This window comes from Bos indicus x Bos taurus, chromosome 7 (assembly GCF_003369695.1).
Source record: "Bos indicus x Bos taurus breed Angus x Brahman F1 hybrid chromosome 7, Bos_hybrid_MaternalHap_v2.0, whole genome shotgun sequence".
In the NCBI taxonomy this organism is placed as follows: domain Eukaryota; kingdom Metazoa; phylum Chordata; class Mammalia; order Artiodactyla; family Bovidae; genus Bos; species Bos indicus x Bos taurus.
This window is the reverse complement of record NC_040082.1, coordinates 53,315,933-53,460,111: the sequence shown is the minus strand read 5'-3', so window position 1 is coordinate 53,460,111 and position 144,179 is coordinate 53,315,933. Positions and strand designations below refer to the sequence as shown.

At 37.6% G+C, this 144,179-nt stretch overlaps 2 protein-coding genes across 3 annotated transcripts in view; one reads left to right on the top strand and one right to left on the bottom strand.

Annotated features, from left to right (window-relative positions):
• Positions 1 to 54,437, bottom strand: part of LARS (leucyl-tRNA synthetase) — a 72,713-nt gene extending 18,276 nt beyond the window's left edge. The window contains 28 exon segments of the mRNA XM_027546080.1: positions 69 to 179; positions 420 to 560; positions 1,560 to 1,700; positions 2,957 to 3,047; positions 4,756 to 4,939; positions 9,295 to 9,358; positions 11,831 to 11,888; positions 13,266 to 13,478; positions 14,382 to 14,520; positions 14,917 to 14,999; positions 15,231 to 15,268; positions 15,270 to 15,297; positions 15,391 to 15,476; positions 19,109 to 19,186; positions 22,422 to 22,562; positions 23,645 to 23,698; positions 24,922 to 24,998; positions 25,082 to 25,169; positions 28,171 to 28,396; positions 28,498 to 28,565; positions 30,159 to 30,222; positions 30,870 to 30,982; positions 31,620 to 31,781; positions 34,517 to 34,654; positions 36,904 to 36,984; positions 37,378 to 37,465; positions 39,744 to 39,862; positions 54,275 to 54,437. Coding sequence (XP_027401881.1) covers positions 69 to 179; positions 420 to 560; positions 1,560 to 1,700; positions 2,957 to 3,047; positions 4,756 to 4,939; positions 9,295 to 9,358; positions 11,831 to 11,888; positions 13,266 to 13,478; positions 14,382 to 14,520; positions 14,917 to 14,999; positions 15,231 to 15,268; positions 15,270 to 15,297; positions 15,391 to 15,476; positions 19,109 to 19,186; positions 22,422 to 22,562; positions 23,645 to 23,698; positions 24,922 to 24,998; positions 25,082 to 25,169; positions 28,171 to 28,396; positions 28,498 to 28,565; positions 30,159 to 30,222; positions 30,870 to 30,982; positions 31,620 to 31,781; positions 34,517 to 34,654; positions 36,904 to 36,984; positions 37,378 to 37,465; positions 39,744 to 39,862; positions 54,275 to 54,280 — 2,880 coding nt within the window. The 5' untranslated portion in view covers positions 54,281 to 54,437.
• A 19,459-nt stretch (positions 54,438 to 73,896) lies between these two features.
• On the top strand, positions 73,897 to 134,768 carry RBM27 (RNA binding motif protein 27). 2 transcript variants are annotated; one of them, XM_027546078.1, is made up of 21 exons: positions 73,897 to 74,157; positions 86,270 to 86,388; positions 88,571 to 88,695; positions 93,157 to 93,248; positions 93,917 to 94,110; positions 95,012 to 95,275; positions 96,744 to 97,031; positions 101,052 to 101,186; positions 108,336 to 108,500; positions 110,355 to 110,504; positions 112,514 to 112,658; positions 113,081 to 113,234; positions 115,448 to 115,744; positions 117,050 to 117,190; positions 121,603 to 121,722; positions 122,593 to 122,667; positions 122,808 to 122,972; positions 124,539 to 124,643; positions 124,756 to 124,947; positions 129,535 to 129,645; positions 131,558 to 134,768. In XM_027546078.1, exons 1-21 carry the CDS (start codon positions 74,099 to 74,101, stop codon positions 131,639 to 131,641), a joined length of 3,180 nt encoding a protein of 1,059 aa, XP_027401879.1. In that variant the 5' UTR covers positions 73,897 to 74,098; the 3' UTR covers positions 131,642 to 134,768. The 2 variants fall into 2 exon arrangements, with proteins under 2 accessions (XP_027401879.1, XP_027401880.1); XM_027546079.1 differs by having other exon boundaries at positions 73,898 to 74,157; positions 95,015 to 95,275.
• The last annotated feature ends 9,411 nt before the right edge of the window (positions 134,769 to 144,179 follow it).

Below are 144,179 nucleotides of genomic sequence, written 5' to 3'. Positions count from 1 at the left end.
CTAAAAACAAAAACAGCATAAGCAGTACACAACACTGCTCGGAGGGGAATGTCTACTGAGAGAATTACCTCAAAGTGATTACGTAGAACTGACAGGGTGATGTGTTGCCAAGACGGATAGTTCTTTGCCACATAGATGGTGCAATGTGAAGGCTTCTCAGGGGGCTGCTTGTCAGTCTTCTACAGGGCAGAAGAAAGGAAAAAAACATCTACTTATTTTTATATACACCAAAAATGAAATAAACTTCTAGTGTATACCACTACTCCCTTTAACATAAAAAAAAATCATATTATAGAACTGCATTTATAATGAAAATAGCCCTGTACATTTTAATGAAAGTTATCTTTATCTTCATCACTATTAGATGTTATTTGACCAATAACTTTTAAGTAATGACTCTTTAAAAAAAATGACTTCACCTTCCCTTTAGCAGGCATCATATAGTTCTTGAGTCGCAATCTAAGGTCATGTGCTACTTCCATGAGGTACTGTGAGGAACGTATCAAGCTTTCATCCACAGGACCTGCCAGAGGCCATGAAGCAGTCATAATTGAGTCGGGCTTGAAAAAAAAAAAAAAGGTTCACTGAGATTAGACAAAACAACTATTTTATGATTCTTGGTTAGTTTCATACCAAGGCTACCATCTGTAAATGTGTGCTCAAAGTTCAAACCTGACTACACAGAACACACTTTCAGCCCCTGATCTAATGTTCCCTAGAATTCAAGCTGTGAAGTCTGACTCTACATTCTTAATTAGCATACATTTGTAGAAGCATATTAATACCCACACACATATGCTCACTTTCAAAGAAAATTATGTAATGCTAATTTGCCTAAATTTAATCATTATTATATAAATTACACACACTCTCAGTTTTTACCCTATTAATACATCTAGTACTGAAAGTATGGCTATTTGAACACATTTTTGCATTGTTCATACACTGAAAAATACAAAAGAGCTTGGCTAATAAGGCTGGAAAGGAGTTATTAAACCAACCAATCTGTTTATCTGCAAGCCTGGGAGAAATAATTAAATTTACCTTCACAGTAAGAATGCTAATATAATATCCCTGAATATGCAGCCGTATATATGCCAGAAATTTTATATAAAACAAGAATATTTATGCAAATACACACTTCTACCTTTGTTTATAAGCAGTTCATAACAGTTATATATATCTTTCAATATTTTCACCTTTTAAAACAAACAGCTAGAAAAACAATATTAGTTATACATATATTAAAATATATATTTGAATGTATTCAAATGTATTGTAACATTTCCTAATAGGAAGGTGATAAACAACACATACAAAGTCACATGTTTTTAAAATATACGTAGTGTGTATATAAAGACTCATACATGATGTTTCTATCTAAAAAGGAGACAGCTTCAATTTAAGCTGCTGTAATAATTATGAGATGATGAACCCAACACTATATTTAACAGTACTCATTTTCAGTCTTTTTCTTGTAAGTAACATTATTACCACAACATTTATTTAATGAGACCAAAATCAAAACCACACAGAACGTCTTAAATGCATAATGCTACCTTTCCCAGGAGTGTCCAGATGTGCTCACACAAATGTGGACAGAATGGAGCCAAGAGAAGTGTCTGAACTTCAATAAACCGGAACACGAGGTCTCGGTGCATCCCTTCTATGGCCAATTCACGGTACTTATCTTTCGCGGCCTACAAAATTTGGAATTATTTATCATTTCTCTCCCCCTACTTCTTTGAAATAAAATTATAGGAAAAAAATTCAGTATCTCTATCTTAACGCATTTTTAAGTACTTAGTCTTTAAAAATTTCATAATTTCTGAAAAGGTTTTGCTTTATTTTTAAGATTCTGAAAACAAATGTGTATCAATCCTTAGGTCCATAACAATAAATTGTTTAAATTTGTACATCTTTGATGACCTTTGCTATTAACCATTTCTTTTTAAGCACTTCTTAGCCATTTAGGATTCTTTAGGGGGATTGTTTGTTCACATCCTTTGGTTATTTTTCTTTGGATACCTGTATTTTTTTTTTTTTTTTTTTTTGATGTGTCAAAAATCCTGAAATACAGACTGTAAATAATTTTCCAATTGACCGTATTTTTAAGATGATTTCAGTTGTGATTTTCTTATCTGTGTTGCCAAATTCATCAGTCTTTTTTTGATTATTCCTTTCTTTTGTTTTTATGATTAGGAAATCTTTTAATTACAAGATCAAATAAATGTTTGATTAACCCTGTTTTTCAATAAAAAAAAAAAAATTATCAATCCTAACAAAAGAATATTGCACTTTTATATTACTAATTCTCCAAAAAAAATACCTGAAAAAGACATTTTGTAATGGACATAAAAATTGAACAATTTAAACTGGGTACTAAAGGTGAATGCTCTAAGTAATATATATTAAGACTAAAAAGCCTGTAAATATGATACACTGATATGCTCAGCACTTATCCTTATTTATCCACATTTCTGAAAACCAAATTACATAAATCCCAATGTGATATTCTACAAAACTGAGAAAAGCTACGTTTTTAGTTTAAGCTCTTGGACTGTCAAACTTGAGGATATACTGACACCTTGTGGAAAAATCTCAGAAAACATTTGCTTTCAAACTAACAGCAATTAGTTTACAATTAGGCCCCTTTTTTTAAATCAATTTTAAAATGCTTTTCTGGAAAACATGACTAATTTTCAGATTTAACCTCAATTAACTCACAGCTCAACTAGAAACAGAATTATTTATATTAAGGAATTATTTATATAAAGGAACATAATAGAAAAAGTACCCAAGAAAACTACTTAAAATCATAATTTATTGAAGACTTTACAAGTTTTCACTCTCCACTTAAAAGATGAGTCATTATGCTATAGCAGGAGGAAAAAAAAAGAAATGTATAATATTCACATTGACTATTCTATAGCTATGAAAAGAATTAACAGCTTACCTGAAATTCAAAAAAACCCGTTTTCAAAGCTTCTTTAAACATCATCTTTTCATAGTTTTGATCTGTCTTTATAATTCCTGCATTCATTTCACTACGGAGTATGGAAAAAAGGTAACTGAGTTTAAAGGCAAGTATATATAGGTATAAAAAAAACTTCCACATATATTAGCAATATGTGAACCGTGAACTTCCAGATGTTCAAGCTGGTTTTAGAAAAGGCAGAGGAACCAGAGATCAAATTGCCAATATCCGCTGGATCATCGAAAAAGGAAGAGTTCCAGAAAAACATCTATTTCTGCTTTATTGACTATGCCAAAGCCTTTAACTGTGTGGATCACAATAAACTGTAGAAAATTCTGAAAGAGATGGGAATACCAGACCACCTGACCTGCCTCTTGAGAAACCTATATGCAGGTCAGGAATTAACAGTTGGAACTGGACATGGAACAACGGACTGGTTCCAAATAGGAAAAGGAGTACGTCAAGGCTGTATATTGTCACCCTGCTTATTTAACTTATGTACAGATTACATCATGAGAAACGCTGGGCTGGAAGAACCACAGGCTGGAATCAAGATTGCCGGGAGAAATATCAATCACCTCAGATATGCAGATGACACCACTCTTATGGCAGAAAGTGAAGAGGAACTAAAAAGCCTCTTGATGAAAGTGAAAGAGGAGAGTGAGAGAATTGGCTTAAAGCTCAACATTCAGAAAACGAAGATCATGGCATCTGGTCCCATCACTTCATGGGAAATAGATGGGGAAACAGTGGAAAGAGTGTCAGACTTTATTTTTTGGGGTTCCAAAATCACTGCAGATGGTGATTGCAGCCATGAAATTAAAAGATGCTTTTAGAGGCAAAGTTATGACCAACCTAGATAGCATATTAAAAAGCAGAGACATTGCTTTGCCAACAAAGGTCCATCTAGTCAAGGCTATGGTTTTTCCAGTAGTCATGTATGGATGTGAGAGTTCGACTGTGAAGAAAGCTGAGTGCTGAAGAATTGATGCTTTTGAACTGTGGTGTTGGAGAAGACTCTTGAGAGTCCCTTGGACTGCAAGGAGATCCAACCAGTGCATCCTAAAGATCAGTCCTGAGTGTTCATTGGAAGTTCTGATGTTGAAGCTGAAATTCCAGTACTTTGGTCACCTCGTGTGAAGAGTTGACTCACTGGAAAAGACCCTGATGCTGGGAGGGATCGGGGGCAGGAGGAGAAGGGGACAACAGAGGATGAAATGGTTGGACGGCATCCCCAACTCAATGGACATGAGTCTGAGGATGCTCCGGGAGTTGGTGATGGACAGTGAAGCCTGGCATGCTGCAGTCCATGGGGTTGCAAAGAGTCAGACACAACTGAGCAACTGAACTGAAGTGAGGACTTCCCTGGTGGTCTAGTGGCTAAGACTCTGCACTCCCAATGCAAGGGGCTCGGGTTCAGTCCCTAGTCAGGGAACAAGATCCCACATGCTGCAACTAAGAGTTCACATGCTGCAACTGTTAATAAGGCACCCTGCATGCTGCAATTAAAGATCCCACATGCCGCAACTAAGACCCAACACTGCCAAATAAAGAAAGAAAGAAAGCTAATAGTATTTTTATCATATAAAATTGCTATAAGGCTAAAATCAGACAATGGATCCAAAGTACTTAGCATAGTTCCCAGCACAAGTAAGTTTTCAATGAAGAGTGGCTATTATTAACATCTAAATTTAAGAGTTAAAAAAAAAAGAAAATTTAAAAATACACCAGGACTAAGCAACTCCTTAAAGTAAAAGTGGTTGGGGACTATAGATTACCTGGCAAAAACTTTATCATTGAAGGTATTGGCAGGACCACTTCTTAGGCTATCCCAGTTGGCAACCATTTCTTTCACCCATTCCACCCAGGTGTATAGGCGGAGAATACCTGCATCTGCCATGGCTTCCACAAAGTTAGCATCTTCAACAGTGTCACCAGCATCAGCTAGAGCCAAGCGCATTCCTTGAAGAAGAAGAAAAAAAATTAATCGATGATTTAAAAATGTAGTTACTGAATATGAACTATGTGTGCAGGTGGGTACACTGCCAAGCCCACGTACAAATTAAGAAACAGCAAGTGCTTTAAACCACTGCATGGATCAACAGCAAAAATAAAGATCACCAAAAGCAGAATCCATAATGATGTTGTTAAAATATTTGAATTTTCTATATTGATTTGCATACACTCAGCATCAATATCCGTTTCTTCTCAGGCATGTTGTGCTAATGAGATAAAGTGATCTTTAATGAGGCAGAGGAAAAAATGATAAACTTGGGAAAGATATCCCTATCAACATCTCAGCCTCATTTAAAGGCAGCAAAATATTACAATTATTTTAATGCATAAGAAAACAGAGTGCTACCTTTTGTGCACAAATACATATTTTCTTACTTCTAAAAGCAGATTCTTCTAGGTTTCTTACTAACAAAATACAATTTTTAAAACAAAATCTTCCATCCTAAAATATTAAAAAAAAAACAAACAACCCACCCATCTGTAAGAGTCTAATCAATTAAATTACAGGACATCCTTGCAATGGAAGACGATACTGCTATAAAAGAGTGAGGAAACTTTAATGTATCCACATGAAGTGACCTCAAATATGAACTCATAAGTGAAAAAGGCAAATTTCAGAGTAGTATGGATGATATGCTACCATCTGCACCTTAAAGAAGGAGATGAGAATATGTGATATCAAATTACGTATGCATTAAATATCCTTTATAATACCCAAGAAGCTGAACACATTTTTAACTTTTTATATTGTAATAATTTTACAATTACAGCAAGGATGCAAAAGACAAGGATAAATGTTTCACCATTTACCAGACTTTCTTAATGTTAACAACTTACATAACCACAGTTTCAAAAAAGCAGGAAGTTAACATCAGTATGACACTACTAACTGAACTACAGACTTAATTCAAAATTTCACCAGCCTTTTCTCTAATATCCTTTTTCTGTTCTAGGATTCAATCCAGAAAACCACCTTGCATTTGATTGTTTATCTCCTTAGTCTCTTCAAATCGTGACAGTTTCTCAGTCTGTCCTGGACCTTGACTACTGATGGGTAGTCAGGAATTTAACAAAATTTCTCCCAACTTGGGTTTGTCTGATGTTTTTGCATGATTAGATGGAGGTTATGAACCTCTGGCAAGAATATCACAAGAGTGATGCTGTATGTCTTCTCAGTGCATCATGATCAGGGAGGTACATGATATTAATATGACTTACTATTGCTATTGCAAACCCACCTCATGTGGTCAGGTAGTGTCTGCCAAGTCTCTCCACTGTAAAGTTACTATTTTTCCCTTTGTGATAAAGAAGTATCTTGGGATAGATACTCTGAGAATATGCAAATAACCTGTTGGTTTGTTTTTTTTTAACTTTCATCCATTGATTTTGGCAACCACTGATGGATCTTGTTGTAACCTCAGATATGCAGATGACATCACCCTTATGGCAGAAAGCGAAGAAGAACTAAAGAGCCTCTTGATGAAAGTGAAAGAGGAGAGTGAAAAAGTTGGCTTAAAACTCAACATTCAGAAAACGAAGATCATGGTCCCATCACTTCATGGCAAATAGATGGGAAAACAATGGAAACAGTGACAGACTATTTCTGTGGGCTCCAAAATCACTGCAGATGGTGACTGCAGCCATGAAATTAAAGGATGCTCCTTGGAAGAAAAGTTAGGACCAACCTAGACAGCATACTGGAGAAGGCATTGGCAACCCACTCCAGTACCCTTGCCTGGAAAATCCCACGGACGGAGGAGCCTGGTAGGCTGCAATCCATGGGGTCGTGAAGAGTTGGACACAACTGAGCAACTTCACTTTCACTTTTCATTTTCATGCATTGGAGAAGGAAATGGCAACCCACTCCAGTGTTCTTACCTGGAGAATCCCAGGGACAGAGGAGCTTGGTGGGCTCCTGTCTATGGGGTTGCAGAGTCAGACACAACTGAAGTGACTTAGCAGCAGCAGCAGCAGCAGACAGCATATTAAAAAGCAGAGACATTACTTTGCTAACAAAGGTCCGTCTAGTCAAAGCTATGGTTTTTCTAGTAGTCATGTATGGATGTGAGAGTTGGACTGTAAAGAAAGCTGAGAGCCGAAGAATTGATGCTTTTGAACTGTGGTGTTGGAGAAGACTCTTGAGAGTCCCTTGGACAGCAAGGAGATCAAACCAGTCCATCCTAAAGGAAATCAGTCCTGAATATTCACTGGAAGGACTGATGCTGAAGCTGAAACTCTTACTTTGGCCACCTGATGCGAAGAACTGACTCATTTGAAAAGACCCTGATACTGGGAAAGATTGATGACGGGAGGAGAAGGCGATGACAGGGGATGAGATGGTTGGATGGCTTCACCAACTAGATGGACATGAGTCTGAATAGGCTCCGGGAGTTGGTGATGGACAAGGAAGCCTGGCGTGCTGCAGTCCATGAGGTCGCAAAGAGTCGGACGCGACTGAACTGAACTGAACTGATGGATCTTGTCTTTGACAATATTACTATGATGTTTCTCTAATGATGATTTTATATTTCATTCAATTCTTCCACATTTATTACTTGGAATTCTTCTGAAAAGAAGAACAGTCCCCACTCCCCCACTTACTTATTCAATTATTACTATATATCCCTATGAGTTCATGAATATTTAATTTATGCAAGGAGTTATAATTCAATACTACGTTATTTACTTTATCTCTCAAAAAGTTCTTGCTCGGGCAATTGGGAGCCCCTTCAAGCTGGCTCCTGTGCCCTTTCAAATTGTCCCCATCCTTTCTGAAACATTTTCTCATTTTCTGGCATCATAAAATATTCCATGCCCATTTTGTATTTTCTCTACTCCAGACTCAAATCAATCCCTGCTCCTAGGAACCCTAGTTCCTTTTACTAGAGAATGGTATTTAGAAACCAAGATCTGAATGACAGGTGTTTCACCATTAACTAGTGTTTCAGTATCCACAGGCTCTCTCAGCAAAACTAGGAAATAAATGCATGACTAACCCACACATAAATCTATATTTATTTTTATTTATTTTTAAAATATTTATGTTATTTGGCTGCACTGGGTCTTAGTTTCAGCATGCGGGAACTTCAATTTCCACTGCAGCATGTAAGATTCAATTCCCTGACCAGAGATTGAACTGGAGTCCCCTCCATTGGGAGCAGAAAGTCTTAGCCACTGGACTACCAGGGAAGTCCCTATGTTTATTTTTATGTCTGTCTGTATAAAAAATAAAACCCATGAGTTTATGCTGATACTGCCAATTCCAATCCAACACCAGGGAGTTCATTTGAGCATTTCCTCTTAACTTATTTATAGCTTCTGATACTGAGCTCTCACCCACAATATTTGTTCAATCCCAGTAAACATATAAAAGTTTCAGAACTGCTAATATACACTTCTTTAAAAGAAAAAAAAACCTACAATATTGTGTACAGTCCTTTTCATCTTGCTATGTTGTCATAATACTGTTTTTCTAAGTAATTTAGGTTAGTTTTTCCCCATCCCTTTCAGTACAGTCTCAAACTGTGGTAGTCTTGATCAACAAAAAGAAGTGCCATGATGACCAAAGGCTAGGTTACATAAGGAAGGACTGGCTCCTTCAGCTTAGATAGTGCATTTTTTCTCTTGACAAAGTAATGATTAAATGAAATAGTAATGAAGTCAGGGGAAACATATTTTTCAAAAAAATGAAGGCTTCTAGGTTCAACTCATCTATATCAAATATGGAGGAAATACTTTGAAAAAGCTTCCTATATGCTTAACGTCTCTACAAACTAACTATTTAATTTTAGAAATAGCATGAAATAGAGTTTCCAGGTGGCACTACTGGTAAAGAGCCCACCTGCCAATGCAGGAGACATAAAAGATGTGAGCTCAATCCCTGAGTTGGGAAGATCCCCTCGAAGAGGGCATGGCAATCCACTCCAGTATTCTTGCCTAGAGAACTCCACTGACAGAGGAGCCTGGTGGTTACAATCCATCGGGTCACCAAGAGTCGGACATGACTGAAGCAACTTACCCCAGCATGAAATTAGGAACAAATCAGGTAGCACTAACAGTGAGTTTCCTTTGAAAGAAGACTCTAATAATCTTAGCTTAAATTTGTTTCTAAACAGATCATATTAACAATTCTTATATTTTAAAAATTATGTTGCTTGTACACAAAGAAAACATGAATATTTTAAAGTATTGGTAAAAGCTAAAGAGAAAAGCAATGAAACTGAAACAAGAATGCTAATTGCCTTCTGCAGTCTGAGAACTGGGGACACTAAGCAACAGCAATAAAAAAAACATATACTCACCATCAGCTGAATATTTATCAACAGCTTGGGACAAAGTGAGGAAGTTGCCTGTGGATTTTGACATCTGAAAAAGAAAGTCAATGATAAGGCTTTAGTAAGAGTACATATAAATAAAGTAAACCAGATCAGCCACATCAAATTAAATGAGCAGGCTACAACTAGATAAAGATAAAAAGGATTAGAAACATGCAAAGGAAAAGACACTTTACACTTATTTTACAGAGGAGAAAACTGAAATCCAGTCAACACAATGACTTGCCTGAGTAAGTAATCTGCTGCTGCTGCTAAGTCGCTTCAGTCGTGTCCGACTCTGTGCGACCCCATGACGGCAGCCTATCAGGCTCCCCCGTCCCTGGGATTCTCCAGGCAAGAGTACTAGAGTGGGGTGCCATTGCCTTCTCCGAGTAACTAATCTAGTCAGTGACAAAGCTAGGACAGCATCTCCTGTGTGACACTCAGTCCATGGCTCTTTGCATTAACTGATACTGTTGCTTGGGAATTGGTTTAGACGTGGAATGATTACACTATAACTATGGAACACTGCAGCTGGTTATAAGAGCTTTATAACAATTAGAGTCATTCAGAAAAGAATGGACAAGCTCATTAGGTCAAAATTAGGAAACTTTAGGAAACAAATTTAGGAAACTTCTTGTCATTAGGTCACAATAGTTGCTTACTCAAGTTGTGCTCTGCCTGAGGGCAGCACAAGTAAGTAGGCACTGTGCACAGCCCAGCAATCTTTATTGTTTAAAAAATTTCTATGCTTGGTAACTTTGCTAACACCAAAGAGAAGCGGCCATTCTATCAAGTTTCTACTACAGAGCAATAAATCTTGTAATAAAATGAGTATGAAAGTTAAGCGAAAGTGTAAGTCACTCAGTCATGTCCGACTCTTTGCAACCCCTATGGATCCTCTGTCCATGGAATTCTCCAGGCAAGAATAGTGGAGTGGGTAGCCATTCCCTTCTCCAGGAGATCTTCCTGATCCAGGGACTGAATCCAGGATGTCCTGAATTGCAAACAGATTCTTTACTGTCCGAGCCACCAGAAAGCCCTCTACCAGGGACATACAGTGTATACATAACACAACAATGTGGAGACCAAAGGAAACATCATGTTATATTAATAGCAGGATTTATACCTGTACTCTCATATACACACATGCACACACATATATATATAAATATATATATAGTTCCACCTTGACCTACGAAGAAAAAATGAGTTCAACAATCAAAAGTCCTTGCTGATTTAACAAAATCTATAAAGTAGCTATTTTTCAGCCTAATGTACAAGTTATCTTAAATGAACTTTTTTATTCCCTGTTAGGGCACTGGTTAAAAAAAAAATCTCATTTTGCAATTCATATCATCTGCTATTTGTTTAAATCTATAACTATTTTCATTATTATATAGCAATGAATATTCTTTCATCATTAATATTCCATCAGATATAGCAAGATTCAATGGTTGGAACAAGTCCAACTTGTTAGGATTGTTATTAATGAGAAATAAGTAACATTGCAATTTAATTTTTTTTTTTGTTTAGTTGAGGAAGCATGCCCCTTTCTCCGGAGAAGGCAATGGCACCCCACTCCAGTACTCTTGCCTGGAAAATCCCATGGACAGAGGAGCCTGGAGGGCTGCAGTCCATGGGGTCGCTGAGGGTCTGACACGACTGAGCGACTTCACTTTCACTTTTCACTTTCATGCATTGGAGAAGGAAATGGCAACCCACTCCAGTGTTCTTGCCTGGAGAATCCCAGGGACGGGGGAGCCTGGTGGGCTGCCGTCTATGGGGTCGCACAGAGTCGGTGTCACACGACTGAAGCGACTTAGCGGTAGCAGGACCTTTCTCATGTGCACAAAGGCATTATAGGGGCAAAAAAGCGCTTGTCAAGAGGTTGGCATAACTCCTGTTGAGGATACTGAATAATCAGATACTTATGAAGCATTAAAAAAATCATATATATTATTAATATATGTACTATGATTATACTACTGTGATACTACTAGTATAATTGTAGTATCATTAGCAGCAATAGGGGAAGTTGCAGTAGTATAGGGAGAGAGATACTTTCTAGAAAGAAGCATTAAATAACACTTAAGAATCCTACAGGCTCCAAAATTCTATTATTCTAATTTAGTGGCTAGTCACAATAAAAAGCAAAAACCACCAAATTATTTTCTCAACTTAATGAGAAAGATGCAGGGTCACAAAGCTAGAATCTTTATATTTCCTGTCCATTTCTCTGTCTCTCTTCTCTGGTAACAATTTGTCACTCTTTGCCACTCTAACTCTAAGACAATTATTATATAGGAAAGTTTTCCCCATCCCTCCTCTCAATTAATACTATCTACTCTACTCACTCAATTTTAAATATAAATCTTTAATTTACATTGGTAGTACTAAAAATTTTAAATGCAAGATTTTTAACTGTCTGATTTTCATATTCTTTATTTAAGAAAGTACAACATCCTAAATCTGAAAAACATTTCTGCAGAATTCTAACGTTTCAAGAGGTAATGAGCGTTACCTTCTCAGAGTTGAGGAGGAGATGTCCATTGGCTCTCACAGCTACAGGCCATTTATCACTTGACAGGTAAATGTGTAAAGACAGAAAATAAAATTTAAAGATTATGGTTTAGCCTTAAAAACTTGAGGTAAATGCTAAGAGTCATAATGTTTCTTAAGGCAAATGTGCAGGGATATTTATTGAGTCCTATTTATAACAGGAAACAAATGAAAACAAGTATCCATTAGTAAAAGGACTGGTTTATAAATTATGGTGCAGGCATACGATGAAATACTATGAACTATCTTAAAAATAGAGGCCAGGCTATACATATAGATATAAAAAGATCTTTGTTGTTTAGTCACTAAGCTGTGTTTGACTCTTTTGCAACCCCGTGGACTACAGCCCGTCAGGGTCCTCTGTCCATGGGATTTCCCAGGCAGGAATACTGAAGTGGGTTGCTATTTTCTTCTCCAGGGGATCTTCCCGCCCCAGGGACTGAACCCACATCTCCTGCATTGCAGGTAGATTCTTTCCCACTGTGCCACCAGGGACAGATCATCTTCCACGAAAAGTTGCAGTGAAAATTACATGAGTTACTAAAAGTGATTTTACCAGTGATAGCATAAGCACCTGAAGCTACCACTTATCTATAATTTTAACACGCTTATATATGTCCAAAACTTGATGCAATGGGATAAATATTCAACCATGTTACTAACAAGTATTTCTAAGACACCTGATTTCTCCAAAAACACATTTAAACCAATAGAGAAAACTATTTGAATGACAACAACCACATCAGATTTATTTTATTCCTCTTCTTCAAAATCTTTTATTCTTGAGAAAGAAAATGTAATCTCATTCTAAATGCAATCTCACCCTAAATACAAGAAGTTCCATGAGATTGCTTTGGTTCTGCAAAATAAAATTTGAACAGTGGGAGGGGTTTGTTTCTCCAGCTACTTGAAGACAGGAGAGAAAGACACAGGGGCATGTCTGGGTCAAAAGGGAAGATGACAGAAAGAATACTCTTGAGCACATGGTATTAAAAATGCATCTCTGATCCAGATTCTAGTCAGAACATCATGACTTAATACTGGAAACTTGGGGTTCTCAGCTCTAAAGGGATGTTTCCTTCCCATTCTAATGACCTAGGCTCTGTTTGAAATTGCCTGTTAACAAGTCAAATGAGTCATGTAATAGGTCAAGCGTATTACTGATTGACCATCAAAGTATCTGAAATGTGAAATGCTTTGGCAGCTCAAAGCAGGTATGAGAATTTCTGGATATAATAGGAGAAGGTGTGCTTTCTCCTTCAGTACATTTAATGTAAGAAAAAGAATGTATTGGCAAATCTAACCTTACCCTCTACAATAACATCAGTATATTTAAAGCCACAAGGAACCCTTGTCAATAATCAATACATGTAGTTCACAGCTTTTTTGGCACTCACCATTCTTCTGGCCACATAGCCACATGATTATAAAGGAAATATGAAAGATGATTTGGAATAAGATCCTTGCCAGAGGCTCGAAGATCCACAGGATACCAGAACTCAAATTCCTGCTTTAACTGATCTAATTTTTCCTTTGGGATCTGAGTCTTAGGAAATGGAGCTTCCTTGAAGAAAATATAATCCCAAACTTCCTTGGTCATTTGCTGTGGTCTGTATTAAAATAAAAGTAACGGATAAACAACAACAGAACATATATATATAGTTTCGTTGAAAAAAACCAGCATTCTAATCCAACCATGAAGTAGAAATCGGGTTTTTTTAAGTATTTATTCTATTTATTCATTTGTTTGGCTGTGTTGAGTCTTCGCCGTGCATAGGGGATTGTCACCGCACCACGCCAGGTCTTTCATTTCAGCACAGACTCTTCAGTTGTGGCACAGGGTCAGTAGTTGCACAACTCGGCCTTAGTTGCTCCTCAGCATGTGGCATCTTAGTTCCCCGACTAGGGATTGAACCCATACCCCGTGCATTACAAGGTGGATTCTTAACTACTGGACCACCAGTGAAGTCCCAGAAATCGCTTTCTTAATGTTTTACAGTAACAAATGAGAACAAGAGACTCCCATAAGAATAAAGAGTGAATAACAGAGGGGTTACTTATTACTTTTTCTCAATTCAAAAGCAAAACCATCATGACAAAATTCCACTAAATGAATTCTTATAAAAACGAATTATTATAAAGTATTTTCACGGACTTCTCTGGTGGTCCAGGGGTTAAGAATCTGCCTTCCAATGCAGGGGACATGGATTCAATCCCTGGTTGGGGAACTAAGATCCCACTTGTCAAGGGGCAAATAAGCCCACATTCTGCAACTATAGAACCCACGCACTCTGAAGCCTGCACACCACAATTAGAGAGAAACCTTGAGCACTGAAAAGTCCTTGCACTGCATCTAAAGATCTGGAATGCCACAACAAAGACATTGCCTCAACTAAGATCGAATGCATCCAAAAATAAATTAATTTTTAAAAAAAAAGCATTTTCAATACATAAATCAAAAGATTATATCTCACGCTAACAAATCACCTTTCTTCCCCTATCCATTTACCAACCTGATGCCCAACGGAGACTCTGCTTGTCCATGCAAGTCACCTCCCTGCAGCAGGTGTGCAACTGTGTAAAATGCCATGTAAATAGTGGAGTCAGAGAGCGATTCAATCAGCCACTGCTCATCCCATGGCAAACGAGTACCTGTAAGTAAAAGGAAGAAAATTCGTGCAAGATGAATCTAAGAGACACTTCACCCCAGAATTCACATTTTCAAAAGCAGGTCTCTAGCACTGACAAAGCTACTTTTGTAGGTTTCTAAATTTACTTGAATAATATAAACTGATAAATTTTTTTAAAAAAGGTGAAGCACTAGAAATTTTCTATTTAAAATAACTGCACCATAAAATTATATGGGTTAGATACTTCTGCCATCAGGTGAATAGGAGTGGGGACCAGACCCTAGTTTCTCTCACCCTCTAACCAAAATCCTCTCACTTCCAGCTCAGAAAAACAATGGAAGAGAAGGGAAAATGGTGAAGGGTTAACCTGCTACGTAACTGGCAAAGTCATTCACACGGAAACCTGAAGTTTGCTTACCTAAGCCATAAGTTCTCGAGCAAGCGTGCTCCTGTAGCCAATCTAAAGTTGCTTCGAAATTCCTCCTCGTCTCCTCACAGTACCTGGACAGATCAGAATATAAAGTGTCTCTCCTCTTCGGCTTCATTGTCTTCCCCGTTTCTCATCTCCTTCCCCTTCCCCTTGGAGAAGGGAATGGCAACCCACTCTAGTATTCTTGCCTGGAGAATTCCATGGATGGAGGAGCCTAGAGGGCTACAGTCCACAGACTCACAGAGCTGGACATGACTGAGCCACTAACACTTCCCCTTCCCCAGCACCTTCTCCCATCTTACGTTTCCAGGTTCTTCAAGCATTGGGATGTCTGTTTTTTTCCAGTTCTCTTCTCCATAATCCAAGTACCTGGGAGTGGACAAATTGATTAAAAAAAAAAAGTCAAGGATAAGCAAAGTGATGGGAGAAAATTTCTGCTTGCCATCTATAAAAGAAACTAACCACTGGTCACACAGGGCCACAACACATTCATCTGAAGACCTGGATATAACTTGTTTCTCTGGTTCCATGTAAATATATGCATCTCCCTAGATGAAAGTAAATAAAAATATGTCAGATACCATGGCAAAGCAATCTCTATTCCTCAAGGATAAGAAAAGAAGTAACTTAAAAAAAAAATGCTCTACCACCAATAACTAAATTGCAAGTTTTCACTATATCTTCCCTCTTCCCAGAGTAGAAGTTACTTGCCTTTCTTTCTGTATATCACTTGTTTCTGAAAAGGCCTGCATCTTTATCAATCAGGTGGATCACCTTCCCTAGGTAAAGCTTATTCCTTTGCAGAGTAAAAGATGTTTAACAGCTTCTACTGCTATGGTTTGAAGGCTATGGCAGCCTTCTATTTTTGTTATAAGAAAAACATAAAAATTGGAAACTAAATGCATGGAACAACTGCCTTTAAAAAAACACATGCATGAAAACTAGATATGGAAAATAACATTACTAAAGATTTACAGTATCGTGAAAAATTCCCACTAGAAAACTGACCATAAATTTTATTTTTTTTTAATATTAAAACAAATATCTCTTAAGGTGTTACAATCCCAAGCTTATTAGGATAATTTTTAAAAATAATTCAGCATTGTTATTCATAAAATGATTCACTGCTCTGTATACTTAACGCAAGTTCTTCATACTGAAACAGGTAGGGCTTTGGTTTAACAATGGTAAATTAAAAACAGACATGCAATTAACTCTGCTCCTTCTCAAAATTTGAACAAATGACAACAAAGAGGTTTTCTTTTTATTGGTATGAAGTTACAAAGACAAGAATGGGAGAAGAAATAACATCAAACAAATTTTGGAAACTAAAAAGCAGAATGACTGACAATTGTATTAGTGGACCAAAGGAAGCTAGCTGAATCCTAAGCCCACAGACAAGAGAGCTGAATTCTTGTAGCTCAGTTGGTAAAGAATCTGCCTACAATGCAGGAGATCTGGGTTCAATCCCTGGGTGGGGAAGAACCCCCGGAGAAGGGAAAGGCTACCCACTCCTATATTCTGGCCTGGAGAGTCCCACGGACTGTATAGTCCCTACGGTTGTAAAGAGTCGGACATGACTGAGCAACTTTCACTTCACTTCACTTGCATTACAGAACCTCCAAAAGACTCGAGATTTGTGGCACAAGACAGCTCTGGAAAAGGAGGTAACATGAGGCTGGAAAGAGGAAGACTAACTGAAGTCTTTTAAAGAAGTTAGAACCAGATACCCTAATCCCACACTATGCAGACAGGCAGCTGCCTCTCCCTGTGCCTGCAGAGCAATGAGGGTTTATACTCCAGACAGGACAACACAGAGTCTCCCAACCAGAGGACAAAGTTGAGGGAATGGGTTTCATAGTGAAAAGAGGGGGATTAAGAGAAAGTCAGCACATGGGTGCTGATACCCACTCTAGCAATCTTCCTTCATGTTAGCTCCCAGAATGCTCACTTAGCTTAGACCCTTTAAGCCAGAAACTGAAGAATCTTCTGAGGGGAATCTAACAAACCACAAAGCCCTAATTAACAACAAGGCTAATAACATCAGGGCTTCCCTCTGGCCCAAATGGAACTTCCAGATCTCTCCCAGTGACAAGTCCTACCTATATCCAAAAAGGTTCCAATCATCTTTTTGTATGCACTCTTAAATTATCAATAGTTTTCCTCAGACTAATAAGAAATTAAAATTTCATATTCATGAAATAAGAATTGCAGCATCCTATCACAAAAGATCAGATAACAAGAATAAGTTCTTAAACTGGCTATGAGTTGGTAAATGCTTAAGCTGAGTAAGAGGTATACAGGAATTCATTACACTACTCCATTTTTTTATGTTTGAAATTTTCTACACAAAGAAAAAAATTTAGTGATTTTTTAGGAATATTTATATACACATGCACAAGCACACGTAGAGCTGATATAAAGAACACACAGTAAACAAACGCACAAAAACTCATAGCAAGAAAAAGTTGAGGGACTCCCCCAGAGAGAAAAGCAAAAGAACTTCCAGAGTCTAATAGAGCCAATATCTGAATAGTAAGAATTCCGAAAACAAAAATAAAGAATAAGAAGGGATAAAACAATTAAACAAAAAGTAAATCTTCCCAGAATTGAAGAACGTAAGTTTCCAGACTGAAGGAGCCGATCCTACACCCAGAAGAATGAATGAAAACTAATCTACATCAAATAAATCATCATGAAATTTCAAAAGAGAGGATTCTATAAGCTTGGGTGGGGAGGGGAGACATAGATCACGCCATACCAGAACGGTTTTGGACTTCTTAACAGCATCACTGAACCAGAACACTATGGGTAATGGCCTTCAAATTTTTAAGGGAAAATTATTTCTAACCCAGAATCCTACATCTAAGCATTCAAGTATGAGGACAGAATAAAGATATTTCAGATATAAAAGGTCACAAAATTTACCTTCCAGGTACCCTTTTCCAGGAACATTTCTAGACGCAGAGCTTCAACAAAACAAGAAAGTAAATAAGAAAGAAGCAGCCATGGGATCAAGGAGATCCAACTCAAGAAAAACTAAGGAAATCCTAAGTAACAGTGGAGGAACATCCCAGATGACATTCGTGCATGCCTACAGTAAGCAACCAGTCTGGATGACTGCAACAGGCTGGAAGGCTCTGGGAGAACTTTCTCTAAGATGTAAACAATAGCACACTGATGTGTTTCAAAGTATAGAAAAGAAAAATAAACAGTTGGACAGAGTTTGGGGATGAAGTGTCTATAATTATATTTAGAAGTAAAAAAAGTAGAGAAAGAAAAAAAAGACAGTTATTAACTCCAAGGAAAACCAAAAGCTAAGGAAGAGAAGTTCTCACTGTATACTATTTATGGATCAGCCATGTCTCAACACACTGACTACCTCTCTAACCTAAGTTATAATATACCTATACTAGGAAGATGTGGGGTGAAGAAGTATATACAAATGTGAGGTTAGAGGGGAAGACACAGGTTGGAGAAGAGTTAAATCTTGATCTTTCATAGCAGGAAATCAATGGCTAATGCCTAAAACTGAAATTTAAAATTTTAAAAATTTAAAAAAATTTTAAATTACACTATAAGAGTTTAGATTAGAGATCTGTAAGCGAGGTGGAGATACTAAAATAAGTAACAAAACAGATGAAAGTAAGCCTGTCCAAGGAAGAGAAATTTAAGAGAATGTGGATGAATGGAGAGGAAACTGCTGCCTTTTTTTAACAAGTCTTACAGACCACAGTCTCTCTGTATTACAGGTATACGTAACTATCAAAAACAAAAATTCAGTTTCAAAAGTTCAGCAGCTAAGTAACTCAACAACAACAAAAAATTACAACAAAAATGAAGAGGGGGGAAAAGGATGAAAGCAAAAAGTAAAGCACTACAGAAAGAACTGTTAACTACCTCTACTGCAAACGGTCTCTGCCAGAAAGCATCATTAAAGTTCACTGTATGTAATCTACACATGCCAACTTTAGAACATTACCTTCATCAACATTACAGGTGGGATGTTCAGGTTAAATGAATTGCTATTATTAAACAGGTCTTCAATTTTATATGTAAATAAAATTATATCTTTAATACAGCTCCAGGTTCTACTACAGAAAATTGCTAATTAACATTGTAAAGTCTATGAACCAAAAGCACTTCTAAAACAGCCTTCAGGGGATAGTCTATTACATACAGTATCAATCATCTTGTTTCTAATAGTCTTCTTTACGTCTTGGACCTTCTGTCCTTTAAATCCATCCACCAACATTACCTTAAAGGATAAGAAGTGTAAAAACACATACAATTAAAATTTGCTTTGGGTCCCCCCTTAAACTTTCTCCTACCTAAATTTACCTCCACAAACAACCAGGATATTTTTAGTGTGAAATTTATCACATTTATAACCATACATCTTTATTTTGGCACAGCTTGGACAACTAATAGTTATAACACACTTGTTTTTCTTTTAGTGTAACTAGAATATGTATTATGAACATGATTACAAAGAAAAGTTCACTTCCTTCCCACTTCTTAGGTTTCCATGTGGAGAGAATTCCTTTGCCCTAATTCCCATCATTCCTAAAGGCTTTGGGGGAAGGAACTGAGCCAATGCAGCTCAGCCCCAGTTAGGCTTCTCTTTTCAACTCCATCTGTTGCCAGCAAGCATTCTCCTTTGCCTGGCCATGTGATAAACTTGGCTCTGAGAGGAAGGCCTATGGTTTCTCAACTCTGCCTTTTATGTAATGGGGAGATTTAATTCTTGGGCAAAGTATTGCCTTGCCCATTGCTGTCACAGAGCTAAGATACCATCCCCTTCTGGCTGATACTGACCTCTATCTATCTAATTCCTGTTGACTCTTTCAACAGGAATTTATAAGGTTTTATCCTTTTGAGGTTTTGGGTTTTTTATTTTTGGCCATACCTCACAGCTTATAGGATTTTAGTTCCCAATCCAGGGATCAAACTTGGGCCTTCAGCAATGAGAAGGCAGAGTACTAAACACAGGATCACCAGGGAATTCCCAATACTTTCTACCTTAAGTGGAAAGACATGTTTTCTATTTTCACCTTCAATCCTCTAACATGCCAAAATGCTCCGCATCTATTTAATTCATCATTATGAAATTATAGATTATTGATCATCATGGCACAGGGGTTAACAGCACAAATCTTAGAGCCAAGTTGCCTAGTTTGAGTTCCAGCTCTGCTTTGACCTAGCTATCTGGCTGATACAGGGTAAATTACTTAGTGTCTTAGTACCTTAATTTCCTTATCTGTTAAATGGGAATAAGTGCCTACTTTGCAAGGTCATTTTGAGATGTAAGTAAGTGAATATGTGAGTGCTATATTAGTGTTGGCTCTTAGTGTCATCCAAAACATGGATGAGTTGAGTTTTAAAGAAGACATATAAACAATATTTGGTCATACAGAGAAATAGAAAGCAAAAGTAAAAAACATTCTCATTTACAGCCTTCAAAATCTTCATTTCAACCTCAAGTCACTAACAACTTGACTGGGTTTTTACTTTCACTAGCTTCACCTTCTTTCCATGGAAATGTAAGCCACATTAACATATGTACAATTAAGAAGAAAAGAGAGGTTCAAAAATTGTGCTAAGATGGCATGTAGTAGTTGTATTAACAAGTAAATTAATGAACTGAATGAAACTGCTTATTTAAAATTTCATCTCAATAAGAGAGCAAAGGGATCGGGTATTGTCCATGCAATAAACCTTTGGCGTGTATTGCACAGTACAACGAACTAACCTTAAACATCTTCTTGAGAAATTCACTCAGAGATTAGGGGCACAAAAATGGAACTTCTGTAATACTACTGGACAAAAACAGATTAAAAAAAAAGAAATTTGGAAAGAGAAGAACATAATCTTATAACCTTCAGTTCAGTTCAGTTGCTCAGCCATGTCTGACTCTTTGAGACCCCATGGACTGCAGCACGCCAGGCTTTCCTGTCCATCACCAACTCCCAGAGTTTACTCAAACTCACGTCCATCAAGTCGGTGATGCCATCAAACCATCTCATCCTCTGTCATCCCCTTCTCCTCCTGCCTTCAATCTTTCCCAGCATCAGGGTCTTTTCACATGAGTCAGTTCTTTGCATCAGGTGGCCAAAGTACTGGAGTTCACCTTCAGCATCAGTTCTTCCAATGAATATTCAGGACTGATTTCCTTTAGGATGGACTGGTTGGATCTCCTTGCAGTCCAAGGGACTCTCAAGATATTCTCCAACACCACACTTTAAAAGCATCAATTCTTTGGCACTCAGCTTTCTTTATGGTCCAACTCTCACACCCATACGTGACTACCGGAAAAACAATAGCTTTGACTAGATGGACATTTGTTGGCAAAGTAATGTCTCTGCTGTTTAATATGCTATCTAGGTCGGTCATAACTTTTCTTCCAAGGAGCAAGCGTCTTTTAATTTCATGGCTGCAATCACTATCTGCAGTGATTTTGGAGCCCAAGAAAATAAAGTCTGTCACTGTTTCCATTGTTTCCCCATCTATTTGCCATGAAATGATGGGATCTGATGCCATGATCTCAGTTTTCTGAATGCTGAGTTTTCAGCCAACTTTTTCACTCTCCTCTTTGACTTTCATCAAGAGGCTCTTTAGTGCCTCTTCACTTTTTGCCATAAGAGTGGTGTCATATTCATATCTGAAGTTATTGATATTTCTCCGGACAATCTTGATTCTACCTTGTGTTCCATCCAGCCCAGCATTTTACATGATGTTCTCTGCATATAAGTTAAATAAGCAGGGTGACAGTATGCCACCTTGACGTATTCCTTTCCCAATCTGGAACCAGTCCATTGTTCCATGTCTAGTTCTAACTGTTGCTTTTTGACCTGCATACAGATTCCTCAAGAGGCAGGTCAGGTGGTCTGGTATTCCCATCTCTTTCAGAATTTTCCACAGTTTGTGGTGATCCACAGTCAAAGGCTTTGGCATAGTCAATAAAGCAGAAATAGATGTCTTTCTGGAACTTTCTTGCTTTTTCAATGATCCAACGAATGTTGGCAATTTGATCTCTGGTTCCTCTGCCTTTTCTAAATCCAGCTTGAACGTGTGGAAATTCTCAGTTCACACACTGTTGAAGCCTCGCTTGGAGAATTTTGAGCATTACTTTGCTAGCGTGTGAGATGAATACAATTGTGCGGTAGTCTGAACATTCTTTGACACTGCCTTTCTTTGGGACTGGAATGAAAACTGACCTTTTCCAATCCTGTGGCCACTGCTAAGTTTTCCAAATTTGCTGGCATATTGAGTGCAGCACTTTCACAGGATCATCTTTTAGGTTTTGAAATAGCTCAACTGGAATGCCATCACCTCCATTAGTTTTGTTCATATCTTATAGTAATCCCTCTCAAATCAGGACACAGCTGAAATTGTATTAAATTTTTCTATATTTTTTCTAAATCAGTAAGAAGAAAACCAAAGATCATGGAGTACGTAAATCAAACAAAAATGATAACAAAAATATTACTTACACCATCATAAAAACCTCTTAGGTACAATTTCTCCTTTGCTTCTGCAAGTTTTTCTCGGTCATTCTGGCTCTGAATTTTCAACTCATCACATATAGTTACAGCAGAAAGCTTTCCAAAATCTGGGATTTCAATGACTGGCACCTGCAAAAAAGAGAAATGTAAAACTATTCACACTGAATGAACATAAAAACAGCCTTATGGGCACAGTCCTTTGCCTCCACTGTCCAATGAAGTCATATGAGATTTTATATATCATTAGGTCAGCTCCACACATTAGGGAAAACATCCAGATGTGAATCTATCTTCCTACTGTCCATAGGAACCAGCCAAATTTTCTGCACCAACCCCCACACTCTCCTTTCCTCACTACACATATAGCTTCCACAGCTCTCAAGCCCTCACTGGCATATAATTTACTGAATAATGTTCAAAACTGGCAAAATGATGCATGCATGTGTGCTAAATCATTTTAGTCATGTCCAACTCTCTGCAACCCTACAGACTGTAGCCTGCCAGGCTGCTCTCTCCACGGGATTCTCCAGGCAAGAATACTGGAGTGGATTGCCATTTCCTACTCCAGGGGATCTTCCAGACCCAAGGATTGAACCCTAGTCTCTTATGTATCCTGCATTGGCAGGCAGATTCTTTACCACTAGCGCCACCTGGGAAGCCAGCGAAATGATGTAAACAACTGAATTTATGGACGGTCTTATTTCTGATTTATATTAAGTCTTCTGGAGTCTCCATGAAAATTGTTCACTAGTAATTTACATTTCTAAAGACACTAACATGAAAGCATAAACTTTCAAGAGTAACGTGGCAAAATTTTATCTTTAGAAGCCTGGAAATCTGCCACACTAGAAAATAAGTTACTACAGAATTGGTGATACTAAAAGGCAAACTATTTGTTTCTTCTCGAACTGCAGGTGCCAGGTGCTAAGAAAATGCCTACTGTTAAAGTCTTTTGTTTGCTCTTATCCATCCCAGCAGATATCAAATTAAAGCAAATAAACTCTTAAACTCTCTCTTATTTTCATTCTCTATGAGTTGGGGATGGACAGGGAGGCCTGGCGTGCTGCTGTCCATGGGGTCACAAATGGTCAGATACGACTAACCAACTGAACTGAACTGAACCAATTATTTAATTCTGTTACAAGTGTTAGCTCTTTTCTTCCTCTAATGAAAAGATGGACATTAATATTCTGAATCATCTATGTACTCACAGGTTCAAATGGCAAGACCATGTCATCTCTAATTCCATACTTCACTCGTAAAGCCTACAAAAACAAAAAGGAAGTTAACACTAATGATCAGTATTTTTCTGGTATTATCATTAAGAGAAATACCCTCTAAACTTTTTTTTAAGTATTTTTCTTCTTTCCATAAAGAACAATTTTTTAATTTTATAGACAAAACTCTCAAGAAGGGATGCATGACTTTTAAAAACTAAACAGTTTAAGTTAGACTGAATAGCTTAAATGTTGAAACTATACAGTCAAAAGCAAAAGTTCACACAGACACACACATATCACTTAAAATGAAGTTCACATTTCAGTTGCAATGAAAATGCAAGTATCAGAAAACTTGTTTTTACAAAACTTTCTCTCGTTAGCAACCAGGTTGCTCTTCAGCAGGTGAATAAATAAACATACATCCAGACAACAGAATATTATTCAGTGCTAAAAAGAAACAAGCTATGATGCTATGAAAAGACATGAGAAACCAAAATGCTTATTACTAACTGAAAGAAAATCTAAGAAAGCTACATACCGTATGAATCCAACTATTACATGACTTTCGGAAAAGGTAAAATTATGGTGACAATTAAAAAGATCAGTGGTTGCCAGGAGTGGGAGGGAAGACAGATGAACAAGAAGAGCACAGAGGATTTTAAAGGCAGCGAAACTATTCTGTATATCATAATGATGGATACATGTCATTAAATGTTTGCATAAACCCACAGAATGTACAATACCAAGAATGAACCCTAAGGTAAACTATGGACTCTGGGCAATTATGACGTCAATGTAGGTTCATCTTTGATAAAAACGTACCACTCCGGTGAGTGACACTAATAATGGGGGAGGCAATGCAGGTGTTGAAGAAGGGGTATTACATGGGAATCTCTGTGCCTTCCTCTCTATTTTCATTATGAACCTAAAACTGTCCTAAGAAAATAAGTCTTAAAAAAGATTCTACGGGGACTTCCCTGGCAGTCCAGTAGTTAAGACATCACGCCTCCACAGCAGAGGGCGCAGGGTCAATCCCTAGTTGGGGAACTAAGATCCCGCATGCCTCACGAGACAGCCAAAAAAAAAGGTTCTATGAAATACTATATTTAAAATTCAAATCACAGGAAAACATATAAATATCAAGAAACAGGTTAAAGATAGCATTAAAAAGATATCTGCATAGTTTTTCAGCCTAATTCAACAGTTCAGTGGTACCTAACCAATGAGATGATAAAGAGGAAATGTGAACATGAAACACAGAAACTCACTTGCTTTTTCTTCAAGTCTCTGAGGGCAGCAAAATCATCAGGAGAGTCGGAAGGAACACTTGTGACCACACCAGTGCCTTATAAAAGAAAGTGTGGAATTAACTAATAGCAACCAGAATGTGTACACCAAAGAATTTCTACAAAGAAATAAACTCTTTACCTTTATCCTCCTTGATGGTGAGCATTGGGAGAACATAGATCACCTTGTACGATGTTAAAGGTGCAGAAAGTGATGCACCAAGAATATCCTATGTAAGAAAAAGATCAGTATAAAGAGGAAGTAACCTAATCTAATCATTAAATTTTAAAACTATGTTTATATTTTAAGCCACGAGAAGCTAGTAATCAACAATACTCATTCTTTTTTACCTACAAGACTGGAAATAACTGAAAATAATTATAAAGCCCAAATCTTGTAATGTTGTGAGGAAATTAGTACACTAACATATTGCTTTTAACTTTGCACTCCTTGAGGAAAACAATATAGGAATCCACAGCAAGAGTCACAAAAATGTTCACACAGCTTGGACCCAGCAATCCAATTCTAGGAATTTACCTCAAAAGATTCTTTGAGAATCTTCCCAATGCTGTATTAACTACATTAGCAAAACATGGAAACAACTAAGACTTTAAATGATTTTTTTTTTTAAATCACTTAATAAAATATGAGACATCAACAAGATAGAATATTATATCTCTGTGTTTCTATTTTAAACAATAATTAGAAAGACAGTTAAGAAGACGTATCTAGTTTCTCTTTAAAATAAAAAAAAGAAGCCCCAACAATATAGGACCCATATTCTTATATATGAATAAGCAGCTTGCAGCTGTTTGTTTAGCTACAGAAATGCACTTTTCAATTCCATATAGTTTCCTTTACCCATATACGTAAGTTGCTTATAGAATTTGGAGCCATAATGATAAAGGCTAAATATCAATTAACAGTTTAAAGCTATTATACCACCCATTTCCCTCATACCAGAATATGCTCAAATTAACAAGGAAAGAAGTTGCATGTAAGAGCAAGAAAAAAAAAAATTGTGTCATTAATACCATTCCCCAAAACCTCTCAGACAGAACTCTAACATCAGGAACTAATGAGATGTGGCAGGACTGCTTATAACAGACGAAGCAATTCAAATATCCACTATACAGAGTCATTAAATAATTTGTGGCATAGCCAAACAATGGAATACTGTGTAACAGTAAAAAATAAGAACAAAGGGAATTCCTTGGCAGTCCTGTGGTTAGGACTCTACTTTCACTGCCAAGGGCCCAGGTTCAACCCCTGGTGAGGGAACTAAGATCCTAAAAGCCACATGGCACAGCCAAAAAAAAGAAAGAACGAGAACAAGGAGATGTTTATCTACTGACAAAATAATTACCAAGAAATAGCTAAGTAAAAAAGAAAGTAAAACACAGAACAATGTGATGAAATACACTGCCGTTTGTGTGTAAAAAAAGAGGGCTAAAGAATATATATGTATGTATTTGCTTGTATATACATGAAATACTTCTGGAAGGATTCACAAGACACTGGTTTCACTGACTGCTTATGGAAGAGACAACTGAGTGACTGGGAGTATTTTGTGTACCTTTTGTTTTTTATTTTGGCTGCACAGCCTGCAGAATCTCAGTTCCCCAACCAGGGATGGAACAGGTGCCCTTGGCAGTGAAATCAGAGTCCTAACCACTGGGCCACCAGGGAATCCCTTCTTTTTGTCTTTCAAATTTTGAGTCTTATGAATATTTAGTAATCTAGTCAAAAAATAAATTTACAAAATAAGAAATAAAAGTCCAATTCAAAAGGAGAATTGAGATGGTATTCTACTCATCTTTTTCTTTTAAAAGATTATTTATTAAGATACCAAAGATCAGCACTTAACCAAAGGGAATAAAACACGCCGGTAAATAAGTAAAAGTAAAATAAACCTAAGTAAAATAAACTCTAAGGATACTACACGTGCTCATGCACAGTCATGTCCGACTCTGTGCAACCCCACAGACTGTGGCCCACCAGGCTCCTCTGTGCATGGGATTCTCCAGCCAAGAATACTAGAGTGAGCTGCCATCTCTTCCTCCAGAGAATCTTCCCAACCCAAGGATCCAGCCCAAGTCTCCTGTCTCCTGCATTGTAGGCAGATTCTTTACCAGCTGAGCCATCGGGGATTTAGTTAAGATCAAGACTTCCTTTCCAGAAAAAAAAAAAGCAGCTGCTACTGCACACCAGGAATGCAGTTAATCCTATTTAAAAAGTAGTATCGGGACTTTCCTGGTCATCCAGTGTTAAGAATTTACCTGCCAATACAGCAGACATGGGTTCAATCCCTTATCAGGGAAGATCCCACATGCCATGGAGCAACTAAGCCCATGTGCCGCATCTACTGAAGCCCATGTGTCTAGAGCCTATGCTCTGCAACAAGAGAAGCCACCGCAGTGAGCAGTTGGAGCACCGCAACTAGAGAGCAGCCCCTGCTCACTGCAACGAGACAATGCCCACGCACAGCAAAAACGACCCATTTTTTAGAAGGAGTAATATAATGTCAACTGCAGCTATACTAAATCTCTTGAGGAGAACTGTATTTTTCAATCAGATAATTACTGAGCAGAAACGTAAGATTCAAAAATGCTATTTTAGGGAATTCTCTGATAATGCAATGGTTAGGACTCCATGCTTCCACCGCCAGGGGCCTGTGGCTTAATCGCTGGTGGGGGAACTAAGATCCCACAAGCCACACAGTATGGTCAAAAAAAATTTTTTTCTAATAAATACATAAATAAAAATGCTGTTTTACTGATATGGTCACACAATGAATATACCACAGCAATTAAAAAGCAAACAAAAAGAACAAACTACTACTACATATACAACATGGGTGAATCTCACAGGCATCACATTGAGCCAAAGAAGCTAGACATAAAAGAGTACAGACTATACAATTTCACTATGTAAAGTTCATGAAGAGTGACTCATCTTTGGTGACTTAAGTCACGGTAGTGGTTACCTCTACAGAAGAAGGGATGTGAAATGGACATGAGAGTGCCTTCTGGAGTGCTCCAACTGTACATCCCTTGATTTGAGTGATGCATAACGTTTGAAGATATACCAAAATACACACTTACGACTTACACGCTTGACTGTACGTATACCTCAACTAAAATGTTTTTTTAAACATTCTTTTCTCAAATTTCATTTCTGACATTTTCCTCTAAGTGTATGCTCTAAACTAATTCCACTACCCAACTTACCTCTCCCATTAACTCTTTAACAACAGGTACCACTCCATTGTCCTTGGTAAAGCCCTGGTATGACATATTTCTTGCAGCTCTTTGGGTGCAGATGAATATATCACCGTTCATTGTCTCAAATCCAATGTACTTCATATCGGGGCGAACCCAACAGTTTGTTTGTCCAAACATAGTCTCAGGTCTGAGAGTAGCAGCTACCAAGAAGATATTTTTCCCTTTCAAGCCACTAAGAAGAAAAAAGCACACATTTATGGAAAATGTTATGGATTTTATCACAACTATCTGATGTTTCAAAAAGATGAAGCCACAATTCTTTGACAAACCTACCTTAATTTGGATGGGTATGGCTCAAGCACTTTCAACTTGATTAAAGTATATTCCTGAGGTCCAACACCCTAAACAAAATAAAAATTTGAAAGAGAAAAGAGTTGGATTAAACCTACTAATCTATGCAAGAGATCTGATTCAAATTTCTAAGACGGGTTCTTGCATCGCTAGAATAATTCTTCCTTCCAATGAAAAGACTGTCAGTGGTGTATTGACCACATGGAAGCCTAATGTGTAAGAAATGACTTGAGAGACCACCATCCTACCCCACACTAGACAGAACTGGTCAAGGAGGTCCAGACTGAGTAAGGTTTACTAAGAGCTCTCTTGAGAGGGAAAAACAAGGGGAGAATGACTTGGATTAATCAGCCAAAACAGTGTTTGCCAAAATGGGAGTTAGAAGATAAAATCAATGTCAATCCTACAGAGTAGTCATCACAGACATATGATGGACCAGGGATCAAATGATGTGTATTCAAAACCTAGCTTCGGCCCTCACTTGTGGCTTGCCACAAGGAGTCACAATCACTCTGAACCTTCATTTCTTCATGAAAAATAAAATTAATTAATTAATTAAACATTTTAAAAATAAAAAACTGTGCTGTGCCTCACACAGGACTGTCCTGAGGAACACGTAAGATAATGACACATAATGATAATGACAAAATGCTTTGAAAAACTATGATGTACTATTGAAACTTAAGATGTTGCTATCATTGACTATATTAAAGCTTAACATAGTAAACTGGCCTTCTGAAGGCTCTCAAATCTTTCAAAATTTTGATCAACTCTCACTTCTGTCATGTAAGTTACATCATAATTGAAGGCTGATTTTGAAAGGTAGTCACTAGCCTATGAATGCGTTCAAAGGTGGTAACAGAGAATGACACACTCATAGGGACTACAAAGTTCATTGTTGTTGATTTACTGTGCCAAGGCTTTAGACGAATGATTTTCCCTTGCTTCATTCAAGTATTACAGGGAACAATGTCACTAATGTGTCCTCCAGGAATGCAGAATGAACTGATGTCATGCATGACTTGAAGTACTTTGAAAATAAGTAGGCATGTGACCAAAGCAAGTATAAATGGAATCTGTGTACATGAGTGAACCACATATCTCATTACCTTTCCTCATGGTCTCTTTTTAGAACAGTGCACTCTCCAAGTGGTGCTTCTCAAACATGAGCAGGCATATGAATCACACAGAGAACACATTAAAAGACAGATTCCTGGGCTCCACCCTCAGAGCTTCTGATTTAGCAATTTGGGGGTGAGGTTCAAGAATCTACTTCTCTAGGAATTCTCTGGCAGTGTAGTGGTTAGGACACCACATTTTCACTGCCAAGGGCCCAGGTTCAATCCCTGATCTGGGAATCCTGCAAGCCAAGCTAAGTGACAAAAAAAAAAAAAAATCCAAGAATGTGCTTTTCCAGCACAAGCTGATGCAGCTAAACCTACCAGCAAGGTTCTAGACAAGGTTCTAGAGAAGATACAGGTACCTATGATGACTACCTGCCTCCTTCTTAATAGCCACCAGAGTATCATGACTTATACCTCAATACTGGAATAAAGCTATTTTTAGGTTTCTGATTTATTTCTTAAACTCTATGACTATATTAAGAATTATGACAACAACTATTCTATGTCACAAATAATTACCTCCCCAGTTTGTCTGTCATGATCCATACAAGGCTGTCCATCTTTTGGAGAATAAATAGTATACCTGAAACAAGAAATAAATGACAAACATTACAATGTACAAGTTTTATCCTAACGGATTGGTCAGTGTTGCTCCTAACATCTCACAATATTTCTTCTAACTAAAACTTCTGAGTAAATGTCTACATCATTTTTTATGCGGAATTTTGTTGCCAACACAGTTACTCAATGAAAGCTTTTTGCCTTCATCAAAGGTAATACCACTGAAAAATATTCACTGATCTTGGCTTTGTGGTATGAAACAGAAGACTGTAGAATATAAATAAGCTTTTGAAATGCAACTACCTTTTAACGAGTCCATATGATCAAGGGAGAACTTTACAGAACAATTTATAGAGCAAAAGGATAAACTAAAACACAAATAAAATTATTTTTCTACTTGGCTAGAATACTTAAGAGAATCTTTCCTGAGACCATAAAAAGAGAATCTTTAGTGAGACCCCCTATTCTCCCTGGTTCTATTTGTCACAAACACTAAGCAGCTCAAAGAAATTAAGACACCGGCCAGACAAAAAGGAAACCAACAGAACAAAAAGAGGAATTATAAAAAGAGAAAAGATAATGGAAAAAAGTAGGCTCTGGGGCACATTGAATTACAATACAGGAATTATATGATTTTTGCTTTATTAAACTGAAGGACAATAAACTCACCGCTTCCCAAACTTAATTCTGCTTCTTTCTCTTAATGTTAGAAACTGCCACCTGACAAATGAATCATAGTAAGGATTAACATCAGTGGTGATGAAGGACCGGCGCCAATCTACCTATAGGAGGAGAAAGGAAATGGTAATTTTTTAGAAATTTATATAGTCTCTATAAATAGGAATTCCCATGAATCAATTATTTACTTGCCTACTTCTAACTTTTTAATGTAGAATTATATCAAATATCAAAAGCAAACCAAAAAACTTCAAGTTCCATCTATTAAATATATATCATAATTATCACATTAATTTATGCTTAATATGTAAGCTTTTAAACATATATATTTACATATTAAACATATAGGAATTATAATAAATTAAGAAGGAACACTTAAACAACATCTTTTTGTGTCCCTAAATATTTAAGCTTACATTGGGTTTCTTCGAAATCTCTTTTTTTTAATTTTATTGAAGTACAGTTAATTTACAATGTTGTGGGTTTCTTCACTTGAACAGTACTCCTTTTTACTAATTGCTAGTATATCTATATATATTCCAAAACAACAAACATTAAAGTACTTCATTGCTTACCTCAAGGCCCATGTGGTTCTAATCAGAAAATAACAGTACCAAGCCATTCGTGGAATACTGATGGAATATATTATTCTAAATTAAGAGGTGGACCAAATCTCGTACAGTCACACAAATATAACTAGGTTCTTCACATTGCCTTAAACTACAGAGGTAGCCAGCATACCTTCAAACCCATTCTCTTCAGATCCTGGACAGCCAGTGGTGGGAAATATTCAAGCCAATGTTCTGCTTCAGAAAATTTGACTATCTCATCATCAGAAAGGCCCAGGGATTTCATAATGTCCCACTGGTATTTAGAAGATCCAGCTTTAGCAGCAGCTTTACTCTGAAAATAACCAGCAAAACCAAACTCCATCAAAGAACAACTAACAACCAGTTAACAAACTCCAGAACCACAATAATTTTAAATGAATGATCCTATTTGGTAGTTTTTTTAAACTCTAAAACAATATTACTGACATATAGGAATACTGCTGAATCTGGAGGTACTGTTTTATGTGCCAAACCATACAGTCTGATACCTGTATTCTGACACCAAAGGTAAGTAAATGGTTGGAACCATAAAATAATTATCATCACAAAGTTCTTAGCACCAAACCTTCTCTATTTCCTTTTTTCAAATACCACATACATCTTTTTTAGTTATGAATAAACTACTAACAAGAGTTTCCTTCTTTTCCAATATTTATCAATATCAAAAAAGTAACCACATGCCAGGCACTGGAGGTGGGCCAAGGTGCTGGACCATGAAACTATAGAAAGGTAGGAGGAGGAATCTTGGGACTAAGGAAACCGATCTCTATGTACCGTGGTGGCAGAAACAAGACTCTATGCATTTGTCAAACCAAGGCAATGATATACTCCAGAGTGAATTTTACTGCATGTAAATTAAAAAAAAAAAATTGACCAGGATGTTGGAGGAACTCAAGATAGAAAGCAGACTGTGACAAAGTTATCTAACTGTATTACAAATGCATGATATAACCACACTAAAGGGGTAGGAAAGAAAGAACTTTAGAAGTAACTGGAAAATAGTGTGTTGGCTAGATTCTAAAGACAAAACGAACTATACACAACCAATGTATTTTAGTTGGTAAAACTGTTCTGTAACTACTGGTAGACAACTGAACAAATAACAGATATACTGTAAATGAGAGCTAGGTTTCCTACTGCTGGAGAAAGAAGTCACAAATAAGCAAAGAAGAATGCTAGAATGAACCCTGTGGTGCTAAAATAGAGCCAGAGGGATCAGTATGCACTCAGAAAAAATAGAGACAGAAAGAGAACGACAAATGCCATATGATATCACTTATATGTGGATAATCTAAAATACGACACAAATGAACTTATCTTTGAAACAGAAATAGACTCAGAGATATAGGGAATAGATCTGTGATTGCCAAAGACAAGGGGAGTGGGAGAGGGGTTGTTTAGGAGTTTGGGATTAGCAGATTTAAATTATTATACACAGATGGATAAACAACAAGGTCCTACTATATAGCACAAGGAACTCTATTCAATATGCTGTAAAAAAAAAAAAAAAAAACATAACGGAAAAGGAAAAAATATTTTAAATAAAGAAAAAATACAGGAATTCCCGGTCAATCCAGTAGTTAAGATTTGGCTCTTTCATTGCTGTGGGTGTGGGTTTGATCCTTGGTCAGGGAACTAAGATCCCTGGTTGGTGTGGCCAAAAATAAATAAAGTGCTTACATTAAGAAAAAAAAGAAAAAAATCTCATTTAAAAAAAATACAAAGAAGTAAATACAGACACATACATGCAAAGGGGCTAGTAGACATACACATATTTCCTTGCTCTTTCTACTGAGAAGACCTAGAAACAATGAGCATACCTAGCACTCAGAATTTAGTTTCTAAATACCATTTTTCAATAAAAGGAAAAAGGACTCCTTGGAAAAGTGGCTGACTCCAGGGCTAAAATAGGGAGAATAGAAAATGAGCTTGCAGCATCTTATGGCACATGAAAGTACAGAAGTGCTCAGAAAAAAAAAAAAGGAATAAAAGAAAAATGGGGGCATGTCAAGTGGACACAGGAGCCAACCTAAAGAGTCCCTTAATGGCCAATGCTAGAACAATCTGAGCAATAACAATAACTCAGCAGCAACAACAACAAAAACCAATAGTATTAGATTATAACTCAAAGAATAAATAAATATGCACGAATCCACACTGATACAAAAAAGAAATAAGTAAATGAAGAAGAAACAGAAGAACTCTACATGAGGGAAACAGAAAATCAACATTAGAACAAAACAGCAATAACCACTGCAGGCAAGATCCACTGAAAAATGCTAAATTAGTGAGGAAATATATATTTTTTAAAAAAACAAGATGTTATTCCCATAGTCTCAAAGTATCTCTCCCAAAACATACATGAATCACAAAGGGAAAAATGAAACCTTCACAGTAGGAAACCTGATAGATACCACCTAAACCAAATGATCAAGGTTAACATCACCAGTAATAAGACATCAATATCTTATACTCCTGGATTGGATTCACTGAAGACACATCACCTCTCAATCTACTCATGAGAAAGCATTACACAAGCCTAAAAGAAGAGATCCTTTATAAGTTATCTGACCAGTCCTTTTCAGAAGTGCTAAGATCAGGAAGACAAGACAGAAGAGACATGACAAGCAAATGCAAGATGGGATTTTGGATAGGATCTTAGAACAGACTAAGAATGTTAAGGAAAAACTGGTGAAACCAAATGAAGTTGGTAGTTTCTCAAACAGCATTGTTCAAATGTTGGTTTCTTAGATTTGAGGACTGTACTATGGTTATATAAGATGTAAAGGAACCCTATGCAATCTTGTAATTCTTCTGTAAGTCTAAAATTATTTCAAAATAAAGTAAAAAGGGGGAAAAAGGCAATCAAAAGGTGAGAAAGATATTTTTGCCTCATTACTTTTTAAACATTAATGAGTACATTTTATGTGTCAGATACTACTATATTGTTACTCTGGGAATGTACATATAAATCTGACAAATATAAATAAAACTTCAACCAAAATAAATATCATCAAGTCACCAAACCTTTTTTCCTTTAGCTTTATCCTTAATTATTATATTTTCTGTTTTATCATTGATTTCTTCCTCTTCCTCTTCCTCATCTGGAAAATCAGGGGGGCAACCATAAAGCTCTACTTCTCTTTTCAATTTATCAGCACATGCCTACAAAAAACACAACATTAGAGGCAGTAAAGTTAAAAATTCCAAGGTAGAAACACTTTGAGTTTTTTTGTTGTTTCTAAGGCCAACTAATACTGACTCTGAACTTTTTAGCAATACATCTACAGATGTGTAGATCATTACAGAAAACTCATATGATACAAATCATGTACCTAAAAATTCACTAATTTACTTCATTTACCTGGCAATGACTTATTCAATACCCAGACTACTCAATGCAGTATACTTTATGTTAGGTGTCAGAAGTACAAAGATAAAGATATAGTATTATCATATTGAAAACAACTCTAAAAACTGCATTTCTCAATTTAAAGATTACTGTCACATCATCACAAGGCTACTAGGTAGGTAGGACAAGAGATAACATGCTAGAAAACAGACACTGAAAGATGAAGTGATTTATCCAAGGTTATAAAGCTAGTGAGCTACAGAATTATAACATGAACCTACATTTTCAACTTCATCTTTTTTCAAGTGTACCCCATAATGGGTCCACTGTTACAAACAAAGATGACACCACGTATACAGTGTTAATGGAGAAGGCAATGGCACCCCACTCCAGTACTCTTGCCTGGAAAATCCCATGGACGGAGGAGCCTGGTAGGCTGCAGTCCATGGGGTCAGTAAGAGGTGGACACGACTGAGTGACTTCACTTTCACTTTTCACTTTCATGCATTGGAGAAGGAAATGGCAACCCACTCCAGTACTCTTGCCTGGAAAATCCCATGGACGGAGGAGCCTGGTAGGCTGCAGTCCATGGGGTCAATAAGAGGTGGACACGACTGAGTGACTTCACTTTCACTTTTCACTTTCATGCATTGGAGAAGGAAATGGCAACCCACTCCAGTGTTCTTGCCTGGAGAATCCCAGGGATGGGGGAGCCTGGTGGGCTGCCGTCTATGGGGTCGCACAGAGTCGGACACGACTGAGGCGACTTAGCAGCAGCAGCAGCAGCATGCAGTGTTAAAGTTTAAAAAAAATACAAATATAGAATTGTAAATTTTCAAAAAGGGAAAGGTTGCTTCTAAAAAGAAGAATTTCAGTTAATAAACAGGGAAAAAAACAAGACAACTAGAAAGTCATCATTTTACAACCACAAATTCAACTACTGAAAGACGAGGATCATGAAAGGATGCTAAAACCACTGAGTTATTGGATAACCAGATAGTCAAAGAGTCTTAATGGATCATTCCATAAATTACTTTTTAATGAGAAAAAGGAAAAGTTAACTTTAGGATGAGGAAACATGGACACTATTAATATCACTAAAATGATACAAGTTAACTTATATGGCTTTTGATGTCAGACAGTGGGAAGAATAAAAGTGGGAAGAATAAAAAGTAAAAACCTGCCAGAAAAGACATTTTGGGACAGCTAGGGAGATTTGACTATAGATTAGATAATGATAATATTACATCAATGATTAATTTCTTGGAGAGGATAATGGGATAGTGACAATGTAGAAGAATGGCTTTGTTCTCAACAGATAAAAGCTGGAGTGTTTAGGGGTGACATGCCATGATGTCTGCCAACTTACTTTCAATGAGTTCATAGACAAAGAAAGAAAAAGCGTGCATGTATTGTATGTTGAGAGACAGAACTAGAGCAACTGTGCAAATGTTAATATTTGGTAACTATAAGCGAAGGGTATCTGGCTGTTCACTGTACCATCCTTTTACCTTCCCTATAGGTAGGACATTTTTCAAAATAAAAGACTGGTGCATAAAAAGAAGTAAGTTAAATTTCCCAACTCCCAAGGATTTAGGGAATCCTTTCAAATGTAGTTTTCTTACCCATTTTATATTAAAAATTATTTTTAATATAAATTTATGACAAATTGAAGACACTTACAAAAATGGACCGAAACAGATAGAACTGTTCATTATTTTAGGCCAACAGCCTATATATGCCATGCATGCACAAAACAGTGTCCACTGTACTTGTTAGTAGTCATTATCTAATTCTAAACAGAAATGTGAATATATAAGGTAACCAAAAGATATCAAAATTAGTTAGAAATCACTTGGACCTTAATGTTTGCCCTTTAAGCATTTCTTCAAATGTTTTCTAAAAATTAACTTTTACTATAATAAATTCAACTCATTTCAAAAAAATACTTTAACATAGTACCGAAGTATGTATTTGAAAACCCTATTTCAAATTCTTGAATTGGATATTACTATTAGCTCTAAGCTAAAATGAGTACAAAACAATCCCCAAGCAATCTTACCTTAATGGGCATTCCAGTACAGTGTAAACCAAAAGGAAACAGACAAGTCTTCCCTTTCAGTCTCTGGTACCCTACTGCAAACTACAGAGAGAAAATTAATTTTAAACTACAAATTTAAATGCTAGATGAATACAAAATTCTGACTTTTCACAATTAGTTTTGTTTTCCTCTTCCCATCTTCCTTTAGAGCACCAGTTAGATGTTATAGTCATTCAAGAGTTATACGTTTTTCTATGTCTTCACCAACCTAAGAATTACTTTTGAACATATACACATACCTAGAACCCTGTGCACACACACATACAGCATGTGAAAACAGAAAACTTAAATTATTTAAAAATAAAAACCATGCTTAAAATTAAGGAACTCTAAGTTCCCTTAACAGGAAATAAATTCTATAGATGTCATTTTCTTCAAAATAGTATTCATTAAAGACCCTCCATTCCATTATATTAAACAAAAAGGAAGCTTTACCTCACATTTAGATAAAGAAAACGTGTGTCCCAAGTGAAGGCGCCCATTCATATATGGATATGGGAAGGTTACAAAGTACTTGTCCTTGCTGCAAAAGAATCATGTAAGAAAGAAAGTACAAAAAAAAAAATGTTAAATTCCTTTAACAATTAAGGGTGGGGCCAAGGGAACACTTTACTGTAAGTAACTTGCTTAAATTTTAGTTATTTAAAATATACCGAAAATTAAATTTATAAATCCAGAAATTAAAAGGTCTCTAAAATTGAAACATATTTTTGATTTAGGAAAAAATAAGATATTTATAGGTGGCTATTAAAGAAATAAATATCCTTGTAGCAAATAGGATTTAACAGGGTTTAACTTAAGCTAAAACACTGAGTAAAAAAGATATACAAAAAAAAATAATAGAAAACCTTAATGTTTTACTGATTAAATGAGATATGCTTTCACTAAATATACATAAAGCAATTTGAAGTCCCTCAAGTAAAACAAAACATCCTCAAAATGCATATGTGGCAAATTCACTTAAAAAAGCACCTGTTAAAAGCTGCTTAATTATGTTTTATTCTTTTTTTTAATGAATCAAGTATATCAAACAGACATATGTAAGTTATAAAACACAACGAACACCTGTAAGCACACTATCCAACTTATAAATTCACTGAAGCTACCTGTGTGCTCCTCCCCATCCTCCCACCAGAAATAACCATTATCTTGAAATTTACTTTTGACATTCCTTTGTTTTTTAATAAGTTGCACATATGTCTATGCCCTTAAACATCATTTAGTTTCACTCACTTGTGAGCTTTATTTTAAATATGGTCTACTTCACAAAGATTCCTCAATTCACTTTTTTCACTCAATGTTATATTTCTAAATTTCTTCAGTGCATTTTCTTTCACTGAGCAAAAGAGCTTTCAAATTCATGTTAGATTATTTTAAATTACTTTAGAGTTGACCAAAATTCTAGAACCAAATAGAAGCTTCAAATTCTAGTTTAAATTATAACGCCAGAGAAACTCTATGCTCCCTATGCAGAGGACCCAGGTTCCATTTCCAATCAGGGAACCAGATCCCACAAGCCGCAATTAAGAGTGCATATGCAGCAACAAAGATCGAAGATCCCAAGTGCTGCAATAAGACCCAACACAGCCAAATGAATAAATAAATTTTTTTTAATTGGAAAAAATAAAGTATAACATCAGAAACTTTGTCTTAGAGCAAATCCTCCTCTCTTAGAAAAAGAATTCCATTAGAGTACAGGTTAACAGCAAAGACAGACTTTGGAATTTGAAAGTCCTGCTAAGAAGTCCAAGCCCTGTCAATTCCTAGCTATGCAACCTTAAGCCAGTTACTTAACCTCTCTGTCTTAGTATACTCATCAATAAAACAAGAAGTAAAATATTGGTAAACTTAAAGCATTATTAAGAAGATTAAACAAGAATACACAGTTTAAAAAAAGTATATTTCCTACTGCCTTGGCATATTGAACAACAACTGTTCAATAATAACTACTATTATTTCTATTTGGAGAAGGCAATGGCATCCCACTCCAGTATTCTTGCCTGGAAAATCCCATGGACGGAGGAGCCTGGAAGGCTGCAGTCCATGGGGTCGCTAGGAGTCAGACATGACTGAGCGACTTCCCTTTCCTTTTTCACTTTCATGCATTGGAGAAGGAAATGGCAACCCACTCCAGTGTTCTTGCCTGGAGAATCCCAGGGACGGGGGAGCCTGGTGGGCTGCCGTCTATGGGGTCACACGGAGTTGGACAGGACTGAAGCGACTTAGCAGCATTATTTCTATTGTCCATGTATATCCTCAATTCTAAGAAGCACATTTTGCTACATTCCAACATATCTGAAATTGCAACTCAACTTATAATTGATGCACATATTTACCATGGTACTGTGCAGCAGCAGTTACTTTTGGTTTTTTCCTCAGTATCATTTAATTATGTTACTATCAATTCTTAACATCAAGGCAATATACATTTATAAAATAAGATTACAGAAACCCTTAAAAATTTATATTCTGTGCCTTTGGAGATAATTATCACTATAATATGAATCTCTGTAACAGAACGACATCCTTTTATCAGTCAACAAAGACAAAACTTAAAAACACTCTCCTTTGTCTAACTATGAGAAATAATAGTTTTTTTAAAAAACCTTTACATAGGAAAAAATCCTTTAAGAATTCCACAGGAAAGAGGATGCTAATTTGAAATAGAGAAAATGGAAGTCACCTCCTTCAGCCTATTTCAGACATTATAAATACAATCTGCTTTATTCCTGCCACACAGCCTTTTCTGAGCCAATGGTTATGGAAGTATGACATGGAGAACCTCACAAATGATTGCTCACCTGGTCTGTTTCTCTAAATTACATGCATTGACCTCAAACACCTTCTTGGCATCCCATTTTTGTTGGACTTCTTTCTCAATCTTCTTCAAAAAGTCTACTTTGGCTGTTCCTTTTCTTTCCTGTTAGACACAACAGATACAGAATAATCCACTCTATATTTCAGTAGACTTGTTTAAAAAAAAGCTAAAAAAGATCTGGGTTCACACAGAAGTGAGCCATTTACTGATAATCTTTCCATGGTTATCTTGAAATTTAAATGAGTTAAGATTAAAAATTAGGGTTATCATGACCTGATAGGGTTATCCACTTCAAATTCAAAGGGATGATTAAAGACTTACTTAAATACATTAAAAAGCTTTGAAGTTCTTTTTAATTAGATACTACAATAAATAAAACACTGATTTCAAATATTCCTATTTAGTTAAAATAGGTGAATACTTAAAAAAAGCATAGGATAGAACAGTGCCTGCTTGCTCAGCTACAATTACTGCCACCAAAGGAGGACGGTGAGGCCCAGTGGATACAGGCTGCAGGAGGATTAGTCATCTACATGTTTTGTTTTGTTTTTTCCAAGAAAGTTGATGAAGAACTTCTCCCCAAAATGGTGAGCAGGCTATTAATAAGAAATTTAAATGAAACAAAAATTATACAACAATATTATTAATTAAAAGAATATATGCTAGGCAAGTACTAACTAAAAACTGGTTAATTAATTAATACTAATTAACTGAATGAGAAACACTGGGCTGGAAGAAGCACAAGCTGGAATCAAGATTGCTGGGAGAAATATCAATAACCTCAGATATGCAGATGACACCACCCTTATGGCAGAAGTGAAGAGGAACTAAAAAGCCTCTTGATGAAAGTGAAAGTGGAGAGTGAAAAAGTTGGCTTAAAGCTCAACATTCAGAAAACGAAGATCATGGTATCTGGTCCCATCACTTCATGGGAAATAGATGGGGAAACAGTGGAAACAGTGTCAGACTTTATTTTGGGGGGCTCCAAAATCACTGCAGATGGTGACTGCAGCCATGAAATTAAAAGATGCTTACTCCTTGGAAGGAAAGTTATGACCAACCTAGATAGCATATTCAAAAGCAGAGACATTACTTTGCCAACAAAGGTTCGTCTAGTCAAGGCTATGGTTTTTCCAGTAGTCATGTATGGATGTGACAGCTGGACTGTGAAGAAGGCTGAGCGTCAAAGAATTGATGCTTTTGAACTGTGGTGTTGGAGAAGACTCTTGAGAGTCCCTTGGACTGCAAGGAGATCCAACCAGTCCATTCTAAAGGAGATCAGCCCTGGGATTTCTTTGGAAGGAATGATGCTAAAGCTGAAACTCCAGTACTTTGGCCACCTCATGAGAAGAGCTGACTCACTGGAAAAGACTCTAATGCTGGGAGGAATTGGGGGCAGGAGGAGAAGGGGACGACAGAGGATGAGATGGCTGGATGGCATCACTGACTAGATGATCTTGAGTCTGAGTGAACTCTGGGAGTTGGTAATGGACAGGGAGGCCTGACGTGCTGCGATTCACGGGGTCACAAAGAGTCAGACATGACTGAGCAACTGAACTGAACTGAATTAACTGAAAGCTGATATAACTATATTGATTAGGAAATATAGCCTTTAAACCAAAAATGATTACTAGACAGAGGATAAAAAGTGTGGCATATTAAGAAATACATTTGGTCTTTGTCCTGTGTTCCTGGCCAGAGCTCCTAAACCCTCGGAATTTCCTGAGTGATGGGCGTATCTTTCGCTATTCCTAACGAGCCGCTTTTGATCAACCTGAGTTTGTGCTAATGGGGTGACTGAGACCCTAAGATAGCCTTAGGATGGGGCTGATTATCAAAAAGATCAAGTAGTTAGAGGGTTAGAAATTCAGGCTACTGATCTTTAAGAAGGGGAAGCGGAAGAGGGTGCTGAAGATCAAGATCTATAAAAACTCTTCAATGGGGAGACTCATCTCCCTGGATGGTGAACGTGTCGAGGTATTGGGAGAGTGGCCGCCTGAAGAGGACATGGAAGCTCTTTGAATTCTCTGTCCCCACCCACACCTTGCCCTCCAACTCTCTTCCATTTGGTTGTTTCTGAGTCATATCCGTTATAATAAATCAGTAAATATTAAAAAAAAAAAAAAAAAGAAACAAAATGGCAAGCATGCCTTCAGCATATTGGATCTTACCTGGCAACATTCCCATCACTCCTTATGCCACCCTTGGATGAAAATAAACAGGAAAAATACACATGATCACTCCAACTCTGAAAAGCAAGGGCTATCACTTCCCTCTCAGTTTGTGACTCTGTGAAAAAGAATTAGCTGCTAAAAGCAGGTGTGCTGAAGAACACAGCACTCATGCAACTGCCAAGTGTGAAAGCTGGATACCATACTCTTCGTTTTGAAAACAACATTAGTGTCTAGAATTTTATTTTCTTATACAAAATTATCTGAACCAAAATTAGATTTTCATCCCCTTCTTATATGCTAATGTTTCCAGATTCTGCATCATTTTTAAATGGGAAAATACCTGGGCTCTACTACTAGGCAGGTAACCTTGCCAAGTCATGTCACGTCTCCCTCTGTACTTCCACCCAACAACTCAAAACATGCTTTCTACTCGAATCACAGATATGCTGCTATTTTTAGACAGCTATTTTTTAAAATGGTTACATAAATTTGAAGTAATGATGCAAACAGTACTTCTGTGCAATTAAAAAAAAGTATTACTATTTCTTCAATAACTATCTTAAATATACCTTCTGTATTGTATGATAAAAATAAAAGTATTAAAATTAGGTAAGATTCAGTATAAATCTACCATAAATTTGTCAACTCTGTTTTACTATTTTCAACTTTATATATATATTTTTTTCTTTTTTTTCATTTGGCTGCGCTTGACTGCCTATAGGATCTCAGTTCCCTGACCAGGGATGAAACCCCAGCCCTCGGAACTGAAAGCACAGAGTCCTAACCACTGGACCACCAGGGAATTTCCTCAGTTTTCTATATTTTAAATCAAAGGATGGTTTATTATTCCTTTTTATTTTTTAAGTAAGTTTAAGACAGGAGAGGACAAGCAACAGAAAAGATGAAACGTCAAATTACTAGGAGGAGGTACAGTGATGGATTAAAAGGACCTTGCCACAAAGGCAAAAAGGAAGTAAGAAACAATTCCACACTTGAAACATCATGGACATAAGTTTCTCTAATAACCAAAGGAAAATAAAAATAAGTAAATTTTTTATTTCTATAAATCCTGACCAGATCATAACTGCCATGCGTGGAAATTATATCAAAATACAAATATGATCAATGCAATTCCTTTTCAGAGGTTCTCTACTGCTCTCTGGACAAAGTCCACACTCTTAACCCTGGCACTTAAGGCCCTTCTTATCTCATCCTTGCCAGGCCCCTTCTTCTTCCCTCTCATCATCACTCCAGGCCTATCAAGCCACCTGCACTTTTCCAAATGTGTCACGCTTCCTCCGTCCCTGCTGGGCCTTTGTTCAAGCTATTCTCTCCACCCTCATATCCCACCAATCTTTTTTGCCTAGCTAGCTCATCCTTCAGTTCTCAGCTAATCACCTACTTTGATTCCCCAAGAGTGGATCAAGTACTATTCTTAATATGTCCCTACCTATCAGTATTACCTCTATGATAGCATTCATCACACAGTATCAGTATCTATCATCCACAGGACTATAAGTTTATTCACAGTGGGGACTGTGTCTCATTTCTCATTATATCCTCAACATCTAAGCTTATATTTTGTTTGTTCAATCACCCATCGGGTCTGACTCTTTACAACCCCATGGACTACAGCACACCAGGTCTCCCTGTCCCTTACCATCTCCCGAAGTTTGCCCAAGTTCATGCCCATCCAGCCATCTCATCCTCTGATGCCCTCTTCTTCTGCCCTCAATCTTTCACAGCATCAGGGACTTTTCCAATGAGTCATTGTTTGTATCAGATGACCAAAATACTGGAGTTTCAGCTTCAGCATCAGTGCTTCCAATAAATATTCAGGACTGATATCCTTTAGGATTGACTGGTTTGATCTCCCTGCTGTCCAAGGGGCTCTCAGGAGTCTTCTCCAGCACCATGGATCGAAGGCATCAATTCTTTGGTGTTCCACCTTCTTCACAGTCCAGCTCTCACAACTGTGGGGGTTCCCATGTGGCTCAGATGGTAAAGAATCTGCCTGTAGTGCAGGACTCCAGGGTTCAATCCCTGGGTTGGAAAGATCCCTTGGAGAAGGGAATGGAATCCACTCCAGTATTTTTGCCTGGAAAATTCCATGGACAGAAGAGTCTGGTGGGCTACAGTCCATGGGGTTGCAAAGAGTCGGACACGACTGAGTGACTAACACTTCACTTCACTTCTACAACTGTACATGACCACTGGGAAAACAACAGCCTTGACTGTACGGACCTTTGTCAGCAGAGTATGTCCCTGCTTTTCAACACACAGTCTAGGTATGAAGAAGGCAATGGCACCCACTCCAGTACTCTTGCCTGGACAACCCCATGGACGGAGGAGCCTGGTAGGCTGCAGTCCATGGGGTCACTGAGGGCCGGACTGAGTGACTTCACTTTCACTTTTCACTTTCATGCATTGGAGAAGGAAATGGCAACCCACTCCAGTGTTCTTGCCTGGAGAATCCCAGGGACGGGGGAGCCTGGTGGGCTGCCGTCTATGGGTCGCACAGAGTTGGACACTACTGAAGCAACTTAGCAGCAGGTTTGTTACAGCTTTCCTGCCAAGAAGCAAACGTCTTCTGATTTCATAGCTACAGTCACCATCCACAGTGACTTTAGAGCCCAAGAAGAGGAAATCTGTCACTACTTCCACCTTTTCTCCCTCTATTTGCCATGAAGTAATGAGCTTATAGCAGGCTCGCAAGTATCCGTCAAAAATTTAAAGATTTAAAAAGAGAAGTGAGGAAAAAAAGAGAGAGAGAGAAGTGAAGAACTTCTCTGGTGGCCCAGTGGTTAAGATGCTGCACTCCCGATGCAGGTGGCGAGTGCTCCATCCCTCGTCAGGGAACTAGACCCACATGCCAAAACAAAGATCCAGAACAACCAAATAAATAAAATACAATAAAACAAAAGGAGAAGTGAGCAACACACTGCCACCTTTTGCATATTGTGGCCATAGAAAATAACAGAGACCTGGGTTGCATATTTGAAGCAAGATGCTAAACAATCTGAACTCTTTCCTAAGAATTTCCATAAAATTAAGTGTGCATGTATAACACAGTTGGAAATTTCCTTTTCCAAGAAAGAATAAGGGTCTCCATGGATTCACTGTTTTCTGAAGGACTTCTAAAAGACTTCATCTAGACCTCAGCTCCTTTGCCTGTCTTACTGCAAAATCCTCTTTTTAACAAGTAACCTATAAGTCTCTATTCCTATACATGCTGACCAATTTTCAATTCTAACATACAAGGACTATCATTTGAAAAAAAGCTATGGCAGAGATGGCAGTTTGCCTATGCGATATCCATTCCTTCCCATTCTTCTTCAGCAACAGAAGCCTAGTCTTATTTAGGGTAGTGCATCAGAGGCTTTCCTAGTGGCTCAGATGGTAAAGAATCTGCCTGCAATGCAGGAGACCCAGGTTCAATCCCTGGGTCGGGATGATTCCCTGGAGAAGGAAATGGCAACCCACTCCAGTATTCTTGCCTGGAGAATCCCATGGACAGGGGAGCCTGGTGGGCTACAGTCCCATGGACAAAGGAGTCTGGTGGGCTACCATCTGTGGGATCACAAAGAGTCGGACATGACTGAGTGACTAACATCAGAGGCAGTTAAGCATATGGTTCCAGGAGAATTCAGATAGGAACAATGCTTCTGGGTTCTGCCAAAGCTGTTTTGAGCAAAAGAAAGTAAAGCACTTCCGCCCAGCCCTTAAAACAGCCTGTATAACTCCTAATAGCCACTTAACCTACAGATGGAACAGGCACACTGCTTAGGGCCCATAATGCTTCTAGGGGCATATCAAAACATTTTAGTATTTTTTAAAATCAGGAGAAAAAACAAATTTTTGGATAGAAGAAAACTCTTTAATATGTAATATTCATATGTGTCTTCATACCAAAACAACTGTCAAATATAACTTCTAATTTTTTTTTTCTTTTTACAAAAGATCAGATCAGATCAGTCGCTCAGTCGTGTCCGACCCTTTGCGACCCCATGAATCGCAGCATGCCAGGCCTCCCTGTCCATCACCAACTCCCAGAGTTCACTCAGACTCACGTCCATCGAGTCAGTGATGCCATCCAGCCATCTCATCCTCTGTCATCCCCTTCTCCTCCTGCCCCCAATCCCTCCCAGCATCAGAGTCTTTTCCAATGAGTCAACTCTTCACATGAGGTGGCCAAAGTACTGGAGTTTCAGCTTTAGCATCATTCCTTCCCAAGAAATCCCAGGGCTGATCTCCTTCAGAATGGACTGGTTGGATCTCCTTGCAGTCCAAGGGACTCTCAAGAGTCTTCTCCAACACCACAGTTCAAAAGCATCAATTCTTTGGCGCTCAGCCTTCTTCACAGTCCAACTCTCACATCCATACATGACCACAGGAAAAACCATAGCTTGACTAGACGAATCTTTGTTGGCAAAGTAATGTCTCTGCTTTTGAATATGCTCTCTAGGTTGGTCATAACTTTCCTTCCAAGGAGTAAGCGTCTTTTAATTTCATGGCTGCAGTCACCATCTGCAGTGATTTTGGAGCCCCCAAAAATAAAGTCTGACACTGTTTCCACTGTTTCCCCATCTATTTCCCATGAAGTGATGGGACCGGAAGCCATGATCTTCGTTTTCTGAATGTTGAGCTTTAAGCCAACTTTTTCACTCTCCACTTTCACCTTCATCAAGAGGCTTTTTAGTTCCTCTTCACTTTCTGCCATAAGGGTGGTGTCATCTGCATATTTGAGGTTATCGATATTTCTCCCGGCAATCTTGATTCCAGCTTGTGTTTCTTCCAGTCCAGCGTTTCTCCTGATGTACTTACTCTGCATATAAGTTAAATAAACAGGGTGACAATATACAGCTTTGACGTATTCCTTTTCCTATTTGGAACCAGTTTGTTGTTCCATGTCCAGTTCTAACTGTGGCTTCCTGACCTGCATACAAATTTCTCAAGAGGCAGGTCAGGTGGTCTGGTATTCCCATCTCTTTCAGAATTTTCCACAGTTTATTGTGATCCACACAGTCAAAAGCTTTGGCATAGTCAATAAAGCAGAAATAGATGTTTTTCTGGAACTCTCTTGCTTTTTCCATGATCCAGTGGATGTTGGCAATTTGATCTCTGGTTCCTCTGCCTTTTCTAAAACGAGCTTGAACATCAGGAAGTTCATGGTTCATGTATTGCTGAGGCCTGGCTTGGAGAATTTTGAGCATTACTTTACCAGCGTGTGAGATGAGTGCAATTGTGCGGTAGTTTGAGCATTCTTTGGCATTGCCTTTCTTTGGGATTGGAATGAAAACTGACCTTTTCCAGTCCTGTGGCCACTGCTGAGTTTTCCAAATTTGCTGGCATATTGAGTGCAGCACTTTCACAGCATCATCTTTCAGGATTTGAAATAGCTCAACTGGAATTCCATCACCTCCACTAGCTTTGTTCGTAGTGATGCTTTCTAAGGCCCACTTGACTTCACATTCCAGGATGTCTGTCTCTAGATGAGTGATCACACCATCGTGATTATCTGGGTCGTGAAGATCTTTTTTGTACAGTTCTTCTGTGTATTCTTGCCATCTCTTCTCAATATCTTCTGCTTCTGTCAGGTGCATACCATTTCTGTCCTTTATCTAGCCCATCTTTGCATGAAATTTTCCTTTGGTATCTCTGATTTTCTTGAAGAGATCTCTAGTCTTTCCCATTCTGTTGTTTTCCTCTATTTCTTTGCATTGATCGCTGAAGAAGGCTTTCTTATCTCTTCCTGCTATTCTTTGGAACTCTGCATTCAGATGTTTATATCTTTCCTTTTCTCCTTTGCTTTTCGCTTCTCTTCTTTTCACAGCTATTTGTAAGGCCTCCCCAGACAGCCATTTTGCTTTTTTGCATTTCTTTTCCATGAAGCGGTTCACAAAGGAAAAGTATCTAAGACCCCATGAAGCCTAGTTGTACTTTCTATGCTAGGGTTATGGGTCATATGAAATCCCAGTATATCATTACTAAATTCCTCTCTCCTTAAATCAACTTGAGTTGGCTTCCACTGCATGCAACCGAATAATTCCTGACATTTACCCAACTGGGTTGTGAACTTCTGGCAGACAGCGTCTTATAGAACTTTTATGCTCAGCTCAGCACCACATACAATGCTAACAGACACCGAAGTCACATGACAAATATTTTTTGCCTAAAAATGACCATGTCACCCACTTTAAAGAAGGACATGAAAGCAATAGTCTTCACAAATTGCTTAGTACTGTTTCTTTTCACTGTACTGAGGATGCTGAATGCAGGAAAGCTCTTCTTTGAGGTCTCTGCTTTTCAGAAAACCTTGTTTCTCAAAACCTCCAAGGTCAATTGTAATGAAATCTGATATCGGCCCCATCACCAACTTGCTGTATTACCTTGAGCAAGTCACTTGATCAAGCTGAGTCTGTTTCTTCATTGGTTACTCAACTAAACAACCAGGGGTTTTTTGGTTTTGTTTGGGGTTTTTTTGGCCATGCTGCGCAGCCTGTGGGATTTTAGTTCCCTAACCAGGGATCGAACTCTTGTCCCCTGCACTGAAAGCACAGAGTCCTAACCATTGGACCATCAGGGAATTTCCAACAATTGGCTATTTAATGAGAGCAAAGTTCCTAAACTTCAGCTCTATTGACATTTGGGGCCAAATAATTCTGTTTTCAGGGACTGGCATGTGCACTACCAGATATTTAGGAACACCCCTAGCTTCTACCCACTAGCTGCCAGTAGCATACCTCCAACTGTCCTGTTCTAGAGTCTCCAGACCAACTGTTCTCTGTGGGACAAAGTCACCCCCAGTAAAGAACCACTGAACTAGATAATAAACTTTGTCATATATGTATGCTGCTAAGTCGCTTCAGTCGTGTCCGACTCTGTGCGACCCCATAGACGGCAGCTCACCAGGCTCCCCTGTCCCTGGGATTCTCCAGGCAAGAACACTGGAGTGGGTTGCCATTTCCTTCTCCAATGCATGAAAGTGAAAAGTGAAAGTGAAGTCGCTCAGTAGTGTCCTATTCTTCGCGACCCCATGGACTGCAGCCTACCAGGCTCCTCCACCCATGGGATTTTCCAGGCAAGAGTACTGGAGTGGGGTGCCATTGCCTTCTCCAGTCATATATGTATAGCACTGTACAGTTATTAAAACATTTATGCACATTGGAAGGTCTGATGCTGAAGCTGAAACTCCAATACTTTGGCCACCTCATGCAAAGAGTTTACTCATTGGAAAAGACGCTGATGCTGGGAGGGATTGGGGGCAGGAGGAGAAGGGGACGACAGAGCATGAAATTGCTGGATGGCACCATGGACTCTATGGACATGAGTTTGGGTAAACTCCGGGAGTTGGCGAGGGACAGGGAGGCCTAGTGTGCTGAGATTCATGGGGTCACAAAGAGTCAGACACGACTGAGCGACTGAACTGACCTGACCTGACCTGAACCCTAACTTCTTTGATTTTAACCACAACCCTAAGAGATGGGCAACAATCACCCTAAGGAGAAGGAAATGGCAACCCACTCCAGTGTTCTTGCTTGGAGAATCCCAGGGATGGGGGAGCCTGGTGGGCTACCGTCTATGGGGTCGCACAGAGTCGGACACGACTGAAGCGACTTAGCAGCAGCAGTGACTATATAACATCCAGCTGAAGACTAGCAGGGGGGTACTCTTTCTGCTCCCTTCTGATGCCTATGTCAGAAGCTTTCTCTGTCTCCTTTATACTTTAATAAAACTTTATTACACACACACACAAAAAAAAACAATCACCCTAAGAAATGGGCAGACCAGGTATTACTATTTCAACGATGACGAATCTGAAGCTCAGAGATCATTATGCCAGCAAATGGTCAGACTGGACAAAAACTCTCATCTTCTCACTTATATTTCCACTTTCTCTTAGTACTCTGGCCATATCCTAGCGCCACTGGTTATAGAACCTAAACAAGATCCTTAACCTCTTTAAGCCTCCATTTGTCTATCTATAAAATGAGATTAATAAGTAATAATTATATCTACCTTCTACTATTACTATGAGGATTAAAAGATATAATACACATGAAGGACTTAGTATAGCACCAGTGCGCGTGCACACTAAGTAGCTTCAGTGTGTCAGACTCTGTGTGACCCTATGGACTCTACAGCCTGCCAGGCTCCTCTGTCTATGGGATTATTCTGGCAAGAATACTGGAATGGGTTTCCATGCCCTCCTCCAGAGGATCTTTGGAACCCAGGGATCGAAGCCACGTCTCTCTACATCTACCTGCATTGGCAGATGGGTTCTTCACCACTAGTGCGAATTAGGAAGCCCAGCATAGTACCAGAGTGGAGAGTGAATTCATTCAGTCACGTCCAACTATTTGCAACCCCGTGGACTGTAGCGTACCATGCTCCTCCATCCGTGGGAGCCTCCAGGCAAGAGTACTGGAGTGGGTTGCCATTGCCTTCTCCAGAGGATCTTCCTGACCCAGGAATCGAACCTGGGTCTCCCACTTTGTAGGCAGACGCTTTACCGTCTGAGCCACTAGGGAAGTCCTGGCATAGTACCAGACCTATGGTAAATGCCCAATAATGCTAACCATTATCACAGAGAGACAACTGGACATCATATACTTCTTGTTGCGTGTCAAAATGGCATTGTGGTTATCTCTTAAGAGAATTTTTCATTATATTTTTAAAAACTTACTAAAATATGTATGGATGAAATCATACAGTGCCTTAAATTTGCTTAAAATGAATCTTAAGACGGGGAAGTGGACGTTCTGGGGAAGATAAAACAGAAACAAGACTGGCCCTAAACTGTCAATTACTAAAGTTGGGTGATGGGTACATGGAAATACATAATACTATTATTATCTCTACTTTGTTCACTATTTAAATTTTCCAAATGAAAAGTTTAAAAATAATTTCAAAGTTGACTATTATCTTTATTACATCACATCCCCATGTAACTAAAAGGGATTAAAACTTTCAAAAGTTCTATAAAATAAATACTTCTATGATATGAAGAAAATTATATTGCTTACTCTTCACCATTCAATTATAAAGTAAAAACTAATTTTACATCCATGCTACTCCATGTTTATTATCTTATACACTCTACTATTATAAGGGTTCTATCAGAGTTAGAAAACTTTCATTATAGGAGTGAGCTTGCAAAAGATATTTCCGCATTAGTTTACAACTGTGATAGTACAATGATTAAGAGAATGAGCTCCAGAATGGAACCAAACGATTTAAAATTCTACTTCTTAGTAGATCTGATCTCACTTTCTCTATTCTATTCAGGAACATGACTTCTCTCTTCTATATCCATTTTCCCTTTCTACAGGACAATTTCCATAAGCAAACAAGCACAATATAATTTCTCCTGTCCTCAAAAAAAAGAAAATCTCTTTTAATCTTCATCTATTACCCCATTTTTTTTGGTCTCTATAAATTCTTCAGAAGAGGTCTATACTCATCATCTCCACTCCCTTTCTTTCCATTCTTTTCAAAAAAGCTTTGCATTTTTTATTGGAATACAGTCAATTAACAATGTTGTAACAGTTTCAGCTGTAGAGCAAAGGGACTCATACATATTCATCTATCTATTCATATTTCATGCAAAAATGGGCTCCATAAAGGACAGAAATGGTATGGACCTAACAGAAGCAGAAGATATTAAGAAGAGATGGCAAGAATACACAGAAGAACTGTACAAAAAAGATCTTCACGACCCAGATAATCACGATGGTGTGATCATTCATCTAGAGCCAGACATCCTGGAATGTGAAGTCAAATGGGCCTTAGAAAGCATCACTACGAACAAAGCTAGCGGAGGTGATAGAATTCCAGTTGAGCTATTTCAAATCCTGAAAGATGATGCTGTGAAAGTGCTGCACTCAATATGCCAGCAAATTTGGAAAACTCAGCAGTGGCCACAGGACTGGAAAAGGTCAGTTTTCATTCCAATCCCAAAGAAAGGCAATGCCAAAGAATGCTCAAACTACCGCACAATTGCACTCATCTCACACGCTAGTAAAGTAACGCTCAAAATTCTCCAAGCCAGGCTTCAGCAATATGTGAACTGTGAACTTCCTGATGTTCAAGCTGGTTTTAGAAAAGGAAGAGGAACCAGAGATCAAATTGCCAACATCCGCTGGATCACGGAAAAAGCAAGAGAGTTCCAGAAAAACATCTATTTCTGCTTTATTGACTATGCCAAAGCTTTTGACTGTGTGGATCACAATAAACTGTGGAAAATTCTGAAAGAGATGGGAATACCAGACCACCTGACCTGCCTCTTGAGAAATTTGTATGCAGGTCAGGAAGCAACAGTTAGAACTGGGCATGGAACAACAAACTGGTTCCAAATAGGAAAAGGAGTACGTCAAGGCTGTATATTGTCACCCTGTTTATTTAACTTATATGCAGAGTAAGTACATCAGGAGAAACGCTGAACTGGAAGAAACACAAGCTGGAATCAAGATTGCCGGGAGAAATATCGATAACCTCAAATATGCAGATGACACCACCCTTATGGCAGAAAGTGAAGAGGAACTAAAAAGCCTCTTGATGAAGGTGAAAGTGGAGAGTGAAAAAGTTGGCTTAAAGCTCAACATTCAGAAAACGAAGATCATGGCATCTGGTCCCATCACTTCATGGGAAATAGATGGGGAAACAGTGGAAACAGTGTCAGTCTTTATTTTTCTGGGCTCCAAAATCACTACAGATGGTGATTGCGGCCATGAAATTAAAAGATGCTTACTCCTTGGAAGGAAAGTTATGACCAACCTAGATAGCATATTCAAAAGCAGAGACATTACTTTGCCAACAAAGATTCGTCTAGTCAAGCTATGGTTTTTCCTGTGGTCATGTATGGATGTGAGAGTTGGACTGTGAAGAAGGCTGAGCGCCAAAGAATTGATGCTTTTGAACTGTGGTGTTGGAGAAGACTCTTGAGAGTCCCTTGGACTGCAAGGAGATCCAACCAGTCCATTCTGAAGGAGATCAGCCCTGGGATTTCTTGGGAAGGAATGATGCTAAAGCTGAAACTCCAGTACTTTGGCCACCTCATGTGAAGAGTTGACTCATTGGAAAAGACTCTGATGCTGGGAGGGATTGGGGGCAGGAGGAGAAGGGGATGACAGAGGATGAGATGGCTGGATGGCATCACTGACTCGATGGACGTGAGTCTGAGTGAACTCCAGGAGTTGGTGATGGACTGGGAGGCCTGGCGTGAGGCGATTCATGGGGTCGCAAAGTGTCGGACACGACTGAGGGACTGATCTGATCTGATCTGTATCTCCCCCAAATTCCACTCCCATCCAGGCTGCCAGGTAACACTGAGCAGAGTTGCCTATGCTGTACAGTAGGACCTTGCTCGTTATCCATTTTAAATACAGCAGTGTGAATATGGATCCCAAACTCCCTTCTGCCTGGCAACGCTAAGTTCCCATTCATTCAGTCACGACCTACAAGGCTTTACCTGAACTACATCCAATCATCGGACAACCACCACCACCACCACCACCAGCACACAAACACCATCAGCATCATCACCATCTCCCCTGGAAGACCCCACCACCACCTTTGAAACATACAGTTCTCCTTGTTTTTCACTCACACGGTTGACTCTGTTCGGAAATCTTTTCCTTCATATAACTGCATGGCTTGCTCTCCTACCTCCCTTTTGCCACATTGTCACCTTGGCAAACGGAGAAGAGGATGGCACCCCACTCCAGTACTCTTGCCTGGAAAATCCCATGGAAGCGGGAGCCTTGTGGGCTGCAGTCCATGGGCTCGCGAAGAGTTGGACACGACTGAAGCGACTTAGCAGCAGCAGCAGCAGCAGTACCTTGGCAAAGACACTCTGGATCCTCTTTGCTGATCTGTTCTTGTTTATAGCACTTACCGGCACCTGACATTTTACCGCATACTTTAAAATGTAGCGCGCGCACACGTAAACACCATGAATACAGAAACGTTTGTCTATTTTACAAAGAAGGCGCTCAACAACTTGTGTTGGAAGGAGGAATCAATGTTACATACTCTTTCTACAAATCAGCTTTTAGAAACTTTGGTAAAATAACACACGTGACATGAAGTAATCTGTAAAGTTAAAGATACCAGGGCCTGGCTCATCAGCCAGCACGAAAAGGCAAATCCTCACAACAGCCAAGCCTTAAACGTGAGAGGCAACCCGCCCCCCCCCCCGCCCCCCCACCACCCGCCTTTCTTTAGAAAATGATTTTTCCCTTCAGGACAGTGGCTACCACATGGAGCCCCAACTCTGGAGAGAGCAGACAGACGGGTTCCAAGCCCCAGCCAAGCGAACTTTCTTCCCGCCAAAACTCACCGCCATGGCGCCGCCCAGCAGACTGTGCAAATCCACGACACTGACCTCGGTGATCCCCCCAAAGGAGTGGTTACTATCTTTCCCCTCCCTCTCGGGACTGCCAGGCCTAACACGACACTAAAGCACACACTGCACGCCTGCTGAGGTAATCTCTGGCGCACTACCTCCGGGGGTATATCCTGGCCTTCGGGGAATTGTAGTTCTCAGACGCCTAAAACCTATGTCCTGCAGGCATATACTGACTACATTTCCCAGAGAACAATAGATTACCGGAAGTCTAATCGATAAGCCACTCAAAGGGGCGCCGGTAGTGACGTCATGAAAAGTTGCCCTACAAAGCCCTAACTACAAAGCCCATGATGCAGTTCAGGCCACTGATGCCGCGAGCGCGCTATGACTCACCTAGGGTTTCCGGGCCTTCAACCTTTTCAGCCTACATAGCTGGGTTGGGTGTCTTGTCAGGATGCCAGGAAGCAAAGTGTATTCGTCTTCAGTAACTGAAGTGCTAATTATGACTTGCCATTGTGCACAGATATTTATGACTGTCGGTGGTGGCATTCAAAAGTCGAGAATTTAAACATTTTAAAGGCATTTTTTAACAACCTCCAATTTATTAAAGGAGAGGCTGGAAACCTTCTCCTGGTCCCAGTGCCTGATTGAGATTGTTTCATCTGTGTCACCAACCAAGATGGAGCTGTCTAGGTACTAGACACTAGACACATATGGCCATTTAGTTCTTCAATTGCACTAGCCACTTTTCATGTGCTGAAAAGTCATGTGGCCAGTTGTTATCATATCTGGACAGTTGCAGATACAGAAAATTTCCATCATCAAAGAAAGATCTATTGAAAAAAACCGGATCCAAGGCTTTTACTTTCTGGATGTCAGATTAGTTACTCTCACATGCTTTCCTTTGTTAATTCAGTAAACAGTCATTAAGCATCTATTGTACAGAGCACTTGGGAGGGGTAGAGAGGTGTGCCCAAGCCAGAAATGTGTCTTCCTAAAGAAATCAGATTGATTATATTCTTTGCAGCCAAAGATGGAGAAGCTCTATACAGTCAGCAAAAACAAGACCAGGAGCTGACTGTGGCTCAAATCATGAACTCCTTATTACCAAATTCAGACTGAAATTGAAGAAAGTAGGGAAAACCACTAGACCATTCAGGTATGACCTAAATCAAATCCCTTATGATTATACAGTGGAAGTGAGAAATAGATTTAAGGGCCTAGATCTGATAGAGTGCCTGATGAACTATGGACTGAGGTTCGTGACATTGTACAGGAGACAGGGATCAAGACCATCCCCATGGAAAAGAAATGCAAAAAAGCAAAATGGCTGTCTGGGGAGGCCTTACAAACAGCTGTGAAGAGAAGTGAAAAGCACAGGAGAAAAGGAAAGATATAAGCATCTGAATGCAGAGTTCCAAAGAATAGCAAGAAGAGATAAGAAAGCCTTCCTCAGCGATCAGTGCAAAGAAATAGAGAAAAACAACAGAATGGGAAAGACGAGAGATCTCTTCAAGAAAATTAGAGATACCAAGGGAACATTTCATGCAAAGATGGCCTCGATAAAGGACAGAAATGGTATGGACCTAACAGAAGCAGAAGATATTAAGACGAGGTGGCAAGAATACCTGGAAGAACTGTACAAAAAAGATCTTCACCACCCAGATAATCACGATGGTGTGATCACTGACCTAGAGCCAGACATCCTGGAATGTGAAGTCAAGTGGGCCTTAGAAAGCATCACTACGAACAAAGCTAGTAGAAGCGATGGAATTCCAGTTGAGCTATTTCAAATCCTGAAAGATGATGCTGTGAAAGTGCTGCACTCAATATGCCAGCAAATTTGGAAAACTCAGCAGTGGCCACAGGACTGGAAAAGGTCAGTTTTCATTCCAATCCCAAAGAAAGGCAATGCCAAAGAATGCTCAAACTACTGCACAATTGCACTCATCTCACATGCTAGTAAAGTAATGCTCAAAATTCTCCAAGCCAGGCTTCAGCAATACGTAAACCGTGAATTTCCAGATGTTCAAGCTGGTTTTAGAAAAGGAAGAGGAACCAGAGATCAAATTGCCAACATCTGCTGGATCATGGAAAAAGCAAGAGAATTCCAGAAAAACATCTATTTCTGCTTTATTGACTATGCCAAAGCCTTTGACTGTGTGGATCACAATAAACTGTGGAAAATTCTGAAAGAGATGGGAATACCAGACCACCTGACCTGCCTCTTGAGAAATCTATATGCAGGTCAGGAAGCAACAGTTAGAACTGGACATGGAACAACAGACTGGTTCCAAATAGGAAAAGGAGTACGTCAAGGCTGTATATTGTCACCCTGCTTATTTAACTTATATGCAGAGTACATCATGAGAAACGCTGGACTGGAAGAAACACAAGCTGGAATCAAGATTGCCGGGAGAAATATCAATAACCTCAGATATGCAGATGACACCACCCTTATGGCAGAAAGTGAAGAGGAACTAAAAAGCCTCTTGATGAAAGTGAAGTGGAGAGTGAAAAAGTTGGCTTAAAGCTCAACATTCAGAAAACGAAGATCATGGCATCTGGTCCCATCACTTTATGGGAAATAGATGGGGAAACAGTGGAAACAGTGTCAGACTTTATTTTGGGGGGGCTCCAAAATCACTGCAGATGATGACTGCAGCCATGAAATTAAAAGATGCTTACTCCTTGGAAGGAAAGCTATGACCAGCCTAGATAGCATATTCAAAAGCAGAGACATTACTTTGCCAACAAAGGTCTGTCTAGTCAAGCTATGGTTTTTCCTGTGGTCATGTATGGATGTGAGAGTTGGACTGTGAAGAAGGCTGAGCGCCAAAGAATTGATGTTTTTGAACTGTGGTGTTGGAGAAGACTCTTGAGAGTCCCTTGGACTGCAAGGAGATCCAACCAGTCCATTCTGAAAGAAATCAGCCTTGGGATTTCTTTGGAGGGAATGATGCTGAAGCTGAAACTCCCGTACTTTGGCCACATCATGCAAAGAATTGACTCATTGGAAAAGACTCTGATGCTGGGAGGGATTGGGGGCAGGAGGAGAAGGGGATGACAGAGGATGAGATAGCTGGATGGCATCACTGACTCGATGGACGTGAGTCTGAGTGAACTCTGGGAGTTGGTGATGGACAGGGAGGCCTGGCATGCTGTGTCATGGGGTTGCAAAGGGTCGGACACGACTGAGCGACTGAACTGAACTGAAAAAAATAACAGGAAAGAAAATTAATAAAATTTTTAACAAAAATAAAATTTAAATTATATATGTATAATGTACATTATATTTACACTGTTCAACAACTAGTTTTGAAATATAAATTTAATGTTGGCATAACACAATGCCTGGAGCATGGTATGGGCTCAATGAAAATTCAGTGGCTGAAGAAGTTAAAGAAGGAACCTTAGGTTATAGAGAACCAAGAAATAACTTTAGGTTATAGAGAACTTACCAGTGGTTCCCTTGCTTCTGTACTCTTACACACAAAAATACTCCCCTTTATCCTCCACCTTTAGCTACTAACCATTTAGACATCACTTCCTGACAGCCCAAGTCTGGGTTAAATGTCCCTTTTTTGATGTTCCCCAAAGCAGCTCCTTCCTGCCCTCCCTTGTGAAAGTTATCTCACCAAATTTTAATAGTTTGTTGACCTCTCACTAGACATAAGCTCCATGACAGCAGAAGCTGCCTAGCATAGTGTCTGGCACATAGCAGATGTCTTACAAACATTTACTGAATGAATGAAAGACAGGATCCTCATCCTCCATAGCTCTTATAACTATGGTTAGGCTTTCCTGTTCCAATTCTGCCCTAACCAGTACTATTTGTCATCTTTGATTCATCAGCTTCCAGTCCACATTGTTCATACCACAAATATTTATTAATCATCTCCTATGAACATGACATAGAGGTAGGATATAGTAAGGAGAAAGACATGGCCCCTGCCTTCATGGAGCTTACAGTCTAAAGGGTGAGAACCATTAAAGAAGAAAATAAATAAGTAATTGTGTGATAGAAAATTATGAAAAACCTACCTCCACGCATCCAACTGCATCCTTGTTAACTTTCTTATCTAAGTGATATTTTTTCAAGAGTCATTGGTTTTCATTCATTCAACAAAAAATTAATTCACTTATAGTATAACCAATGCACTGTCCTAGATGCTGGAGATACAACACTTGAACAAGACAGGCGCTGTCACCTCTTTCTAGTGGAAGAGGCAAACACTGAAGCAATGGGAGGCCATGGAAGTAAGTGTTTTAAGTGAGGAAGGGGCATGGTCCTATTTGTGTTTCATAAAGATCTTTCTGAAGAAGGGTTGAAAGGAATAAAAAGTGGAAGCAGAAGGCTGTTGCAATTGTCCAGGTGAGAGGTGATAGTAGTTCAGACTATAGTGGTGACAATCAAGGTGAAGAAAAGTAAACAGAGTCCAGAAATATCTAGAAAATGAAAATTGCCACAACTTGATAATATGGCTTTTTGAATGGGAAGTGTTCATTCTTTGAGTTTCCCAAGTGGCACAGGGGTAAAGAATTTGCCTGCCAATGGAGGAGATGCAAGAGAAGCTAGTTCAATCCCTGGGTTGGGAAGATCCCCTGGAGAAGGAAATGACAACCCACTCCAGTATTCTTGCCTGGAAAATTCCATGGACAGAGGAACCTGGTGGGCTACAGTCCATGGGGTCACAGAGTCAGATATGACTGAGTGCGTGCGCACACACACACACACACACACCCATCCATTCTTTGTTCTGCTATGTGGAATACCCTCTCTAGATAAATGAAATTAGAAAGGTAGCAGAGTGGTTAAGAACTCAGGCTGTGAATCAAACCAAGTTCATCATTTATTAGCTGGGTGACCTCAGGCAGTTCAATTAACCAGTCTGGTTTAAAGGTAATAATAGGAAGCACCTCATAGGATTGCTATGAAGATTAAAGAAATAATATGTATATAGATATAAACCCTGTGTGTGTGTGTGTGTGTGTGTGTGTGTGTGTGTATATATATATATATATATATATACACACACATATATATATATGCCCAGCATATAGTAAACACTTTAAAATATCAGATATTTTTATTATTATTTTAGGAAAATTGGTCTATAAACACTAATCTGATTAAAATAGAAAAAGCTTGCCTGCAGTCCATGATAAATCTCTTTCCTAGCCTGACTGAGCTAGTTATCACCATATAATTGTGTGGTATACCTTCACCAACTGTCAGATCATTTGCACTCATTCTTTAAAATTCCACAACAGAGCTCATTTCATTTTGTTTTGTTTTCCAAATCCATCTCACTGGTCATTCTACTGGATTCAATTGAGTCAGCATTTCTAAATTGAGATCCATAAAACTATAATTAATTTTGGCTTGTCTCTGAGTCCCTTTATATTTGTTTTTCATGCTTATTTACCTAACTTCCCAACCTTTATATGACACGGGCCAAGGAAGGAATTGTGGGCATTTATTTTCACACTTCTGTCTCACAAATGTGGCATGCAATAAATATGGTTGTCACTTCCCTACCCTATTAGACACCTTTTTTTTTTCTTTAGGCTATTTAATGTATTTATTTATTTGGGCATTATCTGATGTCCTGTGGGATCTCAGTTCTGCCACCAGGGATCAAACCCACATCCCCTGCATTGGGAGAGCTAAGTCTTAGCCACTGGACTGTTAAGGAAGTCCCTCATCCTTTGTTTTTAAATGATTTTGTTTTCTGACATTAGTGTTCTGCTTTTACTTTTATGTTTCCTGAATGATGGACTGATTATTTTTTATAGTCTAGGTGATTAATATAAAGAGAAGGAAAGATAATCTAGGATTTATGGACTTTAGCTGATCCCGGGGTTGCACTGTGTCCAATTTCCAACAGTTAATGGGCAACAGAGAAAGTGTATGTATGTGTATGGTGCTCACAAGCTTTTGAGTAAGACGTCTAGGTCTGACTTGGAGCTTTGTCCTGTGCTAGCTCCGCTCCTTCAACCCTGGGACTCCAGGTCCTCACATGTGTGTGTGTAATGATAGAACCTACTTCCTAGGCTTGCTGTGAAACTAAAATGACTTATATCGAAGAAGGTGATTAGTGTGGTTTATGATCTAAGTGCTCAAGAAAGATTATAGAGAAAGAAAAGTGGTTGACTGGAAGCCAGTTTGATCATTGTCATGGTCTGAATGTTTGGGTCCTCACAAAATTCATATGTTGAAATCTGAATGCTCAATGTGATAGTATTAAGATTTATGAGGTGCTTAGGTTAGAAGGATGAAGCCCTTTTGAAGGGATTAATGTGCTTATATGTGATTCCCAGGTGGCACTGGTAGTAAAGAACCTGCCTGCCAATGTAGGAGACAGAAGAGACATGGGTTTGATCCCTGGAAGATTCCCCTGGAGAAGTAAATGGCAACCCACTCCAGTATTCTTGCCTGGAGAATCTCATGGACAGAGGAGCCTGAAGGGCTACAGTCCATGGCATCACAAACAACAGGACATGACTGAAGTGACTTAGCATGCACGCATGCAATGTTCTTATACAGGAGAGCCCACAAGCTCCCTACCCTCTTCCACCTTGTGATGATACAAACAGAAGTGTTCTACATGAAGAGGGCCCTCACCTGGCCATGCTGGCACCCTGCCCTCAGGCTTTCAGTCTTCAGAACCATGAGAAATTTTCTGCTGTTTATAGGCCTCCCAATCTATGGTATTTGGTTATAACAGCCCAAATGAACTAAGATAGTCATTCAGTTAAATGGAATTCTGAATCTGACTGACATGAGCTAGGAACAACTAGCCATATTAATTAAGAAGACAAATGTAACCAAATTAGAGAAGTTGCACTTCCAGGTACCAAAGTTTTGAGAAGCCCCTGTTGCCTAGATTTCTCCTAAAGCGGTGATACTTGTAATTCTTAGGACTTGGAAGTCACTCATTCATGTCATCCCACTGCAGACTCAGGATCCACATGCCTCAGCCTGTTCTTGTCAACATTCCACAGAGCATTGCCAGGGTGTCACAGGGTCATATGGGAAATGTGACACCTGAGTCATCAAAACACTGCCTGTGATTCCTAAATAACCTGCCCATCCAAACTGCTACCAACATTTCCATAACCATGGTGGAGCAGTCCAAAGGCCTCCAGAAATAGAAGGAATGGGATTTCCCAGGTGGTCCAGGGGTTAAGAATCTGCCTGGCAGCACAGGGGACACGGGTTCGATCCCTGGTCTAGGAAGATCCCACATACCTCGGGGCAACTAAGTTGGTGGGCCACAACCACTGAAGCTTGCGTGCCTAGAGTCCATGCTCCATGAGAGAAGTACCACAATGAGAAGCCTGAGCACCACAGCTGGAGAAAGCCCATGCACAGCGACAGAGACCCAGGGCAGCCACACATACATGCATACATGCAATAGAAGGAAAGAGGGAAGGATAGACAGATGGAAAAGAAGAAAGAAAGGGAGAAGGAAAAAACGAACAAGTAAAGACAGCCAATCACTTATTACACAGTTTCAAATTTCAGTGACTATATTTTTAAAATTTAGCTGGTGCATTTACTACATTTGGGATTCCTATTTTTACAGTATCAGTGAAATCAGACTGGTCTAAATATAATACTGGAGTGAGTTGCCATGTCCTTCTCCATGGAACCCAAGGATCAAACCCAGATCTCTCAAATTGCAAGCAAATTCTATATGTTTGAGCTACCTGGGAAGCCCTAAGTTCAAATATGTAAATTAGGAGCACAATCATGGTCTTACCTTTTTTCCCTAGTAATTAGCCAGGCCCCCATTTTCCATGTAGCCAGAAGTCAGTATCTTCCTCTAGATGCCATTCGAGGTAGCGTCTGAAAATGTGGGCTCTAATGCCAGGTTGCCTGACTTTGAATCAAGCACACCCCCATTCCAAATTTGCTGTATGACCTTGGGCAAATCACTTGATCTGCCTAGGCCCATAACATAGCAACAATAATAGTATTTACCTGCTGCTACTGCTGCTAAGTCGCTTCAGTCGTGTCCGACTCTGTGCGACCCCAGAGACAGCAGCACACCAGGCTGCCCAGTCCCTGGGATTCTCCAGGCAAGAACACTGGAGTGGGTAGCCATTTCCTTCTCCAATGCATGAAAGTGAAAAGTGAAAGTGAAGTCGCTCAGTCGTGTCCGACTCTTAGCGACCTCATGGCTCCTCCGTCCATGGGATTTTCCAGGCAAGAGTACTGGAGTGGGGTGCCATTGCCTTCTCCGAGTACTTACCTAGAAATATTGTTTTCATGATTATATTAGTTATTCATTAATATTTATTGCACATCTATTATATACCAGGTTTTGTTTTCAGCACTAAAGATATAATGCAAACAAGGAAGACAAAATCCTTGACCTCATGAAAATTCTAGTTAGGATGAGGTAAAGAAAATAAACTCATGAAAAAGTTTCAGACCATAAAAAATGCTATGAAAATAAAACAGGATTATGTAGCAGAGAATAACTATAACACTAATAATAATAACACTAAGAGAAATGTAGTGTTAATTTAGATGGATGGTCAGAGAAAGTCTTCCTAAGGAGGTGATATTTGAGCTGACAAGAAAAAGTCAACCATAAAAAGATGTGTGGAGGGACTTCCTTGGTGGTCCACTGGTTAAGACTCCACCTTGAATGCAGGGGACACAAGTTTGATTCCTGGTCCAGGAACTAAGATCCCAGATCCCTGGTTGGGGAACTAAGATCCCACAGGCCACAGGACAGCTAAGCACTTGTGCCACAACTACTGATCCCATGTGGCACAGCAAGAGAGTCCACGCACCTCAACAAAAATCCCTCATGTTGCAACTAAAACCTAACACAGCCAAAAAGAAAAAAGATGTGTGGAAAAGAGTTCCAGACATGGCTTCCCAGGAGGGTCAGCAGTAAAGAAACTGCCTGCCAATACAGGAGACGAAGGAGATGTGGGTTCAGTCCCTGGGTCGGGGGGATCTCCTGCAGGGGGGAAAGGCAACCCACTCCAGTATTCTTGCCTGAAAAATCCTATGGACAGAAGAGCCTGGCCTGCTACAGTCCATAGGATCACAAAGAGTCAGACACAGCTGAGCACACACACATGTCATGTCAATTATATCTCAATAAAACTGGAAAAAAAAATTTTTTTAAGTTCCAGGCAAAAGGGCCAGCAAATACAAAGGCCCTGAGGTAAGAAGGAGCTTGAAATGTTTGAGAAACCTAAGATGCTTTGTCCTCACACCTCTCTTCTCAAGCATCCAGCACCCCTTCCTCACATTCAACTGATGCTTCCTTCCTAGTTCACTGAAAACATAGAAGCAAACTGTAAAGAACTCCCATGAGTTCCTTTTACTACATCTACCATTATACCTCCGCCCCTTATCATGAGCTCTGTTTTCTACTTATCATGAATAATCAGGGCTCCTATTAAGACCTAAACTCCATTTGTACACTAAATCTCATTGTCTTTTCCTACTAAGAGATTTTATTCCCGCAGTTGCCCACTTCACCTTCCACATCATCAAATTTTCTTTCCCCACCAGATCACACCCATCTACCTTCATACATTTCTAACCTAACACAAGCAAAAGAAAAACAGAACAAAATATAAATAAATCCTCCCTATCCCATCATATCTTTTGATACCCTCATTGTTCTACTCCCCTTTACAATAAAACTCTTCAAGAGAACTGTCATACTATCTCCAATTCCTCTCTTCTCTTTCTCTCCCAAACTCTTTCCAATTGTGTGTTCACCTCCTCCATTCCATGGAATTGTTCAGATCACCAATAACCTCCTCATTCATATTGCCAAATCTGATGGTCAATTCTATGTCCTCATCCTACCTGATGGAGAAGGAAATGGCCACCCACTCCAGTATTCTTATCTGGGATATCCCATGGACAGAGGAGCCTGGTGGGCTACAGTCCATGGAATCACAAAAGAGTCAGCCTCTACTTAGCAACTAAACAACAACAACAACAACATCTTACTTGATGCAAGAACTACATGACATAGTTGAAAACTCCATCTTTCCTGAGGCACATTTCTTGTTTCTCTATTCTCCTTCATTGCTGGCCAAGTCTTCTCAATTTACTGCATATTAGTCCCTTTCCTTGTAAATAGTAGTATGCCCTAACGGCCTTTCTTTCTAGATACACTAAATTCCTAGATGATCTTTTCCAGGCCCATGATTTTCAACACACTTTACGATGTTGATGGATCCACCGTTTTAAACACCAGGCCCAACCTCTCATGAACTTCAGACTCTTAGACTCAACTGTCTACTTGGTGTTTCCACTTGGATTTTTTTCCCCACACTCTGCATCTTGTAGGATCTCAGTCCCTTAGCCAGGGACTGAACTCAGGCCATGGCAGTAAAAGCCCAGAACCTAACCACTAGGTCACCAGGGAACTCCCTCCACTTGGGTTTTTATATTATGTGTCTTGCCTAAGCTGCTGCTGCTGCTGCTAAGTCGCTTCAGTCGTGTCCAACTCTGTGCGACCCCATAGACAGCAGCCCAACAGGCTCCCCTGTCCCTGGGATTCTCCAGGCAAGAACACTGGAGTGGGTTGCCATTTCCTTCTCCAATGCATGAAAGTGAAAAGTGAAAGTGAAGTTGCTCAGTCATGTTCGACTCTTAGCGACTCCATGGACTGCAACCTACCAGGCTCCTCCATCCATGGGATTTTCCAGGCAAGAGTACTGGCGTGGGGTGCCATTGAAATTAACCCAAATTCAGGGGCTTAAAATGACTTTTTTTAACTTTTGGTCATGCTGCATGGCTTGCAGGATCTTAGTTCCCCTACCAGGGATCAAACCCATACCCTCAGCAGTGAAAGTGTAGAGTCCGAACCACTGAACTGCCAGGGAATTCCCAACAATAACCATTTATTATCACTCACAGTTTCTGTGGGTCAGAAGTTTGGAAGCAGCTTGACCAAATGGTTCTGGTTTGGGGGCTTTCATGAAAATGCAGTCACATGCTGACCAGGGCTGTGGTTGTCTGAAGGTGTGACTGGGGCTGGAAGATCTACTTCTACCATGGCTCACTCACAAGGCTAGAAAGTTAGTCCTGGCTGTTGGTAAGAAGTCTCAGTTCCTCTCAATCTGGGCCTCTCCAAAGGGTTAATTGAGTGCCTTTGGACATGTGACTGGCTTTCCCCAGAACAAGAGGTCCAAAATAGGAGCTACAATACCTCTTATCCTAGACTTAGATGGAAAGGACTGTCATTTCAATGTATTCTGTTGATCATACAGAGAAGCCCTGATCCAGTGTGGGAGCAAAGGACACATGAGCGTGATCCTTACAAGTTGAGGATAGTTGGCAGCCATCTTGGAGAATGGCCACCACCATGTCTAATGTCTAAGACAATGTCTAATTCGCGCCCCAAACTGAATTCATGATTTACCAGCCAGTCTCTAAATCTGCTCCTCCTTCATTTTCCCCACTTCAGGCCAAGCACCTTGGTTTTATCCTTGACTTCTCTTTGTGTTTCACACCAACAATTATTCTGTCAGTAAAACTCCTTGACTCTACCTTTAAGATACATCCAGAATTTAACTTCTTACTCTCTCTTTCAGTGCTAGTCTGGTCCAAACCAACATCATCTCTCACTTGGATTATTCCTTCCTAACTGGTTTCCCTTCCTTCATTTATGTCTGCTCCAGTTTGATAACCATGAGGCAGCCATAGCCATAATCATAGCTAGTGTTTAAAAATAAAACATTAAATCATATGATTTGATTCCTCTGTTTAAAACCTTCAGTGTCTTGCAGTCTCACTCAGAACAAAAATTCAAAGTTCTTACCATGACCAACAAATGATCTGGCTTCTTACTACCCCTTTAATCTCTTCAACCATTATTTTCTTCTCGGCTCATCCCATTGCTTTCCTCCTTTCCTCAAACTGTCAGACCACTGCTTTCAGATCACTGCTCAGTCCTTTTAACTGCTCCATCACTCTCTTGCCCCTAACTTTGCTTTATTTCTTTATAGAATGTATCTGGCTATATGATATAGTTGTTTACTTGCCACCATTCTCCTGATGCTAAAACAGATCTCCAGGACAATGCATATTTTCTTCACTGAACCAAGGCCTATTACAGCGCTTTGCTTACAATAGGTTGTCAATCAATATTTCTTGGAAGAAAGGCCAAATCCAGGAACCAAAAGAGGCTAATACATGCAAAGTTGGTTGGCAGAGTACCTAGCACACAAGGAGTATGAGTTATTATTACTTGCTGTGTCCAAATCCCAAAGGGCTTCTTCAACCCAAGGAAGAGAGGGCAGTTGTCTTCCAATATCAGAGAGATAACCAGAGGGAATTAGAGTCAGTCTACTGTTGCTATTTCCTGCTTGAAAAAATAAAGTCACTATTATTGCTGTAATGCTTCCCATATTTTTCCTGGATGTTTTTCTAATCTGCAAGGAAGGATGGCAGACTGAGGCCCCTGTGAAACTCTTGGAGAATAGCACATGAACTAATTCTGGTCCACACATCCAGAGATGCCACTTTCAACCTTTCCTCCCTGTTGACATGGCTCTCTCCATGTGAAGCAACTTTTTAAAAAATTGAGATAATTGTAGTATCATAAGCAGTTGTAAGAAATAATACAGAGAGAACTTTTGCACACTTGTCCTAATTGCCCTCGATGGTAACATTTGCAAAACTATGGTATATCATAATCAGAATGTTGATATTGACACATTTTATATGTAATCATTTGTGCACATCTGTGTGTGTGTGTGCGCGCAAAATTCTTTACAGCATTATCATACCTGTAGTTCCCTGTACCCATCCTGGTGGTCAAGATACAGAGCAGTTCCAGCTCCACAAGGATCCCTCACGTTGCCTTTTTAAAACCACAGTCATGGGACTCCCTTGGTGGCCCAGTGGCTAAGATGCTACACTCTCAATGCAGGGGACCTCGGTTCAATCCCTGGTTGGGGAACTAGATCCCACATGCTGCAACTAAGACCCAGCACAGCCAAATAAATAAATAAAATTAAAATTTTAAAAAAATATTAAAATCACACTCATGGGGCTAATCTGGTAGTTCAATGGTTAAGAATCTGTCTACCTATTCAGGGGACATGGGTTTGATCCCTGGTTGGGGAATTTAGATCCCATATGTCACAGGCAACTAAGCCAGTGCCCCACAACTACTGAGCGTGCACTCCCTAGAGCTCGTGTTCTGCAACAGGAGATGCCATGGCAGTGGGAAGCCCACAGACCTCAGCTAGAGAGTTGCCTCCGCTCTCGGCCGGGATGCAGCAATGACAACCCAGTGCAGCCAAAAATTAATTCATTAATCTAAAAACTCATAGCCACTTTCCCTTCACACCCCCATCTCTGTCCTCTGTTATATAAATGGAACCACACAATATGTAACCTCTGGGGATGGGTTACATATTGTATTGCATTTTTTTTCCTCATTCAGCATAATTCATCCAAATTGTTGCATATATTAACAGTTCCTTCCTTGCTGGAGGGAAGCGTGGAGTCCCATTCCATGGTATGTTATATCATAGAGTTTAACCATTCACCTGTTTAAGGTCATCTGAACTGATTCTTGTTTGGGGCTATTATAAATAAAGCTGCTCTAAACATTTGAGTACAGGTTTTTCAGCGTAAACATAAGTTTCCATTTCTCTGGGATAAATGCCCAGAAGTGTAATTGTTGGGTCATATGGCAGTTGCATGTTTAGTTTTTAGAGAAAATACCAAAGTGTTTTTCTAAGTAGCCGTACCGTTTTACATTATATCAGCAAAATATGAATGATCCGGTTTCCCTGCATCCTTATTGGCATTCAGCATTGCCAGGTTTTTCTTATATATATATATATTAGCCAATCTTACAGGTATTTAGAGAGAAGCAACTTTCTAAAAAAACAAACAAACAAACAAACAAAACCTTTTAACATAGTTCTCCTAGGAAAACAATCTACATTTCCATTACCAAGAGGCTATTCTGATTGACTGGCAGTTTGGCCGCCCACTCACCTGGACTTTGTATAAGGAAGATTCGAAAGACTTTTATTAAAGCAACTTATCTCTGAGCCAGATGGGCTGCTGCAGGGGACCTAAACTTAGGAGAGACTGACATTTTGATGGGTGTGCTGTTCAATTAGCTGATTATTTACAAATATACAGACATGACAGGGTCTGTTAGTAAGCATGAGCTTTCTAGTTTGAAATTCCACGAAAGTTTAATTTAACAGTTAGCGCATGTAAAGGAAGTCTATTATCATTGTAAATGTCACAGAGAAAATTCAAAGATGACTCTCCACTTCTCTTATTGCCATCTGGGACATTCTCATAGGTTGGAGAATAAGGACCAATCCCCCTTCCCCAGCCTTCCTGCCCCAAAGTAGGCACAACACAATCTGATTTTGCAAAGCCTGTCTACCCCTGTCAACACTTGTGCGAAATCACCCACTGACAGCTCTTCCTGGTGGAGAAAGAACACACAGTTGCCCTCAAGCCTAGGAAGAGAACTTGGTCAGAATAAGCATGTCTTTTCTTCTTGTAGTCACTCTCTCTTTTCAACGTCCCATGTTAATAATCTCTTTTTTCCTTTGATTTCTTTCTTTCTCCTCTGTGCAAATAAACTGAGAGAAAAGTCAATATTTGTTAAGTATTCATGTTAACATCCACCTTAACTAAGGAAAGAACATTTATTTGAAATCAGTTTCACTCTGTATTATCCAAGAGCAGTGCCTAAGATATGGTAATGGGTTCAATATGTATTTGCTGAATGAACCTCATATTTCAGTGTTTGCCAGTGAGGTGATTAAGTGAAGGTTACAGGTGTGGGCTTTGGAATCTAACACACATGGTCAGGGCTGGGCCTCTTCACTCCAGCTTCATGACCTTTCTGGGATGCAATTTTCTTGACTATGAATATTGTTTACTATACAGGGCTACTCTGAGCCAGATAGGCAACAATACAGTGAGATATTTAGCATGGGGCCAGCAGAGAGTAAGTATTCAACAACCTTGGGTTTGGTTATTATTTCCAATGCCTGAATATCAGACCACCAGAATCTGAGCTCCCCAAAGGCAGTGAATGGATGCTGCTGCTGCTAAGTTGCTTCAGTCCTGTCCGACTCTGTGCGACCCCATAGACAGCCCACCAGGCTCCGCCGTCCCTGGGATTCTCCAGGCAAGAACACTGGAGTGAGTTGTCATTTCCTTCTCCAATGCATGAAAGTGAAAAGTGAAAGTGAAGTTGCTCAGTCATGTCCGACTCTTCACAACCCCATGGACTGCAGCCTACCAGGCTCCTCCGTCCATGGGATTTTCCAGGCAAGAGTACTGGAGTGGCTTGCCATTGCCTTCTCCAGTGAATGGATATAACTCTTCAAACTTATGTTTCTGCCCTAGCCCAGCACACAGAATCTGGTACCTTGCACAGCGCTTAATATAGGTTATGTTGAAATAGTACGTATGTGTATGCACTGTCTTCAGGGTAGCCCAATAACTGAATGACTGAAATCAGTACCTCATTCATTCATGGACTTCAGATGAGTCAGTTCTATGCATACAACAAATAAAGTATAAGGAAAATTCTGGACCATGGCTACAGACCAAATCTGAACCAACTATCTAGGAAATGGAGTGAGCGAGGCTTGAGAGTGGGATTCATCGTATTGTATTCCACTTCTGGAAAAGCGACTCTTCCATAGATGCCACTTTCTCAAGGTATGGTTTGGAGTTTCACATCTACATTCAAATACTGAGCTTATATCTATCCAAAATGCTATCCTACTCAGTTTAGAAAAGTAATGACATCATAACTTGAAAAAATAGGGAAAAGGAAAAAACTATCCATGGTCCGCAAACCCAAATATGACTATCGTAATCATGTCTGTTTTATTCCCTGTAATAGTCTTGATTAAATGATGCCCTCAGCCACTAGAAAGCCAGTATCTTGGCACCCTCACCTCTGAAGTAAGGCTTGAAAATTTGTTCTATAAATATTACATTTGAAAAGTACTTTGAAATTCTGGCAGCAGAGTGATTTATTGTGAAAAAGGCATTTCCTATTCCATATCAATCATGCTATCAAGTTCTTGCCTAGCTGCAGGCCTAAGCAAATCACTTTTACATTTCTCTTTTTAAAATATCTATCATTTGTGGGTAATACTTCATCTCTGCAGGGGAAAGAAGTGAAGGGAAAATGAGGATAAGGATAAAGCAAGAAGAGGAGGAGAGAGAGAAGAAAAGGCAACAGCTGAATGTGTCAAAGCTCTGGGCTTGCTGTTAGAAGATCCAGATGTTACTTCGTCTCTGTGGACTTGACTCAGCTGCAGAGCTGGGGAGGAGCTGACAGTGAAGGAAGTTCACTAGGTAATTTCTAAGTGTGTTTCGCTTTTACTTTCACCTATTAGTTCGCTACGTAAGGGGTCCGGGCTTCCCAGGTGCATGTGTGTGTGCTTCACTTGTGTCTGACTGACTGCAATCCCATGGACTGTAGCCTGCCAGGGGATTTCCCAGGCAAGAATACTGACATTTTCTGTGATTGTGATTTTCATCCTGTCTGCCCTCTGACAGATAAGGATAAAAACATCTACTTCTGCTTTATTGACTACGCCAAAGCCTTTGACTGTGTGGATCACCACAAACTGGAAAATTCTTAAAGAGATGGGAATACCAGACCACCTTACCTGCCTCGTGAGAAATCTGTATGCAGGCAACAGTCAGAACATGGAACAACAGACTGGTTCCAAATTGGGAAAGGAGTACCTCAAGGCTGTATATTGTCACCCTGCTTATGTAATTTACATGCAGTGTACAACATGCGAAATGCAGGGCTGGATGAAGCACAAGCTGGAATCAAGACAGCCGGAAGAAGTATCAATAACCTCAGATATACAGATGACATCACCCTTATGGCAGAAAGCGAAGAACTAAAGAGCCTTTTGATGAAAGTCAAAGAGGAGAGTGAAAAAATTGGCTTAAAACTCAACATTCAGAAAACTAAGATCATGGCATCCGGTCCCATCACTTCATGGCAAATAGATGGGGAAACAGTGAGAGATTTTATTTTTGTGGGCTCCAAAATCACTGCAGATGGTGATTGCAGCCATGAAATTAAAAGACACTTGCACCTTGGAAAAAAAGCTGTGACCAACGTAGACAGCATATTCAAAAGCAGAGACATTACTTTGCCAACAAAGGTCTGTCTAGTCAAAGCTGTGGTTTTTCCGGTAGTCATGTATGGATGTGAGAGTTGGACTATAAGGAAACCTGAGCACCGAAGAACTGATGCTTTTGAACTGTGGTGTTGGAGAAGAGTCTTGAGAGTCCCTTGGACTGCATGGAGATCCAACCAGTCTATCCTAAAGAAAGTCAGTCCTGAATATTCACTGGAAGGACTGATGATGAAGCTGAAACTTCGTTACTTTGGCCACCTGATGTGAAGAACTGACTCACTAGAAAAGACCCTGACGCTGGGAATGATTGAACGCGAGAGAAAGGGACCATAGAGGATGAGATGGTTGGATGGTATCACCTACTAGATGGACATGAGTTTGAGTAAGCTCTGGGAGTTGGTGATGGACAGGGAAGCCTGGCGTGCTGCAGACTATGGGGTGGCAGAGTCGGACACAACTGAGCCGCTGAACTAAACTGAACTGAACTGAATACTTTAGTGGGTTGCCATTTCCTCCTCCAGGAGACCTTCCCTACCCACAGATGGAACCCAGGTTTCTTACTTCTCCTGCACTGGCAGGCAGGTTCTTTACCACTAATGCCACCTCACTTCCTAAGTGGTTCAGGGGTAAAGATTCGCCTGCCAATGAAGGGGACACAGGAGACGTGGCTTCTATCCCTGGGTCAGGAAGGTCCCCTGGAGGAGGAAATGGCAACTCACTCCAGTATTCTTGCCTGGAGAATCCCATGGAGAGAGGAGCCTGGTGGGCTAGGGTCCACAGGGTTGCAAAGAGTTGGGTGCACACACATATAGGGGGTCCACAAACTAGCCTGCAAGCCAGACCATGTTGGCACCTGTTCCTGGACACCTGTGAGGTAACAATAACTTTTACACTTTTAAATGGTTGGAGAAAAAAAATCAAGGGAATAACATGTTGTGACACATGAAAACTCTCTCACATTGAAATTTTCATACACCTTTTATTGGAACACAGTCACAGTTGATTTGTTTCCATATTACCTATGACCTATTTCATGCCAAGAGGGCATAGTTGAGTAGTTGTCAGAGACCTCATAGCCCCCAAAACCAAAAAATATTTGCTGTCTAGCCTTTTACGAAGAGTTGACTCATTGGAAAAGACTCATGCTGGGAGGGATTGAGGGCAGGAGAAGGGGACGACAGAGGATGAGTTGGCTGGATGGCATCACCAACTCGATGCACCGTGAGTTTGAGTGAACTCCGGGAGTTGGTGATGGACAGGGAGGCCTGGCGCGCTCCAATTCATGGGGTCGCAAAGAGTCGGACACAACTGAGCGACTGAACTGAACTGAACTGAGCCTTTTACAGAAAAAAATTTGCCTACACCTGCTACATATATATATATTACAGTCTGCCTGCTTATTTTGGGTTGACCCATCTCTTTTATATGAGGTGTATGCTCATCGGGTATTTTTCATAATGTTATGATTACAATGCATAATCTCATAAACTGTCCGGCTTTCTAGGAGGAAGGACTGTTTGTTTTGCTCACCACTGGAATCCCAGTGCCTTACACAGTGCTGGTGTATAGCAGGTGCTCAGTAATCGTTGTTGAAAACATTCTAACACCAGTGCCAAGCCAGTCATTTCAAAACTCCAAAAGGGAATTTTTCATCTGGTACAAACCAATTTGCCAATTTCAGTGATTTCCATTTTTTAAATATTATTTTAAAAAACTTTTTTGCTGACCAACATCTTCCCTGCACAAAATTCCCATCGAACTTTAGAGAAGCAATGAAAAGAGAATTTTTTAAAAAATGGAATCCTTTTTCTCCCTTATGGAGAATATACTAAAAATACTGATAAAATTGAAATGGCTTCTGTCTTTTGCAACCGTTGCGCCACGTTTTTAAAATGACGATTATTGGAGTCCAAGGAAGGGTTGCCATAGCATTGTGCATAATTTAAGCACAGCAGCAAAAGATACCAGCATGCGTGCCGAGCAAAAAGAGCGTGTGAGGGGAAAAAAGTAAAATTTTGCGTTCTGTGCACAGTGTCGAACGTGAACGTATTGCACGTTATGTTGCAGATTTACTACAGCTGAGTCATTTCGGGACACTAGTGTGTGTTTCCAGGAAAAAAACGGGAGGAAGGAACCAGGCTGAGGGGCTCACCGGGTTCCCCCAGGCACTCCCAGCAGCAGACACCGGTTTTCCGCGGCGGGCGGCGGCGTGGTTAAAAAAAAAAAAAAAAAAGTGTCGCGGCCCCTTTAAGAGCCACAGCACCTTCTCTAAGATACCATCTTGCACCAGGAGTTCACGTAAGCTCTCTACCTACCTTGCTAAATCCCTCCTCATTTACTGGGTACGACCGGCGGGCGGGCCGAACGAGCCTTTTCATTGGCTTTGCGCGCAGGCCCTCTCTTTCCTATTGGTTCCAGCGCTCGCCACTCGACGCTATCTCCCCCCTCTCCTGTGCCGTCGGGCTAGGTTGAGCGAGGGCTCTTGGGTTAGTTCCTGTTAGGCCCCGGCCGGGGGAGTAGATTGAAGTCCTCTAAGATGCCCGGTGGGCTGAGGCACCCGGAGCTGTGAAGAAGGCGTGAGGAGGCGGCGGGGGGCGACTCGCGGCAGGCCCGAACAAGAGCGGCGGCCGAGCCCGCCTTCCCTGCACCATGCTCATAGAGGATGTGGATGCCCTCAAGTCCTGGCTGGCCAAGTTACTGGAGCCGATGTGAGTGAGGCAGGCTGGGCCGGGGCTGGCGAACGTGGGCGTTGGGGGCCCGCGGGGGCGTGGGGGGAGGGGAAGCGGCGTGGGGGAGGGCGGAGCGGAGGGGCAGCGGTCGGGAGGTCCTGGCGACGTCTTCTCTGTAGTACTATCACCATTGTGGGGGGGTGGGGGGAGGAGAGCAAGGGACGTAGAGGCGGTGTGGCTCTGGGAACTGGGCGGGGGGGGGGGGGGGAGGCGGGGAGGACAGCGAGGGCTTTTGAAATACACATTTTGGGGTGCTCAAAAGGGTAGCGGGAAGTGAGGGAATTTAAAATACTGCTCTTTTAGAACTGAGAGAGTAATCGGGGCTCTTGAGGGATTTTAGAATATCGGGATCTTGAAGGGAGTAGCAGGATATCAAGGGTTTTACAAACAATATTATTCCGGGACTAAACGATCTAGAAGCGGAGTATTGGGGACCTTTTGGAAGCATGAAGGGAGAAAAGGAGAGTAGGGACATTAAGGGCTTTAGAGCGATTACTGATGAGTTCTAAGGGTTCAAGAATATTGAATTAAAATACGGTAGTGGATAGGGATTTGTGGACACTGAAGTGTTTTGGGAATTATTAGGAATTTGATAAGCCTATTAAGGGATGCTATTATTGAGGAGTTGATAGTGCCAAGAGAGCTGATGATTTTTAAATACCATTAGGGGTTGGGAAAAGTAAGGTTTTGTAAGTTTGACTGGGGGTTGAAAGGACTACTCGAGTATCTAATATTATTGGAGGACAGGCTGAAAGGGGTATACCGGCAGCACCAAGGGATTTTTAGATGCAGGTATTGGAATAATGAAACGGGTAGTGGAAAGAAAGAGTTTTGTAACTACTGAGGATTGCCGTGTAGGATTATTGGTGAGTGGCTTGTTTCTGATATCTGGAGTAGTATGGTGGAAATATTGTTGGGACCCTTGAAATAAAGGAATAGCGAAGATATGAACTTTCTGTTGGTTTTGTAACCGTTTTAAAGGGATGAGATGGTGAAGTGTTAATTTGGGACACTGGGGTATAGGTAGTCTCTGAAAGGTATCTCAGTGAGGGAAGAGGAAAAGCTGGAGGGAGGGTGGGAGGAGGTGATAACTAACTCTCTTGGGAAAGAAGGCATGGGAAGGGAAGGAATCATTTGCTGCCCCTTTGTCATTTCTACTTAATACTTTTCCTCCTACTGGAGGTGAGGGCTTTCTGGCTGAAAGAAAAGGAGTAGAAGAGATGAGTAGGCTTTGATTCATTAGATCAGATAATTTTAGTGGAAAAATTGAGTTTTTGCAGAGGTGGAAATAAAGGGTAATTCGGGAGGTGTGGTGAAGTTGGTTGTTAGGAGACTGCTACTTCCCTGTTTGTCTCTTTCCTTGTGCTCCTGAGAAATCCTGTTAACTAACTTTTGATGTTTTGCTATTTCTGTTTCTTGGGTTGGGATGGTAACACCTAGGAAGACTCATTTGTAGTCCAGTGTGTCAGCCTTGTGAAGATGGTAGGATGGTAAAGTGAGACAGCATTAAGGGAATTTTGATGTCTGAAGTGGTATTTGCTTTCTGAGGATATGTATATGACTAGAGCACAGGTATGAATGAATGTACACTAAGGGCTTCTGAGTTTTACATTAGTGATGGTCTAAGTAATATGCAAATGACTTCTGGGCACACTTAAAAGTTTTATTGAAGAATATGGGCCTCTTGAGTGTGCATCATACTTTTCTTACATACAGTATCAAGATTGGAGCACAAAGGTGGAAATGGATTGTGATGAAGGTGGGAAATCATGAAGTAGAGTTAGTGAAATTGACCATATATGGAAGAGGCTAAGAATAGAAAAAGGTCTATTAAAATATAGAACAGGAGAACCTTTGTGTTTTTAGTTGGATGGTAGATACTTTTGAAAGTATTAAATGTTGGTAGTACTTTTGAAAGTATTAAATGTGTATTTTATGTCTTCAGAAGAAGGTGACAAGTTTTAATATTATAGTTAATTATTTTTTTAAAGCTCCCTAAAATGTTTTGGTCTGGGTAATATTTTTTGATTTTTTTCTTATTGTCAGAATTTAGTTTGGGTGGGAACTTAAGTCTCCCTAGGGTGCTTTCACCAGTTTTTTTGGACTATTTATATTGATTTTATTCATATATATTCTGTAATTTTTATGGGTAAAAGTTATCTTTCAAAATGATTAGTTTCCCCACTTGTTTTGAGTTATATCTTCAACATAAAGGTCACATCATGTCTCTTTTAAATATTATTTTTGTTACTTTTTTAGTGTTAAGAAAGATCTAAAATCACTGCTTAGACTTAATAATATAGATGATCTTCCTAGAACTACAAAATTACAAAATAAATACTTATTTTTAACTCCTATAGGTAATGGATTTGGGTGAAAGTGTTCATAATAAGCAGTAAAGACAAGTGGAAATGTCACATATATTCTCATTCTTAGTATGTTGTCATGGGAGAGTATTTTTTGTTTAGACATCCTAAAATGTAAGAAATGATATGCTGAAGTGGGTTGTATTTGTAAGTTTACTTTTTGCATATTCCAGATTCAAGAAAATTTTCATGGGAGATTGGCATGTTGCTACAACACAGCATTTCAGAGCAGTTGTCATGCTTTCATATAATGTAGTTGCAGTGGATATGTTTTAATCAGACTGTAGCTATGTACATGATTTCCTGTTGCACTTTCTTATTTAGCTTAATTTAAAATTTTCTAAATTTAGGGAATTCCCTGGTGGTCCAGTGGTTAGGACTCTGTGCTTTCACTGTCGTGGACCTGGGTCAATCTCCATTCTGGGAGCTAAGATCCTGCAAGCCACATGGATGCCCCCCCCCCCCCCCCAAAAAAAAAAAAGTAACTGAATTATAAAAGGTTTTGATTTTTAGGGATTTTTAAGTGTGGTCCACCTTGTCATTAGTGAAATGAAGTCAGGTAACAAAATATTATGAAACCAGTCTAGTTTGTATGTGTTTGTGCCCCATAGACAAATTAGAAATCTCATACTGTTAGAGCTTATCTGTTTCCACTCCTTTTGTAGATGTGGGGCATATCTGTTACCTTATTAGAGGAGGGACAGGGGGAGGGAGACTAGAAGAAAGCACTCCTGAACTAGCTGTGGGCCACCTAGTACCATTTTCATTGGCAGTGCAGTAAAAGGGAGAGAAACCATCTTAGTCCAGGAGTTTATCTCTCTTCCTACTGCTGCATGAACAGACTGAACACAGATCTTGTTTGGGGTCCTCATCTTCCTTCTGTTTCAAAATCTTCTAGATATCCTAGTTATAGAGACTATGTAGGGATTATACATGAGTAGGACATGTCATGATTTCTTTTTATTACAAATAACTGCTCACTTGAACTATCTGGACTCCTTAAAGATAAGGTTCTAAGTAAATTTAGAGGATAAATCAGCCAGTGGAGAAATTTCTACAAGTTTAGAAAACATTCAAGCAAGCATTTTAAAATAACAAACATGCATTTCTACCAAAAATGTTGTCTTTAATGAGGAATGTTTTAAGTTATTTTTATTTTATATATATTGAATATATATAAGTACATCTAATTCACTGCTGCTTATTAGGTTTATTGTAAAAATTTGTCGTGTGATAATAATTTTGTAATGTATAAAAATACCAAATCACAGTGTTGTACACCAGCAGCTAACATAAGTGTTTTAAGTCAATTTTACTTCAAAAACAAACAAACAAACTCATAGAAAAAGAGATCAGATTTGTGATTACCAGAGGTGGGGTTGTCTTTACCAGAGGAGGAGAGTTGGATGAAGATAGTAAGTAGGTACAAACTTCCAGGTACAAGATATATAGTACTAAGAATGTGAAGCATGATTAATATAATTAACACTGCTGTGTGTTACATATGAAAGTTGAGATAAAATCCTGACTTCTCATGACAAGGAAAAAATGTGTTTTTTGTTTTTGTTTTGTATCTATGTAAAATGAATGTTCACTAAATTTATCATGGTAACATTTCATATATGTAAGTAAAATCATTAATGCTGTACAATTCAGACATACATAGTTCAATTATATCTCAAACTGAAAGAAAAAAAAAAGCTATGAATAACCAAAAAAACTTGCCTTGATACATGTTTTGAAGAGAGTGATAGGGTTTGTAATACTTTCTGAACAGTTGCATTCATCCATTTATCTGTCATCTTTCGGTAGAGCATCATTGTGCGATGCAGGGCATTTAGTTTCTAGATCTATATTTGAGTCACTGACTTTGGAGAGTTTTCTTACCTTTCTGTGTTAAACAATTAATTATATTAACCTTTTACCTATCTTGCAATAATGCAGACTATAAAAAGTATTTTATGTACCAGAATCATTAAATATAAATGAATTTTATGGTTTTTGAAATGTGAAAATATATTAAACTCTTTTTGCAAAAATACTTATTAATACTAGTGTTAAGTCCTTCTGCTGCTTACAGAATAATCAGTCTAGTGCATGACAGATTCTCATTGCAGGCCCTAGACAAGAATTGGTAGAGAAACCCATCAACCTGATGTGCAGTTTCTGTGAGTTTGGGTCATATCAAGGTCTTTGTTAAAAAAAAAAAAAAAGCTGTAAAACATTGACTTTATGTCATTTCTGAGTATGATGGAAAAGACACAATAATGTTCATTGGGATGATTCTATTGACCCAGTGGTCAGGGGGTGTGTATTTGGGTTGAACTCTAAAGTTTACATGCTGTTTGTACATTTGCAATCCATACCAAATTAATTTTGACTAGAAATCTCTGCAGTTGCTCAAATGGGAAGAAGAATCACCATGTAGCAGCTTGTTAGATCTCACATCTTGATAAATGAACTGCAAGGATAAAATGAGTATTTTGTAGGTATGTTCTTAAGACTGAAAAGTACTGATAATTTTCTAAAGCATATGTAGTAGATTCAAAGAATTGATGTCCCTCTAAAGTTCTGTGGGACGTGTTTAAGAAGACCACTCACTATTTCATAGAAGACTTACTCTGGCACAAACACTTCTTGGCAAGTTTTAGTATACTAAGTTAGGAACGTATTTGTTCTTATGTTCTTTGGTGTGACTCCTAAATATTTCTGACTTCATTCTCCCTGGCCCATTTGCTGTAGGCTAGGAGCCATATATTGCCTTCATAGCCTTGTTTCCTACCAATGTCTTGTTCATCCTCTCACAGTGTTGTTACTTCATTATTAATCTCTTTGTTTAGCCATTTGATATTTTGTACTATAATTATTATTTTTTCATTTCCTTGTGACTGAGGGGCAAGGTCTGTCATGTTCAAAGTAATTCCATTACCCAGCAAGAAGGTTGGCATTTCCTTAACATTTAGTAAATGTCTAATTAATGTCCTCATGTGTATTTAGGTTGGTCACAATTAGAAAAGTATGATTTTTTTTTTTAAAGTAGTCTCATTTTCTGAGTGTGCTTAGCTGGTGGCTACTGTGCCAGGGTATCGCAATGGTGTCTGCAACTGAGTAACATCTATTTTTCCCCTCCAGATAAATCTAGGGGTATTTTCTTCCACATCATCTTCATTCATGAAAGCCCCTAAGTAATGATGGGGAATGTGAAGGCTTTCATTTGAAAAGACGTGGAAGTACCAATATTTTTGTTTCCTACACAATAGTAGTAGTGCAGTAGCCAGCAGCTAGGCACATTGAGAAAATCAGATTACTAAAAGTATCTGCAAGGCTGAGTTGATAGCTCAGTGGATGTGTTAATACCCGCAATCGTGATTTCATTAAGAAGAAAAAAGACAGATTTGAGATTTTTACAGATAAGACATTCCTGGGCAATATTTCTATTAACTTCTCGTGATAAAAATTCATTCTAAGCAATTTTTATTCTTTTAAATAAAAATAGATAATAGAAACATGTTTGTAGAACAGTATGCAAGATGTGAATTTTAAAGAATCCTCATTTGTAACTTCCATTAAACTTTAGGAAACTTCTTATGGTTCTTTATTTTAACTGAAAGGTGATTACCGATGAGGCTTAGAATACATTAATTTGTTGTGCAGATAAACATTAGAAAAAATGTATATGCTGTGATAGATTTTACTTGCATGGAATTGACACTGAGTTTTAGTTCCACAGGTAAGCTGTCTCCCTGGTTTTGAATGGATCACTTGATTTGTCTTTACATATTTACAAATTTAGGCATCTGTAAAATGAATAATAATTGATCATGGTATTAAGGGGTTTCCCAGGTGGGGCTAGTGGTAAAGAACCCACCTGCCAGTGCAAGAGACATAAGAGATGCGGGTTTGATACCTGGGTTGGGAAGATCCCCTGGAGGAAAGCATGGCAACTCACTCCAGTATTCTTGTGTGGAGCATCCCATGGACACAGGAGCCTGGTGGGCTTCAGTTCATAAGATTGCAAAGAAACACAACTGAAGTGACTTAGCACATGCACACACATGCTATTAAGACCTTTTAAAGACTATAGAATAGTACTTTTTGGTGGATATTATTACCTTTCCTAATCTCTTTGTTATAATGGAAGCCCCTTTTTGTCTAGAAACATGTGTTTAACATGGCCATGGCCCCATAATTTTAAAACCTCTTTCCAAGATATACTTTGTCCCTATAGTTAGGCAGAAATGAATTTCCATAGCTTTGGTTATAAATGAGAGCTAAAAGGGATTTTTAAAAAAAATTAATTATTTTGGCTGCACTGGGTTTTAACTGCAGCATATGGGATCTTTGATCTTTCATTGCAGCATGTGAACTCTTAGCTGCAGCATGTGGGATCTAGTTCGCTGAGCAGGGATTGAAACCCAGATCCCCTGCATTAGGAGAGTGGAGTCTTAGCCACTGGACAACCGCGCAAGTCCCAAGAGCGAAATGATTTTAATACTCTTTGGGTACTGTTTTTGTGTAAGAGAAGTAGGAAGTGGCCCTGCATTTGTCTTGTAACCTATCAAGGGTCTTAGTCATGCTCATATTTTTGTGACATACTTCTGAAAGTCTCTTTGGTCTACTATTAGTATTGGTATCATGTCCGTGTCAGTGAAAGTCTCTGAGTCATGTCCGACTCTGCAACCCCATGGACTATACAGTCCATGGAATTCTCCAGGCCAGAATACTGGAGTGGGTAGCCTTTTCCTTGTCCAGGAAAGTTGGTACCATAGCTACTATTATAGTATGGCTACTACCATAGCTACTATTACAGTATACCTACTATAGTAGCTATACTATAATCGTACCTATAATAGTAGCCATACTATAATAGTAGCCATACTATAATAGTAGCTATAGCTATACTATAATAGTAGCTATACTATAATAGTAGCTATAATATTATAGCAGTTAAAATAGTAGCTACTATAATAGTAGCTATAATAGTAGCTACTATTATAGTAGCTATTATAGCTACTATTGGTATCATAGCTACTATAATATTTTAATTGTCAGATTTAAAAGAGTATGGTAAGTGGTGATGAAAGAATAAATAAGAGCAATCATAAAGGTACAAAAAAAATCACAGCAACAAACTTCCCAATGTATTTGTTTCACCATTCAATTGATGTGAATCATTATTTCAGACTGGTGATTTCCTTCATTCTTAGTGCACTTTATGGATACATAGTCAGTTCAGTTCAGTAGCTCAGTTGTGTCCGACTCTTTGCGACCCCATGAATCGCAGCACGCCATGCCTCCCTGTCCATCACCAACTCCCAGAGTTCACTCAGATTCACATCCATCAAGTCAGTGATGCCATCCAGCCATCTCATCCTCAGTCATCCGCTTTTCCTCCTGCCCCCAATCCCTCCCAGCATCAGAGTCTTTTCCAATGAGTCAACTCTTCGCATGAGGTGGCCAAAGTACTAGAGTTTCAGCTTTAGCATCATTCCTTCCAAAGAAATCCCAGGGCTGATCTCCTTCAGAATGGACTGGTTGGATCTCCTTGCAGTCCAAGGGACTCTCAAGAGTCTTCTCCAACACCACAGTTCAAAAGCATCAATTCTTTGGCGCTCAGCCTTCTTCACAGTCCAACTCTCACATCCATTCATGACCACAGGAAAAACCATAGCCTTGACTAGACGGATGGCCCTTTGTTGGCAAAGTAATGTCTCTGCTTTTGAATATGCTCTCTAGGTTGGTCATAACTTTCCTTCCAAGGAGTAAGCATCTTTTAATTTCATGGCTGCAGTCACCATCTGCAATGATTTTGGAGCCCCCCAAAAATAAAGTCTGACACTGTTTCTGCTGTTTTCCCCTCTATTTCCCATGAAATGATGGGACCAGATGCCATGATCTTCGTTTTCTGAATGTTGAGCTTTAAGCCAACTTTTTCACTCTCCACTTTCACTTTCATCAAGAGGCTTTTGAGTTCCTCTTCACTTTCTGCCATAAGGGTGGTGTAATCTGCATATTTGCGGTTATTGATATTTCTCCCAGCAATCTTGATTCCAGCTTGTGTTTCTTCCAGTCCAGCGTTTCTCCTGATGTACTTACTCTGCATATAAGTTAAATAAACAGGGTGACAATATACAGCCTTGACGTACTCCTTTTCCTATTTGGAACCAGTTTGTTGTTCCATGTCCAGTTCTAACTGTGGCTTCCTGGCCTGCATACAAATTTCTCAAGAGGCAGGTCAGGTGGTCTGGTATTCCCATCTCTTTCAGAATTTCCCACAGTTTATTGTTATCCACACAGTTAAAGGCTTTGGCATAGTCAATAAAGCAGAAATAGATATTTTTCTGGAACTCTCTTGCTTTTTCCATGATCCAGCGGATGTTGGCAATTTGATCTCTGGTTCCTCTGCCTTTTCTAAAACCAGCTTGAACATTAGGAAGTTCACGGTTCACATATTGCTGAAGCCTGGCTTGGAGAATTTTGAGCATTACTTTACTAGCGTGTGAGATGAGTGCAATTGTGTGGTAGTTTGAGCATTCTTTGGCATTGCCTTTCTTTGGGATTGGAATGAAAACTGACCTTTTCCAGTCCTGTGGCCACTGCTGAGTTTTCCAAATTTGCTGGCATATTGAGTGCAGCACTTTCACAGCATCATCTTTCAGGATTTGGAATAGCTCAACTGGAATTCCATCACCTCCACTAGCTTTGTTCATAGTGATGCTTTCTAAGGCCCACTTGACTTCACATTCCAGGATGTCTGGCTCTAGATGAGTGATCACACCATCGTGATTATCTGGGTCGTGAAGATCTTTTTTGTACAGTTCTGTGTATTCTTCCCACCTCTTCTTAATATCTTCTGCTTCTGTTAGGTCCATACCATTTCTGTCCTTTATCGAGGCCATCTTTGCATGAAATGTTCCCTTGGTATCTCTAATTTTCTTGAAGAGATCTCTAGTCTTTCCCATTCTGTTGTTTTCCTCTATTTCTTTGCATTGATCACTGAGGAAGGCTTTCTTATCTCTTCTTGCTCTTCTTTGGAACTCTGCATTCAGATGCTTATATCTTTCCTTTACTCCTTTGCTTTTCACTTCTCATCTTTTCACAGCTATTTGTAAGGCCTCCCCAGACAGCCATTTTGCTTTTTTGCATTTCTTTTCCATGGGGATGGTCTTGATCCCTGTCTCCTGTACAATGTCACGAACCTCATTCCATAGTTCATCAGGCACTCTATCTATCAGATCTAAGCCCTTAAATCTATTTCTCACTTCCACTGTATAATCATAAGGGATTTGATTTAGGTCATACCTGAATGGTCTAGTGGTTTTCCCTACTTTCTTCAATTTCAGTCTGAATTTGGCAATAAGTAGTTCATGATCTGAGCCACAGTCAGCTCCTGGTCTTGTTTTTGTTGACTGTATAGAACTTCTCCATCTTTGGCTACAAAGAATATAATCAGTCTGATTTCGGTGTTGACCATCTGGTGATGTCCATGTGTAGAGTCTTCTCTTGTGTTGTTGGAAGAGGGTGTTTGCTATGACCAGTGCATTTTCTTGGCAAAACTCTATTACTCTTGCCCTGCTTCATTCCGTATTCCAAGGCCAAATTTGCCTGTTACTCCGGGTGTTTCTTGACTTCCTACTTTGGCATTCCAGTCCCCTATAGTGAAAAAGGACATCTTTTTTGGGTGTTAGTTCTAAAAGGTCTTGTAGGTCTTCATAGAACCGTTCAACTTCAGCTTCTTCAGTGTTACTGGTTGGGGCATAGACTTGGATTACTGTGATATTGAATGGTTTGCCTTGGAAATGAACAGAGATCATTCTGTCGTTTTTGAGATTGCATAGGAGCTGTTAAATTTAAATGGTCCCATTCCTTTGGCTGTAAACGTGCTTTTTGTATTTGGTGCAGAATTCTAACTATCATTTATTAACAATCACTGGTTCACTCACATTAAACAAATATTTAGAATCTATAATCTTTTCTTGGTGTCTACTCTTACCTTCTTGTAACTATTCATCTTGAGTTTTATCAGTGTTACATCAAAATGTATTTCATCAGAAACAACCTAATTCTGCATTTGTTTTTTAGAGTCTGAATACTAACCATATGTAGAAGATACCTGGATTTGTTTAACTCACCTCATTTTCCAGTAATCTGAGTTTTGCCTGTTTCTCACTGGAAACCTCATATTCTTACCCAGTGTTATACCTGTTAGGTCGTGAGACTCCTCGAAGGTTCCCATAAGATCAGGGAAAATAACATTGCTTCTTTTCTGTTATTCTTAGTTATTTAAATAAAAAAATCCTTTCTCTCTGTGTTTAGAATATAATTGGAGATGCTATATGTCCATTTTAGAATTTAGCAGTTGGATTTATTAAGGTAATCTGTTCATAATTCTCCAAAATACAATCGTTTTATTTAAGGATCCCAGTTTTCTTTTAATTAATACATAACTCATCATCTGTGTACTTAGACTCCTAGTGCACTCTGACATTTGCCCATCATTTTTTTTAATTAGTTTTGAGTTTTGTAAAATTGGTAGAATTGAAATTTGCTCTCAGAATTTGGTGCATAAATGTTTTAAAAGTATACACTAGAAAGGAAGTAAGGGTGTTGGTGTTGTTTTTTACTTACTAATTTCATACATTATTGGAAATGTGATTGATACCTTGAGCTGAAACTTTTTTAACTTTCTGATTTATAGTAGAGGCCCAAGGATCATAGAATAAGATTAGTATTTTATAGGGATATAATCATTTTGCTTGCATAATGATTTTACCTCCTGTCATTCTGAGTTTTTTCATTTTATCTTCACAACAGTGCTGTGAAGCCACAAAGGATATATGATACTTAAATGTACATTTATGGGGAAAATAGAATATAAATATATAAGCGTGTGTATGTATATTTTTTATAAGAAGAAAACTTGCTATTACTTGTAATATATATAAAATGTTAAGTCTGGCGGATTGCTGTACATTAGGAGTTGGCAACTCAAGGATCTTGTGCTGCCCTGGCATAAGAGATAACTTAGAATGTCAAAGTCAGGTTACTACTGACTAGAAAAAAAAGTGATGTAAATAAAGGTTATCTCTGCTGCGCTTTCACCACTTCTCTTATCCTTCCTGTTCTAACGCCCCAATCTTTTCTTTCTTCCTAATAGCTGCTGAAGTGTTTGCCAGTAAAATTTAAGGTGACATGCTTTTTGTGTTCTTACTTTTTGTCTTAAAATGATCCTTAAGATACTCACTGAGAAGATTAGAGGTAGAAATGGCCATTTTTAGATGTTGGTGCTTGGCATTACAGAGAATGGAAAAGCTGTCCCATCACTTCCCCTGCTTCTTCATTGATCACTCAGAACAGAGAGTTCCTGAGCAGATCTACAGCGCTTCTACAGCCTGGGAGTCAAGCTGCACCTTAAGAGTCCATTGCCATCCTTTCCCTATTACCACTGAGAGCAAATAAATGTAGATTCAGTCCTAAGTTCTGAGTATAATTGGAACATTAAAAATAGGAGGCACATTATTTTATAAAAATAAGCAGGAAAAGAAAAACTTAACTGTATCATATTTATAAATATGTTCTTTGTTAACGATAGTTGCCTGTGTTTGCAGTCATTTTTTAAAATAAAGTTTTTTATTGAAGCCTTCCAAAATAGGGGTGGTTTCGTTAATGACATCAGTATTTGAAAAAAATGTTTAAAAATACTTGTTTTCTCTTTGTCTAACTAGATGTGATGCTGACCCTTCAGCCTTAGCCAACTATGTTGTAGCACTGGTCAAGAAGGACAAACCTGAGAAAGAATTGAAAGCCTTTTGTGCTGATCAACTTGACGTATTTTTACAAAAAGGTAATTATTATAGGCCTTCAACCAAGTATTTGAATAGAGATTTTAAATTTAAAACTTCCTGATAAAATCTTAAAGATAAAGCTTGAAAGGAAATAAATTGGTCAGAGTTCTTTAAATACTTGAATATACCTATTCATGCTTAATTATTTATTGTGTATTCGGCAAAACTTTTTTCCCTTTCCTACTCTGCTCCTCTCCGATATTGAGGCAGTTGTAATTCAAGTACTTTTTAAGTGAATGAATCCTTGGAGCTTGTGGTAGAGCCTAGTTAATGGTTAAAGAGTAACAATTTTAAAGATTCTTATTCTTACTGTTTATTAAGACAATGAAGGTAACTTTTTCTCCTTCTTGACTGGGGCTTCTTGATATGCAAGAAGAAATGGGCATGCTCCTCTTCTCTGTGTGTCTTTAACTTCTCATCTTCTTAGCAAAATCTTGTTCCTAGTCTGCGGAGCTTCCTGGGGGCCTCCCTGCTGCTTGTCTGACCTCATCTCCTACCACTCCCTGTCATTTGTTCCATTCTAGCCACATGGACCACCTTGCTGTTTTGTTCAGCATGGCAAACATGTTCCCAAATGAGGGCTTTTGAACACTGTTTTACCCTTGCTTGAAACACGATTTCTCATGGTTTCTGGCCTCTTCTCAAATGTCATCTTCTCAGGGTGGTTTCTCTCTCCTCTTCCCATTTTTGCTTTATTATTTTTTCATGGCATTTGTTACTCCCTGTCATGTTATATGTTAATCTGCTTGTTTATCTGTGTGTGTCTCTCTCCACCTCCTGTTTGTCTTTTCCTTTGTTAAAATTGGAGACTCGAAACCTACAGACTTGACATATAGAAGATACTCAATAAATACTGTTGAATGGACAAACAGGAATGTGGATATTTTATATTTAGTAATGAGAAAGGATCCTTTAGCTCAAGTATCTTCTGAAAAAGAAAAGATAGTCATATGACTTCTCAGTCTGAAACTAAGGATTACATATTTTTTGTCCATTTTTAAGGCTTTTTATACAAAATTAATATAGGATTCTTTCAGTACAGATGAGTATTTTCTAAATGTATTAATTAATATTGCTTAGTTTTAACTAAAGATAGTAATGATGTGTGTATCTTTTAAATTACAAAAGTAATACATGTTTTAAAAAGTGCTTTAGAAATACAGATGCATGTGAAAACAGTCTTCTGATCATAAAGTCTTTCAAATGGTCTGATTAATTTGTCTTAAAGTTATGTGTAAGAAGAGCTTACCATTTTATAATCATGGAAATGCTTACTGCACAAATTAATAACCTAAAAAGTTTATGAAAAGATGCTTTTCTGAAGAAAAAATTTGACATTTTAGAAATAGTTATTTGTATAAAACGTGTAACAGTTGTGGTGTAAGCAGAATCTGTATTATACTTTTAATATCCTCTTTAGTTCTTCCTGAGGGGTAGGACCCTTGGAAGTGACTTAAATTTGGTTTAAATAACATAATATAAATATCTTGACATTTAATTTTTAATAACTTCCTCTGGTTCTCTCCATTAAAGAGTCTGAAAAAGTTACAAAATAGAGCAGCCTTTTTCATGTTTTACTTAAAACACAAAATATTTTCATACCATTCTCATGTCAAAATTTATTTTTCAACTAATTTAAAAATAAATATTTGAGTATGCAATTTAGTTAATCTAACAATATAAAGGTATATCATGAAAGTCTCTCTCACCTCATCTGATCCCTTCCCACCCCTAGTACATTACCTTGTCATTTTTGTGTCCTTTCAGAGTTCTCTTTAATGCAAATATATATGAATACAATATTTAATTTTATATCTTGGAGCGTTGATATTATCAGTACTTATTCTTTTTATAGCCTCTGTGTGTTATTGTTTGATTGTCATATGATTTAGTCTCTTATTCATGGAAATTTGGGTTTTAGCCAATCTTTTACATACTCAAACAGGCAATCTTGCATATAAATCATTTTGTACATGTGCAAGTATCTTTAAAGGGTTTTAAACCCCAGAAATGGTTTCTCCCCCATAAGGGTTAAACTCATTTTTAGTTCCACCAGCTTTGAATGAGATGTCCCACTTTCCTCAATTTTGCCAATAGAGTGTGTTGTCAAACGTTTGGTTACCTACTAGTCATTCCTCATTTCCCTTTGTGTAACACTTACATATTATATTTTCTCCTTAGAAACTTCAGGTTTTGTGGATAAGCTATTTGAAAGTCTCTATACTAAGAACTACCTTCCTCCTTTGGAACCAGTTAAGCCTGAGCCAAAACCACCAGTCCAAGAAAAAGAAGAAATTAAAGAAGAGGTAATGTAAAGTTTTCTTTTGCTTGCAGGGACTTCTTAGCTCTTATTACCAGTATCATCCTCAGTTGGTAGTTGACCTCTGTAAAAGTTATTCTCTTTTAATTGGACATAGAGAACGGACTGATGGGTTGCACGGGGGGAGAGGACTGGGAAAGGGGTGGAGTGGGAGTTTGAGATTAGCAGATGTAAACTTTTATATACAGAATGGATAAGCAACATAGTCCTACTGTACAGCACAGGGCACTATTTTCAATATCCTGTGATAATAAACCATAATGGAAAAGAATATAAAGTGTGTGTGTGTGTGTGTGTGTATATATATATATATGTAACTGAATCACTTTGCTGTACAGCAGTAATTAGCACAACATTGTAAATCAAGTACACATCAGTTAAAAAAAAAGAATGGGCTCCCAGTATGTTTTTTCAGGTAATGGAAATACAAAGAAACTTTTCTTCTATATTGGATAATGTATAATTTTTGGTTTAAGTTATAGGTTAGGGAATTCTGGCGGTCCTTGTTAGTATAGTGGTGAGTATCCCCACCTGTCATGGGGGCCCAGGGTTTATTTCCCTAATGGGAAGGCAACATGCCCTTGGGCTTCCCTGATGGCTCAGATAGTAAAGAATCTGCCTGCAATGTAGGAGACCCAGGTTTGATCCCTGGGTTGGGAAGATTCCCTGGAGAAGAGAATGGCAACCCACTCCAATATGCTTACCTGGAGAATTCCATGGATAGAGGAGCCTGGTGTGTTAAAGTCCATGGGGTCGCAAAGAGTCGGTCAGGACCGAGTGACTAATGCTTTCACTTTAGGGCTTCTCCGATGGCTCAGTGGGTAAAAAACCTGCCTACAATGCAGGAAACATGGAAGAAGATGCAGGTTCGATCCCTGGGTCGGGAAGAATCCCCTGGAGAAGGAAATTGCACCCCACTCCAGTATTCTTGCCTGGAAAGTCCCATGGATAGAGGAGCCTCGTGGGCTCCAGACCAGGCTACAGTCCATGGGGTCGCAAAGAGTCGGACATGACTGAGCAGCTAAGCATGCAGCACTTAGGACTCCGTGCTTTCATTGCTGAGGGCATTGGTTTAATCCCTGGTCAGGGAAATTTTTTTTAAAAAGGTATAGGTTACATCTTTGTATAATAAGTTAAAATTTTTGCAGCATGTGTCCTTTTTTAGAGTCACTGAAGGTCAGTGGATTGAAAGTGTCTGTTTGAAAGATAGCTCCTTTGAGTGAGGAAAATTACATTATCTTGAGTTTTGAAAGAACAGTTAAAGAAAAAAAACCAAATTGTTACACTATTTCATTTTGTATCTTTGCAGTGAATCGTAATTTTGAAAATTGTGGAAAATGGATTTCAGCTTCTATGTATACTACCCCAAATGTCTGGCATTTTTTCCATTTTCTTAGCTTTTATACATAACTTAATTGTTATTACTGACAAATAATAGCTTGTAGAATAGTGTGTAAATATAATAGTTTAAAGTAATTGTTAGATAACATTGAAAGGAGGAAGTTGTCTTTTTTGTACCTTCAGCCACTTGCCATCCTCATAAATATTTAGTAGGTATCTCTAAAAGGTTATATTTTTAAAGCCTCCAAATATTCTTGTATATAAAAGTAACAATAACTCCTTAATATCAGATACCCAGTGTTTAAATTGCTTATTGTTCATAAATGTCCATTTTTTTCCCCGTTTGTTTGAGTCAAGATCTAAATAATCAAGTTGGCTGAAGTGTCATTTTTTTTTTAATTCCTTCTTACATATTCCCTCTCACTTCCTTCATGCCAAGGTTACTGCTACTCTTATTTCTAATACAGTGTGAAGAAGTGAAGTTGCTCAGGCGTGTCCAACTCATTGCGACCCCATGGACCGTAGCCCACCAGGCTCCTTGGTCCATGGGATTTTCCGGGCATGAATACTGGAGTGGGTTGCCATTTCCTTCTCTAGGGGATCTTCCCGACTTAGGGATCGAACCCAGGTCTCCTGCATTGTAGGCAGACACTTCACTGTCTGAACTACCAGGGATACAGTGTATTCTTGTTTTTTTCAGTTTATGTAATAAGAATCATACAGACTTTTTTTAAAATCTGTACAAATCAAGCATTTTATTTATATAGCAAGAAAGCACTCATTTGTTCTCAACTTAAATATACTTGAGATTAAAAATCATGTTTGACAATGTACTGCAGGATGCTGAATAAGACTTCACCCATATTGCTTTGGATTTCTTTGTATATTTTCCATACCCATAGGAATAATTAACTTAACTTCCTTAACCTACTGGATGCTCCCTGGATGTAAAAGTCTTACACTCTTTTGTCTAGCTTCCTTAGCTTATTTTTACATGAGATTCATTCGTATTGTGCATGCCCTTTTGACTTTTTTAAACAGCTTATTGATACGTAATTCACCAGCTTTGCAATTCACCTATGTAAAATATACAAATGTGATAATTTTCATTGTATTCAGAATTGTATAACCATCTCCATAGTCCATTTTAGAACATTTTCAGCATCTAAAAAAGAAACTTCATGCTCATTAAGCCATTACTTCCAGGTCTTCCAGTCCCAGTCCCCACCCCAGGCCATATACTAAACTATTTTCAGTCTCATTAAATCTGCTTATTCTGGACATTTCATATAAATAGAAGTACGTGGTATGTAATCTTCTGTGGCTGGCTTCTTCTGCTTAGCATAACACTTAAAAGGTTCCTCCACATTGTAACATGTATCAGGACCTCTTTTATTTTTCATGGCTGAATAATATTCCATTTTATGAATATATCACATTTTCTTTATCCAGTCATCAGTTGATGGATATTTGTATTAATAGGCAAATAGTTAGTACTTTTTATCTATCATAAATAATACTGCTATGAACATTCATGCACAGGTTTTTGTTTGGCTTTATGTTTTTATTATTTTGGGTCCTTTAACTTTTGAAGAATAGGTTTTCCTATTAGAAAAACTAATTAGTAGTTTAGAAAATTACTTCCCTAAAATTAGGAAAATTCAAAGAGGAAATTAATAGATGTCCATTAAAAAAAACTTTAGAGAATATACAAAAGCAAAAAGAAGGATAAAGTTCTCCAAGTTGATATCTTTTAAGTCTCTTTATATCTTTTAACCCCCCGCTTCCTACTTACTTATATAACTCTCTTCTTTTCATCACCCCCTTTTTTCCCTTAAATTTTATTTTGTTGAAGAAACTGAGTCAGTTTCTTCATGACTGAAGAAACTCAGTCATTTGCTGAGCAAGTCATTTTGCTCAGCAAAAAACTGAGTCGTTTGCTCCAGACACTGGAGTTTTTTACTCTGGATTTTGCTGATTGCATCCTCTGTATTTCCTGTGAATTGGTAGAGAAAATGATTTTTAAATATAGTTTAATAATTGTAGAATGTTTTTGTCAGCAACATATGGTTGTCATATTGTGGCTGCCATTTTATGTTGCCTGGATTTTACTAAATTGTTATCTTCTGTTCCATTCACTCATTTCCTGATTTGTGCATTTTTAAACGAGCCTCTCATTAGATGGGCATTTGTTTAGCTCTTCCAAATGTCTTCATTTGTCTTAATTTCCCTCTAGTAAAGGCCATATATTTATTTTTTTACTTATTTATTTTTGGCTGTGCTGGGTCTCCGTTGATCATGTAAGCTTTGTGTAGTTGCAGGGGCTACTCTCTAGTTGTGGTATGTGGGTGTCTCATTGAGATGGCTTTTCTTGTTGTGGAACACAGGCTCTAGGTACCTGGGCTCAGTGGTTGTGGTGCATGGGCTTAGTTGCCTGAGGCATGTGGGATCTTCCCAGACTAGAGACTGAACCCGCGTGCCCTGCATTGGCGGTGGATTCTTTACTACTGGACCACCAGGGACGTCCCATGTATTTGTTTTGAGATTAACTTGTGTTTAAAAAATTTTAATAGAATCACTAGTTCTGTATTTCTGGTCAATCTTGACTTCAAGTTTTAAAAGAAGCCTTAACATTTCCAATAATTCTGATACCATTTTTCCATAATTCACACGAAATACTTAGTTTTATAGCAGTGGTTAAATTAACCATTTGTTCCTTAAACTTTGTCTGTGAAATAAATCTAAAGTTCTCCTCAAATGAATTATATTGTGAATATATTTTATAATTAGGAAAACACACAAACCATTTTACTATATGATACTTAGAAGTAGAGATTTGTTATTTTTACTGTTATATTTTAAAGAATGAATTAGTTTTCCTCCTACACTGCTATTAGGGTGAGATTTAAAATTTAACATATTGCTGTTAAAGTAATTTCAACATTTTTTTTTACTTCTTCCTGTTGGCCAACTTTGGGGGATGTGATTTGATTGTAGTATTAAATATATTTATGCCCTCTCTTGTGGCCAGAAAGATTTATCAGGTGGATGTGTTTTATAGTTTCTGGAAGAACTGTTCTTGTTTCTAATGAATATTTTCTTGTAGGTATTTCAGGAGCCAGCAGAGGAAGAACGAGATGGCAGAAAAAAGAAATACCCTAGTCCCCAGAAGACTCGTTCAGAATCTAGTGAACGAAGGTTTGTGTTTATCTTTAATTAGGAAAACATTGATAACTCACTTTCCAGTTACCTTATAAGGACATTAGCAGGATTTTTGACATATGCTCTACTCCTCTCATTGTAAAATGATTAAAGAAGTAATTTTTTTTTCCATTCCCTGTGTTTTTTGTCTTTGTCATACTTTCTCTTCCTTTTATAAACAATAATCATTATGTGCTTTCCCCAGGAGCTCAGAGGTGGGAGCAGTCTCCTTAGAGAATATTAATGAAATGTTCCATTTGGTTAGGGGTGCTCAGTATTAAAATTGTCCATAGCATTTTATATTACAAGTAGTGCAGTTTATATCTTGATTCATCAGCCTACCATCAAAAAATTAGTTTTTGTTTAGGAACTCTTTGTTTTGAACTTTTTGTCTTTTCTAGTTTTAAATATGTTTTTCCTTTTACCCCTCCCCATGCTTTGGATTCACCTCTTTTTTTTATTTCTCCCCACCCAGTATACTTGAAGGGAATGTTTTTTCTTTTTATGTAATGGATTAGAGGAATTACGCAGTGGTTTTACGGCTCTCTGGAAAAGCTTAGAAGTTACGAATTTTGATGAATCACAGAGGATAATTCATATTCCAGATTTGTTTTCTGTCCTGGTTTCTGTAGTGTACCTATGGCTTTCATATCTGTATATTACAGGACACGGGAGAAGAAAAGAGAAGATGGCAAGTGGAGAGACTACGACCGGTACTATGAGCGGAATGAACTGTACCGTGAGAAGTATGACTGGAGAAGAGGCAGGAGTAAGAGCCGGAGTAAGAGCCGAGGCCTGAGTCGAAGTCGGAGTCGAAGCCGGGGGCGCAGCAAAGACCGGGATCCAAATAGGAGTGTTGGTGAGTCCAAGTGGCTTCCCCCTAAAACTCCATAGTTGCTTGTCTTCTTGTATCACAGGGGTGTCAGAATCCCTTTGATGGAAACATTGAAGGCAACAGGAGAAGGAGGCGGCAGAGGATGAAATGGTTAGATAGCATCACTGACTCGATGGATATGAATCTAAGCAAACTCCGGGATATAGTGAAGGACAGGCAAGCCTGGCATGCTGCAGTCAGTCCGTGGGATCGCAAAGAGTCAGACATGACTTAGGGACTGAACACCAACAAGCAACCTTTAATACATCTGAGCAATGTAAAATCTGGAATTGTGTCACAAAAACTTGATTTTTGTTACAAAGTCAGGGCTCTATTCTCAGGGTGGAGTCAAAGGAGTTTGTCTAAAAAGAAGCCATTTGTTCATGTATCATAGGACATGTCTAAATTTAAGTCATTTTGTATAATTGAAACATGTGTCCTTTAATCAGCAAAACTATTACTGGTGGGAGAGGGTTGTCTCTTTCTGTACCCACACCCCCACCCCCTGCCTGAAAATAATTGATTTGCTTTAAGGTTGGCTAGAGTATTTAAAAAGAAAAAAATTGCGGTAGATCAGTTTGAAAGTCAGTTCTTAGCATTCTTACTAAGTCAGTAGAGAAACTGATCTTTCTTCATTATGTATTGATGTTGATATATCAACATTGTTGTTGTAAAAGATGATTTTATACAAGTTACTTGGTCAAGACCCATCACATTGTTGATGTTCCTGGTTTTAGACTATAGTAATAATGAGAGCACTTTAAAATATGGACAGCTCAGTAAATTTACTTCAGTATTCTCATCTTGCCTTTTCTGTGAGAAAATACAGTTTAACAATATAGAAATCTGGTCTTACTTGTTTCTTGTCTTTATTTTGTCTCCAAAGCAGAACATAGAGAAAGATCAAAGTTTAAGAGTGAAAGGAATGACTTGGAGAGCTCCTATGCGCCTGTGTCTGCACCGGCTCCGAACTCTTCTGAGCAGTACTCCTCGGGGGCGCAGTCTATTCCCAGCACTGTGACTGTGATCGCACCTGCGCACCACTCTGAAAACACAACGGAGAGTTGGTCTAATTACTATAATAATCATAGCTCTTCCAATTCTTTTGGTCGAAACCCACCACCAAAGAGGCGATGCAGAGATTATGATGGTAAAACTTCTCTTTTATATTGTACCCCAGAGTACTAGTAAAGTAAATGTTGCTAGTAGTACATACCATTTCATTACAGTCTGGATGTTATTAAAAGGGATGAGTGAGGAGGAGAATCTCTTTGGCATATGCTTCTTTACTTGTTGGATGTAATAGTTTGACTCTTGTTAACAAAGTGTTCAGATTTGACCCTTTAATTTATGTTTTGTTTTCCTCTTTACTTCCGACACTGTAATTACACTGCAGAATTTGGTAGACACTAGGAATGGTCATTTTTTTGTGTGCTGTTTGACCCTGGGGATTTGTTAAGCATGTATAACCTACTTACAGTTTTAACTTGCTAACTTTCCATTTGAATGAATGGATTGGTGTTAATGTGTGCATTTATTTTAGTTTTTTATTATGGGAATATTTTAAATATTTACAAAAATTCACAAGGTAATATAATTAATCCTAGTGTATCTATGACCTCATATCAACAGTTGTCAACTCATAGGCAGTCTTGTTTTCATGTATACTTCCACAGCTCCCAGGCTATTTATAGCAAATGACTAGACATCATAACATTTTTCTTTAAATATAGAATGTATATATTTTTTCTTTTTATTTATTTTTAAGTAGGGAATAGAATCACGTGATTCAGGCATTAACTCACCCCTACCCTGGTTTCCCAGCCCCAAAGATCTTCTCAAAGCCAATTTTATGTTGTCAGTTTCTTGTGTATCTTTCCACTTAATCTATGCATGTGTACATAAAAACATATTCTCCCCCACTCTGTTTTTAACATAAATGGTATTGTACTTTATACTATTTATACTTCATTCATACTATGCATTTTGTTTTTCTTTCACTTAACATTATTTCCTGGCAGTCATCCTATGTAAATATAGTAACTATAAAGAGCTTCTTCAGCATTTTTTTTTTAATACTTCTTTGTATGCTCTATGTACAAAAATGTGTTTAAACTTACGACACTTTTGGGATGTTTCAGATATTTTGCTGTTACAATTCTGCAGTGAATAACCTGGAACATAATACTCAGTTGAATAATTTAAAGTTTCAACTTATAGCAAAAATTGTTGCTTTAGAATAATATCATGAAAGTAGATAGTTGAAAGTAGGTCATCTAATTCACATTCCTTATCCTCTCTACCTTTGTTAAGTTATTTAAAATATCTGAATTTTTATTATGAAAACTCAGTAGCAAATGGGTTAATCTGATAGTGGTTGGTAGCCTGCTTTTGACCTGATTATTTGCTGTCTCAGTAAAGCATAGTGTCACAGTATAGCAAGTAGAGAGTACACCTGTTCCTACCTCAGGAATATGCAATGGTAACAGAATAACACTAAGAAGGCTTTAAATTCCTTGCACAAAAAGCACTCCATAAATCAGATTGGTGGATGTTTCAGGGAATTGTTTGCTGAACTCAGTGTAGATCATAGTGAAATTTATCTTTGATTCTTACAGAAAGAGGATTCTGTGTACTTGGTGACCTTTGTCAGTTTGATCATGGAAATGATCCCTTGGTTGTTGATGAAGTTGCTCTACCAAGCATGATTCCTTTCCCTCCACCTCCTCCTGGGCTTCCTCCTCCACCGCCTCCTGGAATGTTAATGCCTCCAATGCCAGGCCCTGGCCCAGGCCCTGGTCCAGGCCCGGGCCCAGGCCCAGGCCCAGGCCCTGGCCACAGCATGAGACTTCCTGTTCCCCAAGGACATGGCCAGCCTCCACCTTCTGTTGTGCTTCCCATACCACGTAAGTATATGTATAGTTTCTTTAGTGAAGAATATTTAAAGGAATCCATCCCTTTTATGTAACTTGACACTAGATTTTAAGAATTTGAAAAATAAATTATTAATAGAATTTGGAATATATTCCCATAATTAAGATGTTCTTCCCTTTTTTCTACCCAGTGTCATATTGCATTATTGCATTATTTATAGTACCTCCAAGTGTAAATTTTATTAGTAGTGCCCTAACCTATATTGACCTGGAGTCAAAATCTTGCTCGTTGATAGAAAGCCAGCATTTTGAAGAGGTCAGAAAAAAAAGAGTATGCCAGTAGTTTAGTGAAAGTTCCATCTTTAAAGGGGAGAAGGAAATGGCAACCCACTCCAGTATTCTTGCCTAGAGAATCCTGTGGACAGAGGAGCCTGGAGGGCTGCTGTCCTTAGGGTCGCACAGAGTCAGACACGACTGAAGCGACTTAGCAGCAGCATCTTTAAAGAAAATCTCTAAGAGAATATTGAAATACTCTTTAAAACATTTTGTTATGGGACTTTTCTGGGTTTTCTTCTTCCAGTTATATTAATCTATATACATACAGCACTGTATAGTTTAAGGTGTCAGCATACTGATTTGATTTGTATACATCATGAAGTGATTATCACGGTAAGTTTAGTGATCATCCATCATCTCATATAGGTATAAAATTAAAGAAATAGTAAAAAATTTTATTTTTCTTACGATGAGCACTCTTAGGATTTACTTTGTTAACAACTTTCATATACAGCATTGAGCAGTGTTAACTATATTTATCATGTTGTGCATTATATCCCTAGTACTTATTTATCTTATAATTGGAAGTTTGTGTCTTTTGACTGCCTTCATCCAATTTCTCTTCCCCTTTATGGAAATTTTTGAATACACACAGATGTAGAATAATAATATACCATGTTTCATCATCTAAATTCAATGGTTAATATTCATCTGTTTTTGTCTCATTTATTCTTCTTGCCTGCCCCACACAATTTTTTTTACTTTTTTTCCCTGAAGTATTTTTCAGATATCAGAGCATTTCACCAGTATGTACTTCGGTATGAATCTCTTTACTGATAAAAGACTTCCAAAAAAAAGGGGGTCAATATGCTGTTATCAAATTCACCAAAATTAGGAGAAATGTTTAAAAATGATCATTTCAAAAAAAACAGTTGCTAGTTGAGCTAAAACAGAAATAAGACTAAATTTTTAAAATATAACTGAGAAAATTCTGGAGCAGTCATTTTACGTGTGTCGGTTCAGTTCAGTCGCTCAGTTGTGTCCGACTCTGTGACCCCGTGGACTGCAGTACACCAGGCTTCCCTGTCTATCACCAACTCCCGAAGTTTACTCAGACTCATGTCCATCGAGTCCGTGATGCCATCCAACCATCTCATCCTCTGTCATCCCCTTCTCCTCCCTTCTTCAATCTTTCCCAGCATCAGGGTCTTTTCACATGAGTCAGTTCTTCGCATCAGGTGGCCAAAGTATTGGAGTTTCAGCTTCAACATCTGTCCTTTCAATGAACACCCAGGACTGATCTTTAGGATGGACTGGTTGGATCTCCTTGCAGTCCAAGGGACTCTCAAGAGTCTTTTCCAACTCCACAGTTCAAAAGCATCAATTCTTCGGTGCTCAGCTTTCTTTATAGTCCAACTCTCACATCCATACATGACTACTGAAAAAACCATAGCTTTGATTAGACAGACCTTTGTTGGCAAAGTAATGTCTCTACTTTATAATATGCTGTCTACGTTGGTCATAACTTTTCTTCCAAGGAGCAAGTGTCTTTTAATTTCATGGCTGCAGTCAACCATCTGCAGTGATTTTGGAGCCCCAAAGTAGTCTGTCACTGTTTTCACTGTTTCCCCATCTATTTGCCATGAAGTGATGGGACAAGATCCCATGATCTTAGTTTTCTCAATGTTGAGCTTTAAACCAACTTTTTCACTCTCCTTTCACTTTCATCAAGAGGCTCTTTAGTTCTTCTTGGCTTTCTGCCATAAGGGTGGTGGTGTCTGCATATCTGAGGTTATTGATATTTCTCCCGGCAATCTTGATTCCAGCTTTTGCTTCCTCCAGCCCAGTGTTTCTCATGATGTACTCAGCATATAAGTTAAATAATCAGGGTGACAGTACACAGCCTTGACGTGCTCCTTTTTCTATTTGGAACCAGTCTCTTTTTCCATGTCCAGTTCATGTCCAGTTGCTTCCTGGACATGACGTGCTCCTTTTTCTATTTGGAACCAGTCTCTTTTTCCATGTCCTTTTTCCATGTCCAGTTGCTTCCTGACCTGCATACACATTTCTCAGGAGGAGTGTAAGGTGGTCTGGTATTCCCATCTCTTTAAGAATTTCCCACAGTTTGTGGTGATCCACATACTCAAAGGCTTTGGCATAGTCAATAAAGCAGAAATAGATGTTTTTCTGGAACTCTTTTGCTTTTTCGATAATCCAACGGATGTTGGCAATTTGATCTCTGGTTCCTCTGCCTTTTCTAAAATTAGCTTGAACATCTGGAAGTTCACGGTTCACGTACTGTTGAAGCTTGGCTTGGAGAATTTTGAGCATTACTTTACTAGCGTGTGAGATGAGTGCAATTGTGCGGTAGTTTGAGCTTTCTTTGACATTGCCTTTCTTTGGGATTGGCATGAAAACTGACCTTTTCCAGTCCTGTGGCCACTGCTGAGTTTTCCAAGTTTGCTGGCATGTTGAGTGAGGTACTTTCACAGTGTCATCTTTTAGGATTTGAAATAGCTCAACTGGAATTCCATCACCTCCACTAGCTTTGTTTGTAGTGATGCTTCCTAAGGCCCACTTAACTTCGCATTCCAGCATGTCTGTCTCTAGGTGAGTGATCACACCATCGTGATTTATCTGGATCATGAAGATCTTTTTTTTACATGTGTACAGAGGTATAAGAAAATACCTATCTGAAGACATTTAATGTTTTAAGAGTTGGCAAATTATTTGAAAAAATGGTTACCTTTCAGTTTATTTAAGTGGTACTTTTTCAATTCTTTTTAAAATTTTTAATTTTTAAAATTATTATAGGCTTACTGGAAGTTGCAAAAATAGTTTAATATGACATCATGTACCCATTGCATAGCTTTCCTGCAGTAAAATTCTTTGTAGAACACATTTCATTAAAATTGATAAAGGTTTGTATACATTTAATGCATAGATTTGGTCAACAGCAATATGGTTCTTTTAACAGTGGGTTGTGAGTATTTAATGTTGTCACATAAATGGTATAATTGTAAAGCTCAAGTTGAGATTTAATTTCTCAGATAAAAAGGCATCTTTGATGTACAGAAATTCTCACAATAAAAGATCCTACGTCATTTGGGGGAACATATCTGTGTAAAAGTTAAATCTAAGAGTGTTGTTTCCCCCTGAACACTTTGCCAAGAAAAATTTCAAGGAAACAAATACCATCTAGCTTCTACAGTTAGCACTTTACTATCCCCTAAAGAAGGGAATGGCTACCTACTCCAGTATTCTTGACTGAAGAATTCCATAAACAGAGATGCCTGCTGAGCTACAGTCCATGGGGTCGTCAAGAGTCAGACATAACTGAGTGATTCACACTTTCTTTTTCATGTTGTGTCATCATATATCTTTCCATCTCTCCATTTTTAGTTTTAACGCATTTCACAGTACATTCTAGACATAGATACACTCAAATATGTTTATCATTAATTTAAGAGTTCTATAGAACTTTATTATCATCCCAGAAAGTTTGTTCAAATCTCTTGGCCATTTTCTACTCCCAGCCTCCAGATGCAACCAGTTCTGCCCTTTTTCCACCCTAGATTAGTCTATTACAGAACTAAAATGTCATTTAAATTAACAATCCTCTGAGTGCTCAAGCCTGCTCATATCAAATTTCTTTATTCTGTTCTAAACCAAAGTAGGTATTTTATATGTGAATATCCTTATTGTACTTGGTGTAGTGAGTGTTTTTATTATGTAGCAAACATTACTGCTCTAGCTCTCCCTTTTTGTTGTCTGTAGGACCACCCATAACACAGTCAAGCTTGATCAACAACCGTGACCAGCCTGGGACAAGTGCAGTGCCCAATCTTGCACCAGTAGGAGCAAGACTACCTCCTCCTTTACCCCAGAACCTCCTTTATACAGTGTCAGAACGTAAGTACACATTTGATTTATTAATAAAATTGTTAGGGCATGGAAAAGCCAGACGTTTTCTCAGAACACTTAAAAAAATACAGTTAATTTCTATTTTAAGGACTATCTATACAAAATTATACTTGTGTTTACAGGGCAATTTACTGTGTGGTTATGTTCTGTAACTGTATTTTAATTTTGTGTGATGATGGGAGAGAAGGACAAGGCCTTCTGTATTGGAGAAGTCTGCTCTGCTATAGTGTAGCAACATTCTTCTGCTAAAGGAATTATATTTTGAAGCTTCTGTTCAAGAATTGTTCTTCTGATTGAATTTCCAAAGCCTAAGACTTACCTCCTAAGAGCATACAAAAGATCGCATAAAATACACCTAATTATTTAACTTGTAATGCTGAAACGAGCATAGCATCATTTAAACTATAGTATTTAGTGGTTAGACTATCTTGTAACATTGATGCTTAACTGTAATAATATGTTTTTCTTGAATCCTGTCTTTTATTTTTCATAGTTTTGGTTACTGTTGTTTTTAGTTTACAAAGGCTTAAAAGAAAAATTTCTTTCTTCAGAAACCTAAAAATAAAGTAGTTGGTTGTTAAAACTGTCAGACTGTGAGAATTTCTTTACAGAGCTAGGTAACTTTATAAATTCACCTTTTTTGTAACTGTGTTTATCATAAACATTTCTTCATCTCTGTCATGACCTAGGGAGGCAACTCAGGAAAGTAATTAAGCTTAGATTCAAATTCCAGTTCCATCATTTACGTCACTATGACCTTAGGCAAGTTGCTTAACCTCTTTACATCCTAATTACCTCTTTTGTAAAAAATAGAAATGATAGTAACATTACTCACCTCATTAAGGTTATTTTGGGGAAACATGTTATATGTTAATACATATAAAGCATCTAGAATAGTATCTGGCACCTTAAGCTATACATAAGGAATTATTGTTATAGTTTTGTAGTTATGATTGTCTCTATAAATTTCAGCCTCTCCGAAATCAAAACCTATTATTTTCCTCTAAGTCTCCATTACCTCCACAATCCCTGTCTTTATTTGCTAATGTAAATAACACCCACCTAATCACTTAGAATTGAAAACCCTATCATGACTGACTCATTGCTTTGCTTTTTTATTTCTAGTTAATTGAAAAATTCTTCCTCTTTTTCTTAGATGCATCCTTTTCTCTTTCTTCCTGCTATGGTTTCTGCCCTCATCCACACTTGAATCACTTCACATTTTTATTATTGCTGCAATCTTTTTGACTCCAATATATTTTACTCCCACTTTCCCTCCACGTTACACCATATAATGCTGCTAAGCTAGTTGCCTGAGAGAACCAACCAGGACAGTTCCTATGAGAATTCTTCAGTGCTGCTGTTCCTCCTGTGTTCCGCTATGCTTTCTCAGGACAGAAACCATATATGATAGTTAAATAACTAGCCATTTTGTTTTACTTTTAGTGTCTCACAGTCTTCTAATTACTATAGTATCTTGTTACGGTGCTTATTTTACTGCTCTCTTTTTTTAATTATGGGCAATTTCAGACATATATAAAAATAAAGAAGGTAGTATAATAAACTCCCATGTTCCCATCACTCAGCTTCAACAGTTACCAGTCTTGTTTCATCTTTCCCCTCCCTAAATCAGCTCTTAGCATTATTTCTTAGTGCTTTTGGACTTGTAAATATGAAAAATGGGTTATTTATCTGAAAGTCTTTTGCAGATGACACATTTTCATATTGTTAAATTTAGCATTTTGACTCATAAAAATTTCATTTTGTTTTTAATTTATAAAAAAAGTGGCAATTACGATTTATTTTGATATTGTTAAATTTAACATTGTGATTCCATTTGAATTTTTCCTCCAACATTAGATTTTATTTTCTACTTCAGATGTATATCTAATTTTGTGGCACAAAATCCAGCACTTTTTTTTTTCAGCTTTTTAAAAAAATTTCTGTTGGAGTATAGTTGATTAACAATGTAGTGTTCGTTTCAGATGTACAGCAAAGTGAATCAGTTACATTTATACATATATTCACTCTTTTTTTTAGATCCTTTTCCTGTATAGGTCATTACAGAGAATTGACTGGAGTTCCTTGTGCTATATACTAGTTCCTTACTCGTTATCTATTTTGTATATAGTAGTGTGTATATGGCAATTCCAGTCTCCCAGTTTATCCTCCCTGTCCCACACTTCTCTTTTTCCCCTAGATAGTCATAGGTTTGTTTTCTATATCTGTGAGTGTTTGTTTTGTAGATAACAAAACAAAATATTTCATTTTGTAGATAACAAAACAAAATATTTCATTTGTACCATTGTTTTAGATTCTACATATAAGCGATAGCACATGATTATTTGTCTTTCTCTGTCTCAGTTACTTGACTTAGTATGACAAAAGCTCCCTTTTGGTTTTAATGAAAAAATATTATAAAAAAATTGTAGTTAAAAAAATTATCATTAATATTCACAGCATAGAAAGTGTGTATAAGTGAAGAACAGCATATCATATGATAGTTGTGAAAATTTAATCAATAGGGACCCAAATAAACATAGATAAATGAAATCTGGTATTGTAGAGGTAGGAATAGGGTCTGTTCAATGCTCGGTACTGGGAATATGAGTGAGAGATGATTTTTCTCCGAAGAAGCTAAAAATCTAATAGTGGGAAAGAAATATGTCAAAAATTACAAACTCACAAAAAACCAATTACAGTGTATTTTGGTGTTAAAAATAAAGCAACAGAGTGCCTCAGAAATACATGTAACAAAGGAACTAATTCTGCCCGAAATAAAACCTTCATCTAGTCTAATTGTCACTCAGTTTTGAAGAGCACAATTGGATGTTAAAAGAAGAAAAAGAATTTCCCCACTGTATAACTGTGTAGGGTATATGGGGCTCCTGGCAATGCTATTTAAAACTTAATGGCAGGTATGGTTATAATTTAGAAAAAAACATGAAATTTGGTTTTTGTTGAATTAAAATGTCACAGATACTCTGAAAAGGATTTAAATAATGAAATACAGTTGGAAGTGTATGGAAAAACACCTATTAAAAACAACTATTTCCTTTGACATACTTAAGCATTTTTACCCAAATTCAGAGTCGCCAGTTTAGTGTATGGTTTTGGGGTTTGAGGTTTTGTTTTGCTTTGTTTTCACAGGACAGAACCATTTTAAATTATATTTCTTTAAATTTGACTTGTTTCTTTTGCTTCTTTGAAGAAGATGTAATAGAAATATTTTGTACCTGCTAAGCTCCTTGTATTGAGTGTGTGAAAGATTAGTAGTAGAATATAACAGCCTAAAGATTGATTCTTAGGTTAAAGGCAGTTGTCAGTCTTCAGGTGAATTTACATAAATTACTTTTATCTTTCAGAGAATATATTTCCTGTTAGCTGTGTACGATTATTAAAACATCATATTCTTAAACTTGAGATGCCTCATTTAATTCTGTGAAGTACATAACATTTTTCTGTGCACAGTCACAGATTTTGATGTCTAGAAAAGTCAGTCTATAGAGTCATATATTGTCTAGAATTTCTCTCCCCTCATGTGTTACTTGGATTTGTTTTGCATTAGTTGTCATATTGCCCATTTCAAATAATGTCTGATGAATATCAAATAAAGGTATTCATCCTAAGAAACACTTAAATGTCATTGGGATGCAGTTAGTAAATAAACTTGCATCCATTGTGTTAAGTATTGAGTTCCTACTATGTGCTAGGCACCATTTAGACCCTGAAACTTTAAAAAGTATGCCAGGGACCTTGGATTCTAATAGAGAGGACACATAACAAGTATGGCCAATAATTGGAAGGTATAGCTTTCTATTTTCTTCTGATTGAGCTTTCAGTTTAAAACTCATCTTAAGACTTTTTTTTCCCTTGTGAATACACTTGAAGACAAAGTCAGGAGAATTACAAAGAGTAGCTAAAATTTTAGTTTGAATAAAGACTATCTTCAAAAGACTAGAGTTAACATTGTGTGTGTGTGTGTGTGTGTGTGTGTGTTGCTCAGTCATATCTGACTCTAAAGAATGAAAATATTGCTATCAATCAGACATATAAGATACATGAATGACTTACAATAGGAGCATGAACTTAGGAGACTTGCATTTTGAAATTATTCAGTCACTCTACACTGATAAAAACTAAATTGAATCAGAATCTGAAAAAGAATATATGCACACACCTATATTTATGTTTAACTGAGTCAAATTGTACATCTGAAATTGGCACAGCAGTGTAAATCAAATATATTCCAATAAAAGTTTGAGAAAAAACTAAAGTGAATGAATCTAAATTATGACTGGCTTATCTTCACCATCATTATAACCAACTTGATTTTTTTAAACTTTTTATTATGGAAAATTTCAAATGTACCTAAGAGAATAAACACTGTAGTAATCGTCATTACTCAGTTGCTGGTTTCAACATTTATCAATGTATTGATTAACCTTGCTTTATCTGTAACTCACTCCTGACTTGATTATTTAAAAACAAGTTCCAAACATACCATTTCATCTATAAATCTCTGAAAGATAAGGGATAAATACACACACACAATTACTATACTTTATCACAGTCCCAAAATATAACAGGTATTATTGTCAAGTATCTAATCAGTGCTCATATTTCCCAGTTGTATCATAGACATTCCTTTATATCTGGTTCATTTGAAGCTGAATCCAAGCAAGGTTACACATTACATTTAGTTGATGTGTTTCTTAAGCCTTTGAATCCATAACAATTTCTCCTACCTCTTTTTTTCTCCCTTGACACTTACTTGTTGAAGGAGCAGATAATTTGTCCTAAAGAATTTTACCATAATCTAGACTTGGCGTATCTTGCATCTGCTGGTGACATTTAATGCATTCCTCTATTCCCTGTTTTTTTCTGGAAATTGGAGATTTATGTAGATGTAGATTAATAGGGTCACATTTAGGGTTTTTTTCCTCCTTATTTTGCATGAATGTTGTACTGATGGGGTTTTGTACTTCCTACTGCAGTATATACCTGGTGTACAATATCAAGTTGTCTCCTTTCTGTGTTACAAATATTGATCACTGTGTACAGGTGTTTTCATCCTGATCCATCCTTTCAAAAAATTGCTCTTGGTTGTTTGTGATCCCTGCCCAGTTCTCTTTGCTTCATTGGGGGCTATAAAAATGTGATACTCTAGTTCTGTGATTTCTTCTACATTTATTGGCTGACAGTCTACAAAGTAGAACTTGGCAGTGTTCACCATTTGGTTAACCTGAAATGTACTTTTTACGGGAAAGACAGGATAAATGCTTCTGTCCTTTAATTTATCAGTTTTCAGAAAATGAGTTTGTTTCCAAGTATCTTCCAGAGGGACCACTGTACTTTTTCTAAGTATCATTATGAACTCATGGATTTCTAATGTTTGGTATATTTCACCCCATTGTGGCCTTTTTTGGTGTTCAGATTGGCTCTTATTTGACCATGGGAAGCCTCTTCATGTTGGCTTCTGGAGGTTGCTTTGTTGTATTTTTTACATGCTGGTGTTTGGTAGCCGTCTTGCTTCTGGAGCATTATATGAAGGTGTACCAGACTCATCGTACAAGTTTTCTATCCAGACCTAGAATCAACCTTTTACCTAAGGAACTCTATTTTTCATATAGTATTTAGAGATCTGAATAGATGTTAAAGAAAATCAGGCCTCATTTGAATAAACAGCCATCTTTCTGAAGTGTAGGAATGCATGTTCTTTGTCATTCATTTTAAAAAGGCATTGTACAAACTAGCCTTTTAGTTTCTCATTTACTTTGAGATAGTTATTAATTAAATACACATGCTATATGAAATGCTTTATCATAAATTTAAGCTAGTCATATGAACTGAAATTGTACTTCCCATTTTTCTCTTTAGCACATGACTTCATTCTGCAAGGAATTCTCTGCAGTATATCATGCTTCAGCTATTTTCAGATCATTGAGGATATGTTAGATTGCATTTGCAATGTAATGATTGATCTTTTTTCATGTAAATTTTGAAAAGATTGGTGCTAAGCACACAATTATGTGGTCCCCTTATACAATATGATTTGCCACCTTTTCTCCATGTATTGGAAAGTATACCATATCCATTTCTTCTCTACATTTACTGTGAAATCAAGTGGTTGCTTTTGACTTCTTATTAAAGTGTATTAAAAGTCTTCTGGAATTTTACAACTTTATAACGATATTTCATCATATTAAAAAATCTAAATTTACTTTGTCTTGTGTCACATAGTGAATGTCTGACTTCAGATACAAAATATTGAGTAAATCTTAAAAATAGGTCTCATATGGAGTAGTAAATGAAAAAGATACTATTAAATAACCAACCAAAGAGAGGTTTTGCTCCTTGATACCTTGTCTTTTTTAATCTTGTTCTATATAATTTGGCTTCATTGTTTCTGCCATTTTTGCATCTATAAATTCTAAATGTGCTTTCTTTCCAAAAGTGGTCTGTAATATCTGAGATACTTTATGTGTACAGTGGCTAGTCTGATCCTGTGGGATTTTGTCCTCTTGTCTGTTTGTTGTCCACCTACTTACAGGATAGCAGATTTTCACTGTCTTTATGTTTTTCTTTTGAATGTTTCTTATTCTCTGTGAGAGTATGCTTGTGGTGGGTATTTTTTTTTTTTTAATTCCTTTATTATGTTTGTTTTTTTTTTTTTCTGCTCCCAGATAGGGGAATAGTTTGTGCATACCTGAAATTATATGAATTTGGGAGGAGTGTTTTTATCTTTTTTAAATGGATATGACAGCTTTTATAACCACGTCTCCCTGAATATTAAACTCTACATGAATAATAGCTCAGGGCTCCTTTGTCAATAACTTGATATAGTTGATCAGTTTCTGGTAAGATCAGCATGTAGTTATTCCATTTAAGATGATAAAAAACGGACATTATGCAGTCACACTACCTAATTCGTACCCTTTCTTTATACCTCAGTGCATCCTACCCAGTTGCATGTCTCTTTCTTGAGTTAGAAAGAATATTAATAGCATCTTTCTCAAGTACTATTCCCATTGGTGTACTTTCTCTGTTCTTGGCTCAAGTCTCAGGAAGTAGATCATTACTTAGAGAAGCTTGTGACTCTCAATCCCAGCTGCCCTCCTGTTCTTTCCTCTGTAGGACAGCCCATGTACTCTCGTGAACATGGTGCTGCTGCATCTGAGCGACTTCAGTTGGGGACACCGCCTCCTCTGTTGGCAGCTCGTTTGGTGCCACCTCGAAACCTCATGGGATCCTCCATTGGGTACCATACCTCAGTCTCCAGCCCCACCCCTCTGGTCCCAGGTAAGCTTTGCTACAGATGGCCATCCACCTCTGATCTTTTGTACCATAAACTGGCCAACCTAAGAGGTGACCTGGTATCCTGATCTGCTCTCACAGATTCCCATTAAAGCTCCCAGGTGGTTTTGTTTTCTGTTTCTGTGCTCCTTTGGTTTGTCCCTAGTGCCCCTAGATGATTAGGCCTCCTATGTGTCTGTCATCTCCGGTGTCCTTTGTATTTACTTTCTGTGCCTCAGTAACTAAGGTCATGCAGTTCCTTGAACTAGTTTTTAATCCAGCAGATAGGAACAGTATCTACTTGAATGTTTTCTAATCAGTTATATGTTACAAGAAAAGCTAGGTTAATTTTTTTCTAAAACAAAACAAAACGTGGTTTTTTGCTGATCATGGATGAACATGTGTTTTTTCCCCTCTGCCCCTGTTGTATGGAATGACTGTGTATAATGATTTCTTGAAAACTCTTCCCTCCTATTGACATTTTTGAAGATACGTGGAGTGCTTTGAGGGTGTCTCATGAGGTTTTTAACATTTTTCACTTTGCCTTTAGATCTCAGTTCATCATAATTAACTAAAGGACCTTCAGTTTTCTTGGGGTTCTGTGTGGTCCCAGGAATTATTAGAACAAGGCTATTTGATTATATATCTTCTTTAAAACTTTTTGCAGCCTTAATGTAGGAGATTTTTCTGTCAGGAGTACCAAATTGTATTAATCACTGGAAACTTTTTAATTATAATTTGCTGATCTTATACTCTGAATTACAGAACTGATTGGCTAGTAATAAAAATGTAAAAGGTACCTTGTCTTGTAGCTAAAATCTAATATGAGCCACAAAGGAATTTTTCCGTTAAGAAAAAAAAGAGCTGCAAGGATTTATAAATGCATTTGAGAGAATGTCTTCACTCCATCTTAACCTTTCTTTGATTCTGTGTAGGATGCAGAGGATGTTTGGGAGATGAACACTTTCAGAATGCTTTTTCAATGCTTATAAAATATTTATTTAGCATTAGAATTTTAGAAATTAAATTTTTAGTAATTTCCCTGGTGGTCCATTGGTTCAGACTACATGCTTCCACAGCAGGAGCTTGGGGTCCATCCCTGGTTTGGAAATTAGGATCCCGCATGCTGTGCAGAGAGTGGCCAAAAAAAACCCAATTAAATATTCAGTTGTAGAGAAAATATAGAGAAGATGATAAAAATGTGTTGATGAGGCAGGTGGTAGTAAGATAATGATTACATTTGTAAATATAAAATTTAGCTTATATAGCTGTTTGAAATACAACATTTAAAATATATTTTACATATGAAATTGACTCTTTTCTCTAGTTTAAAGTGCAAATAGCCAGGGACTTCCCCAGCTGTCCACTGGTTACGATTTCTGCACTCCTTATGCAGTGGGTATGGGTTTGATCCCAGTTGGGGAACTAAGAGTCCACATGCTGTGTAGTGTGGCCAAAAAAAAAAAATGCAGATAACCAAGTTAATAGATTTATTGTTTCTCTTTTAATTAAAAGAATACCTAGAAAGTGGTGAGACATGAGTACAGAGGAAACTCAGTCTTTTGTATATGGTGTTTGTATATGTGAACATTTCTATTAAAAATGTGCAGTGAAGTTTTAATTATGTGATTATTATAGAGGACAAAAATGACATTAGGTAAATGAATCCAGAAACATATCCATAATTCAGAATGGATTTGCATGTCTGTATTTTGTGACTGGATTTACTCTTAATTCAAAGAGAAATACATGTGGGTTGATATAATTTTATTTGTTGAAGAAAATTCATTTTTGTGGTTATTTTATAATAAATTGTTTACTGTTGATTTTTACGTGTTCTGTTGTTTTGTTTTCCCTCAGATACCTATGAACCTGATGGTTATAATCCAGAAGCTCCTAGTATTACCAGTTCTGGTAGATCTCAATATAGACAGTTTTTTTCAAGAACGCAGACACAGCGCCCAAACTTGATTGGCCTAACATCTGGAGATATGGATGCAAATCCAAGAGGTGATACTGCCTTTAACTTTTTGTCATACTAAATGTCATTTGGGCATGGCATTTCTGACCTCACTGAGGTCTAAAAATTCTTTATCTCTGAAGGATATTATGTAATGATCTCTCATAAATGTTTTTGAATATCTATATCCAAATATTACTTTAAAGCTTTAAGCAGAATATATTTATTTTTAAGTAAAAGTAATACTAATGTTGACTAATTGCTCTTTTTGTAGGACTTTAGGCTATTCTAGGCACTGTGCTGGATGTTAGATGTAGAAAGAGGACATGATCCCTCTTCCTCCAGGAATAAAATCATTTAATGGCCTACTTTGTATTTTAAGAGCTATGCTTCGTACTAATAACACAGAACTTAAAACACTGTAATAAAATTATTCTTTGACTGTTGTTAGTGTTCATGATTATAACCGTATGTTAGGACCTTTATAAAGTATAGCCACAAACCTTAAAAGATTAAATGCAAGTATTGCTTTTGATATGGGTTAATATCTCCACTCAAAACAAATTTGGTTAAAGAGTTTGATGAGATTCCGGTTTCTTACTTATTATAGTCAGATTTCTGGTATTTAATTTCAGTTTGAATGATTGGCCATGGGCCATCCTGATAATATTTTCCAGATTTACTTATCTGGTAGACATTTTCCTGTTCTTACCTACTTATCCTGATTCTGTTTACTATTCTTTACTTCCATTAATAGTACTATTGCCACTACAGGTGAACTCTACAAGACTAAACCAAATGCTTTTTAATACATTATTATCTCTCGTATTTCTTACCACCAACTCTTAAATGAGGTACTATTAATATTTTTACTCTTCTTTTTACAGTTAAAGACACTCAGGCCAACTAAGAGAGGCTAGATTAATTAGCTCATTAATCTAATTCCAAAGAATAGGCTCTTTCTTTCTGTGCTATAAGGCATATATTGTTACCAAATTAGTGGGAAGATCATGGGTTTCAGCCCCACAGTTGTTATTCTTTGCTATTAATTTTACTTTTGGTGGAGTTGCTAAAAGTCATGAAGAATACTCAGAATGTAACATGTGTAGTTTTGCGTCGGTATTTGCTTTTTTTGTTCAGCATACCTCTTTCCACTGACAACCTGTTGTAAGGTCAGTGTGTTAATACAGTGTTGGGTTGGTGAAAGTTAATATATTATGGAAAATCCCAAACAAACTTTATGACCAACCCAATATTTTATTAGTCCTAACTATTGTGAATGAAATGTGTTAATTTATAATACTAGCTTTGAATTTTCCTTTCAGCTTTTAAGTTTGAATAATTTTGAAGCTACAAATCAGAAGTGCGATAAGCACCTAGATACTTTGACTTAGATTCACCAGTTGTTAAGGTTTTATCAGCTTTGGGCATGAATGCTCACTTGTGTGCACTCCTCTCTCCTTCCTTCCCTCTCCCTTTACATTTTTTTTCTTGAATCACTTGAAAGTAAATTTTGGAGATTAGTCTACATCTGAGAAAAAGACATAGTACTATATAATCACAATATTGCCACATATAAGAAAATCGTAATTTCATAGTAATATCCTATCCATGTGAACCTCTTATTGAATCATATAAGAAGATAAATATTCCACTCTGTTTATGGTCTAATAAATTTGATCACTTACCTAGAGCAGTAATTGTTTAGCTTTCTGTTGTAAAGTAAATAATTTGTAGAGTGGTACTTTGGCATCAGGTTAAGTATCTCATTCTCCAACACTGTTAAACTGATTTTTTTTCCCCTTTCCATTTATGATCCTAGCTTGACTCAGTCATTAGAGTTGGCTAGGACTTTTTAAACATATATATTGTATCTTTAAAAAAGGAGGAAAGGGAGGCAATTGATAATTTATTCTTACTGTTAAACATTTCTGAAAAGGAAGTGGTAGTATTAGGTACTATTCACAGTGATTTTTAACTTTTGGACTAAATATTTTAATCATTTGAAATTCCCCAAATATAATGCATTGCCAGTAATGTTAATTTTTGTTTTCAACAGCTGCTAACATTGTCATCCAGACTGAACCACCGGTTCCTGTTTCAATTAATAGTAACATAACCCGAGTAGTTCTTGAACCTGATAGCCGGAAAAGAGCTATGAGTGGTTTGGAAGGGCCACTCACGAAGAAACCTTGGTTGGGAAAGTAAGAGAATTTGCCTATTAGTAACATCTAATTGATGTTTTTGGCTTTTTGCTTGCATTAGTAAATTTGTAGAATTGAGTTGTCATTAATATTAATTTTCATTCTATGTGTATCAAAGCTAAGGTTCCCAGAGGCATCATTAGTATGTCTTATATATTAAAAAGTCAACAGAATATTGATAACAGATATTAATAATTTCTAGGCCTAGCCCAGTTTTATAATTATTGAGACATCAGTCTTTCTTTGCACCTGTTCTCTTCTTATGTAATAAGGATAATGTGAAAGTTACCTACTAATATCTGAAGGATGTTAAGTGCTTATAAAAGACAGTTGAATAAATATAAACTTATATTCTTTGCTGATTATCTCTTGCCTAGGGCATAATGTAGGAGATTATTCAGATCTGTTAATATTCCTTTCAGACAAGGGAATAACAATCAGAGTAAACCAGGATTCTTGAGAAAGAATCAGTATACAAACACCAAATTAGAAGTCAAGAAAATCCCTCAGGAATTGAACAACATTACCAAGCTCAACGAACACTTCAGCAAATTTGGAACTATTGTTAATATCCAGGTAGGTGTGGCTATGTTGGTGACAGAATCCGTATATATAATGTAGTTTTTAAGGATTTATTTCTTTTTGGCTGCACTGGGTCTCCATTGCTGTGTGGGGCTTTCTCTTGTTGTGTAGGTCTCTTTGTTGCGGTGTGCAGGTTTCTCCTTGTGGTGGCTTCTCTTGTTGTGAAGCACAGGCTCTAGGTACATGGGCTTCAATAGTTGTGGCACCTGGGCTTAATAGTTATGGTACATGGGGTTAGTTGGTCTGTGGCATATGGGATCTTACTGGACCAGGAATCGAACTTGTGTTCCCTGCATTGGCAGGCAGATTCTTAACCACTAGACCATAATGTATCTTTGGAAACAGCTCACTTTTGCTTAAGCAAATCAGTGATTAGTTTGATCATCTCTGCTATGTGTTTTAAATCCCACCATGTATTTGTATGCCCAACTTTACGTTGAAATTGTGCTGAATTTGTCCTCTGAATGCATTTGGTTTCTTTCTGAAACTCTTCCTAAAAGACATTGGGCTGGTTATTGTATCTTTGTTCATAGTTTTATGTCTGGACAAATGACTTTTTTTACCTGCTTTAGTATTCTAACTAGGTAGTGAGATTTTTGGTAGTTTCTAAGATTGTATTTTTGTCTACTGAACTGGCTTTTGTGAAATATTAATTGATTAAACATGGTTCTAATTGTGAGAATTTCAGATACTAAAATTTAACATCAGGTAAATCATAGCTTTTATATTTTGCTATGTGCTTGCGAAGTTTTTGAATTTACCAATTTGGTGGTTGAGTGTTTTGCTGTAATTGAGGGTAATAAGTAGAAGATGTGTTTAAATTGGTATTTCAGTCAGTTTACTTAGTGTTGCCATCAAATCAAAATATAGTTTACCTATCTCTTAACTACCTTTTTTCTCTTAAATTGTTCTAGGTCATTATTCTTTATGGCATTTAGAAAAAATAGGTAGCTTAATGTAGATGAGTATATTAGTCTGCTTGGGTTGCTATAATAAATACCATAGCCTGGAACCCAAGGTACTAGCCTATATGGATCTTGGTTTGCAGATGGCACCTTCTTGCTGTGTGTTTACGTGTTGGAAGGAGAGGGAGGGTAAGAGACAGAGAGATCTCTTCCTGTAAATTCACTCGTCCTGTCTGATTAGGGTCCTGTCCCTTAGATACCATTTAACCTTGTTTACCTCCTAAAAGCCCTGTGTCCAGAGGCAGTCACACTGGGGGTTAGGGCTTCAATGTATGAGTTTAGTGAGGACATAATTCAGTCCATAGCAGTAGGCCATAATTTATATAAACACTATTCTCTGGGGAAATTTACTTTTTTTTTTTTTTTAATAGAAACAATGCTATGGTAAGGCTCTTTCTGGATAAACTTTTTTTTCTTTTAATGACACATTGCTGAAATTAAGGAAATTTTAAAACTTTTTATTTGAACAGCCAAATTGATACTCCCAAATGCAATTTATGAGGCCTCATCAAAACTATAATACAGATCCATTAAAAATTTTTAGACCAGTTTCATAAGTGAAAAATTGTACTTACTTGAATTTGCTTTGTTTTTATTCCTACGTAGACTCTAATTTATATACACCATTTGCAATACTTTTGCATTTACCTATCCACTGTCTTTGCTCATTTTTTTAAGTGAAGGCAGTATAATAATGCTTTTCCAAACCTTTGCTTGTTATATATATTAAAATTACTTTTTCATTTTGTCATTTGTTTTGTTTTTGGCTTGTTTGGACTGACAGTGGTTTAAGATTTTATTTGGTCAAATCTGCTGTTTGTCTTTATGGTCCTGCATTTATAGATGTGTTGTAAAAAGGCTTTCCAGACCTTCAGAGTATACAGATATTCACTTCTTCTCCCTGGGTTTTTGTGGGTTGTTTTGTTTGTTTATTGTAAAACATTTTCTGTCTCTGAAGTTTATTTGGATGTAAGATATCAGGAAGGAATTATTATATCTTTTCTCAAGTGGTTATGTAACATCACTAGGATTATTTATTAAATGATCTAGTATTCGTTCATATATAATATTGAAATACATATGTTACCTTATAAGAGATAACTATCTTTATTTACATATACTTCACAATGGATTTCAGCAGGCTGTTTTCTGCTTTTGAATTCTTTATCAGTAATTTATATATTTACTTGCCTATCATCACTCATTTCTGTGTTTTGTTGTTGCTATTGTTTTTTCTTATAGGTTGCTTTTAAGGGAGATCCAGAAGCAGCCCTCATCCAATATCTTACTAATGAAGAGGCCAGAAAAGCCATTTCTAGTACTGAAGCAGTTCTAAACAACCGATTCATTCGAGTCCTATGGCACAGGGAAAATAATGAGCAACCAGCACTACAGTCTCCAACACAGCTACTCCTGCAGCAACAACAAACACTTAGTCATCTGTCACAGCAGCACCATCACCTGCCACAGCACCTTCATCAGCAGCAGGTGCTGGTGGCCCAGTCTCCTCCCTCATCAGTACATGGAGGGATTCAGAAGGTAATCTGGGGTTCACAGGGAATTAAAGGTCCTTTTGGCCTATCCTCTAGATCATTGTTTCTCAATTTGTTGTCTTTGGTCTTCTACATCAGAGCCAGCCAGTTTGGTTTGTAGGCCAGCAGCATCTGATCTCCTAGGAGCTTATTAGACATGTAATTTTGGGCTTCACCTCAACTTACTGAATGGGTAGGGCTCAGTAATCTGTTTTAATAGGCTGTCCATATGATTTTTAGGTACCTTGAAGTTTGAGAAGCACTGTGCTAGAATCACATACCTGGGTGCACATTTTTGGGTCTTACCTTCTCACATCTACAGAGTCAGTCTCTAGGTACAAGGCCCATAAATCTTCATGTTTAAGAAATACCATCTTCTCAACACTCAGTTACAATAACCATCCACCACTGAACAACCCTGAATCTAGAACAACTTCTTTGTTTTGTGTTAGAATCAATCACTCTTATACCCACCCTCTTGTCCTATTTTTTCTCATATAGAAATATTCTGTTTCTTTGAAAACTGAAATGGGAGCCCAGGAGACTGGGATTTTGTCTGTTTTATTTGTTCTATCCCTGGTGCCTAAAACAAGGCCTGGCACATAGTGCTCTAAACATATTTGAATGAATAGATGAACGAAGGAAAGAGCAAATCACCCTGCAGTAGAACTATTCAGACATTGATGATATTGATAATCTCCTAGGCATTCTTTTGTTTGAATTAAATATACTCAGATAGAATAAGAAGCATGTTCCTTAACAGAACCTAGTATTAACTCCATTCACCATCCTGTTTATTTGCAGTTAAGTTTTCATTTCTTTTGTCTCTGTCCCATTTCATGTTAGGTCCTGAAGGTAAAGGCTTTCCCTAGGTGTTGGCTAAATGGTGTATAAAAGTAATACAGTCACCTCTGTGATCCATTAGACCCCGTGCTGTTAATGCAGCCTGAGATTGTATTATGTTTTTAGGGTGGTCTTATCACAGTTACTCCTATTAAACTGTCAAAACCCATAAGTCTTTCAGCATTACATAATTGAAGGGATCATTGAAAAATTACTAATTTTATTTGTGAGTACATACACATATATTTGCATTATGTTGTGATATATTTCAGACATCCAAAAGAGTATGGATAATAACAGTCATTTATATGTCTCCCTCTTCACTTAAAAAAAAAACCTTATAAATAATAGAAGCACTCTACCTTCACATTCCTGTGTCTTCCTCCCCAGGGTAATCAGTCCTAAATTTGTATCATTCCTAGGCATTTAAAAAACTTCTGCCACAAATGTATTTATTTTGTATATGCAGATAATGAGCAAACCGCAGACATCAGGGGCATATGTTCTTAATAAAGTTCCTGTGAAACATCGTCTTGGACATGCCAGTGGTAACCAGAGTGATGCAGCACACTTGTTGAATCAGTCAGGTGGTGCTGGAGATGATTGCCAGGTATATATTTCTGTGAACCTTTGAATATATTTAGAATTGGAGTTGTTCAGTGACACAAAGAAATTAACAGATTGATTATCACCCAGATTTGTAATGTCTTCGTTCTTCAATCAAGATAGTTGTGACATCTAATTTTAAATTTGGCTGGTCAACTTCCCTAAATTTCAGTGATTGAGCCAGAAATTTGCTAAATTTTCTTTCCCCATTCAAAGCTAAGTGGGAATTTGAGAATTTTAGCCATTTATTAATAGATGTCTTTATTAATCCATTTCTTTAATCATTTGTCATGTTTAATTAACATCATGAAGGGGATTCAGTCATAATCAATTGAAAAGTCAAATTTTGAAATACGATTTTAACTAGTTTCCTTTGCTTTTGAAAATATATCTATATGGCTACTCTCTAGAATGGTGATTGTTTTTTCCCAAGAGAGCTAGGAAAACTAAAAAAGAACAAGTGGGGATAGCTTTCCTAGATATTAAAAACACTGTGAAGTCTGTACAACTCAAACAATTTGATACTGGCACATGAGAGAGCACTAAAACAAAATCTGAGACTGAGATTTATAGACTTAAGAATAGGGATATATAACCTCCAATTAAAATAAATTTATATTAAAAAAAAGAATAGGGATATATTATATGCTAACACATTATCTGAGATCAGCGGGGAATGTATGGGCTTTTGGTGAATGGTATTAGGATGACTGTATAGCCTGATTGGAAAAAAAAATTAGATCCATTTTTAAAATTACCTAATAAACCAGGGTAATTTCTACAAGGATCTGAAATTTATATGCTGACAGAGATGCTAAATGGTACAGCCCCCTTGAAATTTGGCATTGTCTATGTATTATGCTTTAAAATTATGTATGCATTTACTCTAAACCAATAATCCTCCTCTAAGAACTATGCCAAAGATGTACTTGTCAAACTATGGAAAGACATATGAGCAAGACTAGGAAACATAGACTCTTTTCAATAGTGAAAGACTGCAAACAGTCCAAATATCAATCAGTAGGCAATAGGTTACTAAAAATGTAGTACATCCACCCAAATGCATATGTGTACTTTGCAGAGGAATGAGGAGTATCTTTATATATACCATGAGGTGATTATCAGGATACGTTAAGTAAAAGAAATAAAATGCAACAAAAAATGTAGTCAGCCATTGTTAGAAAGTAGGGGCAGTGAACACATGTAAGTATTTGTTTATAACAGAAAAAAAGAACAAAAAGTAATCCATGTAATTTAAATCTTGGTGGTTACGGCAAGGATAGAGGAAACTAGACAACTTTAAAAACCTCCAGAACATCTCTCAATTCTGTCCGCTAAAAAGGTCTGGAAACAATAACCCAGCCTGATTGGTAATGACCCTGACACTACCGTCCCCAGCATTGAAAGGAACCAGGGATCCTTGAAGAAATGTCTGTTCCCAAATCTGGGGCTGACAGTGTTCCAGATGAGCCCTAGAATATTTTGTCAAACCAGAAAGCAAAGAATTTGTCAAAGATCACTAGTGTCCTTTCAGAGAGTGAAAAAGTGTCATTAAGACTCTAGAACTCTTCACCAATTTAAAGGAAATTCAGAGGTCAGAGAAACATGTTAAAGGATACCATAGAATCCTGTGGTGAATACAACAGGATGAGTGACCTGGTCTCTTCAACAAGTGATTTACAATGATACGGACGGACTTCCCTGGTGGTCCAGTGGCTAAGACGTCACACTTCCAGTGCAGGGGGCCCAGGTTTGATCCAAGGTCAAGGAACTAGATTCCATGTGCTGCAACTAAGACCCAGTGGAGCCAAATAAATGTTTTTCTTTATTAAAGCAAAAATATGGAGAGGGAAACAGAATTAGAGGAGACTTTAAAGAAATATAACCAATTATACTATATGGACTTTGAGTTCAGTTCAGTTCAGTTGCTCAGTCGTGGCTGACACTTTGCGACCCCATGAACCACAGCACACCAGGCTTCCCTGTCGATCGCCAACTCCGGGAGTTCACTCAAACTCATGTCCATTGAGTCGGTGATGCCATCCAGCCGTCTCATCCTCTGTTATCCCCTTCTCCTCCTGGACTTTGCTAAGTCACTTCAGTCGTGTCCGACTCTGTGCGACCCCGTAGACGGCAGCCCACCAGGCTTCCCCGTCCCTGGGATTCTCCAGGCAAGAACACTGGAGTGGGTTGCCATTTCCTTCTCCAGTGCATGAAAGTGAAAAGTGAAAGTGAAGCCACTCAGTCGTATCTGACTCCAGCGACCCCATGGACTGCAGCCTATACCGTCCATGGGATTCTCCAGGCAAAAGTACTGGAGTGGGGTGCTATTGCCTTCTCTGTCCTGGACTTTAGTACATCCTAATTCAAATATGGGAAAATGTTTTGAAAATTATAATGTAATCTGGAGTTGTAAATATTTAATGGTTTTAAAGAATTGTTACCATTTTAGTGTGATGATCGTATTGTGGTTTTATGTAAAAAAGAAAGGAGTCCTTATCTTTTAGAGATAAAACTGAAATACAAGGACTTCCCTGGCAGTTCAGTGGTTAAGACTCCACGTGTCAAATGCAGGGGGCATGAGTTTGACCCCCCCCTTCAGGGAACTAAGATCCCATGTACCTCATGGTGAAGCCAAAAAAAAAAAAAACAAAAAACCACAGATAAAATAATATGTGGTGTTTGTTATGAGGATATTGTTGGGGATTTAAATATAACAATGTTATTTTACATAAAATAATGTAAATTGATCATTGCTGCTTGGTGATGGATGCATCATTTTATATATATATATATATATATATATATGATTTTGTACTTCTGTTTATTTAAAAAAAATCATCAATACTAAAAGATGGGAAAACAAAAACAATCACAGTTTTTGAAGTCACACAGTGCTGACTGACTCTTAATAGCTGTGTTAGATAATTGACAAGCATTGGTTTCCCTTTCAATAAACTCAGTTGCTGTGGGGATTAAAAAATTTTGTGTTGGTAAAACACAAAAGAAAATAAGTGCTCAGTAAATTATAGCTATTGGTATTTTTATTTTGATAAATAATAATGACATGAACATCATCTGTGCAGATTTCTACAGTATTTCAGTTTCCTATGTATTTAAAATAGTTTAATTTTTAGAGCAATTAAATGTTTGATTGAGAGAAGTTTTGTATTTGTATACATGTATGCATGTATACATGATTGAATTTTCTACAAATTTCTTAGTATTAAGTGTTTATAATTTCTTAGTATTATACACATTTATCTGTGTCCCTTATATGATATATTCAAAGTTAATTTAAAAATAAGAGTGGAGTATGTTAGGGAAAACTTGACCAGAGAGATTATAGTATAGTATGTTGCCCTGCTATGCCTTAAAGAGGGGAAGATTGTCTGGAGTCATCTGTTCATAAAGGAATCTAAATAGCAAGATAAGCAGAGTAAAGGCGGACACCATTTTGCTTGTAGCATTAGATATGTGAGCTGGCTACTTGTCTTATGGTTGGTTGTAATATTTGCAAAGAACCTTACTTCTTAGGAGGGTTTGCAATTATTAGAAACATGGGTTTTTATTTGACACTTGTGGAAGATAGCTTAATGACATTAGCCACCCAACCCCCACCAAAGACCTCCACAAACACATCTTTAGTTGAGCAAGTTGAATTTATTATTCAGTGAGAAAGTATACACAGCGAAACCATGGGACCTGTCACTTAGAGGGTGTTAGCATGGGCTGCCATCTGTGGGGTCACACAGAGTCGGACACGACTGAAGCAACTTAGCAGCAGCAGCAGCAGCAGCAGCAGCATGGGCTTATTTTAGCATTGGCTGTGTTAGGTAATTTGGGGGAAGGTTAAAAGAAAGAGTAGTAATGCTATGATCAGATTTCCTAAGAAGTTTACCTAGAAGGAGGGAAGACCAGAATTAGGCCAAAACTGTATTTGGTAAAGAAGCTGTAGTCATTCATATTAGCCAGGGTAGAGTTTAGTCATTTTATGGTTTGGGTAGTATTTACAGGTTTTTTTGTGTTTAGTCATGGAATGATTTTATTTTTGCCTTGATCACCATGATCCACAAGAGTGGCCTTGTCTGAAGTTCATGTTTAACAAGGGAACACTGAGGCCCAGCTCTGAGTGGCAGTCTGGCTCCTAGATGTCAGAAGTAGTTGTTCTTTTTCTCCCAATTAAAAAAATATAAAGAAAAGAAAATTTTCTTTATATTCAGGAATGCAACATTATTGCTAAAAAGGTTTTGTATTTGAATGATAATTGAGTTTATATATAAAGAACTTGTTTCATAAATGGAGTTTTAAAATGTAAAAATAGCCAAAACTTTACTCCTTAAAAAAATTTATGCAGTCTTTTTAAAAAATTATTTTAAGGCATTGCTAAGATTTAATCATATTTGTGTTTCCTAGATATTTCCAACTCCAGGCCATCCAAAAATGATTTATAGCTCCACAAACTTAAAGACACCTTCAAAACTTTGTTCAGGATCAAAATCTCATGATGTCCAAGAAGTTCTTAAAAAGAAGCAGGTAACAATCTTGATTTTTCCTCTCTTCAAAAGGAAAGGATCTATTCTTAAGTGATTGTATTAATAATTTGAACAATTCAGTGTTGTTATGGAACTACTATAATGTTTATTTAACTGCTGCTTGATGCATTGTATACTTGAAAAATGTTTTGCAGTTAGTTGCCTTAGTACCTACATCAAGCACAAGGAAAGAATTTTTTTTTCTATATAAAAATTAAAGACACTGAGTGAGTTGACCTTTTTTTTCTTTTTTTCCTGCAAGGGAGAGAAAAGGGCGAGAAACATATTTTTGTTTCATTATTTTCTCTTAATTTCTGTCTGGCTTTGTACACTAGATAAAGTTTCACATGAAGTATAACAATTATCATTTTAGATTTAAACTCACATAGTTTTTCAAATAAAATAGATGTTTATATATATATTATCTAAGTATAATTAAAGATTTAATTAACAGAGGGGTCAGAGACAACATTTTCCAGATAGATTTTGCTATAATTTCTAACCTAGAGCTGCATCTCACATTTTTAGACTTTAAACTTCAAAAATAAGGATTTGACTTATTACATGGGGAGGTGAAAACAGCTCTTGTTTTTCTTTGTGTATGCATTCAGGTCTTTTAAGTGAATAAACCTCATAGATACTGCTAATTTGTGTTCAGTATTTGAAATGTTAAAGTACAATTAAATTTAAAAAACCTTTAAAATAGGTTTAAAGGTTTCATATCTGGTCAGCTATTTTTTGATTAGGAGGAAGGGCTGTCTTGTGTAAGGGATGACTCATGGGAGATGAGTTGAGATTATAGTAGCCTTATGTATCATTGGCAAACTTCTAAGGAAAAAATTAGTAATGAGAAACTTACCTGTCCATACAGGAAGCAATGAAGCTACAACAAGATATGAGGAAAAAGAGGCAAGAAATGTTAGAGAAACAAATAGAATGCCAAAAGGTAAGACAAACATTCATTATTTGCTAGCTGGAATTGATGTACAGAATGAATTTTCCAAAGATACTCCCCCCAAAATCTTCAAGGTTATTTGTATTAGAATTTACTAAGCATAGTTTTACTTTTTTTTGTTTATTTTATAGATGTTAATATCCAAGCTAGAAAAAAACAAAAACATGAAACCAGAAGAGAGAGCAAATATAATGAAGACTTTGAAAGAGCTTGGAGAAAAGATCTCACAATTGAAAGATGAGTTAAAAACATCTTCTGCAGTCTCCACACCATCTAAAGTAAAGACAAAAACAGAGGTAATTGCATTTTTCTTTCAGTATAGGCTTATTGAACATTTGTGGTGTGCTTGGCAACTTGGAAAGTACAGTGGAACCTTAAGTGACTAGTGTGAGACACTAGCAACAATTTTTTTTTAATATTTCTGTAAATGCTATGTACTCCCTTTGAAAGAAATGATACTACCCAGTTTGAACAAAGATATATTTTTAACTGAAATGTTTTTGTTCTTCATGCTGAGGATGTAACTGCTAGAGTGATGACAAGCAAAGAGACATTTCCTCTTTTCATCAATTCTTTCCATAATTCTTCAATTACATTGTAATACAGCTATCTTTTTTAATAGTCCGAAGATAGCATTGACTTTAGTATGGGTAAAAATATGGCTTTTTATTGAAAACAATAGTCAAAAGTTCTAGATCTATTTAAGTCTAATTTTGTTAATTTCTATTTGTTTCCTTACTGTAGGAGAATGTTTGCTTTTACACTGAGGTTCTATCATTATTCTACAGGTCTGTAGTAGGATTTTAGGTAAATCTGCAGCCCTTTGAGAACTAGAGGGCTTCCCTGGTGGCTCAGATGGTAAAGTGTCTGCCTGCAATGCGGGAGATCTGGGTTCAATCCCTGGGTCAGGAAGATCCCTTGGAGAAGGAAATGGCAACCCACTCTAATACTCTTGCCTGGAAAATTCCATGGACTGAGGAGCCTGGTAGGCTGCAGTCCATGGGGTCGCAAAAAGTTGGACATGACGGAGCGACTTCACTTGAGAACTGGGAATAAATTTGTCACATATATAGAATGTAAATTTTTATATACAGCATTATATTGCATTTGAAATGGTGGTTTTCTTTTTTTTTTTTTTTTGGTTTTCTGTTAGTAAAAGAATGTGAATTGTTTCTTTAAGATTATATTTTACACATTGTCAACTATATAATCCAATAAAATTTTGTTTAAAATATTAACTTATGATTAAAAAAAGACTGCTTTTGCTTTTAAAATATGTAATAAAAATGTTATTTTTAATTGAAGCTTCCCCAATTATGGAAAGAACATTTAATTATAGAAATTTAAGAGAATATGGGGGAAGAAAATCTCTCAAAGTCACACCAGCTAAAGACTGATAATTTGTTCCTTTAAAAAAGAAAAAGAGTGGCAATAGTTATAGGGTTCAGATCTGAAAGCAATGATTATAACTGTTATATTTGTATTATTAGTGAATTTTTACCATATAATTTATTTTATACCATTGTGTTTCAGTTATGATGCTTTATTATGTGATAATCATTCTCAACTCCCTCATCTCAGATGACTGTTTCCAGTGTCTGATTTTTAGGCCATCTTAAGCATATTGTAATACTACTTGCTTATTAAGCAGTAATACTTTTTATTGTTATTACTGATAACATTATACTCTACATGTTTTCAATATTATATCTGTCAAGCTTACTTTCCTTAAAACACCAGAAGAGATTTCATGCTTTCACATTTACCCAGAAGAGATCTGTGTCATTCTAAAAGTTTAATATTCTGAACAAGATTTTGTAAGTTGTCTAAAAAATACATTTTTACTCTTAAATTTTCCACAGGCCCAAAAAGAACTATTAGATACTGAACTGGACCTTCACAAGAGGCTATCCTCAGGAGAAGACACAACAGAGTTACGGAAAAAACTCAATCAGTTACAGGTTGAGGTGAGATTAAGAGGAATTACCTATTACAGTTAACATCTCAAAAAATAGTTTCCCTCTCTTTTCCAAGGTTTAGTCTGACATTGTATATTATATTCTGTCTTTTGTTATTCAGGCTGCACGATTAGGTATTTTACCTGTGGGTCGAGGAAAGACCATGTCCTCTCAAGGTCGAGGGAGAGGCCGAGGCCGTGGAGGGAGAGGAAGGGGTTCACTAAATCACATGGTGGTGGACCACCGCCCCAAAGCACTCACAGTTGGGGGCTTCATGGAGGAGGAGAAAGATGACTTACTTCAGCATTTTTCAGTAAGTTTTTAAAGTACTAAATGCTAACTATAAAATCATTGTATTCAGCATTTCCTTGCTGCCTTCTGGATAAATGTCAAATGTTTTATAGATTAGAAAATTAAATTGTAAAGTCATGGATATTAGCACATTCCTGTTAATATATTTGAAGGTCAAGAAGTACCTCATGCTATATTCCGTAATATTTCACATAAATGCATTTGTAGTGACAAAAGTTGCTCCAAAGGTGTATTTGATTTTTGCTTTAGGGTTTATTACATCTTTTACCAGGTGTTTACATGGCTTACCAGGTATCAATCAATGAAAATAGTCTGGGATGGAGATGAAATCCAAAGGAAAAATTTGTTAGGAGAAGTGTCATGCTTAGTTAAATTCTGTATACAGCTATGACCACTTACTTTTAGACAAACATTTGAATAAATATTTGCCACAGGTAAATGTTTCTTTTATTTTGCATATATTCTCTTTCTAACCATTCATTAATTCATTCAGTAAATATTTTCTGAGTGTTTTTTGTGCTAGAGCATTTTCATATTTCATGCATGAAATAAAGTATGTATAAAATCCCATGTGTAAAGATGGGAAAAGTGAAGCTTAAAAAAGTCAACTGAGATCATACAGGACCAAGGTGATAATACACAGTTTACTATTAACATCCAAAATCCCTATTCCTCAAACAACTTTTTTGAGAGAAAACATTTTCAGCCCTAACGGTGGTGAAGGAAATCTTACACAGCAAGACTTCACAGTATAGTTTCATTAGTTTGATGCCCATTAACCTTGTTTTGCCCTGGCCATTGGAGAATGCTAGCTTGTTATAAAATGTCCAGATTTGAGAGCCATCTTGGCTGTAGCCTGTGTACACTCGAGCCAGTTCTTTCACTAGTCTGACTATTATTTTTTTTGCAAAGTGGAAGATTGTCTTTAAGAGACTTCTTCTAGGAGTAAAGAAGGTAACAGGTGGAGGAGCACTGTACATGTGCAGGGTGTTCTTCTGGAGCCCAGGTGAACGTTGATTTTTGTCCTTCAGTGTCGATTATATAACATTTGAATCTCCTTGCCAAATAGTTGGGCGTTTAGATCCATGGCCAGCTCTGCTGAGGTGACATTAGATAATATAAAGCAGAATTTTCATAAATTTGGCTCTGCAGAAAGTTTTCGTTAAAAAAGGAGGTTATCTTGTGAGGTAGGAAGCTGCTTTGCTCTATCCTGAGGGTTACTGGAGATGTATATGTAAATGTTAAGTTTTAACCCAGAAGTCATGCTCAATTGGCTCTCTGCCCTTCTCATAAGTAGAGTCATTACAGAGTATTTATAATAACCAACTTTTACATACATACATTTTTTAAGTCTGAAATAGAACACTCTGTGCATTATGGGACATGTCCAGACGTTTGGGGAAGGAGCAAAGAAAGCCAAGGCACACGAGGCAACTTAAAGAACGAGACACTACTGTTAGTTTTGATGGTGTTTTGTAGTTTGTTTTTTGTTTTGACAGGGTGATATCAGACAGTCTTGAGTGCTAGAAAAAACTCTGATAAGAGGTACTTGGGCAGTATAGTGTGCTTTCTTTGAAAAAAAAAAAAAATACAGAAATACATATGCCTGAGACGTTATTGAAAGTAGATTTGACAGACTGACAGGGCAGCTCTTCTTTGATATTTCATATCTCACAAAGGCTAAAGTAAAATGTATGTTTTCAGTATCCTTTCAGTCCTTAATGATTGTGAAAAGCTCATGAGTGGCTATATCTGAATGAAAAGATGGTTGATGGGTTTTAGTGAAGCTATGTTGAACTGTGTCTATTTGGTTTTTTTCTTAACATTATATTTCTGAGATTTATTCATGTTATTACATGTAACAGTAGTTGGCTATTTTTATTTCTGTATAGTTTTCAGTTGTATAAATATACCACAATTTACTTTTCCGTTCTCCTATTGATAGGTATTTGGATTATTTCCATTTCATTTTTATGAACAGTGTTGCAATGAACATTGTTTTAGATGTCTTTTAATATATGTATATATTTCTGTTGATGTAGATGAAACTATTGAGTAAACTGCATCAATTTTATTAGTTTAGATTCCCATCAGTGTTGTATGAGAGTTCCTGACTTGAACTTAAAGATGTTAAAATACATCTTTATTCTACTTATTAATCTTATTTGTTGCAAGTTAGGTAGTGGGAGTTTTATATTCTTAGTTCCTGGCTACATGAAAATTAAATTTCTCCTCTTCCTTCAATAATATTAATAGAAATATAATACATTTAATGCCTTAAAATTCTTTCTGGAGGATAGAACTACTGCCTTCTTTGGAAAGCAACCCAGTTAATACAGATTAAAATTTTTATATTGCTTTTTCTTGCTAGTAAAAGCAACGTATCTTTATTTTAAAATGGAAATAACAAAAGTCTAAGAACTTAATAGTGAACAGTGACCTCAATTGATTAGACTGTATTATAGAATTGAACTTTGCTAAGAGATTAGAACTTAAATGTTCTAGCCCCCTCCTTCAACCGCCTCCCTAAGAGCTAAATTTGTGAGATATGAATGTGTTCCTCAAAGGAGGAAGGGTATCTTTTCCCAGTGTTTCAAATCATCACATTGTACACTTTAAATATCTTACAGTTTTGTCAGTTATACTTCAGTAAAACTGGAAAGAATTTAAATAATATAGGAATGAACAGAATACTGATAAAGTCTCTATAATTGGTCATATTATATGTTAAAGGATAGAGTAAGGGATGTCTATTACACAAATTAGGAGCTTCCCTGGTGGTTTGGTGCTAAAGAATTCGCCTGCCTGCCAATGCAGGAGATGCAGGTTCGATTCCTGGGTCGGGAAGATCTGGATCATTCTGGAAACAGAAATGGAAACCCACTCCATTCCATGGACAGTGGAGACTGGCTGTCTGCAGTCCATGGAGTTGCAAAAGAGTCAGACATGACTTAGTGACTGAATAATAACAACAACAAATCAACAAATTACACAAGTTGCCTTGATTTCAAGATTTATTAAGATATAATTGACATATAACACTGTATTATTTTCAGATGTACAACATAATGATTTGATATACATATATGATTACTAAAATTAGTTAGCATCTGTCGTCACCTCACATGAGAAAAAATTTTTTCCTAGTGATAAGAACTTTTAATATCTACTCACTTAGTAACTACCTAATTTTGAAAAGATGGTAAATGTAAACATTTTGACTCATGGGACATACTAAAATGAGTAATTCTGATATTCATTTTAATATGTCCCACGGGTTTTTTGTTTTCTCTTATTGAAATTTGATGGGGAAGGAAAAAAATGTTTTGTTTTGTTTTCTTTTCTTTTCTTTTTTTAAATTTTATTTATTTATTTGGCTGCTCTGGGTCTTAGTTGTAGCATGTGGGATCTAGCTCCCTGACCAGGGATCGAACCTGGGCCCCCTGCACTGGGAGCTCAGAGTCTTAGCCATTGGACCACCAGGGAAGTCCCGGAAAAAAATGTTTAGATGGTAGTAACAAGAAATACATTTGAAACTGAGTAATTTTACCCTGAGGTAGGTAGGATAGTGTTTGACTTTCCAGGTGGCTCAGTGGTAAAGAATCTGCCTACCAGTGCAGGAGACACAGGAGATCTGGGTTTGATCCCTGGTCAGGAAGATCCCCTACTCCAGTATTCTTGCCTGGAAAATTCCATGGACAGAGAAGCCTGACTGGCTACAGTCCATGAGACTGCAGAGTTGGACACAATTGAGCACGCTTGCAGAAGCAAACAAAAGCAAAACCGCAGGATCGTGTTTAGCATTTGTGGGATGCACAGATGTGCCATGGAGTGTTTGTCGTCGTATAGCATTTCAGGAGAGGAAGTGGAAACAGTTTATCAGATATGGATTGGGATAGAAGGGATGTCATGAGATGAATAGATGATTTTTAAATTATTTACATTAAAAAAAAATAATAAATTACTTACATTTGTAGGATTGTACTCTAAATTTGTAATTATCAATGTGAAAGGTCAGTAATCATATTAAGGCAGTATTTGTTGTCCTCATCGTGATTTTTCTAAGTAGAATGACTGTATATAATTCATCTTCCAAACCAAGACAAATCTTAAAATTTATGTGGCATCAGCATTAATTATGGATTATCCTGGGAAAGCCAGACATGTTTTTCTAATTAAAAAGAACATCGCTTTTTCTAGCTCTCATTGGAGGTTATTTGTAGATCCATTTTAACAGATTTTTTTCCCTTCAAATAATCATTAAACTCTTTTTTTTTTTTTGCTTTTTCCATGATCCAGCGGATGTTGGCAATTTGATCTCTGGTTCCTCTGCCTTTATTCAGCTTTATATCTTAAATATATGTGTATCTGTGTCAACAGGTAGATAGGCAATTACTTTATTATTTACATTGAAGAAGTTGTACTTCATAATATTTAAGCTCTGAAATTGGACTATTTAGATATGAACACCTGTCTTATTGACTGAGCTGTGCAATCTTGTGCCAGATTAAACTTTTAATAGCACACAATTTGAAGAAATCATTAGTAAATGTGAGAACAAACTCTTGTGTTCTAAAATCTATTTTAGCCTGCAAACCAAGGGTCAAAATTCAAAGACCGTCGGCTACAAATATCATGGCACAAGGCCAAGGTGCCTTCTGTATCCACTGAGACTGAGGAAGAAGAAGTCAAGGAGGAGGTAAATTTAACAACTGAAAATAAAAGAGTTGAATTAGATTGTTTTCCAGTTATATGCTTTTCTTGACATTAAAGTAAATAAATTTTAAAATACATAATGAGTTTTTTCATGCATGTGATTAACACTAGTCTAGAAGTTTATTAAAGAGTCAGGACAGGTGCAGAAATGAAAAAGCTCTTTTGGGGATTATTTTCTGTTGTAGGAGAAACTATTCTTTCTTTAAAATTTGCATTTATTTTGGCTTTATTGGGGCTCTGGACATTTTTATTTTGGTAAATAAAGATGTGGATTAAGGGAACAGTTAAATTGTATCTGGTTGTTTTAGTTTTCACTTATTCAAGTTCCATAAGTAATAGATTTGAGTTTCTTATTTTCTATGTATAGTTCATTAAAGTGAGAGTGTAAAGAAGTTGGACATAAGAGGAAAGAATAGCAAAACCATGGACTTAAATATATAAATATTAAACAGCTTCTTAAAACAATGGGGACTAATATTGCTTTTTTACTCCTATATTTCTAGTTAGTTTCTTAAAGTAGACACTTTAGGGAGCATTGCTTGCAAGTTGTTCCTCTTTCATTGTAATTTTGATTTTAAAAGATAGCAAGCATTTATGGCTGATCAAGAGTTTTCCTGACCAAATGGGTAATTAATCAGCTTCTTAAAACAATGGGAACTAATATTGCTTTTTTACCCCTATATTTCTAGTTAGTTTATTAAAGTAGACACTTTAGGGAGCATTGCAAGTTATTCCTCATTCGTTGTAATTTTGGTTTTAAAAGATAGCAAGCATTTATGGCTGATCAAGAGTTTTCCTGACCAAATGGGTAATTTTACCTACAGCAGAAAATTTTACACAAGCAGAAACTTTTCCTTTGTTAAGAACAGAAAAATCTTGGTATTTTGGGAATGTCTGTAGATACTTTGTAATGTTTATAAGATTTTAGATTTTTATGGTAGATTTAGAATATCAGTGTCATAGGAAAGTTATATTCTTCCCTCACAAATAATTGGCTCTTAGAGGAAAAACTCTGGAGAAGGCGATGGCACCCCACTCCAGTACTCATGCCAGGAAAATCCCATGGACGGAGGAGCCTGGTGGGCTGCAGTCCACAGGGTCGCACAGAGTCGGACACGACTGAGCGACTTCACTTTCACTTTTCACTTTCCTGCATTGGAGGAGGAAATGTCAACCCACTCCAGTGTTCTTGCCTGGAGAATCCCAGGGACGGGGAGCCTGGTGGGCTGCCGTCTATGGGGTCGCACAGAGTCAGACACGACTGAATCGACTTAGCAGCAGCAGCAGCAGAGGAAAAATTCAGAAGTTCAGGTGGTTATTTATTTTTCTCACTTTTAAGATAATAGAATAAAATTAATCAAAAACGTGTCATAGATACCACCCCCAACTCAACATTTATATGTTTTTTAATTTTCCTGATGATATTAGAATGGAAGTCTTCTCCTATTAAACTAACAAAATTAACAAGGGAGACAAATATATATATATATTTTTTTTTTTTTTTTTAATAACATTTTTAGTTTTTCTTGCCCCTAAAAATACTTGGGCTTCCCTGGTGGCTCAGATGGTAAAGCATCTGCCTGCAATGTGGAAGACCCAGGTTCAATCCCTGGGTTGGGAAGATCCCCTGGAGAAGGAAATGGCAGCCCACTCCAGTACTCTTGCCTGGAAAATCCCACGGACAGAGGAGCCTAGTAGGCTACTGTCCATGGGGTCGCAAAGAGTCAGACACACTGAATGACTTTACTTACTTACTTACTAAAGATACTCTATGAGTTTATCACTTGTAAATCCAGTCTGGGCATTGTATACTAGTCTGTTTGTTCTTCGGCCTAAAAAGTATTCTACTTAGTTTTCTTGTGCCACTGAGCAGATTTTACCCTCTTTTTTTTCAGGAAACAGAAACCTCGGATTTGTTTTTGCATGATGACGACGACGAAGACGAAGATGAATATGAGTCTCGTTCGTGGCGAAGATGAAATCTGATGCGACTTGTATAATTTTTAGGAATATTGTTTAGAAGAACAACTTTTTAAAATTATTTAAAGAAGTCAATGAGCCAAAAAAAAATGTTTTTTTTTATTTTTCTTTTCAACACAGTAGGTGTAAGGACAGCAAGTTTGCTATTTAAATACATCTCATAACTGTTCATGATATTAAAGCACCAAAGGCCTAGTGACTTTTACACAGTTGTGAAGATCCACAGGAATGACATGGATAATCTCTAGAGCCTTATTTTCCACACCACCTGTTTTTGTTTCTATTGGTGTTGGATTATGATGTAAATGACAGGGTGTTCAGAAATTTTATTTTGGATTATAATCTGCTGATAAAATTTCATTAAATGTCAAATCGCCTGGAATCTCTTAACTCTCAGCTATTATGGATGGGTCGTCAGACAGTAGGAGATACTTGTAATTAAAATACCCTTTGGCTTTCAAGAGTTGTCTTGGAAGAAAAGTAAATTTACTTTTTTTTTATTGAGGTGGAGCCCGACTTAAAATATGCAGCAGTGAGTACTATTTTAGTGTTAATCATAACTGTTCTTCAGTGCTAGGCAGGCTCTGTGGTATTTCCATTCTGTCATCACATTAACTCTTCTGAACTTCTGCTACTGAGTTTTAGTTTGCTTTGAAATTATCAAGCATTGGTTCAGTTGTGTTTTGTTTTTTTTTTTTTTTATGTTTTCAGACTATAAAAAAGGCTTTTATCTGTTGCCCCTTTCTCATCCCCATATCCCCATTTTCTTTCTTCTGTCTTTTTATTAATAGCCTGACTTACCCATTACTGAGATAAGTGATTCTTTGGGGCCATCAAAAGTCAGTCCCCAATAAAAAGTTTAAACCAGCACCTTGATAAATAAGTGATATTTTGATGAGAATGATGGAAGGATTTGTGGGGAGAGTCACCAGCTTTTTTTTTAAGCTTCACTTCAGTTAATAGTTATGCAAAAGGGTTTAAAAGTGTCTGAAATGCTTTTCCTAAATTTAAACCATGATGGTGAGGTGACTGGGGGTAGGTTGGGGGTGGGATGGGGTAGGGGGATGGTTATGCTAGTAATAAATGGGAGTCATAACTTGACTTTGATCAGATGACCTTATATTTTCATAATTTTGTAGCTTGTTGCTATTCATGAACATAAGCATCTTTCAGTAGACAGTTTCCTTCACTGTGTGCATTTTTACTGTACACTGTATAGAGTAGAGTATCTGTTAAGTAAAATATATCTGTAAATTTATGTCCTTGTGTTCTGAATGTTAGATGGAAAAGCAGAGGAGCAACACTACACTGTATTGACCCCTGGGGAAATAAAATTATTAATGTAAATAGGATATCACTTTTTCAAGGATATACACATCTATGTTTTTATAATATGTGTGGTGTGAAAATTTGAAACCTTCTGTTGGCTTCAGAAGGTTCTTGGTGATCACCATGTCAAGGATTTTGTTTCCTGAGGTAAAGACTTTCTCACAGTAGAAACTATTCACTAAGAAATTTAAAACCATCAGGACTCTAGATTTTTTTGGCTATGAGAAATTAAATCCCACATGCTGATTATCTTTCCTCTTCTGTATATTTTCCTGGAATGATGTGTCAAACCAGGATCATTTTTAAGTTTTTATGTAATTTTCCCTTCATAATGGACTTCCTCTTTCTAGGTTATTACTATATTTCTGATAACACAAAGCTTATAAGAGAAGGAAAACATCACAATGGGGTACTAGAATAAGCAATCTTGCTCCTTCTTCCTCCATCATCTCTAATGAAATTTTCTTAATGTCTGTGGCTCAGTCAGTATATATTTTGAAAGATTCATTGTGGTGAATATTTTGAGTCCTGACAGTTTAAACGTGATAGAGGGAACAAAGGATTTATATATTTTTTGTACAAAGTTTTTTCTTAAACTGTATAATTTTGTAAATAATTTGTTTGGTTTTTTTTGTGTACTAAAACTACCAGCGTATAGATTTCAATAAGAATTGTTGTATTTTTGTATTTGGAAACTGAAAATTACAGTAAATTAATGGAGCTGTAAGAAAATTTTCAGTAGACTGACAGTTCAGCAGAATGAGATTCCTTTTCATATGATTTTTTTTTAACCTAAAATTGACATCTTATTACACTCTCAGTACAGACAGAGTTAAGGATTTGTTTGATTTTTAGTTCTTGGGGGAGATGGGGTGAAAGAGAAGGATGTTAAAGTGAAGAATAAATAGACACTTTTTCCAGTAAGTTTTTAAGCCCTTTAAAACTTAGTTTTTGATACACCTTAAATAGGACTAAAACGCTTTCAAAATGTCATTTCTAATGTTTGACTCTCAAAAATAATTCAAAATATGCATTGAATATTGGAAAATTTAAGGTTAGCATAAACTAGTTGAATGTATGTATGTTTTCCTTTAGGGCTGAGGTCCCAAACCATTAGAATTTCTCTTAAAAGCGAGTAAACATGATTTGTTTTCTTGGCATCTTCACTTACAGAAATAACACATACCATCTGAGGCAAATTCTGTTCTTTTGAATGTGTATGACATCTTTCTAAGTAGCTATTAAGCAATAACAACCACCAACCTGGCTTGGTCAACTTGGTTTTACTAGTGGCTTACTGCCCAGGCTTAAAAAGGTAACCCCGGGGAATGTAGAATTTCCCTCAGTTTCTTCATGTTGTAACATTGAGAAAATATTGTCACTAGCTAAGGTGATAAATTGGAAAACGTCTTGTGGGTGGAAAAAGAAAGGTCCATGGTATGGATCATTATTTAAAAAAAAAAAAAAGAAAAAAATCATGTGAAAAGGAATAGTGGTTCCTCTTGATGTATAGTATGCCTGTATTATAGTTTTTACAAAATTGTGAACTTGTGTAATAGTATAATAGGAGATATTGTTGAATTTCTAACTGTTTATACATTTAAATTCATATATGTAATGTTTGTTTTATCAATTACAATCTGAATTTCTAAGAAGCATGTTGACTTTTGCAATAAAGATGCAATATGGAATGGTTCACAATTGGGAAAAAAGAAAGAAAAAAACTAAAAGTTACAAATTTAAAAGAATTTGCAAAATTTATGAACCATTCCAAAAATTATAACAATCACCAAAAGAGCTGTAATTCTGGCTTGTTCTGGAAAGAAAGAAAATGTGTGTGTATGCTTGCTCGAGTGAGAATGAATGAGTGATGGATATGTATGTGTGTTTTATGTTGAGTTCATGTACATGGGAGAATGTCACTCAATCTGAATTTGGGTACCAAAATCACTGGCTATTAAATATTCAGTAGAATAACTCCTTTGATAGGTAGAGTGGTCTTGCAAACAAAAGGGAAGGGCATTAAAGTGTTACAAGTAAACTTGATAGCGTAGTTCTCTGTTCATGAATGGGTCTTGGTATCCCAGATAAAAGCACAAACTATTTTATAAAAGCAGTTATTTTAGTATTATCTTGAGGATATTCAAGATGCCAACAAACAGTAGGAAGGATATTTCCCATAAGCACAATAGAGAGAAAAGAAAGAACACCTTGAATTTACAGTATAGTAATTGTGATGGCTATTTAGTGAGGAATAACAAGAGAAGGAGTGGTCTTAATCAAGAGGACTGGGTGGTGATGGGAAAAGGAAGTATATCGCTTGGGCTCCCATTTTCTTATTTTAAAAACTGCTTTTTGTATACAGTTCCCTCCAAATGTTTATTCATTGTCCAAGAAGAGTCGTTCTTCAAATCTCAGTTTATACAGGAAAATACTAAAGAATGGGAGTAAATTTCATTTTCCTTCTTTTCAAATAAACAGTTTTATCCATATTTTATGAATTAAGTAGCAAATAAGCTGTGTTGCCATTTGTTTTGAATAGATTATAATTTATCCAGTATATGTTTATGGTAAACACTAGTCTGAGGCTTTTGGGAGAGGGCAAGCATAATTCTGAACATAGTTAAATTTGTTTAATAGTAACAAGTCAAACATTTTACTAAAATGGAGCTCTCATTAAATTACTGGCTTTATTTGAAGTTTTTACTAATTTCGATGTAAATTATTCTAAAGCCAAGGATACATTTTGAATTGCAAACCCCATTGTAGTATCTAGGCTGGGTCTAGTTATGTTCCAATAAAGATGAGTGTGTATGTCAGCCCATGGGATCATTTTAAGATGCGCCAGGTTTGCTTTAAATGAACCAAAATTTTGCAAGTCAGACCTGTCCATTTTGTATCACTTTTAGTCTCCAAGATTATTTGAGGAGCCAACCTACACTGACTAAAAAAAAAAAAAACTAAAACTGTGCTTCTAATTGATGTGTTATGAATCACCTTCATTTATGCTAAATTGATTTACTGCCAAGTGATCTCCTTTCTACAGGATCATCTACCATTTACCTGGTTCTGTAATCAACCTTAGGTTTACTAAACCATCCCAAACACTCTGAGATGGGTGACCTGATATAGGTGAAATTAAGGTCAGAATAGTGGTTGATGATTGTTTGCAGGATATTTGTGGTTTTAGTCTCCTCTTAGGCTTCTGCAAAAAATCTGCAAAGATTTTTTTTTTTTTTTCCTTCAAATTTTTATTTTGAGTTGTGGTAGTCAGGAGAAGGCAATGGCACCCCACTCCAGTACTCTTGCCTGGAGAATCCCAGGGACAGGGGAGCCTGGTGGGCTGCCGTCTATGGGGTTGCACAGAGTCGGACACAACTGAAGCGACTTAGCAGCAGCAGCAATCAGGAAGCATGATAAACATTGTTACTTTTTCTTTGTATTTATATTTTTCCTTTTATGAAAGAGAAGCAAGGAAAGAATGCCCTAGCCTAGTAGCCTATTAGTTTGTTCTCAATAGAAGCCTGTATTACCTACAGCACTTGAGTTTTCTAATCACTTCATAGAGTTCTATTACTTTGATATGTGACCCCTTAGTTCTTAAAACAGTTGAGTTGAGGTAATGGTTAGTACTTGATTGTTCAAATTTTTTGCTCTTCACTCAAACCTTTCTTGGGGAGTAGGATTATGGGAATAAGCCTTTTAGTTGCCTGGCTGCATTTCTGTTAATTTGAGTTTTCAACACTGCTTTGTGAAAATCTCATAAAAGTGAATGTCTTGTTAACAAGACTAAAGTCCTTGTGATTCTGTCTCTTAGTTTGCCCCCAAACAGCTGCTTTTGTGAGATACTGATTATTTCTCTTAATTTTAAATTAAACAAGAAGGGCTAAGGTTGACCTTGCCAAGTTAATATGTTTTTTTGAGGCTGGTATAACTTCAAGGTTGAGGCTGTGCCCATGTTTAGTTTCAGTTCTTAGACCAAAGGCTGCTGATTTATCTGTATAAGCGACTGTTCCTATAAACAGTCAAGTTCTAGTTCCTGAACACCCTCCATCAAAAGGCTTACTGTATTTATTTACTGTAAAACTCAAGATTTTAACATTTAAAGCCTGTAGGGGGCTCCAGAAGGCAAAATTTAGTTAGCCTTAGAGCAGTAACATAGCAATTCAAGAGTGGAAAACATTGTGCAGGGCAACCCAATATATATGTACATACATGCCAATCAAAAAGTTTACCAGACAGTGCTTGCCCTTACAATTTTATATGCACCTGATATTTTTTTCTATTGTCAGGACCCACTATTTTGCTTTCAGAACTGCAGTTGGAAAACACTAGCCTATTAAGTGGCAGGGTGAATTGCATTTTTAAATCCCTCTTCCTGTGACATTGTCAATACGATTTTGAGTGTAAATGATAAAATATTACCTTCTGTGCTTTGTTTGGAAAAGTAGTCTGGGGTCTGAAGTTGACCTTTAGTCTAAAAATTAAAGATAAAAGGAACTTCCCTGGCAGTCCAGTGGTTCTGACTCCACACTTCCACAGCAGGGGGTATGGATTGGATCCTTGTTGGGGAAATAAGACCCTGCATGCCTCAAGGTGCAGCCAAAAATAAATTTTACAAAATGAAGGTGAAAATAATGTATACATCAGTCTCTTTATTGATTACTTGGTGCTCTTGAGCATGAAATTACTTCATAGTTTTTAATTTTTGTAATAGACAACTATGAGTGACTTTTAAAATTTTCCTGTAGTTTTATATTTTTGTCATTGTTTACCCTGGGAACGAAGTAGAATACTAGAATATTGGTGCTACTTTTTATGAAATTTAAAGCAATTTTCAAGAATTAATTATGTTAAAAACACAACTGCCCATGAAGTCCATATTACTACAAATACTTAGTGTCTGTGAATCAAGAAAAGATTATTTGGCTTTGGATTTAATTTTGCACTGAGAGTTCGCCTTAGCTAAAAATCATTAAAAACAAACCAGGTTTGATAGCTCTGTGAGAAAACTGTACATATTCCAAAATTGAATTTTGGAATTGAATTTCACCCTTTTAAAACATATTCTCCTGTAGGTTCATAAGAAGTAGGAAATATTGATAAACCCCTATCTAAGAAAGAAGTGGGGCTTCCTTTGTGGCTCAGCAGTGAAGTTGCCTGCCACTGCAGGAAATGCAAGAGACCAGTCCTTGGGTAGGGAAGATCCCCTGGAGAAGGAAATGGCAAGCTACTCCGCTGTTGTTGCCTGGGAAATCCCATGGACAGGAGCCGGGCAAGTAAGACACGACTTAGCGACTGAACAACAGAAACAACAAATTGTCTGAGCCTTCCTAAAGCATAAAGGGAAAGATGGAGAACATGTCAGTGAGAAGTTTGCCATGTTTTCAGAAATCCATAGAAGAAAACCATTATCTGCAAAGTAATGAAATCAACACAGATCATGGAAAATACCTTACTGGTACATTTCAGTATTTCTACCTTCTTGTCCCTGTGCAATCCTTTTTGGATTCCTTAAGCAATAAAACTTGACTTTCTCTGATAAGTGGTGCCAAGTAATTATTTTCTATTAAACTGGCTGATAAACTATTCACGTCGGTGAATTCAATTCAGTAGATGTGTTGAAGGCAGACTGTGAACCGGATCATTGTTCAGTAGTTTGCCTGCACTCTGCTTGAAGCAGCCCTTTGAAAAAGGTGCTCCCTTGTCCCCTTGGGCCTTGGAAAACTGAGTTTATAAGAGATTAAGTGGCTTCCCCGAGGTCACACAGCCTGTAGTGGTGGGACCAGGATTTGAACATGGGTCTGACCCCCCTGTGCATGTGTTTAACCTCTCTGCTCTGCTGCTTCTAATAAAATGGGATATTGCAAGTCTGTGGAATGTCACTGGTCTTTTTTATTAGTGTCTGTCAAATACTGCCATTCTGGCTCCATCTAGCTCATCTGCCTTGAATTGGAACCAGGCTCCCTTGGGGAGCAATGCTGTTTTTAGGTAGTATATTGGAAACCACAGAGCATAGTGTTTATAGATGCTAATTTGTGGGGAAGCATTTTAAAGTAATAATTTTGTGACCTCCATAATGTACAGCCAGCCAATTTGATACATTTGACAATAATTTGGCTATATCATAACCTATGTTTATTTTATTTTCAATTTTATCTTAAATATTTTCCCTGTGGCAAACAGAATTATGATAATCTTGGAGTGTTTCTACCTTGCTTCTTTGTGTTTTTTCAATATTTCTGGTGCCTTCCTTTTAACCTTAGCATTAAAAAAATCATGGTGTACATAAATAAGTTTATATGCTTTAATTTAATGATGTTTTCATATAGTATACTGAATCTTCTAGACAGAAAGTGCTGAGAATAGCAGTGTGTGTTCATAGTTATGTTTATGCCATAGATTTTTTGAAAAGAGTATATTCTCAGTGAATAAAACTGATGTTCATGTCACTGTTCTATTGTTTATGGAGTTATTTTTTTTACATGTTCAGATTTCTTGTTTTAGTAATGTCATTCTGAATCCTGTGGATTTCTAATTTTAGCTATGTTGGCAACCATCAGGTGTTTGTTGGCTACTAATGATATGGTAGTAATTGTCATCGGCAAAAAGGAAAAGATGTTAGCACCCCTGGGAGAAAGGGAGTTTTTCATTTTTCAACAGCCCATGAGAAAAGTAGACATGTTCTAATAGATTCAACAGAAAAAACTTTATTCTTGACAAATTTAGCAGCTATTAGGAATATTTCCAGTATGGGAACTGTATCTGGGAAATTGCTAAGACAAAAAAAGAATGATTATAACATTCTGCAGGTTAACAGTTTTTTAGAAAGGCATTTCCTCTAAATTTTGGATTAAGTCATTTAAAAAAACATCAAATGCTAAAAAAGCATACATGTTCTTTTTAAAGCATTATGAACACATTTTGCTTTGAAATATCAAAGATGAGGAAGAATTTTATACATAGAACTTAATTTCTTAGAATTATTTATTTTCTTATCTTTTGAAAAATTTCTACCAATTATGTTAAGGCACTTCTCTCCCTGTGATTTATTTAAATCTTAATAAATTATACATTTCTGCACTTTAGCCATTCATGTGAAAATTATTTGGAGTCATCGCAATAGAATGGTGCTGTGTTGCCTCCTGAGACACAGTACGTCAAAGACGTTTCAGCCATTCTTAGTTTCATATCTTCCAGTGACTTATTGATAAATCAGATAAAGCTGGACAAAAGTCTTTAAAGATTGAAGTCAATGATTAAAATCTATGTAGCAGTTAAGGTTTTAAGTAAGGATTCTTTTTATGGCTAGCTTTTGTACTGAGCTCATAGTATTTTTGGAAAGCTATTTAAGAGTTGTAGGCACCTATCACTTTCTCAGAAAAGGCTGTGTCTAGGAAAAAGAAACTGAAGAATCCTACTGGTACACTCAAACATGTCCAGAGAGCTTTGAACATTGTCTGTAAAACAGTACACAGTTTATTTTGTCTCTCCTGCTGTATGGTCCAGGAGGACTGCCTTTTTATTCATTTCAAGGTTTCTGTGATCATCACATAACTTGATACTTCACAGACTCAGAGCGTAAGAACAGGTTACAGTAGAGAGTGTCACTTGTTTTCCTTTCTTTGTAACCTTCGTGAGTCAGAATCCAAAGAAAATTTGCACACTTAGAAGAAAATGACAATGACTTTTGATAGTGTTCAACATTTTTGTACGGTAATCCTTGACCACCCAGCCTTGCCCAGAAACCTAATGGGTTTTTTTCTTATTTCATAAATAAGAAATTTTTAAAAATTTGACAAGGTAAAATAGCCTGCAAGTAGAAGTTCTTTTAATAACTGTTGCAAAAATGACTTGAAGAACTAGGGAGGTCTCATAAAGAACAACCCTTTTCTGCCTTCTATTTAGTGTATTTTTGTTTCATTTCACCACAATTTAAATTATGCCGAAAAGAAATTATTGTAAACTTGAAAATGTGAAGGCTATTTTTATTCAGCGATGTACTTCTTATAAGTCCGTTTCTTTTCAATTTCAGTCTTGGTTTCTTTAAGCATAGTACCATTTTTTGTGTTGTACTTTTATTCCACTATTCCCAGTCAGAGAGGGATGGCGAGCAGAATGTTGAAGACCCACAGGTCTGATGAAGGAAGTTCCTCTCCTACAGATGGGGTATTCCTTAGCCTCTCAGGGGTCGAGAGAGCCCCAGGCGTGGTGTCAGACTGGATTGGACACCACTTCAGTGCTCATCACATGACTCTGTGCCGTGTGTTTTCAAACATTCTCATTTACTCTATGAGGTATACTGTGATTCTCCCCTTGCCATCCAAGGGACAGCTGAGGCACAGACCAGTCATCGTCTCAAAACAAAGCCAAGATTTGAAGCCACAATACAATCTGACTTCAAGGCGCAGCTTAAAAAAAAAAATTTTATTTTTGCCTGTGCTGGGTCTTTATGATTGCACAGGGGCTGTCCCTAGTTGCGGAGAGCAGGGGCTACTCTCTGGTTGTGGTTCGCGGGCTTCTCATTGCGGTGGCTTCTTGTGGAGCAGTGGCTCAGCAGTTATGACGCCTGGGCTTAGTTGCTCCGTGGCATGTGGTGAGATGTTCCCAGAGGGATCAAACCCGTGTCCCCTGCATTGGCAGGCAGATTCTTAACCAGTAGACCACCAGGGAAGCCCCCACAGCACAGCTTTTAACACTGCTTCCTTCTGTGTTAACGTCCTAGTAGTTGCGTGTGTGTGTGCGTGCGTGCGTGTGTGCGTGCATGCGTACGTTGCGTGCTAAGTCCCTTCAGTCGTGTCCAGCTCTTTGAGACTCTATGGAATGTAGCCCGCCAGGCTTCTCTGTCCATGGAATTCTCCAGGCAAGAAGTGAGTCGCCATGATCTCTTCCAGGGCATCTTCCCAACCCCAGGGATCCGACCTGTGCATCTCACGTCTCCTGCATTGGCAGGTGGGTTGTTTACCTCTAGCGCCACCTGAGAAGCCCAATAGCTGTATGAGCTGAGGTTAATTAATCTTTTGAATGCTCAGTTTACTCATAAAATGTACTTTATAATATCAGAACCCCTTTATTGCTTGCAGGATTGCAATAAGCATTAAATGAGATAATACTCTGAAAGTACCTCGTGAAATGCAAACTTGTATTAGCAGATTTTCAAAGCTTCATCAGATTGTCCTGGAGCTGTTCGGAGCTGAATGGAGCTGTTTTCAACTACAATTGAATTTCCTACTTTGGTTGTTAAATCTTGTGGAATCACCTAAATATGCTTAGCAATGTTGGAGAAAAAAGAGGTGAATACTTTATATCTGAGATTGCACCTTTATATTTCTTTAACATGTCACATTAATCAAGGAGATAAAGACCACCAGACACTAGATAATGATATTTTGTAATCCTTACCAATTGTTAGTGAATATTACATATAGCCATGAAGTGATCATGGCTATCCTTCACCCATGAAGCTTCAAACTGCAATTGGGTGAAGGGGCTTGGTTTCTTGTCTAGTCTTCCACAGAAGAATGTATTTTATGGGCTTATGTAATGTACCACAGAAAAGCCTACGTATTCCCCCAAAGTCTCAAGCCCTTTGAACTGACTGGGAATTTGCTTAACCGTCACACTTCACAACCACCTTTACTGGCTGTCCTGTTGTTTGCCGTATGATCTGCCTCCACCAAAGAACTGTGAACCTCTTCAACAAAATGAGATTTTTCCTTGGTTGAGCAATTCCGTGAAGTGTATGTACATCATAGTCAGTAAATTATGCTTTAGAGTGTGGCCAAAGGAAAATATTTAAAATGGAAAAATTAATGAAACTATTTTCCATACCAAATATATTTGGAGGATACTGGAATTAGCTCTTGAATAGATATATCATTAGTACAAATTATGTGAAATACCTGTACCAATTGTTCATGGCTTTTGTGTTTCAGCATAGAAGGCAGAATATATTTAAAAGCAAGCTGTCATTTTCTCCATCTCTTTGTAAAATTTTCAGTGAGGTGATAGACACTGTGAAAAGGATCAGGTTAAAACTCTTACACACTTCTTTTTCGGTTTCTATTGTAATTATTTAAACAAACATGTTGATTTATTGAACATTCTGGAAATAAAAGTGTTTTAAACACTCAGATTGAAAATAGATACATATTTTGCTCTGGAGAAAATGGGACCTTGTCTCTGCTTGCTTCCCCTCCTTACTTCAGATTTAACCACACCATTAAAGTGACCAGATGGAGGTATTCTCCTTTGAGACTCTTCACATTTCTTTTTTTTTAATTTCTTTTTTGTTTTATATTGGAGAGTAGTTGATTACAGTGTTGTGTTTCAGGTGTACAACAAATAATTCCAGTTATACATCTATCAATACATGTATCTATTCTTTTTCAAATTCTTTTCCTATTGAGGTTATTACATAACATTGAGCAGAGTTCCTTGTGCTATACAGGAAGTCCTTGTTGGTTATCCATTTTAAATACAGCAGTGTGTACATATCCATCCCAAACCAATCCTTACCCTTAGTAACCATCAGTTTGTTTTCTAGGTCTGTGAGTCTCTTTCTGTTTTATTTTACACTTCCTCAGGATATCACCTCTCTATTCATAAAACTGCAGGAATTTGTCTTCTTTAAAACAAAAACAAAAAACAACCCATTCCCTGTAGCAAAGGATTCCCTTTTAGGAAAGAAGGAGGTTATAGCAATATGCTTCTCTCAGGGATTGCTGGGGGCACCATGCTTAATTCACTGGGAGTCCCTCTGTTTTCTGCCTTTTTCTTTCTTATTGTTGGAATGACTAACCTAGTGTGAATACCCAGAACCCAGGGGCAGAGTTGCACTTCAACTGTAAAATCAAAACAGGGGGCTAGCAGCTGTGAACTTTTTGGTACTGGTTCTATCTGCACTCGGAGAAGGCAATGGCACCCCACTCCAGTACTCTTGCCTGGAAAATCCCATGGATGGAGGAGCCTGGAAGGCTGTAATCCATGGGGTCGCTGAGGGTCGGACACGACTGAGCGACTTCACTTTCACTTTTCACTTTCATGCATTGGAGAAGGAAATGGCAACCCACTCCTGTTCTTGCCTGGAGAATCCCAGGGACGGCGGGGCCTGGTGGGCTGCCGTCTATGGGGTTGCACAGAGTCGGACACGACTGAAGCAACTTAGCAGCAGCAGCAGCTATCTGCACTAGATCTGGGACACTGGGT

Coding starts and splice junctions, on each gene's coding strand:
- RBM27 (XM_027546078.1), top strand. CDS start 74,099: ATGCTCATAGAGGATGTGGATGCCCTCAAGTCCTGGCTGGCCAAGTTA. Junction 74,158..86,269: donor GCCAAGTTACTGGAGCCGAT/GTGAGTGAGGCA, acceptor TTGTCTAACTAG/ATGTGATGCTGACCCTTCAG. Junction 86,389..88,570: donor TGACGTATTTTTACAAAAAG/GTAATTATTATA, acceptor TTTTCTCCTTAG/AAACTTCAGGTTTTGTGGAT.